The sequence below is a fragment of the Suncus etruscus genome, chromosome 9 (assembly GCF_024139225.1).
Source record: "Suncus etruscus isolate mSunEtr1 chromosome 9, mSunEtr1.pri.cur, whole genome shotgun sequence".
NCBI lineage: Eukaryota > Metazoa > Chordata > Mammalia > Eulipotyphla > Soricidae > Suncus > Suncus etruscus.
Genome location: NC_064856.1, coordinates 886,169 through 1,015,055, shown reverse-complemented (window position 1 = coordinate 1,015,055; position 128,887 = coordinate 886,169). Strand labels below are relative to the sequence as shown.

The 128,887-nt window shown below is 47.4% G+C and overlaps 2 protein-coding genes and 3 non-coding genes across 5 annotated transcripts; 2 read left to right on the top strand and 3 right to left on the bottom strand.

Annotated features, from left to right (window-relative positions):
- Window positions 1-18,770: 18,770 nt before the first annotated feature.
- PYGB (glycogen phosphorylase B) lies at window positions 18,771-58,600 on the top strand. The gene is made up of 20 exons (XM_049780222.1): window positions 18,771-19,025; window positions 34,810-34,911; window positions 39,155-39,233; window positions 40,854-40,957; window positions 42,347-42,478; window positions 44,341-44,452; window positions 44,711-44,793; window positions 45,732-45,875; window positions 46,129-46,221; window positions 47,105-47,251; window positions 48,096-48,259; window positions 48,771-48,885; window positions 49,729-49,830; window positions 50,494-50,641; window positions 53,623-53,681; window positions 53,956-54,097; window positions 54,732-54,939; window positions 55,543-55,677; window positions 56,851-56,917; window positions 58,350-58,600. The coding sequence occupies exons 1-20, from the start codon at window positions 18,777-18,779 to the stop codon at window positions 58,500-58,502; spliced, it is 2,538 nt and encodes an 845-aa protein (XP_049636179.1). The 5' UTR covers window positions 18,771-18,776; the 3' UTR covers window positions 58,503-58,600.
- Window positions 58,601-61,649: 3,049 nt separating this feature from the next.
- On the bottom strand, window positions 61,650-126,725 carry ABHD12 (abhydrolase domain containing 12, lysophospholipase). Its single transcript, XM_049780240.1, has 13 exons — window positions 126,699-126,725; window positions 89,909-90,033; window positions 78,641-78,746; window positions 74,879-74,998; window positions 71,719-71,749; window positions 70,276-70,321; window positions 68,525-68,654; window positions 67,430-67,467; window positions 66,966-67,045; window positions 66,193-66,275; window positions 64,264-64,342; window positions 63,017-63,144; window positions 61,650-62,256 (listed from the first exon to the last, which is right to left on the bottom strand). Exons 1-13 carry the CDS (start codon window positions 126,716-126,718, stop codon window positions 62,217-62,219), a joined length of 1,026 nt encoding a protein of 341 aa, XP_049636197.1. The 5' UTR covers window positions 126,719-126,725; the 3' UTR covers window positions 61,650-62,216.
- LOC126019638 (U6 spliceosomal RNA) lies at window positions 85,448-85,554 on the bottom strand. Its single transcript, XR_007499270.1, has one exon. It is a non-coding gene; the product is annotated as a U6 spliceosomal RNA (small nuclear RNA).
- On the top strand, window positions 97,115-97,221 carry LOC126019709 (U6 spliceosomal RNA). Its single transcript, XR_007499337.1, has one exon. It is a non-coding gene; the product is annotated as a U6 spliceosomal RNA (small nuclear RNA).
- Window positions 98,895-99,055, bottom strand: LOC126019509 (U1 spliceosomal RNA). The gene has a single exon (XR_007499187.1). It is a non-coding gene; the product is annotated as a U1 spliceosomal RNA (small nuclear RNA).
- Window positions 126,726-128,887: the final 2,162 nt, after the last annotated feature.

The following is a 128,887-nucleotide window of genomic DNA, read 5'->3' as shown; positions in this document are numbered from 1 at the left end:
CACACATTAAGAAAGAATAAGGGGGGGCCGGGCGGTGGCGCTGGAGGTAAGGTGCCTGCCTTGCCTGCGCTAGCCTAGGACGGACCGCGGTTCGATCCCCCGGCGTCCCATATGGTCCCCCAAGAAGCCAGGAGCAACTTCTGAGCACATAGCCAGGAGTAACCCCTGAGCGTCACAGGGTGTGGCCCAAAAAACCAAAAAAAAAAAAAGAAAGAATAAGGGGCTACATAAATATTTTAATGATACAGATTATAAAATTAAAAAAGGATCAACAAAATATATCACAAATAGGTAGGCCGAAGAAAATAACAAACTTAGAGTGGAAATCAGTGAAGTAGAAATCAAAAAGAAAATCCAAAAATTAACAAAAGCAAAAGTTGATTCTTTGAAAAAATAAAAAAGTTTGATGAATCACTAGTAAAATTCACAAGAAAAGGAGATATATGAACTTAATGAAGATAAGACAAGATAAAATAAATGAATAGGGGAAGATCACTACAGACACTGCAGAGATTCAAAGGGAAATCAGAGATTATTTTGAGAAACTCTATGCAACAAAACAGGAGAACCTGGGGAAAAAGGATAAATTCTTGGACTCCTATAAACTTACATGATTAAACCAGGATAATCTAGCACAGGGGTCTCAAACTCAATTTACCTGGGGGCTGCAGGAGGCAAAGTCGGGGTGCTCCTTGAGAGCAAAGTCAATAGTAAGCCTTGAAAATTGGGGGGGTGTGACCAAACAACTAAAACAAAACAAAACAAAAAAAGATTTTTCTAGAGCAAGGCCACAAAATGTTGTACAGAAGGCCGTTTGCGGCCTAATGGCCGCGAGTTTGAGACCCTTGATCTAGCACACCTAAACAAAACCATCAATAATGAGTAAATTATTATGTTAATCAAAAGTATTCCCATTAACAAAAGCCCAGGCCCAGATGGAGTTAAGAACAAATTCTTTGAAACCTTTCAAGTGAAAGTAATACCAATCCTTTTGAGGTTCTTTAAAGAAAATGAAGAAACAGGAACAAACCGACAAAACTTTTATGAAGTTAACATCACTCTGATATCAAAACCAGGAGGAGATACTGCTAAAAAGAAAACTACAGAATAATGTCCCTCATGAACACAGATACGAAGATCACCAACAAAAATCTGACAAATAGGATCCAACGCCTCATCAAGAAGGTCATAAACTATGAACAAATAGGTTTCAAAATAGGAATACGATACCTCCATCTAACACCATGCCCAAAGATAAAATCCAAATGGTTTAAAGACCTGGATAGAAGACTTAAAACCATAAGGTTTATAAAACAACACATAGGTAAAACTCTTCATGATATTGAGGCTACTGGGATCTTCAAGGAAGAAACAGCACTCTCCAAACAAGTGGAAGCAGAGATAAACAGATGGGACCATATTTTGCTGAGAAGCTTCTGCACCTCAAAGAAAATAGTGCCTAGGATATAAAAGCCACCCACAAAATGGGAGAAACTCTTCACCCTATACCTATCCGATAAGGGGCTACTCTAAAATATATACAAAGTACTAACAGAACTTAACAAGAAAAATACATCTAACCCCATTAAAAAATGGGGAGGATACATGAACAATTTCTCAAAGAAGAAATACACATGGCCAAAAGGCACAGGAAAAAGTGCTCCACATCACTAATCATCAGGGAGATACAAATCAAAACAATGAGATACCATCTCATATCATAGAGACTGGCACACATCCCAGAGAACAAAAACGCTCAGTGCTGGCAGGAATGTGGGGAGAAAGGAACTCTCATTCCCTGCTGATGGGAATGTCGGCTAGTCCAGTCTTTATAGAAAACACTATGGAGAGGCCTCAAAAACCTGGAAATGGAGCTCTCCTAAGATCCAGCTATAATGCTCCTAGGGATATACCCTAGGAACACAAAAGTGCAATATAAAAATACCTTCCTTACACCTATATTCACTGCAGTGCTATTTGCAATAGCCAGAATGTGGAAACAACCAAGATGCCCTTCAACACGTGAGTGGCTAACGAAACTGTGGTACATATACACATTGGAATATTACACAGTCGTCAGGAGAGATGAAGTCATGAAATTTTCCTAGACTTGGATGCACAGGGAAACTATTATGCTGAGTGAAATAAGTCAGAGGGAGAGAGACACACACAGAGAGAATAGACTCACTCATATATGGGTTTTAAGAAAACTAAACGACATTATTGTAATAATGCCCAGAGAGGAGGGCCGGAAGGACCAGCTCATGATATGAAACTGACCACAAAGAGTGGCGAGTGCTGTTAGAGAAATTGTTGCAAGTCAGCCCCTGAAGAGGTTGCCTGATGGAGGGATGGAGGATGAGATCTTTCCCCTCCAGCTCGAAGCATGCGTCTGCCACCCTGTCTAGCCGACGGTTCTGAGGTGAAATGGCGGGTAAACAGCTCGCAGTCAGGCTTGTGGAAATATTAGCTTTATTCGGTGGACAAGACTCAAGTCCAAAGACTCAGCATCAGTTCCAGCCAAAAGCCTGTCGCCTTCCACAGACCCTTGTTTTTATCCCCCAGAATCAGGTACCACCCAATGGTGGGATCAGATACCACCCAATGGTGGAAGCAGAATCAGGTACCACCCTAGAGTGGGGGCAGAATGCCAGGTCACACCTTAGGGTAGGGCACAGTCACCGATCAGGGTAGGGTCAGTAACATAATAATCCCCTAAAATATTTACATACAGAACAAGAAATAACTACTCTAACAACTACCAGGGCAATGTTAATGAGTGAGAGAAGTAGAATGCCTGTCTCGAATACAGGCAGGTGATGGGAGATTGGAGACATGGGTGATGGAAATGTTGTACTGGTGAAGGGGGGTTTTCTTTTTAAGACTGAAACACAACTACAATCATGTTTGTAATCAAGGCGTTTAAATGAAGATATTACATTTTTTAAATAAAAAGATTCCTCTCCAACCAGATAGGTACCACCAATATGCCTTAGGAAGATCTAAACCATTTGAAATTTATAACAAATAAAAAAAAAAGGTCACCAGACATGTGGGAAGATGTAAAAATCAATTAATTAGATGATTCGTAAAAGAAGGATTCAAGAGACCCTGGACCCCAGGATCTCTGTGGGGCTGCTGGGCAGGGATCCACAGAGCCTGGTGGAGGCCGGTGGAGGGAAACCAGTGGGGGCCTTGGCAAGCACGGCTAGAAGATGGGTCCCACATCTGGACTGGGTCCACCAGGTCCGTCTCCTCCTCTGGCTTATCTCAGATCCGTCCTGCAGGGTGCAGGGACCCAATGAGCTGAGCTGAGCAGCGGTCAGGGGAGAGCAAGCAGCTAGTGCCATGGGGAAGGGGACATTTTTATCCACCGGGCTGGAACAGTCCCTGCTGTCTTCATGACTGTATTCACAGAGGAGCTGGCCCTGGACACTGGGCCACGCTAGGGACATCTGTGGTTGGCAGAGCCCAACAACTACAAACGTAGCTGACACCTCGCGCTGCCTCCCTCTCAGCACCACAAACAGCGATACCGCCTGATGGGTGGTGATGCCAGGGCTGAGACCTGGTGTTTTAGGATTTGGGACACTCCACTCGAGGATATCTCGAGGAGACCTCCAGGCTCACTCCTAGATCCATCCTGCATGTTCATGGTCTGTCCAGTACAGAAACCAGGGCCCCCTGCATGGAGAATCTGCACTTAGCTCTCAGAGTCACCAAAGGGGCAGTAGGGACAGACCTTCTATGCCTCCCAAAGATGGGATAGGAGGGAAAAAGGGAGGGAGACAGAGAAAGAAACAGAGAACATGAAGTGAATGGCTTAGTCCATCATTACTCCAGAGAGACTATGGGGTGTTGCTGGACTTTTACAGAGGACAGAAAATACAGCTGATAGTTAACAGATGTTTCATGGAATACACGAGAAATAGGTTTGGTGAATTTTTGCAGCATTATCAAAAGACCTCATCACAACAGAGAAAAACAGCGTTGACTACTTTGAGTAGAGAGCAGAGCAGGTAGGGTGCGCTTAACCTGCCAAAAGCCAACTGAAGTTTGATCCTGGAAGCCCAGAGAGCCCTGATAGGCCTGGTTCCTTAGTGAAGAGCCTGTCTTTAGGCCTCCCAAGTATGGAGATTGGTCCCCCCAAATCAAAAGACCATAGAATTTGACAGAGGAAAGAAATTGCAATTTATTTACGTTTTAAAAAATACATGCAGAAACATGAAATAAGCCCAAATTAAAAACAGCCCGACAAGGGGCCAAAGACAAGGAAAGTTGAACCCTCGGAAGGCATCCTGCTTGTCCTGAGGGACCACAGATTCAGCTGTGAGTCCGAGATTTTCCTCTCCCAGTAGCTGCCCGGGCAGGTCCTCCTTGGACTCGGGCTGCTCGTCCAGCACTGAACCGGCTGTTGGCTCTGCAGCCAGTGCCAGCGATTTGACTGACGCTGCTTTGGGATGAGCCGGATCCACATCCACGGCCTGAGCAGGAGCTGTTTCAGGAGAGGAGAAAAACGTCACCCGCATGGCCGGCTGCATGTGCTTGCCCAAAGGCAGGTCCATCCCCGGGGTTCTTGGCGAGTCACTTCTCAGATGAGCTCTGGGCCTCACCACACCTTCTTTCCCACACCAGCCCCTCACACACCACCAGGTGCTCCTTCTCCCTTCCCCTTCTTCCCTTACAGCATGTGCACATAGACTGGCTCTTACCATTTGGCTCTGCTTGCACTGACTCTGGTTCTCTCCCATTCGTCCCAGGATTCTCGAGTGCTGGTGGGAGCAAGAGAGGAGGAGGTGCTCCTTGACCCCTTTCAAATTGCAACTCGGAAAAGCTCTGGCTCTCTGTGCTGCTGGAGACATCCAACCAGTCTTGAAAATAAATGGATGGCGAGTAGACAAAACTCTCAGTGCTTTCCTCTGTCGTACTCTCCTCTGTCGTACTCTTCTCTGCTATCGTACTCTGCAGAGAAAAAAATCACCAAGCCTGAGCTTTGGGACCGCTCACTGTCATCCTTGTTGTGTTGTACCCTTGACCTCTCCTCATTCCTTGTGGACCTGGGTCTACGCAGAACCCCCACCTCCCCTACAGATATGAACCCCTTAACAGTAGATGAGTCTTTTGACAAAGCAGTGCCTCCAAGTTCCCCCAACTGAGAAGCAACCTCACCCTTCGACATGAGAGTTTGAGGACAGGCCACATTGCTTACAGCACCAGGTCCTCAGAGGTGAACATGCACAATATTCATTTTCTCTATCCCTCTCACTTTCTCTCAATCAATTCATAAACACACACCGACTCACTCTCTTAAGTAATTACACAGAAATTCATTCTTTTACTTATCTTTGACACAAAAAAATTCATCAAAATACAAACTCGACACACACAAAGACATACACAGAGATTTGCACCCAGGCACACTTGGGAAGAGATAGAAGCTATGTCTTAGACATCTATGTTGTGGCCTCCCTGGCCTCTCCTACCACCCTCCATTACCTTTGGTCCCCGTGAACAGAACCAAGGGGGACAGCAATGGATACTCATCCAGTGCCGAAATCTTCTGAATCTACTACGCTTTTGCTTCGGGGGGGTCAGAATCTCGAATTCTTGGTAAACAACAAAACATGTCTGCTCACTGCTTAACACAGCCAGCCAACATGGGAGCTATGTGTACAATGCGGGGGGGTCTGGGGTAGCCAGGTTCAAGCTAGATCAGGTTGCCTCATAAAGGAGACAGGGATGTGTCACGGCTGGTGACAGAGCTTCATCCTCATAATAGATGATCCCTCTGAGCTGGCACTGGTCTCCCTCATCCCCCAGCCCAGGTACATATGCAGATATACATACACAGCCAATGCATAGCCCTTGGGAGGGGAAAAGATGCCTCTGGTGTGAAGACACAGCTGATTCATGCCCAAAACCTCTTTTACAAATTATGGGAGCTTGGATAAGCTTTCATAGCAGGAACACTGCCCATGGCTTTCGGGACTGTTGAAGTATCTTTTCAGTGATGTTATGCATATCTTTGTGTGGGAGGGAGTGCGTGCTAGAAAGAGATAGAAAGAAACAGAAAAGCATGTACAGAGGGAACTGCAAAGGAACTCATTATGTCCATCTATTCTGAGATGGGAGGTTGAGAAAAAGAACTGTTTCCCTTCTCTATCCTCAACAACCCATAAAGAGTAAGTAACACGAGTATATGGGATTAAGTGAATAAATATTCTCTAGTCAAAATGAAGTACTTAGACCAATATCCCTGATGAACACAGATGCAAAAATCATCAACAAAATTCCGGCAAATAGGATCCAACGCCTCATCAAGAAGGTCATACACCATGACCAAGTAGGTTTCATTCCAGGAATACAAGCATGGTTTAACATATGTAAATCAATCAAGGTAATATACCATATCAACCAAAGGTAAAATAAAGATCATATTATCATATTAATAGATGCAGAGAAAGCATTTCATATGGTCCAACACCCCCTCCTGATTTAAAAAGAAACTCTCAACAGTGGGAATGGAAGGGCCTTTTCTTAATGTAGGCAAGGTCATCTATCACAAACCAAGGCAAATCTTTGTTTTGTTTTGTTTTGTTTTTGGGTCACACCCGGCAGCGCCCAGGGGTTACTCCTGGCTCTATACTCATAAATCGCTCCTGGTCAGGCTCAGGGGACCATATGTGGTGCCGGGTTTCGAACCACAGAACTTCTGCATGAAAGGCAAACGCCTTACCTCCATGCTACCACTCCAGCCCGCCAAATCTTATTCTCAATGGAGATAAACTAAAAGCCTTTCCTCTAAGATCTGGCACATGACACGGCTGCCCCCTCTCACCAATTCTATTCAACATAGCACTGAAAGTACTTGCCATTGCAATTGGGCAAGGAAAAGATATCAAGGACATTCAGATAGGAAAGGAAGAAGGCAAGCTCTCATGGTTTGTAGATGGCATGATACTCTATTTAGAAAGCCTAAAGTCTCTACCATTAAGTTTCTAGAAACAGTAGGAATCTACTGCAAAGTGGCAGGCTACAAAATTAACATGCAAAAGTCAATGGTCTTTTTGTACACCGAATGCTAGAGAAGAAGTGTCCATTAAAAAAAAACAAACCCCCATTTACAATAGTGCCACAGAAGCTCAAATACTTTGGAGTCAACTTAACTCAAGAAGTGATGGACTACTTCAAGAAATGAAAGAGGACACAAAGAAATGGAGACACATACCCTGCTCAAGGATTGGGAGGATTAACATAATTAAAATGCCAATACTCCCCCTAAGCACTGTACAGATTTAAGGCAATCCCTCTAAGGATACCCATGACATTCCTCAAAGAAGTGGATCAAACACTCCTGAAATTGATTTGGAACAATAAACACCCACAAATAGCTAGAGCAAAACATGGGAAAGGAATATGGGAGGCATCATTTTCCCCAACTTTAAATTATATTACAAAGCTGTGATCATTAAAAGAGCAGGTATTAGAATACAGACAGACCTTCAGATCAGTGAAATAGACTTCAGTATTCAGAGAATGCTTCCCAGACTTACAATCAATTAATCTTCGATAAAGGGGCAAGAAATGCAAAATGGAGCAAGGAAAACCTCTTCAACAAGTGGTGTTGGGTCAACTGGCAAATTACTTGCAGAAACGCCAACTCAGACTTCCATCTAACACTATGCCCAAAGATAAAATCCAAATGGTTTAAAGACCTGGATAGAAGACTTAAAACCATAAGGTTTATAAAACAACACATAGGTAAAACTCTTCATGATATTGAGGCTACCGGGATCTTCAAGGAAGGAACAGCACTCTCCAAACAAGTGGAAGCAGAGATAAACAGATGGGAACATATTTAGCTGAGAAGCTTCTGCACCTCAAAGAAAATAGTGCCTAGGATATAAAAGCCACCCACAAAATGGGAGAAACTCTTCACCCTATACCTATCCGATAAGGGGCTAATCTAAAATATATACAAAGTACTAATAGAACTTAACCAAAAAATACATCTAACCCCATTAAAAAATGGGAAGGATATATGAACAATTTCTCAAAGAAGAAATACACATGGCCAAAAGGCACAGAAAAAAAGTGCTCCACATCACTAATCATCAGGGAGATGCAAATCAAAACAATGAGATACCATCTCATGCAATAGAGACTGGCACACATCCCAGAGAACAAAAACACTCGGTGCTGGCAGGAATGTGGGGAGAAAGGAACTCTCATTCCCTGCTGATGGGAATGTCGGCTAGTCCAGTCTTTATAGAAAACACTATGGAGAGTCCTCAAAAACCTGGAAATGGAGCTCTCCTAAGATCCAGCTATAATGCTCCTAGGGATATACCCTAGGAACACAAAAGTGCAATATAAAAATACCTTCCCTACACCTATATTCATTGCAGTGCTATTTGCAATAGCCAGAATGTGGAAACAACCAAGATGCCCTTCAACACGTGGGTGGCTAAGGAAATGTGGTACATATACACATTGAAATATTACACAGTCGTCAGGAGAGATGAAGTCATGAAATTTTCCTAGACTTGGATGCACAGGGAAACTATTATGCTGAGTGAAATAAGTCAGAGGGAGAGAGACACACACAGAGAGAATAGACTCACTCATCTATGGGTTTTAAGAAAACTAAAAGACATTATTTTAATAATGCCCAGAGATGAGGGCCGGAAGGACCTGCTCATGATATGAAACTGACCACAAAGTGTGGTGAGTGCAGTTCAGAAATAACTACACTAACAACTACCATGGCAATGTTAATGAGTGAGAGAAGTATTATGCTTATCTCAAATACAGGCCAGTGACGGGATATTGGAGACATGGTTAATGGGAATGTTGTACTGGTAAATGGGGGTTTTCTTTTTATGACTGAAACCCAACTACAATCATGTTTATAATCAAGGTGCTTGAATAAACATATTTATTTATTTATTTATTTAAAATAGTGGTGAAGTCGATAGTACCTGACAGGTCATCCAAATGCATGAGTTACTGGACTGAGTGAGCCTCCATCAGTGGACACTCATTTAGCCTCTGTTCTGGGAATTTTGCTCATGTTTTCATTGGTGCCTGGCAACTGAGAAGTTAGAGGGAGTCAAACATTCTCTCAGCAACACCAGCTCTATTAGGATAGCAGCAGCATCTCAGAGGTTTTTCCAAGAATCTCAGACTCAGAACTTGAGTCCTTTGATAAAGAAGCTGCCCTTTATCTACTCTGGGAACCTTTAAAAGGTACTGAGAAACTGGTTTGTGCAGATGCTATGCAGAGCCTGCCCCAACCATCTGCAGCAGAGCTCGGCGACCTTGTTCCATAAAGGGCAAAGGAACTCTGTGGCGTCTGTGCTGGCCAGACTCGGCCTCCTTCGAAATGCCCATGTTGCCCGCAAGGCATGAAACACTCCTGCCGACTCCCTGTGAGGGAGAAGAGTGTGCTTGTTGGCAGGACTGGCTCTCACACTTCTCACAGGCAGTCTGCTGAGACTTCAGTTTCCCTCCCCTCCTGTCATCCCAGGGCTGGTTGTCACAGACCCAAAGTCTGCAAATCTGATGGTGGCACTTTTCACATTGTGTTTCCATTGGTCTGTCCACTTGAGGTGTAGGGGCATATCTGACAGAGCCTGGCTCTACTTCTCTAGAAACTGTTCACTTGATTCTGTACAACATATTATTTCAGATGCTAATTTATTTCTATTTTTCTATTTTTTTTGGGGGGGGGGTCACACCTGGCAGCGCTCAGGGGTTCCTCCTGGCTCTACGCTCAGAAATCGCTCCTGGCAGGCTCCGGGCACCATATGTGATGCCGGGATTCGAACCACTGACCTTCTCCATGCAAGGCAAGCGCCTTATCTCCATGCTATCTCTCCGGCCCTATTTCTACTTTTCTTTCCCTCCTCCCTCTCCTCTGTTGTGATACTTGTGTTTCGCAAACTTTATACAGTGCTCATTCACTTGGTTGTGATACTCACTCACTGGGTTGAACAGTTCTGGTGATCACATTATTTGTGTGGTTCCAAGGAGCACAGCATCCGTGACCTTGAGCCACACGCGCCCTTTCCAGGCATGCCACAATGGAAGACTGGCCTCATCCCTGCATGGCAGGCTTTGTCTACCCTAAGAAACTGTCTGAGACGTGCGTGACATTCCAGAGGAAGAGTGTGGGTACAGGAGCCATTTCTCTGGCCTGGGGTTGTCAGGAAACCTTCCTGGTGTGGTTTGCCTTTCTAGCAACTGCATATCATTGGCTTTGGATTGGGTCTGCAGAGGAGCCTGGTTTCCCTCATCTGTCTCTGATGTAAATCCGCAAATATATGTGTTTCTCTCTATGCCACAAAACATGAGAACCTGGAAGAAATGGATAAATTCTTGGACTCTTAATATCTTCCATAGTTAAACCAGGATGATCTAGTAGATCTAAACAGACCCATCACGACTGAGAAAATTAAAATGGTAATGAAAGTGTTCCCAAAAAACAAAAGCCTAGGCCCAAATGGATTCACTAACAAATTCTTTCAAACCTTTCAATAGGAACAACTACTACCATTTTATTCAGTCTCTTCCAAGAAATTGAAGAAACAGGAATACTCCCAAATAGCTTTTATGATGCTAACATCACCCTGATACCAAAACCAGACCAAGGTGCTGCAAAAAAAAGAAAACTACAGATCAATATTCCTGATGAACACAGATGCAAAGATCCTTAACAAATACCGGCTAATGGGAACCAACACCTCATCAAGGTCATATACATCATGACCAAGTAGGCTTCATTCCAGGAAAGCAAGGATGGTTTAAAATATATAAATCAATCAACATAATACACCATAACAAAAAGAAAAATAAAAACCACATGATCATATCAACAGATGCAGGGAAAGCATTCAATAAGGTCCAACACCCATTCTTGATAAAAAAAAAAAACTTTCATCACGATGGGAATGAAAGGAACTTTTCTTAATATATTCAAGGCCATCTACCACAAGCAATGGCAAATACTATTCTCAATGGAGATAATGTAAAAGCCTTTACTCTAAAAACTAGTACAAGACAAGACTGCCCTCTCTCACCACTTCTATTCAACATAGTGCTGGAAGTTCTTGCATAGTGATTAGGCAAGGAAAAGATATCAAGGGCATCTGGATAGAAAAGGAAGAAATCAAGATCTGACTTTTTGTGATGACATGATACTATATTTAGAAAATCCTAAATACTCTACCAAAAAGCTTCTAAAAACAATAGGTTTGTGGGGTATAGTAGCAGGCTATAAAATTAACACGCAAAAATCAATGGCCTTCTTGTACACCAACAATGATAGGGGCCGGAGAGATAGCATGAAGGTGGGGTGTTTGCTTTGCATGCAGAAGGATGGTGGTTTGAATCCTGGCATCCTATATGGTTCCCTGAGTCTGCCAGGACTGATTTCTGAGTGCAGAGTCAGGAGTAACCCCGAGTGCTGCTGGGGGTGACCCAAAAACAAACAAACAAACAAAAAGAATGATAGAGAACAAATGGACATTAAAAATATTCTATTCCCATCAGTGTCACATAAACTCAAATACTTTGAAATCAACTTAACTAAAGAGGTGAAAGACCTATACAAGAAAACTACAAAACACTATTTCAAAAAATAAAAGAGGGCACAAGGAAATGGAGGCATGTACCCTGATCATGGATTTTGAGGACTAACATCATTAAAATGGCAATATTCCCAAAGTATTGTACAGATTTAATGCAATCCCTCTAAGGATACCCATGACATTCTTCAAAGAAGTGGATCGAACACTTCTGAAATTGATTTGGAACAATAAACACCCACGAATAGCTAGGGCAGCCCTTGGGTAAAGGAATATGAGAGGCATCACTTTCCCCAGCATGTTAAAGCACTGCAAAAGAATGGTGTATTGTGTGCTTGGCCCTTTCCCTGGCGTGTATTGTAGCCCAGGCTGCTTTGGAAAAGGTATCCACTGTGACAAAGATATACTTAAGCCTACCAAAGGGGGAATAATATGTTACATCAGTCTGCCACAAACTTGATCCTTAAGACCTCTAAGATTAACGCCTGGAACTTGCAGAGATGGAATCTGCAAAAATGGCATACAGAAATTGCAAGTTCGAACAATGGTTTTTAATTCTTTGGCTGGAACGTTGGGAAATGTGCCTGTAATCCTTTCCAATTACCATGGTCAGACAATGGAATTTTTCGGCCTTTTGAAACTCGGGGCTGTATACCTTAGCAATTTGAGCGGCCTGTTGATCAGCTAATTGGTTATCGGTGGATAAAAATCCAGGTAGCCCTTAATGTCCCCGTAGGTGAAAAACAAAAAGAGGGTATTTTCTCTGTTGTAATAGGGTTCGACTTTCCATCATGAGGGGGGTGATGGGATTATCATCCCACTTAATAAAAGCATGTGGCAAGTTGGGCAGCATATTAGCCACATACAATGAATCAGTGTACAAGTTTAAATATGTAGGAATCAATGTCAAGGCCACGTTAACTGCTAAAATTTCTTTAAATTGTGCTGATCCCTCACTAGCCTGAAAATGTGCTTTGGGTGGCTGAGCTTTCTTCTTTCTTTCTTTCTTTCTTTCTTTCTTTCTTTCTTTCTTTCTTTCTTTCTTTCTTTCTTTCTTTCTTTTCTTTCTTTCTTTTTTCTTTCTTTCTTTCTTCTTTTTCTTTCTTTCTTTTCTTCTTCTTTCTCTTTTTCTTTTCTTTCTTTCTTTCTTTCTTTCTTTCTTTCTTTCTTTCTTTCTTCTTTTTCTTTCTTTCTTTCTTTTCTTTCTTTCCTTCTTTCTATCTTTCTTTCTTGCTTTCTTTCTTTCTTCCTTCTTTCTTTTCTTTCTCCTTCCTTTCTTCCTTCTCCCCTTTCCTTCTTTCTTTCTTTCTTCTTTCTTTCTTCCTTTCCTTTCTTTCTTTCTTTTCTTTGTTTCTTTCTTGCTTCCTTTCTTTCTTTCTTTCTTTCTTTCTTTCTTCTCTTTCTTTCTTTCTTTCTTCCTCCTTCCTTCCTTCCTTCCTTCCTTCCTTCCTTCCTTCCTTCCTTTCCTTCCTTCTTTCTTTCTTTCTTTTTCTCTTTCTTTCTTTCTTTCTTTCTTTCTTCTTTCTTTCTTTCTTTCTTTCTTTCTTTTTTTGGTTTTTGTTTTTGGGTCACACCCAGCAGTGCTCAGGGGTTCCTCCTGCCTCTACACTCAGAAATCACTCCTGGCAGGCTCGGGGGACCCTATGGGATGCTGGGATTTGAGCCACCATCTTTCTGCATGCAAGGCAAACACCCTACCTCCATGCTATCTCTCCAGCCCCACTTTCTTAAATATAATTACTGCAGCTCCTTTTTTTCCCTCATCAGTAAAAACATTAACCCCTTCTTTAAAAGCTTCAGGAGCGAATAACAGGTGGTGCCCGTGCCAGCCACGTAAAGGCGGATAGCCACTTTCTTGGGCCATAGTGGCAGTTATGGTGCCCAGATAACTTTCCAGGGCAACAGCCACCTGACTTTCATTCCTCTGTAGTCATTGAAAATCTGTCAACTTATAAGGAACAATAATTTGATCTGGATCTCTGCCATTATGTCTTAAAGCCAAATGTCTGCCCTGTTTAATAAGATCTGCAAATTGACCTTGACTAGAATAAACTCGTGGACTAAGGGCCAAATGAACCCACTGAAATGGTTCACCATTTTGAACCAAGGCTGCCATCATGGTTGAGGTGAAGCTAAAAATAAACAAGAACAAAAGACTTTCTGGGTCAAATTGGCACAGTTCTGCTTTATTAAGTTTATGCTGTATATTCAAAAGGCATTCCCTGTCTTCACTGGTTCATTTAATAGCATCTTTGGCCCGTTTGCCTGTAAGTAGTGAAAAAAGGGGTTCTAGAACCCCAGAAGGCACGGGGATCCAGGCCCTAAGATAATTAAGTTCACCTAGAAGTCATCGTTGAAACTCATAGAGGTATGAGTTGGTTTAATAGATAATTGAGGCTTCAGTGGGGAGGCTGCTCCCGAGGTTAATTCAGCACCCAGAATTTTAAAGAGCTTAACCCTCTGCACTTTATCACCAGAGATTTGTAAATTACTTGCTTGTAAACATTTTTGAAGTAAATTGAAGGCCTGTTGTAATAAGTCCGGCTGTTTGGTTCCTAATATAATATCATCCATATAAACATAATTTGTAACCGCTGAACAGTTGATAACAGGTTCCAATAATTATGCAACATAATTTTGGCAGAATGAGGGCTGTTTGCCACACATATCCTGAGGCAATACGGTCCATTCATACGGTCCATTCTCGATACCACAACCGGGCCGGGCGGTGGCGCTAAAGGTAAGGTGCGCCTGCCTTGCTTGCGCTAGCCTGGACAGACCGCGGTTCGATCCCCCGGCTTCCCATATGGTCCCCCAAGCCAGGAGCAACTTCTGGCACATAGCCAGGAGTAACCCCCGAGCGTTACCGGGTGTGGCCCAAAAAAACAAAAAAAAAAAAAAAAAAAGAAAAAAATTTTTCACAATCCTCATCCCTTAGGGCAAGGGTCTCAAACTAGCGGCCCACGGGCCATTTGCAGCTCTCCGTACATTTTGTGGCCCGCAGCCAGCTTTCAAATATCGCAGTATTCGCGATTATTCACTTACCGAATAATTGCAATAAAAATCGCATTAAACATTCGCATACCCCGAGCAGTTTCATTCGGGGTATGCAAATGTTTAATGCGATTTTTCTTACTAATGCGATTTTTTATTGTGAATATTCAGTAAGTGAATAATTGCGAATACTTTGTGCCTAGCGCAGACGTCATTTCCGCTGCTCCTGCCTGTTGTCCCTTGCATTATCGGAGGCCTAAGGGAGAGAAGGGAGAGAAGTTTATTACAGAATTAGATTTTGTCATACCTTCATCATGACTTCATCAAAGCCAGCAGTGAAGAGAAAAATTGATGACGAGCACAGACAATTTCAGGAAAAGTGGGAGTCCCAGTATTTCTTTGTTGAGCACAGGGGCATCCCCACATGTCTTATTTGCTCAGAGAAAGTTGCAGTGCACAAGAAATACAACTTGAAACGCCATTATTCAACTAAACATGCTGAGGAATGTGCAAAATATCAAGAAATGAGAGAGACAAGCACGTTGCCAGTCTTAAAGCATGTCTAATGAGGCAACAAGATTTCTTCAAGAAAGCAACCAAAGAGAATGTTGCATCAGTCGAAGCTAGTTACATGGTTAGTGAGATGATTGCTAAGGCAGGGAAACCATTCACAAAAGGAGAGTTTGTTCAAAAATGCATGTTACAGACTGCAAGTATTATCTGTCTGGAAAAGAAAGGTCAGTTTAGCAAAATCAGCCTTTCTGCCAACACTGTGGCAGAGCGCATTTCTGACATGTCAGGTGACATTTATCATCAACTGTGTGAGAAAGCCAAATGTTTTGATGCATACTTAGTTGCTCTTGACGAGTGCACAGATATAACAGACACTGCGCAGCTCACAATTTATGTCCGTGGTGTTGATTGCAATTTTGAATTGACAGAGGAGTCTGCTCACAATAATTCCAATGCATGGCCAGACCACCGTTAATGAGATATTTCGGCATCTGTGTGATGCCATTGAGAATGCAGGTTTGCCATGGAAGAGGTTTGTTGGAATAATAACCGATGGAGTGCCATCGATGACAGGGAGGAAAAATGGACTGGTGGCACTTGTTCAAAAAAAAAAAAAAACTTGAAGAGGAGGATGTAGAGAAGGCCATTGCTCTTCACTGCATTATCCATCAGCAGGCCCTTTGCAGTAAATGCCTGCCGTGTGACAATGTGATGTCTGTTGTTGTGAAATGCATCAACCAAATCAGATCCAGGGGCTTAAAGCACAGAAGGTTCCATGCTTTTTTAGAGGAAATGGAGTCAGAATATGGAGATGTGCTCTATTTCACCAAGGTATGTTGGCTCAGCAAGGGAAATGTCCTGATAAGATTTTTTGAGTTGAGAGAAGTGAAAGCCTTCATGGAGAAGGATGGGAATGCTATTTCTGAGTTGAGTGATCACAAATGGCTCATGGACTTAGCTTTTCTTGTTGACATCACACATAAGCTGAATGTACTAAACAAGGCCCGGAGCAGCTTATCAGTGCTGCCTATGACAATGTGAGAGCATTCTTCACAAAACTTGTGTGATGGAAATCCCAGCTCTCTCAGACAAACCTTTGCCATTTCCCAGCATGCAAGGAACTTGTGGATGCAGGCATACCATTTAGTGGTGAGAAATATGTTGATGCTATTTTTAAGCTAGAGAAGGAATTTGATCACAGATTTGCAGACTTCAAAAAGCACAGAGCCACTTTCCACATTTTTGTGGACCCCTTTTCCTTTGATGTGCAAGATGCTCCTCCTGTGCTTCAAATGGAGCTCATTGACCTGCAATGCAACTCTGATCTCAAAGCCAAGTTCAGGGAGATTAGAGGAAAAGCAGATATGCATGGGCAATTTTTGAGAGAACTGCCCCCCAGCTTCCCTGAGCTTTCCCGAATGTTCAATGTGCCTTTTTGGGAGCACATTATTTGTGTGAAAAGTTATTCTCCACATTGGACTTCAATAAGTCAAAGTACAAGTCTAGACTTAATGATGATCATCTTCAAGCCATATTGAGGGTCTCAACTGCTTCCTCTCTAAAGCCAAATATGGTTCAGATTTGTGAGAAGAAGCATTGTCAAGTCTCTGACAGCAAGGAATAGGCAAAAGATGCCATGTTCAGAAGAACTGTTCATGATCTTCACTCAATGTTCTACTCATGTTCAGAAGAAATAATTAAAACTGTTAATAATGACGGTTGAGGACTTTTTTTGTGAAATCCCTTATGGGGCCCTGCCTCACCCCGACTTTGCCTCCTGCGCCCCCAGGTAAATTGAGTTTGAGACCCCTGCCTTAGGGGGAGAGAGAAAAAACAATCCTTGATGTCAATGATTACTAAATACAAGTTACTAGGTATGGCTGGGATCCATGGCATGCCCCTTGGGGTGGGGTCCCCTGAATTATCATTCTCTCATTAATTTTTCTTAAATCTTGCAACATGCACCACTTTCCAGAGGCCTCTTTTTTTTTTTTTTTTTTTTAATTACAAACACTGGGGTATTCCATGGGTTGGTTGATGGTCTAACATGACCAAGTTTTAGTTATTCCTTGATTATATGGTTTAAAAAAAAGTGTCCATTTTGATCGAGGACAGAGACCACTGTTCCACCCAGACTGAGTACCCCTCCTTCCATTTAATTTTGGGGACCCATGGAACAGTGGCCTGAACTAGTGAGGTAGGGTGGCGCATCCTTTTCTTGTTTGGAAACAAATGCGTTTGCCTGCCCCAGTATATCCGACCCTCACAAGTTGTTCTTTAAACCTCTGGCCACTCATGGTTTAATAGAACCAGAATCTCCCATCTGAATCAACGCATTTAATAAAGTTCTTGGTTTCGAAAAGTTCCTAGGGGGAAGCTGCCCGTACCTTCCACTTCAGGTCCTGCAGACGGGTCCCATTCATTCACTCGGAGTTTCCTCCATTCTAAGAATGGTTCCATGTGCCCCAGAATCCAACAGCAGAGAAAACAATGTGCCCCCTATGTTGACAGATAAATTTAGGCCGGATGCCTCCCCCTATTATAGGAACTACCCCATTGATTTGCTCTCTTCCTTCTTGTCCTGAAGGTCCTGGGGGCTTTCCCCAATTTTTAAAGGCATCTTTAAAATGACACATCTGGTTCCTCAGTGATCTGAGGTGTAAAGGTTGGTGCGGGTTTACATTAGGATTTAGGGTAGAAGTCACTTGCGGTGTTAAATGCAGCAAGGTTTGAAAGGGTTCATAAGGCTGCTGTTTTCTTGTTTTTTTTAAGGCGTAGCAGAAGCTTTTCTTCTTCTGTCTGTCTGTCTATTTGTCTGTCTGTCTGTCTGTCTGTCTGTCTATCTGTCTGTCTGTCTGTCTGTCTGTCTCTGTCTCTCTCTTTAAGGATAAGAGTTAAAGAAGTACAGTAAAAACGGTGTGAGGGTGAGTGGCAATTGTTTGCATAGGCCCCGCAAAATCGGGGGAGGGGGGCATGAGAAGGACAAGCCTTGGTCTAAGTAGGAGGAGACCTCAGCCCTGAAGTTTTCTGGCCAAAGACCGACTCTGGGCTCCAGGCGTAGCGGGCGGTCCAACCCGAGCCATTGTCTGGAGTGCAAGGCTGCGGGTCTGGAGCCTCTTTAGCCTAAGGGGCTGGGGTGGGGGAGTGCCCCGCCAGGCCCGCCCCGCCCACGAGACACGCCCACAGCCCCGCCCACATCTGCTCCACCCACCACCTGCTAGCCCCGCCCACTACCAGGCCCGCCCCGCGAGGCTCGCTCCGCCCCTCGGCCCCGCCCATTCCACTGCCAGTCCTGCCGCGCTACGCTCGCCCCGTCCCCGCCAGGCCCCGCCCCGCCCATGAGACACGCCCACAAAACCCCGCCCACAGCGGCTCCACCCACCGGCAGCCAGCCCCGCCCACCACCAGGCCCGCCCCTCGACGCTCGCCCACGCTCTCGCGACGGCCCTCTCGGTGGCACGCTGGTGGCCCCGCCCACCATCAGGCCCCGCCCTCGACACGCCCTCGACACGCCCGCATTCAGGCCCCGCCCTTCGCCGCGCCCACCCGCGCCCCGCGCAGGCGCAGCTGGAGCCGCGGCGGTCCCCGCAGTGTCCCGCGCGCATCCGCCCGCCGGTGCCCGTCCTGCCCGTCTCGGTCCCGGTCCCGGTCCCGGTCGCTCGCGGTCCGGCGCCGGAGGCGATGGCGGCGCCCCTGGCGGACGGCGCGCGGCGGCGGCAGATCAGCGTGCGCGGGCTGGCGGGGCTGGGCCCGGCCGAGGCGGGCGAGCTGCGGCAGGCCTTCAACCGGCACCTGCACTTCTCGCTGGCCAAGGACCGCAACGTGGCCACGCCGCGCGACTTCTACCTGGCGCTCGCCCACGCGCTGCGCGACCACCTGGTGGGCCGCTGGATCCGCACGCAGCAGCGCTACTACGAGCGCGACCCCAAGGTGCGCGGCTCTCGGGGGGCGGCCGGGGGGGGCGGGCCAGGAGCCGAGCCACAGCCGGCCGAGCGGGCCCTCAGGGCGAGGGGCCGCCTGGGGCCTGGTGTCTAAGGAAGGGGATCACTCAGAGCTGTCAAGAACCGCGCCCACCATCGGGACGGCTTCCCGCTGCCGAACGCCCAGACCTCCACCAAGCAAGCTGCGTGCTCGCTTTTGCGGGTCTTTTCCGTTTCGGGGCTCCACCCGCAGCTCTCAGGGGTTCCTCCTTCCCTCCCTCCCTCCCGGCTCTGTGCTCGGAAATCGCTCCTGCAGGGCTCTAGCGGGGCCCCTCTGGGGTGCCTGGATTCGAACCACCCACCTTCTGCATGCGAGGCAAACGCCCTGCTGCCCTCGTGCTATCTATCTCTCCAGCCCCTTGTGGGTCTTTTCTGCTTGATTCATGGATGATCGATGGTCTCTTTGCAGGAGCCTTCCAAAGTCGCCACCTCTGCTTCTCTAGGGTCCTTGGCAGTCTTTACTTGGATAGACACCATCATGGGCCCCTTGTCTGTTGTCCGGCCACACCCAGCTATAGGCAGGACTTGCTCCTGCCTCTGCTCCTAGGAATCACTCCCGGCGGGTCTGGGAACCAGATGTGGATGTGGTGTGGGTATCAGACGTGGGCTGGACCTGTGCCAGGCCAGCATCTCCCCCACCGATCTCTCTGCTCTCATTTTTCTTTTTTGGATTCTGGACCATGGGAGAAGTTTGCTCTTCCTACTGCACTGAGATAGCGTGAAAACTGCTTAGGAAAGGGCACACCTGCTTGCCTACAGCCCGTTTGCAGGGATTGGTCACATATTCTGAGGATAGCGTCGTTGATGGTATTTCCATACGCGTTTAAGAAAATGCTTGCTGATTATTAGGCCAGAAATACACCAAGTTGTGCCTTGCACATGATGGGCCAGGGTTCCTTCCCGAGCACCACATTTGGTTCCCCAAGTCCTCCTACAAATTACCCCTGAGCACAGAGCCAGAACTAAGTCCTGAGGGCAGTTAAGTATGGCCCAACCCTCCAAATCCCCCCCAAAGTTTAGTAGATGCTTTAGTCCTCGCTTTTCTTTCCAAACTTACTCAGAGGCTCTTTTCTTTTCCTTTCCTTATAAAGCAGAGACTAAAAAGGACAGATTGATTATAGTATCAGCTGGGTCTGTTTAGATAAGTGTGAGAGACTGCACAGAAGTGGCAAATGGCTAAAATGGGTCTTTACCACAATGACTTGGGTGCCTTTGCCAGGGAAGCTGGCCAAGAGGCGGTGGCTTCCGCAGAATTCTCTGCTGGTGCCAGGGAGACATCATTTCTGTTGACCGAGTGGCGGATGACAAGGGTACGACTTTGACTTCTTGTTCAAGGGTATTTTTCTGGCAGGAGGCCAGGACACACCTCGACACCAAGAGCTCCCTGGAGAGTGTTTATATATATATATATATATATATATATATATATTATATATATATATATTTATATATATATATATATATATATATATATTATATATATATATATATATATATATATATATATATATATATATATAAGCAGATCCTAGAGTGGTCAGTGATGGACTTAGAAGTAACGGAGATGACCTTTCCAGGACAGAATTAATCCCCTCACAAAACAGGTTTGCTTAGCCTCAGTTGGAGGGTTAAGTTCTGTGTGTCTACCGTGGAGGCCTTTCTCTTAAAGAAACCACAGGAACTTTCTCTGGAGATTTGCCTGCTTTCAGGAAAGCCATTGACCATGGATATTAGGTGTTGGCATTGAAATGCTTCCGTCTAATTTGTGATGCAAATGGGTTCATCTTCTCATTTGTGTGTGTTTTTTCTTGATTTTAATTTAATTTGTTTTGGGTCATATCTGGCTGTGCTCAGAGTTTATTCCTGGCTCCATGCTGAAGAATTATTCCTGGCAAGGTTTAGGGGACCATATAAAGTGCTGTGGATCGAAGCCTGGTTGGCCGCATGCAAGGCCAGTGCTTTACCTGCTACACCCTTATCTTTGCCTCATCATTTCCTTTTCTTGCAGTTATTTTTAATGGACCAGAAATGTGTGCAGGAGGGTCAGAGCCTGAGGGGAGGCTTTTCCAAATAAAAATTCTGAAAGACAGGCCTTCTAATTCTCAAGCCTTTATGCTGGACCGTCACCGGGTGGGCTGAGAATTGCTGATGGGCCCGACCCATGCCAATCCTGAAGAGAAACACCCCCAGCCAGGGCATAGTTAGGGCCTTAGACCACCATATCAGACTAGGGGAACCTGACAATGTCTATGTAGAAACCAAGAAGGCTTTTATATTCTATTTTGATCTTTAGGCAGTTACATTAAGTGTTGACATAAAAATTAAAATACATGGAAGGGGCTGTAGAGGTAGTATACTGGACGTAGGATGCTTGCCTTACACATGGAAGACCCTGCTTTGATTCCTGGCATCCGTCCTCCAAGGATGCCAGGAGTGGTCCCTCAACAGGAGTAAGTTCTGAGCATTGCCTGAGATATGAGATATGAAATATGACTCCCAAACTATAAAACTAGAATAAATAAGTAAGACACAAATAAGCAAAACAAACACAGAAAAACCCAACATTATCTGTGATCTTCTCCCCTACTAATTCTTAAAGTACAGTACACATTGAATTTCTACATCTTTTTTTAAAAGAAAAATAATGAATTGTAACATTTTTATTAATATCTTCACAATTGTAACATTTTCTGTTATTAATGTCATGCTGCCTCTTACAAGCCAGCAGTTTAAAAATATGTTTGACCATTGAAATCATTGTACTTCAGGGCCGGAGAGATAGGAGGTAGGGCGTTTGCCTTGCGTTCAGAAGGTCAGTGGTTTGAATCCCGGCATCCCATATGGTCCCCTGAGCCTTCCAGGAGCGATTTCTGAGCGTAGAGCCATGAGCAGTCCCGGATGTGATCCAAAAACCAAAAAGAAAAAAAGAGAAATCCATGTGCTTAGAGAAGAGTTTTCAAAGCAACCTATCTGGTGATCAGCAAGTCAGAATATCTGGCTAAAATGAACGCCGCCACCCTAGCAAGGCCACAAAGCTTAGTTCTGAACTCAGCAGAATGATTCCCTGATGTTCTGGCTTGAGTGGGAGTGCCAGGTGAAGCTGGAGCCAGGATCTCTCTCCAAATGCAGAGAGGTACGGGAGGGTGCTTTGCCAGAAGCTGCTCAAAGGACTGGGCACACATGAAATGTGTCTGCCTTCGAACACCCTGTTCTGCTCTGGCTAGTCCTGGCTCTGTTCAGGAACCAGCGGAGGTCAAGAGGAATCTCTGCTGGTTCTGGGGGGATTGTAACAGTGCTGAGGATCCAGCCGTGTGGCTAGCTACCTGCAAGGCAAACACCTACTTCCCATGCTTGCTCTCTGGCCCTACGGTACATTTGCTCCTGAGCACCCCATGGCGCTCAGCACACAGCTGGGCGCAGTTCTGAAGTCAATCCAAACAATTCTCTGTGTCGCCAAGAAATCCAGCTCCGTAAGTCTTGGTTTCCCCGCTCAGCAGATTTGTAAGCTTTCTTGGCCTCAGTTTTATCGTCTTTGAAGTGAAGTTCACTGAGGTCATCTATTTCTCAGGCCCTTTTTGCCTTTCTGGAATTTATAGTTGTCTGTTTGCCTATGAGCTGGCCATTTTATTGACGTTCATTTTTATACAAAAAAGAATCTGAGGGTACTTGAGCAAGATAAGACACAAAGGCCCCAGTTAGTGGACAAAGACTTCAAGGAGAAAGTTGGTTCGAGACATTAAGGATTGGGAAACAGGTGATACATTCAGATACAAGATTAGGACACAAGATGCTGGTGGAAAATATGGTCAACTGAAGCAAATGACAGACCATGGTCAGTTATAGAAATCACAGAATATCTGCTATATAGAGCTTCTAAAACGGGCCAGCATGAGATTTCTTTGTTATTCTTTAAAACATTGTACGATGTGAGCAACTGGCCACTGGATTCCAGCCATGAGTAGAATAAACATGGTCTATTGTGACCTTCTCACAAACTGATCACTGATGGAGCAAATCAATTCTTATTTCCTTAAGCTCATGACAGAAACTCTCGTAGTACATGAGGGAACAGTTAAGCTTTTGTCTATTGTCTAGTAAGATAATCATAATGAATCCTAATAGTTTGGATGGAACTGGGAGTTAATAAAATGATTTAAAGGGCACCAAAAAATCGAACGGTGGATAGGGTAGCCTTGCATGCTGCTAAACCAAGTTTAATCCCTGGTAGCACAAATAGTCCCTGAGCCCCACCAGGAGTGATCCATGAGTAAAGAGCCAGGACTTAACCCTGACCATCACTGGCTGTGACCCGAAAACCAAAAGGGGAATAAAGGTGACCTAAGGGGCAGAGAGATAGTACAGAAGTTGAGCTTCTTGCCTTACATGCAGCCAACCCAATAATCTGCCAGCAAGGCCTACTGGCTGTATTCTAAGAAGGAAGAAATGATGGCAGGGAGGGAAGAATGAGGAAGAAAGGGAAAGGAGGAAATTTTTCTTACAGAAGTAAAAATGCTCGATAGTATTTATATATTTATTTTATATATATTTATATAGGAAAAAATTCAAGGGAAAGTGAAGAGATGATCTGGAAATCACGTAGGGGCTTGGGTCAGGGCTTGGAGTCTGAGGTATAGAGGTGAGGAATCCGCCTATATTTAAACCACTAGACCCCAAACCACTGTTGTGCTCATGGTACCCAAATTTGAATGTAAAAATGTCTGTTTAGGAGATAGGCACTGGGTGGGAGGGAATGTAGGATGGAGGGACATCTCACCAATGATGGGTTTGGAATTGGAACACGTTAGGACTGAAACTGCTGTTAACGACTATAAATCACAGTGCCTACATGAAATGAAAAGAAAGGAAAAAGAAAATGCTCTAGAGTAGAACTTGTTCCACCCTAAATCACTCTGCCTGAGAAATTTTTTCTCGACCTCAGGTATATAACATAAGCCTGCAAGTCAAACATTTATTGGTAACAAATCATGAATAAATTGCTTTGAAAAGAAAATTTTTTATTGTAATTAAAAATATTTTTGGAGTAGGGGTCATATCTGGTGGTGCTCAGGGATCGCTCCTACAGGACTTGGGGATCACTTGTGGTGCCAGGGTTAATGTTGGCTGCATGCAAGGCGTCTAAGACTTCTCTGTGCTACCTTCCATACCTGAAGGCATTTTTGCTTGCTTGTTTGTTGATTTTGGTTCTGGGGCCATATTCAGTGGTGCTCATGGCTTACTCCTGTCTCTGCACTCTGGGACCACTCCTGGCAGGCTCCAGACCCTATGGTGTGCCAAAGAATGAACCAGGCTCAGCTATGTGCAAGCAGCTTAACCACTGAACTATCACTCTGACCCCTGAAAGCACATTTATTAAAGTTCCAGGACCCCTTAGTTCTTTAACCCCTTAGTTCAAGCAGCCCCTGGAATTTTGTTTTAATTAGTAGTTGGTGGTTCAGCAACTTTTTTTTTTTTTTTTTTTGGCAAATTTGCAGTGGTTCTGAAGTGAATTTGAAGTGGTTCTTTATCTGTGTCAAATTGGCTTTATACCCCATGGACTGGTTTTCTAAGAAGAGAGAGTTTAAGAAGCTTTTCTCGGGTTACAGACTGATGTGTTATGCTGCTGATTATCCTAACATTACCCTAACAGCAGCCTGGTGGAAAACTGGTTAACTCATCATTGACTATGAAGAAGTCATAATCAAGAAACCTCTTTGCCGGAGCGATAGCACAGCGGTAAGGTGGGTAAGGTGTTTGCCTTTCACATGGCCAACATACGACGGACCCTGGTTCGAATCCTGGCATCTCATATGCTCCCCCAAGCCTGCCAGGAGCGACTTCTGAGCACAGAGCCAGAAGTCACCCCTGAGCGCACTGCCGGGTGTGACCCAAAAACAAACAAACAAACAAACAAACAAACAAAAAAGCCTCTTTGCTGTGATTTTGCATTCTGTTCTCTGCTCATTTGGACTCTAGAGCTATTTTCTGCATGAATGTGACTGGGCCAAAGTGTTCCGCTTATGTCCTCAAATATTATCTTGCTAGTTTCTGTGAAGGTGTTTAGAGAAAGAGATGAACACTTAAAGCACAGGGAAGACCCTGATCATGCTGCCAACCGGGTGCTCAGAGGGCCATATCACCATATGTTGGGGACTGAATTCAGGTTTGCATGCAAAGCAAATACCTTGCTTACCATACTTTCTCTCTAGCCCTCGGTTTCAAAGTTTCATTGTTTTGGGGCCATACCTGACTGTGCTCAGGGATGACTCCTGGCTCTCCGCTCAGAAATCGCTCCTGGCAGACTCGGGGGACCATATGGGATTCGGGATTTGAACCACCGCCCTTCTGCGTCTAAGGCAAATGCCTTACCGTTGTGCTATCTCTCCGGCCCCACTCCAATAACTTTTAAAAGTGGCAAGACTGGGACCAGAGCAATAGCACAGAAGTAAGGCATTTGCCTTGCACACAACGAACACAGGATGGGCCCCAGTTTGAATCGTGGCATCCCATTTGGTCCCCTGACCTTGCCAGGAGCGACTTCTGAGTGCAGAGCAGGTGTAACTCCTGAGCACCGCCAGGTGTAACATCCCCCCCCACAAAAAACCCCCAAAAAAAACAAAAGTGGCAAGACTAATTCAAATAATGTCCATTTAGCCTCCACCCAAACTCCACAAATGTTAAACCTTTTGACACATTTCACACTAATTTATTAAAGTACTTTTTAGAGTTCGCCTTAGATGTTGCTAAGAGTCTTGTTAAACAGGTATGCTCGTATTTATCATTCATTTTATGCAGTTAACCAAACCAACAAAAAGGGTGGTGAGGCAACAGCACAACAGGTAGGGTGCTTGCCTTGCATGAGGCTGACCCGGGTTCAGTCCTCAGCGTTCCATATGGGTCTCTGACCCTGCCAGGAGTGATTCCTGAGCACAGAGCCAGGAAAAACCCTTTAGCGTCGCAGGGGATGCCCCCCCACCCAGTCTAGCATTTTATGTAGTTAAATTATTTGAAAGCAAGTTGCAGGGTTGGTTCTCCCTTACCCATAACAGGTGATTGTGTGTTGTTGTGTATCTGGGAATTCTGTATAACCTCTATTCAGTGACTCAACATTATTGTTCTATTGAAATACTGCACTAACATACAGTTTTCATGCAGCAGTCAGTGCCTGTTGCCCTAACATGTAGAAATAACAAACAGGAGAATTTTATAAGCTGTTTTCAGATGATTCATTTTTGTTTTAATTCAACAGAGCAAGCAAATGTTTAAATTATTTAGAAACCCAGCCATCCTTAGACATGATGCAAAAAATATAAAAGGCTGTACTTTTCATCCTATATACGAGGCGGATTCCTAGGATATGGGAAGGGAAGGCCTGAGGAGGGAGTACAAAAAGTTAGGTAATTTGGGGCCAAAGCAATAGCACAGCAGGCAGGGTGTTTGCCTTGAATGCTTCCAACCCAGATTCAGTCCCCAACCCCTGCACAGTGCTGGGTGTGGCCCAAAGACAAAACAGACAAAAAAAAAAAAAAAAAAAAAAAAAAACGCTAGGTGATTGGACCACAGGAAAGTTTGATTTAGCAGTGACTTTTACAGGATCTTCTGGAGTTACCGGTAAATGAGCTTTTAATTCAAATGGACTCTTTTTGAGCCTCGAAGTACCACTTAAACTGAAAGGTAAAAGCTCTATTTAAAGTGCTATGTGGTATCACACTATAAATAGAATTTGACATGGTCCATCCACATCACCTCTGACAAATTGATTAATCTGGGGCTTATCTCAACCATAAGGAGGCCTCTGGACTGTTGGCTCTGGTTGGAGCTGGTGGACATTTTATAGAGCTGAATAGCAGCAAAGGCAGAGAGCAGAGTAGGGGGAGGAAGGGCAAAATGTCATGAGGAAGGAGGGAATGCAAATATGCTCCCTGCAAATGAAGTGCGCTCTGAAATACTGTAATTTCTCTTTTTGTTTTTGCTTATTATTAAATTGTTTGAGTCCCCATAAGAGACGCAGTTACAACATTTATGTTCATGATTTACACAATGCCCAGCAGTAGTACACATTTCCAGCCACCAGTGTTTCCCTCCTGCACTCACCCCCAGTTGCTCCTGCTTTTTGTTTGTTTGATTTTTGGTTTTTGAGTCACTCCTGGCAGGCTCGGGGAACCATATGGAATGCCGGGATTTGAACCACCGTCCTTCTACGTGCAGGGCAAATGCCTTGCCTCCATGCTATCTCTCCTGCCCCTCCTGTTTGTTTGTTTTTAACTTTATTATATCAGAGTAGACTTGGAGCATACAGCCCCACTTTCTAGGTAATTGTATTTTAAGTGGGATATAATTTGATCTTCAGAGACAGTCAGTCACTTCCTTGTTGGGAGTCAAGGTTTCCTGACATTTGATTAAACAGGAAGAGATTGGCTTTCTAGTTTGGGGGTTTAAGAAATAATGTGATAGGGGCTGGAGAGATAGCACAGTGGGGGCATTTGCCTTGCATGCAGCTGATCCATGATGGGCAATGGTTCAAATCCTGGCATCTCATCTGGTGCCCTGTGCCTGCCAGTAGTGACCTATCGCGCAGTCAGGAGTAACTCCTGAGCACCGCAGGGTGTGGACCAAAAATCAAAAAAAGAAAAAAGAAAAGAAATGATGTGACAGACGGGGCTGTGGAGTCAGTAGATAAATGCTCTGACTCCAGCTCCTCAGTTTTTGTATTTCCGACTCCGATTCCAGGTACCCAAAATTTCCTCCAAGTCCGACTCCACAGCCCTGGTGATAGAGGTTGGGGGTGGGCTGCAGCTTGGCAGTAGAGTGCTTGCTTTGGATCGTAAGGCTCTAGCCTGGACACCACACACATGCTAGAGAATCCTCAGTGTTCTTTTTTTTTTTTTGGGAGGGGGCACACCCAGCAGTGCTCAGGGGTTCCTCCTGGCTGTCTGCTCAGAAATAGCTCCTGGCAGGCACGGGGGACCCTATGGGACAACGGGATTCGAACCAACCACCTTTGGTCCTGGATTGGCTGTTTGCAAGGCAAACACTGCTGTGCTATCTCTCTGGCCCAAGACTCCTCAGTGTTCTTATCCCAGCACAGCAGTGACTGTCCCCCCTGATGCTGGCAGATGTAGCGGTGTGGGTGCATGCAGTGTTGGAGCGGGAGGGAGCCTCCTGTGCTCGTGTGAGGGCTGGCCTTCTCTTTGACCGTTCCTCTCCCTGGGAGGTGCCATAGCTCGGTCCATAGTAATCTTCCTGCTACTGTGGGGAGGCCTCTGGAGCAACCCGGCGGGTTGCTGTGTGCACTGATCAGTATGTAGAGTCCCCGTGTCATGTCAGGGCTAGTTCTGTCCTGTCCAGCAGGGACTTCCTCATGTGGTCACTGAGAGATTCTCATATAGAGGAACATGGCCAGTCCTCGAGTGCCGGATAGAAAGGGCAGATCTGAATCTTTCCTGTAGACAAGAACGCCCAAGGCTAAGTGTTGTAGTTCTGACTTTCTCCATCTTGCAAGTTTTTAAAGTCTTGTTAAAAAAACAAACCTTGAAGGGGTCGGAGTGGTAGCATCCAGTTGACCTGGCTTTGGTCTCTGGCACCCCTTGTGATGCCCAAAGCTCCTCTAGGAGTGATCCCTGGTTGCAGAGCCAGGAGGAAACCCTGAGCATTGTTGGGTCTGACCCCAAAATGATTCGAACAAACGAAAACCCTCTGAGGAGCTGTAGCAATAGTACAGTGGGTAGGGCTCCTTTCTTATATATAGCCAGCCTGGGTTCAGACCCTGGTACCACATCTGACCCTCACCAACCCCACCTTGAGTGATTCCTGAGCAGAGTTAGATACCATCTCAAAACCAAAATAAAATAAAAAAGCCCTTAAGGAGAAGGGAAAGAGATTGGAGCTCTTGGAAGCTTCAATTTAATCTTGGCTGTGTAAAAAGCAAACTCCACTTAACCTTCGTTGTGTAGAAAGCAAACTAAAAGCTCCAGAGTTTGACAAGAAGCTCATTTTCTAGACCAACTTCATTAATACTTAAGACGTCTTTGGTGGGTTTTTTGTTTTTGTTCTGGGGCCACAGCTGGCTGTGTTCAGGAGTAACTCCTGGCTCTATACTCAGAAATTATTCCTGGCAGGCTCAGGGGACCATATGGGATGCCAGGGATCGAACCGGGGTCAGCCATGTGCAAGGTTAATGCTCTACCTGCTGTGCTATTGCTCCAGCCACTAAGATGTCTTTGAAAGAGTGACATATTTGATATTTATGGTGGCCCTATTTTGCCTATTTGTGCTAAAGAGTTTTGTTTAGGCTTTTGGTATAGATTTTGTATATAATGAATTTATTTCATTTTATTTATGTTTGGGGCTAAATCCAGCTGTGTTCAGGGCTTACTCCAGCCTCTGCACTCAGGCAGTGCTCCTGTGCAGGCTCAAACTGAGGTTGGCTGTATGCAAAAAAAGCACCTCCCCTCCTGAACTCTCTCTGGGACCAGGAGGGATTTTTTTGGCGGGCTATTCCAGGAAGCCCCAGAAACTGTGCGTTTTTGTTCTCCTCTGCAGCGTTACAGAGGGAGGCTGACTACCCAGTGCGTTTCAAGCATCAGCAAACTCTGCAGCCTTGTCATGATCCCGTGTGTGTAGAACCCCAAATTTCCCTTCAGAGTGGCTTCTCCTATCACTACATCTCTTTTTCTGTAGTATCAGTTAAAAGTCAGACACTGGAGTAGAAATGTGAAACTAGATCCGTTCTAAATACATTTAGAAATTAGATCATATTCCTAACTTGCCAACTGCTCCCCCTCCCCCATTTGGAGGAATAATAGGGCAGTTAGGGGGAGAGGCAAGTTTCCTTGTGTCCTGTAGAGAGGAAAAGATTGTGCTGGACACAGGCCAGCACCAGTGGAGCCTGGCCTGGGACTTCACACTGGGCTCTATGGAAGCCTGTCTGGAAGGCACCCCGGGACGGACGCAGTCTGTCTATGGCAACCCACTATGGTGATCAGCAGCCTGGAGTGCTGTGTAAATAGCATCCTGGGGCTGGGAAGTTTGGAGAAAGCAATGGGCTGTGAGAGCAGAAGTGGGGCCATCTTTACTCTGCTGTGTGTGGCTCAAAGGATGCTGGCATTTAGATCACAATTTAGAAATCATCAAGTGACCAAAAGCCAGGGAGGTGGGATTATCAAAGCCTGAATTCTGCAAGTGTTTGTTTTTGTGTTTTTGTTTGTTATGTATGCCAGCTCTTTCTGTAGACTTACACCTACAGGAAAGTTTCTTTCAATAGTACATATTGTTTATTTTTCCTTTTTGGGTCACATCCAGGAGTGCTCAGGGCCTTCTCCTGGCTCTATTCAGGGATCATTCCTGGCAGGGATCCGGAAACCAGATGGAGTGCTGGGGATTGAACCTCTGTTGGCTGCGTGCAACAGCAGCTGCTATATTATTGCTCCTGTCCCACATTGGAAATATTTTTAACTTTTTTTTTTGGTTTTTGGGCCTCACCCGGCAGTGCTCAGGGGTTCCTCCTGGCTGTCTGCTCAGAAATAGCTCCTGGCAGGCACGGGGGACCATATGGGACACCGGGATTCGAACCAACCATCTTTGGTCCTGGATCGGCTGCTTGCAAGGCAAACGCCGCTGTGCTATCTCTCCGGGCCCTTTATTTATGTGTTTATTGCCAAACTTCTTTTTGCTTTACTTATTTTTTGTTTGTTTTGTTTTTTGTTTTTGTTTTTGGCAGTGCTCAGAAATCGCCCCTGCCAGGCTCCGGGATGCCATATGGGATGCCGGGTTTCCAACCACCGTTCTTCTGCTGCAAGGCAAACACCCTACCTCCATGGTATCTCTCTGGCCCCTAAACTTCTTCTTAACTCCGTATCCAAACAAACAGGGAGAGTGACAAACAGACCTACCTAAAGATAATATATTTAAATCCAATATATATATATATACATATATATATATATATATATATATATACACATTATCACCTACTTTTAAGCAAAAAAAATTGAAGCAAAGACGTGATATTTTCTCATACCTTTTTAAACTTGCCTTTTTGTTTTGTTTTGGTTTTTTGGGTCACACTAGGCAGTGCTCAGGGGTTACTCCTGGCTCTACGCTCAGAAATCACCCCTGGCAGGCACGGGGGACCATATGGGACACTGGGATTCGAACCAACCACCTTTGGTCCTGGATCAGCTGCTTGCGAGGCAAACGATGCTGTGCTATCTCTCCGGGCCCTATTTTTTTTTTTTTTTTTTTTGGTTTTTGGGCCACACCTGGCGGTGCTCAGGGGTTACTCCTGGTTGTCTGCTCAGAAATAGCTCCTGGCAGGCACAGGGGACCATATGGGACACCAGGATTCGAACCAACCACCTTTGGTCCTGAATCGGCTGCTTGCAAGGCAAACACCGCTGTGCTATCTCTCCGGGCTCTATTTTTTATTTTTTATTTTTTGGTTTTTGGGCCACACCCGGCGGTGCTCAGGGGTTACTCCTGGCTGTCTGCTCAGAAATAGCTCCTGGCAGGCACAGGGGACCATATGGGACACCAGGATTTGAACCAACCACCTTTGGTCCTGGATCGGCTGCTTGCAAGGCAAACACCGCTGTGCTATCTCTCCGGGCCCAACATTTTGATCATTTTTGTACCTTGTTTTTGTCTTTTTGTCCTGTTTTTTTTTTTTGTTTTTTTTTTTTTGGTTTTTGGTTTTTGGGCCACACCCGGCGGTGCTCAGGGGTTTCTCCTGGCTGTCTGCTCAGAAATAGCTCCTGGCAGGCACGGGGGACCATATGGGACACCGGGATTCGAACCAACCACCTTAGGTCCTGGATCGGCTGCTTGCAAGGCAAACACCGCTGTGCTATCTCTCCGGGCCCTTTTTGTCCTGTTTTAAGATCACTGGTGCCCTCCATTTCTGGCAATTTTTTTTCTCTCTCTCTTTTTTACTTACTTTTTGTTTTGGGACTACATCTAGCTGTGTTCAGGGTTTAGTTCCTAGTTCTGCGTTCAGGAATCTCTCCTACGAGGGCTGGGGTGACACTCTACAAAGCTGGGAATCAAACCGAGATTACCTGCATATGACAAGCAAGTGTCTCTACCATCTCCCCAGCCTCTATTTTTCTTTCTTGTACTGGGTTGAATCAGTTTATTACCTTACCAGCCAAACTTGGTTTTTTGGTTGCTCTCTTCTTTGTCAATCTCATCTGCTCCTTAGTGAATGCTGGCTATTCTTTACCCAGTAGGCTTCCTGTTCATTTTCTCCTTTTCAGCATGTCAATCCTGAGTTCCATATTTTAATCCAAAGGGAGTTCTTCCAGAACCAGCTGTGTATATGTAACTAATGTGGATGCCTGTGTGAGTATTTGAGCATGTGTGAATGTGAACTTAGGTGGCAAACATAAACAATTGTACAGTCTTCCTTTTAGTTGTGTGTGTGTAGGTCACACCTGGCTTTGCTCAGGACTTACTCCTGGCAAGCATGGGGGGACATATGAGGTATATGGGGTGCTGGAGATCAAACCTGGATTGGCCTCATGCAAGGCAAATGCTTTTCCACTGAACTGCACCAGTTGGATGTTCTCATCATGAGTGTGTGTGTGTGTGTGTATGTGTGTGTGTGTGTGTGTGTGTTGTGTTTTGCTTTAGTTTGGGGGCCACAACAGGCAGTGCTAGGAACTATCCCTGGCAGTGCTCAGTGGGACCATGTGGTGGCGGACATTGACATCATGTTTGGCCGTATAGAAGACAATCACCTCAATCCTTTGTATAGTCGCTCTGTCCCTGGGCATTTGCAGAGACCACCATGATTCTGGATCAGTGTTGCTGCTAAACTATGGGCCACAGATATTTCTCCAGTCCAAATAGCTGCACCCATCCTTCATCAAGTGTTGTGTGGTTCTACCACTGTGTTCTCTCTCTTTCTCTTTCTCTCCGTGTGTCTCTCTAAGTGTCTCTGTCTCTTGCTGTGTTCCTTTATCCTCTCTCTTTCTCCTTTTTTCTTTCTTCCTTATGCATCAGTTGGAATTCCCCTCTACAGAAGATTTCTTCCTTAGAGCCAGAACAATAGCTGATAGGACACTTACCTTGTATTTGACCAGCCCAGGTTTGCTCCCTAGCATCACGTGTGTTCCCTTGAGCCTGCCAGAAATGATCCTAAGTGCAAAGCCAGGAGTAAGCCCTGAACATCATCAGGTGTGGCCCATTGAATAAAGTCCTCAGGTTTAAACAACAACACTGGAGAGACACAGGTCTGGAAAAACTCCCTCTCCCTACCTCCCTTTCTCCTTCCTCCTTCCTCTTTCCTCTCTCTCTCCTTTCCCTCTCTTCCTCTCCCTCTTTCTCTCCCTCTCTCTCCCCCTCCCTATCCTTCTCTTCCTCTCTCTTTCTCCCTCCGTCCCTCTCTCTCTCTCCCCTTCTTCCTCTCTTCCTCTCCCTGTCATTCCTTTCTCTCTCTCCCTCTCCCTCCCTATCCCTCTCCTCCTCCTCTCTCTCCTTCCCTCTCTCCTCCCTCTCTCTCCCTCCCCCTGTCACTCTTGTCTCTCTCCCTCCTCCTCTCTCTTCTTTCCTCTCTCTCCTCCCTCTCTCTCCCTCTTACTCCTTTCTTCTTCCCCTTCTCCCTCTCCCCCCTCTCCCTCTCACTCCCTCTGTCTCTTTGTCTCTCTGTCTCTCTTTCTCTCTCTCTCTCTCCACTCTCTCCCTCTCCTTCACTGTCTCTTTCTCGTCTCTCTCATGCCAGTGGCCCAAATACTACAAATAAGAAGGAAAAAAATCAATAACAACAAAAACCCGGAAGATGTCTCCCTTCTCTGTTTCTTTGTGCCAGGCTTTTCTTGTAATGACCAGCAAGGGGCAGCATGTAGCCCTTTGGAGTAGACTGAATCCAGCCTGGGCCATCCTGCCCTGCCCGTCATGCCCCTGCCCTTGGCCTACCCTTGAACTGCTGGGGACTGTAAGGAGTAAACTGCCCTGTTTGGAAGCTCTTCACTCCGCTCAGCTGCTCAGCCCAGTTAGCCTGCTGGAATGGGGTGCTTGTTTTTATCATTTACCGAGCACGCTTGTAGATCTAATCAAAGACAGCCAATAGGTAGGTGAAGACCAACTTCTGCCAATTTCTGCCTGGTATGCAAGAACTTGTTAGGATTTGTGTTGAAGTTTACAAGTATCAGCCGTGAGCGTCTGAATTGTGTATAACTGTGAACTGTTACACACTGAAACTAAGTTAGAGGCGTGGCCGTCTGCTTGTCCAAAGGCAGATGACCAGAAGAGGCAGAGCTACGTCCATGAGGCTGTCCTTTATTGTTGTGCTCTGCACTCAGGCCACCTTGGGTTTGGATTTGGGGGCTAGTTCCCAGCATGCGGGGAACTCAGGCATTCATAGCACTGGGGCTCTGCTATAGAAAGTCTCCAGGGCTCAGGGGATGTTACAGGTCCTTCTGTCCCTGGTTTGATCCCCAGCACCACCTAAAGCTCGCTGCCCCTCCCCCCAGCACTGCTAAGGGTCCGTCCGGAGCACAGAGCCAGGAAATGGGCCCTAGGTACCACTTCCTCCCCCTGCAAGAAAGAGGAGAGAAAGAAAGCAAGCTCTGCAGGAGGCCCAGCCTTCAAAGACTTGCTAAGAGTCTTTGGGAATGAGCTCATTAGGGGCTGTATGGGACCGGGACAGAGGTAACACGGACACACCTTAGGGTCTGGGTAAGATTAGGAATCCACAGGTCACTAGGTCAAAATCCTCATGTGCTCTTTTGCCTCCTCAGCGCATCTATTACCTTTCCCTGGAATTCTACATGGGCCGTACCCTGCAAAACACGATGGTGAACCTGGGCCTTCAGAATGCATGCGACGAAGCAATGTACCAGGTATGGGGCTGGGGGAAAGGGCAGATGTGCTGCAGTGGGGTCTTTCCGCTGTGGTGGGGGAAGGGGAGGTGGGTTCTGTAGGGTTCCACAGTAGAAGGACGAGACCACACAACTGGAATAAAGTTTTTAAACACTTTAATCTCTCTGCCAACAAGACTCCCCAGCCAGGGGCCATTCCCTGAAGGAGATGAGTCCTGCCCAAGGTCATGATGAGGATTATATAGGGAAGGGATATAGGGAGGTTTCAATTTTCTGATGATCCTTCAAAATAATTGGCTCTTGTCTAGGGGTATCTTCCTACTACTCCCTTGTTCTTCCCTGATAGGCTACCTGGTACAGCCAGGTAGACTGAGGCGGGGTCTATGGAAATAGGCTCACACCATGTGGTCCTTATAAAAAGGTGTTTCTCCCTGCTCAGAACCTAAAGAAGCCTGCCATGTGGCTTTTACAAAATGGCGTCCCTCCTTATTCAGAATTCACGTCCCAACAAGTTCTTTGTCTCAAGAAAAGCAGAATTGATTCACAGTAGCCAAAGCCTGGAAACAACCCAAGAGTCCAAGAACAGGTGACTGCATAAAGAAACTATAGAGGGCTGGAGAGATAGTACAGCAGTTAAGGCATTTGCCTTGCATACAGCCAATTAGGGTTCAATTCCTAGCACCCCATTTGGTGCCCTGAGCACCACCATGAGTGATCCCTGAGTATAGAGCCAAGAGTTACCCCAAGTACTTCTGGGTGTGATTTTCCCCCAAAAAAGAAACAAAAGAAACTATACACGATGAAATTCTATTTGTCTCAAAAATAAGATGAAATTCAGAGACCATAAAGAGATTACAATAGTCGGGGGCTTGCTTCGAATGTGGCAGACCCAAGTTCAATCCCCCGCACTGTATGTTATCCTGAGCCCCCCTTTTAGAACTGATCCCTGAGTGCAGAGCCATGAGTAATCCCTGAGAACATCCACTACACCCCTCCCAAGATGAAATCATGCAATCTGTTACTAGCTGGGCAAATATGGAGAGTATCATTCTGAATAAAGTTAGATAGAAGGAGAGAAATAGTTACAGGACGATCTCCCTCATATGTGGGATATAAAGAGACATATAAAGAAAATAAATGCCCAAAGGCAATGGAAAATGAGAACTGTTCTTCAGTAGGAAACTTACCACTGTGGAGTTTGGGGAGGGTAGAAGATAGGGAAGGGGTGGCACTGGGATAGTGAAGAGGAGTAGGTGGACACCTGGTGGAGAATATGAAATGTTTATACAGGAAACTATAAGTTATAGTATTGTAAATTCCAGTGCCCAAAATAAAGAAAGGTGACAGGAAGAAGAGGAGTAAAGAGGAGAGGGAGAAGGGAAGCTAGAGAACTAGGACATGGGTTCAAGATCTTTGCCTGTATCCCATTAATCTTGGATCCAGTTCCCAGCACCACATATCGTTCTGCAAGGACCACCAAAAGTCACTCCTGAGCACAGTCAGACCATTCCTCTGAGAATGGCCCCCTTCCTGCCTCACCAAAGAAAACAAAAAGAGAATTGGGTTGAAAGCTAATTTATGCAGTAAAATGTCAGGCTCAAATTAATCCAGGAGACTTAATATACAGAGACTTAATACATGAGAGAAGTGGTTGGTATTTAACTGGCCCATTTCTTATTTATTTTTAATTCTTTGGACCCCTTGACACAACCAGAAGCAGCCCCCAGTGCAGAGCTATGAGTAGTCACCAAACAATGGCTGGTAGCCAAATAGGCAAGTAAAATGGAGAAGGAACTTGGAAGAGCATTTCTCAAAAGAAGGAACACATGCCTAATAAGCTTGTGAGAAGATACTCAGCATTGTTAGTCATCAGGAAATACAAATCAGGGGCCCCCAATTAAATTCTAATTCTCCCACACTCAGTGTCTATCATAGAATAGATTTTCTATCATTTAATAGTTCATACACATGATAGATCTAATATAATAGGTCACACATACTATATATCGTATTATAGAACAAGTGTTAGCAAGGATGTAGAAAAATTGGAGCCTTAATATACAGTGATGGGAAAGTGAATGAACCACTTTAGAATATAATATAAAATAATTCTAGGGAGCCAGAGAGATAGCATGGAAGTAGGGTGTTTGCCTTGCATGCAGAAGGACAGTGGTTCGAATCCCAGCATCCCATATAGTCTCGTGAGCCTTCCAGGAGTGATTTCAGAGTGTCGAGCAGAAGGAACCCCTGAGCGCTGCTGGGTGTGACCCAAAAACAAACAAAAAAAAAAGATCTAAAAATTAAACATAGAATTACCACAAGGGCCACAATTAAGCATTCTAAGATTTATATCTTGAAACATGAAGATGTCCATTTACACAAATTAATTCATGTTTAATGCTTTATTATTCATCATAGCTCCACAATGGGAACAGCCCAGTTGTCCGTTAGATGACAGCAATGCCATACAGCAAGCAGAGAATACTCTCTGTTTGGAAATGGAATGAATACTCTGGGGATGAAGTACTAAAATGTACACAATAATGCTTTTCAAGCAAGTTGAGGCATTACTCTGATCGAATGAAGATGGATTAAAAAACCCATGTAGTCAATATTTCCATTGATAGGGAATGTCCAGAACGCACAAATTCTTAAAAGGCAGAGAGTAGAAAGTGGTTGCCAAGAGTTGAGAGAAGAGGAAAACAGGAAGTCACTACTAATGGGTCTGGGGGTTTATTGTTGGAATCAAGAGTGTGGTCTGTTGTGGGCCACACAACTTTGTCAGTATGCTAATCAGCCATCAAATGGTCTTTTTTCAAGGGTGGGTGAATTAATTATATCTTTGTACTACTGCTGTCTTCAGTTTCAAGCTCCCTTTCACAGGGTTTTCTACTTTGTGACCAGCTTTCTGTGCTCTCAAAGCCCAGGTGGAATTTCCCTCATAGGCCAAAGTGTGGTTCTCCAAGGGAAGATATTAAGGGATAATCTTTTTTCTTTTTTTTCTTTTTTTTTTTTGGTTTTTGGGCAACACCTGGCGGTGGTCAGAGGTTACTCCTGGCTGTCTGCTCAGAAATAGCCCCTTGGCAGGCACAGGGGGCCATATGGGACACCGGAATTCAAACCAACCACCTTAGGTCCTGGATTGGCTGCTTGCAAGGCAAACACCGCTGTGCTATCTCTCCAGGTCCAAGGGATAATCTTTCATTTATTATCTTAACTTGTCTTTAGACTCCTGGTATCTGAGTTTAATAGGTGTTTCATGGACAATAGATGTTTCATGTTTCTGTGTTCAGGTGAGTTTGGAGGATTTGTAGTTAAATGTGTTTCTTCACCTAGAACTGGTCATGATGTAATGTGTAAATTTTAGCACCGTTCCCCGACCACCACCACAACTGCACACATTCCCCGACTGTTTCGGGACAAACACTCTAAAATTGCTTTTGAAGTTCAGGCAGTAATTTGAAATTTCACTCTGATTCAGATCCTCTTATGTGTTTACCAATTTTTTTTATGATAAGTGATGTTTTTTTTGTTTTGTTTTGTTTGTTTGTTTGTTTGTTTGTTTGGTTGGTTGGTTGGTTGGTTTTTGGGCCACACCTGGCATTGCTCAGGGGTTACTCCTGGCTGTCTGCTCAGAAATAGCTCCTGCCAGGCACGGGGGACCATATGGGACACCGGGATTCGAACCAACCACCTTAGGTCCTGGATTGGCTGCTTGCAAGGCAAACGCCACTGTGCTATCTCTCAGGGCCCGATAAGTGATGTTTTTACTTCTTAGAAAATTTCTTCCATCGTTTGTAATTTTGCTGATTCTCACAGTGTGGTCTGGAGACTTCCAGGGTCTCTGAGACCATCTCAAGAGATGCAGCAGGTTGCTAAACTTTTACTTGTTCTTTCATCTTGTTTGTTTGGTTTTGTAGGTGCTGAAGGGCTGCTTACAGCCAGCAGTGCCTAAGGACAATTTGGTGTTAGGGATCAAACTTGGTCCTTCCCAGTGCAAGGCCTGTGTTCAGCCTGTTGAGTAGTTTTTCTCTCATTTCTAAACCAGTATCTCTTCAGTACTTTGTCAGCTTTTAAAAAGAACTTAGAACCTTCACTTTCAGATAGTGATTTGTTACCAGATTTTGACTTGCAGATTTTCATATTGAAGAGAAGTGGACTCTACCTTTTGATATAGGCTCATTGTATGAAAATCTCTCTCCACCTGTTGCTTGAGGGCAGCTAGTGAATAATTCTGAAATGTCACCTGTGGTATTTTTCACAGCTGGGATTGGACTTGGAAGAACTGGAGGAAATCGAAGAGGATGCTGGCCTGGGGAACGGAGGCCTAGGGAGACTGGCAGGTAACCTGGGATCCTTCTAGGCTGAAGCCCTCCCGGCATGGGCTTTGCCTAAGCTGAGATTGCTGTTCTTTGAACCTAGTCGGTCAGAGGGACTGAGAATTAGGTCAAAATGTCATTGGTAGGAAAAAAAAATAAGAAATACAAGCCCTGGGCCAGAGCGATCGCACGGCAGGTAGGGAGTTTGCCTTGCACATGGCTGATCTGGGATCTTCGGCATCCCATATGGTCCCCTGAGCCTGCCAGGAGAAATTTCTGGGTATAGAGCCAGGAGTAACCCCTGAGTACCACCAGGTGTGGCCCAAAAACCAAAAAGAAGAAGAAGGAGGAGGAGGAGGAGGAAGAGGAGGAAAGAAAGGAAAGAAAGGAAGGAAGAAAGAGAGAGAGAAAGAAAGAGAGAGAGAGAAAGAAGGAAGGAAGGAGGGAGGGAGGGAGGGAGGGAGGAAAGAAAGAGAGAGAAAGAGAGAAAGAAAGAAAGAAAGAAAGAAAGGAAGGAAGGAAGGAAGGAAGGAAGGAAGGAAGGAAGGAAGGAAGGAAGGAAGGAAGGAAGGAAGGAAGGAAGGAAGGAAGGAAGGAAGGAAGGAAGGAAGGAAGGAAGGAAGGAAGGAAGGAAGAAAAGAAAACACAAGACCTGTATTTTCTTTCCCTGCAAGGGGTTTTTCCTTGCAGAGCAAACTTGCCCATGTCAAGAACCACTAGTAAAGGTTTTTCAGCATACAATCCTTTTTTGCAGTCTAAAGCTCAGATTGGGATAAAGAGACTAATAGGAACACACACTCACCCATACAAGAAAATAAGAAAAAGAAAGACTGATAAAAGGCCAGAGTGAGCCTTGCATAATGGTCTTCCAAGCCTGACAGGAGTGATTTCTAAGTTAAGAGCTAGGAGTAATCCCTGAGCTGGATGTGGCCCAAACCCACCGTCCCCCTCCCGCCCCCCCAAAAAAAGAAAGACTGATACGTTGTGATGTGGATAATTACCAGATTATATTGAGGGAAAGAGGCCAGGTGTGCACTCAGTTAGGCTTGGGGGACCATAGGGGATGCTGGGGATAGAACCCAAGTTGACTGCACATGTAAGGCAAGAGCCCTTCTCCTATCCTCTCTCTCCAGCCCTTTTGCCAGCATTTTTGGGTGAGGGTCAAGGACAATGGAATGTGTCCTGTCCTCCTCATTCGCACTGGGGGAGTCACATGGGGTGGTGGGGTCCAGCCACAGGGCTGGGATCTTGAGTTGAAGCATTCTGTAGGGTGGAGGGGCCTTGGGAAGACTGAGAGAAGACTGGCAGTGGGGGCTAGGGTGCTAGAGTGCTGAAGTCAGCTTGGTCTCTGGTGTGCCAGGTACCCACATTGTTGGCTAGGACTGTGCATTTAGAGATGTGTGTAGTCCCCCAACTTCCTCCTGGTTGTTCCCCCTTTGCCCACACTGGAGATGGCCACCTTGCTGATATGTCTTGGAGAGGGTAAAAGCAGGGGTTCAACTTCCCCACTTTTGGAACCTAATGCTCACCTCTGTGTCTTTAGCCCCCCAGGGCTGGTGGCCTGGTACGTCACAAACATGGCTGTGTGGGCCTGGGTTCGGAGTGCTTTGCCTTTGATCTCTTCCTTTGTTTTTGGACTTTCAGCCTGCTTCCTTGACTCAATGGCCACGTTGGGCCTGGCAGCCTACGGTTATGGAATTCGCTATGAGTTTGGGATTTTCAACCAGAAGATCGTGAATGGCTGGCAGGTGGGTGAGACCTGATTCCCGGACTAGCCCCCGCCCAACATTTCCAGTTCTTGTTCACATACCAGAAAACATACAGGGCCATTTCAGGCTGGGACTGTTGTACTCTGAACTCCTGTTCCAGAGAACAACTCTGCCAGTCTCAGGCAGAGCAGAGATGGGTAGGCAGGCAGGTGGGCTGTGAGCTGCTCCAGGATGGAGCCTGCCAAGCTGTTTCCCAGGAGAGCCCACTGTAGATGGTTGCAGTAGGGATAGTTAGTGGGGACGGCCCAGAGCTGATTGGACCCCGCAGGACACAGGATGGGCATGCATAGGAGGAGATCCACCGCTACAAGGAGTATTGCCCAAAGTTTCATGGGACGTGGACACAGTCATCTCAGTTTTCCTTCAGGGAATGACTGACTGGAATCATTAGAGTTACAGTGACCAGGGCCAGAGAGACGGTTCAGGGGTTAAGGTACCTTGTATGTTGAGGATTCCAGCTTGATCACTGGCACCCAGATGGTTCTCTGAGCCCTTCAGGAGTGATTCCAGAACACAAGGCCAGGAATAAGTCTTTAGCACTACCAGGTGTGTTCTCCAGCCCCCAAAACAAATATAATCACAAATTGTGTTAATTAACTTTACAATTATATTTTGTTATTTTGGTTTTGGTTCATACATATCTGTGCTCAGGGCTTACTCAGGAATCACTCCTGGGGCACCTGACACCTGGGGCACCACATCTCAGATGCTGGGGATCGAACCCAGATCAGCCATGATCTGGGGATTTTCAACCAGCTCTTTCCCCCTATGCCCCATCATTCAGGTGCCTCTTGATATCTTTGGGATGGAGGGGGTGGTGTTTTTCTAAATCGTACCCGAATTTGCTTCTTGAAGAGCAAAAAGTGCGAATCGTATGCCTGTGACTAAAAATCTTATTTTTTGGGGGAGGGGGCCACACCCAGCAGCACTCAGGGGTCACTCCTCGCTCTACACTCACAAATTGCCCCTGGCAAGCACTGGGGGACCATATGGGATGCCGGGATTTGAACCACTGTCCTTATGGACATAAGGCAAATGCCTTACCTTCATGCTATCTCTCCAGCCTCTGGAAATCTTTTTTTTTTTTTTTTTTTTTTTTGGTTTTTGGGCCACACCCGGTGGTGCTCAGGGGTTACTCCTGGCTGTCTGCTCAGAAATACCTCCTGGCAGGCACAGGGGACCATATGGGACACCGGGATTCGAACCAACCACCTTTGGTCCTGGATCCGCTGCTGGAAATCTTTTCTTAAGGGCTGGGTTGTTTTTGGTGTCTGCTGGGCTGCATCCAGTCAGTAGCCTAGCAGGCACTGGCCAGGAGGGGGAACCCCTGCACCAGCGTCACCTGGCTGTCCCGGTTCTCTCTTGCAGGTGGAAGAGGCAGATGACTGGCTGCGATATGGGAACCCCTGGGAGAAGTCCCGGCCCGAGTATACAATTCCAGTGCACTTCTATGGACGAGTGCAGCACACGGCCACTGGCGTGCAGTGGCTGGACACTCAGGTAACTGGCCTCCGGGCCCTCAGGAAACAGGATGCCTGAGCGAATGAGTGAGCGGCTACTTGGTGGCTCGGTGGCACACCCCAGCTACTTGTGTGTCTGTGGGGGGCACATTCCTGGCCTCCCTGGAGGTCTTGGCTTCTGCTTCCTCCCACAGCCCCTCTCATAGCCCTGTACCATGATGGATGTTGAGTCACACTGGTCTGACACGGGGCAGCAGGCCCAGGCTCAGGGTGACGGAGATGCTGCCCCAGCTTAGGGGGCCCAGACCCTGCCCGTCACGGGTCCGTGGGTCCTGTCACAGAGCAGCCAGGTCTGGTATGAGAGAGGCGGGCCACAGACAGCACATGTCCTGGTGGTGTGGGGGGCGGTGGCTGTCGGGAGCAGCTTTATGTGAGGGAGTTGTTGTCCCGAGTCTGATACAGGGAAGAAGAGCACAGAGGGAGTGAGTAAGCCCTGAGATGGGGCAGATGGTGGCAGGCCAAAGCTGTTTGCCTCGAGTTTCTTCCAAATTCAACTTTCAGTAGGCCCTGAAAGCCTGAAAACTTGGGGCTGGCTAGAGCCATACCATGAGGCCTAAAATGCCACCACAATGTTAGTGGTGTGTTTTCATACATAGCATGAATAGCATCACACCCTCCACTCATGTCCACTTCCCGCCACCATTGTCCTGGTGTCTCCTACCCTCCCAGGCCCTCTGCAGTCAGCTTGCTGCTGAAACCTCTTCTCAGTTTCTGTTGCCTTATGGGCATTTGTTATTTTCCTTTTAAGATTTATGTCCTGCATATGACAGCTCATTCTGCATCTGTCCTTTAAACCAGGGGTCCTCAAACTTTTTTTAAAAAGATGGCCATATGCAAGGCAAATGCTTTCCCTGCTGTGCTATCATCTGGATCTCCAGAAAAAAATTTTTTAATGCTTCTTAAGTTGCATTAGATTTGCAAGTGCAGAGAAGTGTGCTCTCTCTCTGTGTGTGTGTGTGTGTGTGTGTGTGTGTGTGTGTATGTGTGTGTAGATAGTATGTCAGGGGAAGTAAGAGGGCCTGGACAAATGTATTCTAGCAGTTCTTGCTGAAGCCTTATTGGAGAGGGAGAGAGAACAGGGAATTGTGGGGGTCAGGAGCAAGGTGACAGGGTCAGAAGAAAATGACAATCTTTGGGGGCTACTGGAACTGCATTTTAGTTGGGTTTTTCGGGGGGGAGCACATCCCAGTCACTGCTTGGGGACCAACCTGTTTCTCTGGCCTGAAGCTCTTTGTGAGTGAAACACTATGGGTGTGAACCATTGTGAACCTGCCCAACTATGAGAAGCCACATTATGAAATCCAAGGCTGCGAGTACCCCAAGTCCATCCTCTCCATCTCCTCCAGAGTGGCCACCAGGTGGCAGCAGGGCCGGTTCTGGGCAGAGGGCAGGAGCATCAGGAGGAGAGTTAGGGTTAGGAAGTGGAGGAGTGTCTGGTTTGGTCCAGAATTTCAGGTCAGGAGGAGCCAGACAGCAGGCATTGGGAGCTATAGGTGAGATCAGGAGGGTCTGCTGGGAGAACAGGGGTGTGTCTTGCTCCTCAGAGAGTTGAGTAAGGGCGGGCACCAGCAGCTGGAGAAGGCATGCCGGGAGGCTCCACGACTGAGCAGTGTAAATGCCACATGGAAGGTGACACGGAGGCCCAGCAGACCCCTCTTCTGTGGTCTCACCTGCATGGGCAGCGAGGGTCTTCAGGAGGGGGTCGAGGGTCTCTCAGCCAGGAGTGGAGTATGCATGGGGCGGGAGGAGAGCAGGAGAGAAGAAGGCCTACTCCGAGAGTGCGGGGCTGAGAGATGGTGCTGGCTCTCGCTGACATGCCTGTGCCATCTCCTTCCTGGTGAGGTGGTGCTGGCCATGCCCTATGACACTCCAGTTCCGGGCTACAAGAACAACACTGTCAACACCATGAGGCTGTGGTCCGCCAAGGCGCCCAACGACTTTAAGCTCCAGGATTGTGAGTCCTACATCTTCCCTGGCTCTGCTAGGTCTCTGCCCCTTCCTGAGCCCTCCTACTCCAAACTTTGCCCTCATTGTTACGGACACCCACAGGGCAAGAAGGGGGTGACCGAAGGCTCCCCAGAGTGCAGTGGCCATGGCAAGAAGGGTGACATGGATTTATGGTTTATAAGGATGAGCAGAGGGTCCCCCCCACCCCAGGCATGGGCCTAGCATCTCCGAGGATGGGGGCCTGACTTACCTTCTCTGCTCTCAGTCAACGTGGGAGGCTATGTGGAGGCCGTGCTGGAAAGGAACCTGGCCGAGAACATCTCCAGAGTCCTGTACCCCAATGACAATGTGAGTAGCAAGCAGGCAGTGACACACACAGGATGCAGGGCCCAGAAGGACCCGGTGGCCCCGCTCACTGAGTTAGTCCAGTGGTATCAGGGCCTCCATTTGCCCAGGTGATTGATGGCCGCCATATTGCCCAGGAGTACCTGCTCATCTTCTCCAGAGAGCTTTCTGGTTTCTCTTTTGCTTCCCCTTGGTTTCTGTTGTGCTGGGGACTCGGCTCAGACGTGCTGCCAAGGGCTCTGTGTGCGTCATGCTCACACACACGTGGCTGCTGGGCCCTGGGACTACAGACAGCAGTGCCACTGGAATCCTGCTCGGCAGGAGGAGCAGAGCCAGGCATGGACTTGAGGCAGCGCCCGAGAGCCCTCGCCCTGGCCCTGCGCGCTCGCTGCCCCTTTGCCCCAAAGAGCTCTCGGGGCAGGTCCGTGTTCCCTGTGAACATGCAGCTATCTGGGCAGCTGTCTGAGCTGGCCCCACAGCAGAATATCCTGTGGAAGGGCCCTAGCTTCTAATGGTCAGCCTCCCTCCCCTCACTAGCGTCTTGTGCCCCCTGCATCCCTCCTGAGGCTTTCTGAAGCCCACACTAGGAGCAAGTCTGCCGCTTGTCTGCATGAGGGGCAGCGTTTTCATGGGCCCTTATTCCTAACATTGGCCTTCCGTTGTGCAAGGTTGGAACCTTCCTGTCCAGGTTCCTCACACAGGCCACTAGAACCCTGCGCCACCCTCTCTGGAGAGCACAGGCAGGCTGGGCCACTCCCGGCCTCATGCTGTGCCCTTACGCCCAACTCCCACAAGCTCTGAGCAGCCAGGACTGAAGGTCTGAGGTGCCAGCGCATGCTGGGCCTGGGCCCTTTGCTTTCCTGGTACACTGCTTCTGTGTGGTCAGGGCTTAAGGTCCCAGCAATCCTGTGGCAGCCCCACATGAGCCTTCCCGCATCTAGTTTTTTGAGGGCAAGGAGCTGCGCCTGAAGCAGGAGTACTTCGTGGTGGCTGCCACCCTTCAGGACATTGTGCGCCGCTTTAAATCCTCCAAGTTTGGCTGCCGGGACCCAGTGAGAACCGACTTCGAGACATTTCCGGACAAGGTAGGAGGAGCGGACAGACAGAGACTTCTAGGTTTCTTCTTCAGGATTGGGCACCGGCAGGGAGACTGGGCAAGAAGGTCAGTGCAAAGGCCAGGCCTGGCTCTGCGAGGGTTGCCCTGCTCCTCTCAGAAGGCAAATTTTCTGGGGACATCAGAGCTGCAGTGGCAAAACCTTGGGCCACCGGTTCTAAGCAGAGGACCCCAGGCTCCCTGCACTGGCAAGGGGCCTGAGGAGACCCTGGTGTATACTGCAGGTTGCCATCCAGCTGAATGACACCCACCCAGCCCTTGCCATCCCTGAGCTCATGCGGATCCTGGTGGATGTGGAGAAAGTGGACTGGGACAAGGTGAGCATCAAGGACGAGGCACATGGACCCAGGCCCGGGGGAATCCACAGCCCCCGTCGCGTAGGGCACGCTCCTTCCCACAGACACTGCCCCTTTCTGGGCCTGGGCCGAGAGCAGATGGCACGGCTGGCCTCGAGTCTGTCCACAGCAGTGCCAAGGAATAAGCCAGTACTCGGCTGCTGGGAAAGGCCTCAGGAGGTGAGGGACAGTACTCCAGAGCACGCAGCGTTCTAGAGTCGGGCTGAACTTTTAGGGAGTGGGGCAGAGGCGCTAGGATATAGAGAAGTGGGTCCGTGGGAGACAAGACCAGTATTCCCTCAGCTTAGAGCAGCATCAAAGCATTCTCATCTCAGAGCAGCAGAAAGAACTCTTCTGTAATTGTAGTGGACACTTTTCAATCTGTCACCCTCCCTCGTGGGAGTGCAGGGGACTGCATCTTTGTGCAGCAGAGGGCAGGGCAGCGTAGCTTGCGCTCTGGACTGGGCTGTGAAGTCAGCTCAGGAGTAATGAAACAGAAAACTGCTCAGCGCTGTTCAGTTTAATAATACAAATGGTTTACAGGAGGAAAGGAAAGGAAACAGAGATGTATGAATCCGTATCCTTAACCGAGCAGTAAATCACTGTGTGTGAAATAAAGTAGATACAGTCTGATGAAGAGCAAGTAGGAGTTCCCAGTGCAGGGCATCTCTCTAACTTAAGTATGCGCAGGGTCTGGACTGAACTGGGGGAGTTGTGTCAGGAAAGTGAAGACCCGGTACTGGGAAATCCCGGAGGGCAGAGACTTGGAGGGCTCGGAGCAGCCGCCTTCCCAGACTTGCCCCTGCCTAGGCGTCCGGCAGAAGAGCTGCTTGTTGCTGACAACACCTACCCTGGAATGTTCCAGGCTTGGGAAATCACAAAGAAGACTTGCGCGTACACCAATCACACGGTGCTGCCGGAGGCCTTGGAGCGCTGGCCGGTGTCCATGTTCGAGAACCTGCTGCCACGGCACCTGGAGATCATCTACGCTCTCAACCAGAAGCACCTGGATGTAAGCCTGGCTGTGCTGGCGGGGATCAGGGGTGTGTGTGTGGTGGGGGGCTGCTGCAGCCACAGCAGGGAGCGGCTTTGACCTGCTGTCCACCAGGCACCAGGTGTCTCGCCTGGGCTTTATTTCTCGAAAGGAATCTGCACTGTTGGGCAGGAATTGGGGCCTGGAGCTGTCATTTGGCACAGCTGGTGTCCCCCTTCCTACCACCTCTCCCTGTCGCCCTGTGCATAAAAAGCATAGAGACAGGTCATTCCAGAATGCAGGATATAGCTGATGGCTTCTGGTGTCATGGAACCCTGAAAAGCACTATTTGCCTTTTCTTTGTTACTGCAGAGGACAGCGATACAATGATCAGGGAACAGTGGTATAAGAATTGGGGGACAACTTGGAAAGTCAGTGGGACAGTGGGGTAAGAAATGTGGACACCGGAGAAGGAATGCATCAGATGAGCACAGATACTGCAGATGGGTGGTCCTGGGTTTCTGGCCCGCTAAGAGCAAGCCCCAAACACCGTCGGGGTGGCCCTCAAATGCCCAAATGAAACCAAACAACACAAGCACTGGGGAAACGGAGCTCAGATGTGGCAGGTCTCTCACTGGTACTGAAGAGGGGGTGCAGTGGTCTACACTGGAGCCAGGTGCTGCCAGCTTTCTGGTAAGCCAGAGGATAAATACATCCCCGGATCATTCCAGGGAGTTGCATAGACTGGCTGGGGCCTCCCAGGTAGGCCCGGTTGGGAGCTCTCAGAGATGCTGGGTGGGGCTTGCTGTAAGACTTTTGCAGTTGCGACCCTGTGGCCACCTGTCTGGCCTTCGGGGGTTACTCCTGAATGTCTTGTCAACAGCACGTGGCTGCCCTGTTCCCCGGCGATGTGGACCGCCTGCGGAGGATGTCTGTCATCGAGGAGGGTGATTGCAAGCGCATCAACATGGCCCACCTGTGTGTGATCGGGTCCCACGCCGTCAACGGCGTGGCCCGGCTCCATTCAGACATCGTCAAGCAGTCCGTGTGAGTGGCCCTGTTGCAGCCTCGCCTCGCCCTTCTGCCAGGTGCTGTGGAGGTGGTTGAGCAGGGGGCACCTTGCTGACTGTGCTCTGGGTCTCTGTAGGGACCTGCCCCCAGGACCTGGTGTCTGAGTGTTGGCAGGGCCAAAACGGTCAGGTCATGGCCTCTGTCCATGGGATGGCATCTGAGTCCTTTGTACCCATCCTGGGCAGTCTGTGTCCAGGAGCCCGTGTGCCTGTGGCTGGTCTGATGAGCTCTCTGCCTTGGTAGATTGTCAGTTGTTGTTCCCAACTTACAGGGGAGAAAACTGGGGCTGGTTGCTGAGATCTAAAGCCCACCGCTCTTTCCAAAACTCTGAGTACTGCTGGGCTTTCGTCCCAGAGCCAAAGAGAGTAAGAGAAGGAATCCAAGAGAAACTTCAGGAGTGATGGGAGGGCTTGTCCCGGGGTCCACCTCCTTGCCTGGCTCCCTTCACAGCCTCTGCGACAGCGGCCTCTTTCCTGTGCTCTTACAGCTTTAAGGATTTTCACGAGCTGGAGCCAGAGAAGTTCCAGAACAAGACAAATGGCATCACGCCGCGGCGGTGGCTGCTTCTCTGTAATCCAGGATTGGCCGACATCATCGTGGAGGTGAGGCCTCCTGTCACGGGCTCAGCAGGCGCCTATGGGCTGTGGGGCAGAACTAAGCCTGCCGGGCCATCGAGTCTCTGCTCCAGGCCTGTGGGCAGGTGTGAGGGTGACACTTAAGCCCGCAAAGCTGGAGAGGGCACAGTGGAGCTGGCTGGGTCAGAACTGGTTTTCTCTTTGGGTTTTGGGTATTACTCCAAGGCACTCAGGGATCATGGGCATGGGGGCTGAGATCACCCCAGGGTGATCCTCTGAGGTGCCGGAATCAAGCCTGGGTTGGCCTGTATAAGGCAAAGGCCTTTCCCGCCTACTCTCACTCTGGCCCCCAGGACTTTTCTTTTCTCCTTCCTTGTTAGTAACAGGGCCATAGTAGTACTTTCGTCCACCTCCTGGCTCTATGCAGGAGACCAGGCAGTGTTGAGGATGGAACCTGGCCCACGCATGGAAGCCTGTGATCAGCTCCTGAGCCCTATGTCCACCCCTGGCATGGTTCTTTAGGAGCCGCCACACGATCCTGGGGAAAGGCAGGGTGTGTGGTGGCTGTGGGCTCCCTGCACTCTTGGGGTCTGTGGTGGTGGCTTCTGGTCTGGGATGGGGTGCCAGCTGCAGAAGCCAGGAGGAGGGCTCGGAAGGCAGGGGTATTGGTGCAGGACATGGATGTTGGTACTCGCAGAGGCTGAGACCCAGCCACGGCTGACTGAGGGGGCTGGATGGCACCCTGGAGTCTTGTGAGTGAGACTTGTGAGTGAGAGAGGAGCGTGGGGACAGAGCTAAGGTGGGAACTGAGGTGTTGCGATGAAACGAGGGGGACAACTCTCGAGCAGACATCCTTTTCCGCTTCTTCAGCGAATTGGGGAGGACTTTCTGACGGACCTGAGCCAGCTGAAGAAACTGCTGCCATTGGTCAGTGATGAGGCCTTCGTCAGGGACGTGGCCAAGGTCAAGCAGGTGAGGTCACAGGCGAACCTGAGGGACGGTGGTCCCCCAGATCCTGCTCATGCTGAGCCCACTTGAGGCTCCGCAGGGTGAGAACAGTGCAGGCCTGGCTCACAGGAGGCCAGGCCTCCCTGCCTCTCTCCACCTGCTCTGATGGGTGTAACCCCAAAGCAAGAATAGACGACATGAGGGCCCTCCCAGTGTGCCTCTGAGTTTTTCTGAAAGCCAGGGGTGCTGATCCCCCCAGCCTCTCCCCCTCACTGGCGGGGCACGGAGCCAGGCCCTTCCAGCAGTGCCACAATACCTTCCTCCCCGAGGTGCTGCTGGATTGGTCCCTCCCGAGGACACCCTTGTCCTCTCTCCCCTTGAGCCTGCACCCTGGACTCCTTTGCATCAGCTTTCGCCCAGGTGGACGCCTGTTCACTTTTCTTTGATCTTTGCCCCTCACTGTGAGAGCCTTAGTCAGTACCTTGAAGCCCTCTTCAGCAGCTCCCCGGCCAAGGCCGCTGCTGTGCCTCTCCGAGTCCCCTCCTGCCCCTCACCAGACCTGTCCCGGTGTCCCTCAGGGCAGCACGGGCCCCTCGGGACCAGCCACCCTGGAGCCCTTCGCTCGCTGCTTGTCAGACGGACAGTTCCCTCTCCGGCGCCACCCACCTCCTGTCCTTCTCTCTGCAGGAAAACAAGCTGAAGTTCTCTGCCTTCCTGGAGAAGGAGTATGGGGTGAAAGTCAACCCTGCCTCCATGTTTGACGTGCACGTCAAGAGGATCCACGAGTACAAGCGGCAGCTCCTGAACTGCCTGCACATCATCACCCTGTACAACCGTGAGTGTCCCCGCGCCCCGCCAGCTGCCCTGCGCAGCCACCGCGTCCCCCACCCCGGGGCCTGGGCTCCAAGGGCAGGCGGCTGGCCTGTGGCTCTGTGGGTCCGGGAGGCAGAGCCGTGGAAGATTCTGCTGTGCCGGGCTCAGCCCTCCTGCGCTGGGTGGACACTGCTCAGCCCTCGGAAGGATTCTGCCCCTTCAAGGCTTTCCAAGTGCTTGAAACCCACATGTCTGGTCAGCGGCTTGAGCAGCATTTTATTATGAGGGCAAACACTCTCCCCCCAAAAGAAACAGGAGCGTTTGCTAGAGCTATCAATGAGATCATAAGGTTTTGGGAAAACTTGTTTGTTTCTTTGTTTTATGTTTTTGCCTTGGAATAAAGTGAAAGTGAATTTTGAAAACTGGGAAAAAGGGGTAAAAACAGGAAATGAAACCTTTTTGTTTCTTCGGTTTTGGGTGTTTGGGTCACACCCGGCGATGCTCGGGTTTCTCTTGACTCTGCGCTCAGAAATCACCACTGGCAGGCAGGCTGGCTCGGGACCAAGTGGGATGCCGGGGATCGAACCTAGGCCCGTCCTGGGTTGGCCACGTGCAAGGCAAATGCCTACTCCAGCCCCACAGACCTACTTTGTAAGGGCAGAGCTCCTTTCGCTGGGGAGGCATTTTAGGAACTGGACTCGGGTTGAGTTTGGGGGCACCTTCATGGGAGCGTGGGCGACGGCCGTGGTCTCCACCCCTGTGCTCAACTGTATCTGTTTGGTCCATGACCGTATCTCATGAATATTGACTTTTGATTTCTGTAGCTGTTGAGTCTCTGCCCCATCTCTGTCATTTCACGCCCCTCCTTGTAAGCAGCTCTGAGGGGTTCTGATGCTTTTCTGCTTTTCTGGGAACAGTGTATGTCTAAGTCCGTATCTCTTCCGGGAAGTGTAAGTGTACAAACATGTGCATCTCTCTTTGGCGTAGACAGATGTGTGTGTCTGTGTGCACACATTTCAGATGTTTACAGGTATGTGCAGACACGGGAGGTGTGTCCTTCACTGGGTCACACATGTGTCCCTGCTCCTTTCCGAGGGGCTCTTTATGCCAGATTCTCGGCTGTCACTCCCAGTGCCCTGGGTTCTGGACCTGGGCCTTGTCCCTTCCCGGTTTTCCGCTGCCCGTGGAATTTTGGTGTCAGTGTTCTCTTCTTCAAGCATGTGCTCTGTTCAGTCCCATCACAGGTCCTTGCAGAGGGGTCGCAGCGGCTATGTGGCTTCCGTGAGATAGAAGTGTGTGTGGTGCCCTGTGGAGGCTGTTTTTGGAGCCTGCCAAGGACCCCCGACTCACTGTCAGCTGCTGTAGCTGGGGCTCCGGGGTGGCCCCACTGTGCTGGGCTCTCTGGCTCTCTCGAAGCTGTCGGTGTCATAGGATACAGTCTTGAAACACAGGGTTTTTGCAGGGGTCATGGTTGGCATGGCTCAGGGGCTTCACTGGCTAGGCGGAGCCACCTTCCGCCTCTTCTCTCCAGTCCTTTGTAGACATCTCTGCCCCTGCCTTCCTCAACTCTGCTTTCTCCTGCCCTTCCTGAGCATTGGTGCTTTTGTTCTGGGCCCTTCCTCCCCTCCCCCATCTAATTTTCTTTGCCCTTAGGGGGTGTGGGAACAGGCAGTGTGAGGGTTTGGAGATTGCTGCTAGCTAGAGCTCTGGACTCCTGCGTTGAGTATCTCCCCAGCCCCAGAGGAGCAGCGTACTGACCTGGGCTCTGACAAAGGAGAACCTTTCTTTTCCCCACTGGTGCTGGGGATCCAGTCCAGGCCCTCTGCCACAGAGCCAAACCCTTGTCCAGTCCCTGACGGACAGTATAGGTCAAGTGCACCTCTGTGCTCAGAAATGGAGCACTTTCCTGGAGCCTAAGTGAGCTGCCTGGCTTAGACCTTCTTGCTCTAGGGAGCAGCTCCTTTCCCTGTGTGTCCAAGTCTCTTCAGCACCTTCTAGGCTAGGCTGGCCACGGCGTCCATCCACAGGGTCCCAGGTCTTCTTGGTGCCAGCTCCATGTCAAGGAGGGGTGACAGGATCTGCTCAACCACTTCCCTTCCCTGCTCTCTGGATCTGAGTCCAGGATGCCCTGACCTGTTCCCCATTTCTGCCTATGACTGGGGGTGCAACTTGCCCAGGGATCCCAAGCGCACATCTTTGTTCCTAGTTCAAGTGAGAAAAATGCATGCCTGTTTGATTTCCACTTATTTCTTTGCGGGTTTGGGGGCCACACCTGGCAATGCTCAGGAATTACTCCTGGCTCTGCACTCGGTGCCTGGGGTACCATATGGGATGCCGAGGATTAAACTCGGGTCAGTTTTGTGCAAGGGAGGTGTCTTACCCCCTGTACTATTGCTCTGGCCCCAGGCCATGCAGGTTTTTTTTGGGTGGGGGATGCTCCAGTATTATTCCTGGCTCTACATTCAGTTCTCACTCCTGGTGGGCTGGGGGGGACCATATGGGATGCTGGGGATCAAACCGGGTTGATCAAACCCTGTGTGCTGTACTGTCACTCTGGGCCCTGCACGTTTATTCTTCCCTAGTCTCTGTTGCTCTGTTTGGTTTCTGGAAGTAGCTGCCTTCAGCCTTCAAAGCCCTCAAAGCCTTGCTATGAACCTGGACTTGCAGCTGCCGTCAGAGCCGAGTGGATGCTGCCTCAGTCACTGCTCAGCCTCCCTGTGAACCTCCCCCCATGCACATCCCAGAGTCCAACACCCAGGGAGGGCTGAGCACATGGTTAGGATCCCAAGTGTGCGCCTTTACAATCCCCTTCTTGTGCAGGCACCGAGGATTGGCCGTGAATCCAGTGCAGGCAGCAGGGGCCGTTCAGCAACCTGATTGCAGCCTCCAGCGAGCTTTTTGTACTCTGCTCAGGCTCTGTCTGGGCTGATCTCAGGAAGTCAGTGTCCCTCAAACCCAGGCAAAGCATGTCTGACCACACTCGCTCTTCTCTTTGTGTTGCAGGAATAAAGAAGGACCCGACCAAGGCCTTTGTGCCCCGGACCGTCATGATTGGCGGCAAGGTGAGTTGATGTGCTCTGTGGCTTGATAGGTTCAGTTGTGACTTTGTGTGTGTGTGTGTGTGTGTGTGTGTGTGTGTGTGTATGTGTGTGTGTGTGTGTGTGTGTGTATGTGTGTGTGTATGTGTAGTGGTGGCACCTGCTGCCCCTCTGGCTCACTGCATGGGGGTTGGGGTGAAGGCCTGGGCCACAATGCATGGATTCCCTGTGGGTGTGCTTGAATGGGGTGAGTGCACGAGACACCCGTAGTCCCACTTAGCTATGTCCTTCCATACAGGCAGCCCCCGGTTACCACATGGCCAAAATGATCATCAAGCTGGTCACCTCTATTGGTGACATCGTCAACCATGATCCTGTTGTGGGTGACCGGCTCAAAGTGATCTTCCTGGAGAACTACCGAGTGTCACTGGCTGAGAAAGGTGCCCATGGGGATAAGCCGGGCCCTGAACAGTGCAGAGGAGTGCAGGGGCTTCCATCTCACCTCAGGCATCAGATGGCTTTTGTGTCTGCATTTCCTCTCTCGCTGTGATTTCAAAGCTTTTCCTGGACTGTCTCCTCCGTGCCTCTTTGCCCATCTGCTCCATCTCTTTGTTCCAGGTCCGGGTGGCAGGCGGGGCACCTGGCAGGCTCCTCTTGTTTCCTTGCCCTCCTCCTGCCTCCTTCATAACTGCTCCTGGGCATGTCCTTGGCATGCTTCTTCCTAGGCATTGCTTCTTCCTTCTCTGGGCAGCGCTGCCTTCCCTGACCTTTCTGGGGGAGCTCCTGGCCTAGCATGATGGGTATGCCCTGGGTGTGGCTTCCGGGCTGAGGTGGTAGGAAGATCCAGAGCAAAGCCACTTTAGGTGCCTCTGGACCTGGAAGGGGAGCATCGCAGGCAAGGTGCACTGTGCCCAGCCTCAGCTGCCTGCCGGTGTGGGGTGATGGCTGCATTTGCCCCAGAATGCCCCAGAATGGGAGGGGAGGTCTGTTTGGGATCAGCCGCCTCAGCTCAGGCGAGAAGCTGCTGTCTCCAGGTGCCCCTGGTGACTTGGCTGTGTCCTTCTGCCCCCACAGTGATCCCCGCTGCCGACCTGTCCCAGCAGATCTCCACGGCGGGCACTGAGGCCTCGGGCACGGGGAACATGAAGTTCATGCTCAACGGGGCCCTCACCATTGGCACGATGGACGGGGCGAACGTGGAGATGGCCGAGGAGGCCGGGGTGGAGAACCTTTTCATCTTCGGCCTGAGGGTGGAGGAAGTCGAAGCGCTGGACCAGAGGGGGTGTGTACTCCCCACCGCCGAGGAGTGACGCAGGGTCACGGGACTCGCTGTCCCCACAGTGGTGGCCGTCGCGTGCACACACACACTCCAGCATATGCCCAGCCTAGGGAGCCTCTGTGCCTACAGTGACGGGCTCTGTGTCCTTTCTGGGTCCAACATGCTGGCTTAGGCCACATTGAAGGAACCAGCTTCTTTGCACTTGGGTGTGGTGGTGGTGGCCCAGGGTCCCAGCCTGTCTTTCCCAATCTCTGGGGTGACCCCGAGCACGGTGATTAACGGGGGTGGGAGGCAGTTTCAGACTAACCCACTGCCCTGGCTCTTGGCTGAATTCTTTCCAGAAACTGTTGTGTTGGGCTCATTCTTGATTTACGTCCCCAGGAACTCCTCTCTCCTGCTTTTGCTCTCATCCCAGGGTGACATCCCCTTGTCCCCAGTTCCTTTTATCTTGGGGTACATGGGTACAGTGGGCCAAGCAGGGTAGGACAAATGTGGGGGACAGAAACTGGCAGGATTGGCTTTGCACCTGTGACGGACCCCAAACAGGCCAGGTGATGGGGGCCAGAGCCGGGTGAGCAGGCAGGGCTCACAGTCCGTGTCCTGCAGGTACAATGCCCGAGAGTACTACGAGCGCCTGCCCGAGCTGAGACAGGCCGTGGACCAAATTGGCGACGGCTTCTTCTCGCCCAAGGACCCCGGCTGCTTCAAGGACGTGGTCAACATGCTGCTCCACCATGACAGGTGGGCTTCAGTTCCCTTCATCGCCAGGGCACTCCCAGCTGTGGGCTAAACGTGACACCTGATTTGGGGGCGAGCCCTGGGTCTCTGGCAGCCCCTCCCAGACAGCTCTGCTGTCCCCTGCGTGGAGCTGCTTGTGATCTCAGGCCAGCTTAGTGTCTGCCGCTGAAGCCAGATGCAGAGCCTGGCCCACAGGTCCCCCTGTGAGTGGGGCTGTGCCTCCTGAGGCTGGGTGCAGGCACTTCCAGGACCCTCTTCCTCGAGGGATATGGGGGACAGTGGGAGCTCGGTGGGAGCCGGGCAAAGGGTATGATGGGAATGGCGATGACAATACCCACCCAGGTGTCCAGAGGTGCAGGGACCTTGGGACCCAGCATGCCCTGTTGATGTGAGAGAAGCCTGGCAGGTGCCCAGCCCCTCGGCCCCACTTCCTGTTGCTGTTGGGCTGTTGCAGTGCGCTAGGGCTGCTCCTATGGGCGTTGCTCAGGTGTGCTCTGTGGACCATAGGTTGGCCAAGAGCAAACTCGGTCTCTGTGTCCAGCCCTGGCTGTAGTGTTTGGATGAGTTTTGCATGAGACTGCCTTCACAGCAGCTCTTAATTATACACACGCCTGTTCACAGAGGCACACATGCGAACTCTAAACCTCATACACATGTAAAACTACATACATAGGCGCACACACATGCAAACTCTAACTCTACACACACACACCCTCCTAACTGAATACACATTTGTAGCTCCACACCCACGGGCTCACACGCCCTGAAAGGGAGGTCTTTGGACGAGGAAGGACTGGGATTCAGTCAGATTCGGTCCTACACAGAAAAGCATTTTTGTATTTGCTCAGCCTTCATTGTACCTAGACATGCAGAGACTTTCCCTGTGTCGTTGGTCTGAGGTGAGACTGGACGGTGGGACGGAGCTGGGCTGACTGCCAGAGGCGGTCAGCAGAAAACAGCCTAGGAGGCTTCACCCATGTGCTTGTGGTGGTGGTGGGGGGGGGGTATCACAAACACCAGTTTCCTCTAAGAACATTGGGGTGACAGGTTTTCCTGGATTAGGTTCCTAAGAGACTTCCAGGACCTCAGGGCCTGCTAGACTCCACCACCCAGAGCCCACAGGCAGGTGCCTGACCTCTGCCTGCTGTTGGGCCCAGCCTCCTCCTCGCATTGCAGGTTCAAGGTGTTCGCGGATTATGAAGCATACATGCTGTGCCAGGCCCAGGTGGACCAGCTGTACCGGGTAAGGTTCGGGCACCCAGCTGGTGGGCAACAGCTGAGTCTATGCATGTTCATGCGTGTTTGAGCGCAGGTGTGTGCGGCCTTCTTGGGCTCTCACAGGAAGTCAGGTTTGGACCTTTGTGACCCAGAGTAGGGACTTGTGCCATCCGGTGCTGCTTTGTCTGCATCTGCCTGGGCCCCTACTCTCCCCTGCCCAGATAGGTGCCCTGGCAGAGTGGACCTTGGGGGTTCCAATGGCAGTGAGCAGCTCACAAGCAGGCAGGCTCTCCTGAATGTAGCAGTGGGGCTGATGAGTTTGGGATCCTAGGATCTGGACCCCCATGATCAGGATTTGGGGACTTCGGGCACTGGTATAGAAGTGCAGGATGAGTTCAAGAAGAGTGAGGGACCAGGACCTTTGTGCACGGAGAGCAGCGGCAACACACGTGTCAAGCAAGACCTTGTGCCTGGGGCCCGGTGAGCCATTTGTCCTAGGAAGGAGACTGGGCCTGCTCTCTTCTTGCTCCCTGGTGTGCCCCATGGTTGACTCAGGCCAAGCCTCCCACCTGGGACTGTCAATAGGCTTTATTGAGGGCCCCACGTAAATGGCACCGGATGCTGGTGAAGAGGGCCATTAAGTTGAGTGACCCTGAAGTGAGTTTGGCGTTGCATCCCAGAACCTACACCTGCCACCTGGACAGGACAGGACATGCCTGAGGACGTTCTGTGGCGCTTTGGGGTGGGGGTGGGTGCCTTTGCTACTAAGTCAAGGCACCGCTGCCATGCGGGGGAGCTGTGACCACCACAAGCCAGCCGTGTCCCTGGTCACTGCACCTGCCTGTGGCTGCAGCTCAGCTGGTGGAATCTTTGTTATATGGCTATGACATGGTTGTGTACCCAGGTAGGCTGGGTGTGTGTGTGTGTCAGAGCTCAGAGCTCATCTGCAGCCAGTGTGTGTGTGTGTGTGTGTGTGTGTGTGTGTGTCAGAGCTCAGAGCTCATCTGTGTGTGTGTGTGTGTGTGTGTGTGTGTGTGTGTGTGTGTGTGTCAGAGCTCAGAGCTCATCTGCAGCCAGCTCGAACATTCCAGATTTTGTTCATCCTCAAGCCTTCCTCCCTCTACTAGAGCTCTCAAACTCAATTTACCTGGGGGCCGCAGGAGGCAAAGTCGGGGTGAACCTTGAGTGCAAAGTCAGTAGTAAGCCTTGAACATTGGGGGGTGTGACCCAAACAACTAAAACAAAACAAAACAAAAAAAGATTCCTCTAGGGCAGGGCCACAAAACGTATGGAGGGCCATTTGTGGCCCGTGGGCCGTGAGTTTGAGACCTCTGCCTGAGCGTGTGTGTGTTTGGCTTAGAGCTTGCGTGCGTGCGTGTGTGATAGCTCAGAGCTCATCTGCAGCCAGCTTGAACATTCCAGATTTTGTTCATCCTCAAGCCTCTTTCTCCCTCTAGAACCCCACGGAATGGACCGAGAAGGTCATTAGAAACATCGCCTGCTCAGGCAAGTTCTCCAGCGACCGGACCATCTCCGAGTATGCCCGGGACATCTGGGGCGTCGAGCCTTCAGACCAACAGATTCCAGACCCTGACATCCTCAGGGACTAGGTGTCCAGTGCAGGCACCAGAAGGCTTATTCTTGTGTTGGTTCTGCATGTTTTCAGTTGCCTGGGGTCCCCTTCAGTGCTGTTGTTCTGTGAGCCTGGAACAGGTGTGGCAGGGGGGCAGGGTAGAGCAGTGTTGCCTGCTGGCTTCCCTGCTAAGCTTAATCCTTTCCACCCTCTGGGATCTGGGGTTGCAGGCAGGTGCGGGGGCAAAACACAGGGCAAAAGTTTCTACAGCACCTGACCAGAATGGTCAGCACCTAACCATTCCGTCCCCAGAATGGCTGGGAACAGGCCGTGGGGGTGGTCTGCCCAGGGTCTCCAGATTAACTAAAAGGCCCAGAACAAGTGAACAAGTAAGGGTGACACGGGGGAGGGACTCTGTGCCTGCCATCAAGGGGACCAAGCATAGGACAAAGCTGCCAGATCAAAGGTCGTTTTATTTTTTCAAACATAGTAGCCTCCCAAGAAAATGAACTAGAGGGAAGCCTTTCTTCATTTGAAGAAAAAATGTGCTTTGGAAGGTTTATGCCTGGGGGAGATGGTGATGTGGGGTATTTTCTCCCAGCTCGGGGTGGTCCAGAAAGCCCCTCAGTCTTCCTTGCCCCAGCACAGCCTCTCCAGGACAGAACCCCCACCCAGATTGTGTGGCAGCCTGCAAGAACCAAAGTGCACATGGGGATCTCCCTGAGGCCCCTAGAGCTGTGATGGCCCCTCGTAGCGACCCATACTGCCCTGCTACTCCCAGACCCAGGCTGCAGAGGACAGACTCTGGTCAGCCCCACATAGCCTGCTGCCCTGTCCTTAGGAACAAGTGACCCATCACTGTACACTCACCGCCACTGCCTTGGGAACAGATTAAATTGCCTGCCTGTGCTCAGATGACCTGGCCTTTGCCTCTCACTCTCTGTGGGCTGATCAAGTTGTGGGCAGGTGCTGCCGTCTCTCCACCTAGGCGGATCCACGATGCTATGGCCATTGCCATCATGGGTTTAGGACCTCTGCCTCTTCACATTCAAGCCACATTTGAATTGCCACCTGTTTTTCCTAGCCACTCTTGGTCCTGGGAAATGGCAGCTCGAGGGCCAAATATTTCCCAGTACATCTCACAGCCACAAGGGGAAGGAAACAACCAGGAGGGTTGAGGCTGGGGACACCCTGCTGACCAGAGACTGCTGCTGCCGGTGGTGGTGGTGCTTACAGGCTCATCTTGATGAAGGTCTCTCGTAGTCCACTCCACAGGAACCCACCTTTCTTTTTTTTTTTTTTTTGGCCACACCCGGACTTGCTCAGGGGTTACTCCTGGCTGTCTGCTCAGAAACAGCTCCTGGCAGGCACGGGGGACCATATGGGACACCGGGATTCGAACCAACCACCTTTGGTCCTGGATCGGCTGCTTGTAAGGCAAACGCCGCTGTGCTATCTCTCCGGGCCCAGGAACCCACCTTTCAACATTGACGCCAAGCCCGAGGAGTGAAAAGCCCTGGGCTTGTGGCCCTAAAAGTGCTTGTAACTGCCAGAGCTGTGGGTACCTCCCCAGCTGCATTGGGTTTGGTTTAGGGCCCAGAAAAAGGGCTTTTTCTCTTAGAGTTCACTGCCAGTGGCGTCCCTATGTGTGCCGAGATCAGACCATAGTTATATGCAAGGAAAGTGCCTTAGTTCATGTAGTAGTCTCCCAGGCTTAGTATCATGGTCTTATTTGGGGCCATGCCTGGCAGTGCTGAGGGCTTACTCCTGGATCACATGGAGTTGTGGGGACCCTGTGGGGTGCCAGGGATCAAACCCGGGTTTGCCCTGTGCAAGGCCAGTGCTTTAGTCTCATTCGAACTCTGCCCCTCTGTGTTTCTACCAAGGTATGGTCCTGACACAAACTGTTTTATAACCGAGGGTCAGGCATGGTCTCTTGGACCAACGCAATGAACAGAAACACCACTAGGTGGGGCAGCAGGCACTTCTTCGTCAGCCCCCTGCTGTCAGACTCACACCTCTGATCTGGCTTAGTTCCTAATCAGTTAGCCATCTCCACCGCTTCCAGACAGCTCACCCAGACAAATTTTCCTAGGAAAATACAAGCAAACTTGCTAGAGTAGGCTTGCAGGTGGTGCAAGCTGGCTGCTGGGCACAGGCTCTGAGCTTAGGCTCAAGAGCACCCTCTGGGGAAGTTGCCAGGCTGCTCAGGACTTCTCACAGATGAGCACGTTAAGCTGTCCCCACTGACATTCAGGCTTCCCACTCCCTCCAGACTATTTCATTCCTTAAAAATATTTTTTTACTCCCAAACTTTCAGCCTACTATTCGTGAGCGACCAGCCACTAGGATGTAAAATTTTCATTTTGGGAAAACAAACCTCGGGGTCTGGGATCAAAATCTTCCCTTGGAATGCTCTGGGTGGAGGGAGCACTGGAGGGCAAAAGGAAGCGGCCGAGGAAGTCCGCTTGTGTGAAGTGGAATCTTGCGAAAGGCAGGCGTTGAGTCCCCTCGCAAACTGCCCTGTCTCCACCTCGTCCTCAGAGGAAATGCTTTGCAGATGGAAGGGAAACCCTAGTGAGCTTGGGGGTTCTTGGGAGAGGAGAATGGGTGCTCTGTGCTAGCTTCTGGGCCTCTCGCCCATCTACAGTCACTGACACGTGAATGTGAACCGTCCTGCAGGGAGTGTATCTCAGCTGCTAAAATGAGAAAGTGCCAAAACCAGAGTCAGGAAGGCTCCTGAGGCTCAGCGTCTAATCTGGAAGAAGCTGTGCGTGCATAACAGTAGGATATGTTCAGGGTCCCTCTCCTCTGAGACCGTACTTACCTGAGCTGACAGCGGAGACTGAAGCACGCTTGGTGGTGCTGTTGGCTGTGGCGAAGGGCAGGGGAAGCTGCCTTGACAGTGACAGTCACAACACAAGCCACACAGTGGGTGGACGTGTGCGGGGGCAGGGCATGCCACGGCAGCCTCCGCCCCAGCTGGAGTGGTCACGGCTCGCCTCTAGTCCCAGTGTGAAAGGCGCTGGCTACCTAGACACACATGCCCTGAGCTTGCTAATCCTGAGGTTGGCAGGGCTATCATCTGCACCAGACTGAGGGACACCGTAGCTGTCCTACCCAGAGGCAGGTGGAACCCCGGTGTCAGGAAGGCAGAAGACAGAAAGGGCCGGTACAGTGCAAGTGGGACTGAGAAAACCACAGGCCGACCACCACCACAAATTTATTTTTAAATAAATGTTCAGTCTAAGGCAGGTTATGCAGACGGTTGGGTGCGCTGTGGGAGAAGCACAAGCCACAGCACCGCCCCGTGGAGCAAGTGGGTTTGCACAGGGAAGCAAGGGGGCAGAGGAGGGGAAGCAGGACCACCGACCGACCAGAGCCCAGTCCACAGGTGCCGGAAAGAGACCCGAGAGAGCCGAGTCTCACCATGCCCCCGGTTGTGCCAAGAAGGCTTGGCGTGGTCCTGAGAACCCACACCTCCTGCCTGGGTTGGGGTCGACTTTGTCAGGCCAGGCATGCTCTGCTCCTGCTCCAGAAAAAGAACTCGGATCCAGCAGCAGCCAGAGGGAGAGAGGGCCGCAGGCCCCACGCTGGCCAGCAGAATCACTTCTCGTGCCACCCCCAGGTGCCCGGGCTGGGAACAGCCCTCTCTCCAGAGGGCAACAGTCAATGGGCACCCAGGCTCAAGAGTGCAGGGCTGGCCAGAGAGCAGGGAGGGCGAGTCTTCATGCTCCTGCAGGTAGCGAGCTCAGTGCTGGCGCTCGGATTCGGACTTCCCCAGGAATTCTCTGAAATGTGGGAGGGAATCTTTGTTGAACCCTGGAGCCCGAATCAAACCCGATTACCCCCTAATATCCCGTGTGGGCTGGTCTCGAAGAAGTCTGCAGAAATCCCTCTACGACTGGCTGCAGGCCACCACGGGTTGCCCACTCAAGGCCCATAGAGGGAGAAAGACAGTCCTGCTACACGACTCCATGCTCCTGATATTCCTGCCCCCAACACGCTCCCCCGCTGCCACTATCTGTGCGCGCAGAAACAACATGCTGCCTAGGTATGCCCACAACATATGATGTAGCTTCCGGGACTGTCCAAGGGAGCCAGGGAGAGTTTACAGCAGAAACTCATACAGAATGGACCTTGGTGTGGTTCCCCGGGGCCTCCACTCCCCATCCACTTGGAGCATTCCCAGGGCAGTAGAGTCTCAAGTTCCCCATCAAATACCTCCTGCCTACCAGTCAGACCCTCTGCAGAGGCAGTGTCCAGGAACTGACTGCAGCTGTGCCTGGGCCCAGAGCCCTGAACAGCACTGCAGCCTTTGCAGAACTTCCATCTCAGATGCGGGGAACAAGTTATCTCCGAGGAGATGGTGCTCAGGCCAGAATCCCCCAGGTCGGAGGACAGAGTGACTGCAGCCACTGGGCGGGCTCTGGGCTCCAAAGCACACCCCAGCAGGGGACACCACTCTCTGGATCAGTCAGGGAAGGGAGGGAGATACAGAACCCCCTGCAGAGCTCAGGGCCCCCAACACGGCTTTCGTGGCTGCCTTACCTCAGTATCCGGGGGAGCTCAGGGCTCTTGTAGATGTACTTGTGCCTGTAGCCGAGGTCTGAGTGAAAAGGAATGAACTGAACCTTGAAGTCTCGGAAGCTTCTAGAGGGTGCAGCAATGTTGTAGAGCTGAGGAGAGAGGAGATGGGTCAGCTGCTTCCAACAAGCAGCCCCAGTACTACCTGGGCTAAGACACACACACGCTCCACACACACACATGCTACACACACACACACACACACACACTGCCCTCTGATCTCAAGCACACACATAATGACTCCCTATCCTGGTTTCCTCTGACCTACACACACACACACACACACACACACACACACACACACACACACACACACTGCCCTCTGATCTCAAGCACACACATAATGACTCCCTATCCTGGTTTCCTCTGACCTACACACACACACACACACACACACACACACACTGCCCTCTGACCTCAAGCACACACATAATGACTCCCTATCCTGGTTTCCTCTGACCTACACACACACACACACATACACACACACACACTGCCCTCTGATCTCAAGCACACACATGATGACTCCCTATCCCACACGAGCACACGTATGGTTTCCTCTGACCTGCTGCGCTAGAGCTGGGAGGCTCAGCCCATCGCCAAGACCCTCTGTCCTTTGGCCTGTCTCCTGGATGGTGCCCACTCAGAACAAAGACCTGGCTGACTCGGTCTGCCCACGGGAGGGGCTGGAATGGCACAGGCTGGGCCTTGAACAAGTCTGTGTTCCCAGAGCAGAGCCAGTCAGCAAATGGCTCAGTGCTGAGGCACTTCAGCCTCCAACCCACGCAGCAGCCATGTGCTTGGATCCAAAGCAGTGCACGGTGGGAGCACAAGCCTGGCTCTCCCCTTGCATGGCAGGGCTGGGCACGCAGCCAGGCTCTCTGCAGAGGAAAAGCCACTTCAGTACCATCACAGGCTCTTGCTCTGGAGGCAGCCTGACAGAACTAGTAGGCAACAGAGGACATTCGGTCTGTCTGGCCTGGGGGGGGAGGGTCTTCAGCCCTGAGCCATTAAGTGGAGGCCTCCCTGTGGACTGCCCTGTGGGCCGGCTTCTGTCAGGGCCAGTCTCTGTATAGGACTTTGAGCCATCTGCATATTTTCCGTGTTTCTTCCTGTCCCAAGGGTCACCTGCCAACTTCAGATCTCGCCAGCATGGGCCCGCACGGTACCTGTTCTGACAGCGTGCCCACATCTGCTCCCAGAGCACTCACCTTTCTGCCCAGCTGGAAGGGCACCACAGGGTCGTCCTCGGCATGCAGGATGAGCAAGGAGCAGGAGATGTGCTTCATGCTGTGGAGGGAAAGCGGTTTAGAGCAGGCCAGGAGGCACTTGGGCAGCCCTCTCGAGCTCAAGCCTTGCTTCACGGAGCCCTTCACCCTGCTGCCTGGACCCTCGACAAACCGGGCTTTCTCTCAGCCTTTTCAGTCAACATGTACTCTAGGACACAGGGACTGAGCAAACCTAGACGTCAGTCTTGTTCCCATCTATTATCCAGACTTCAAAAAGGATCTATTCCTCTTGGCCCAATCTATTTGTTAAATGTCAGGAAACAGTATTTTCAAATGAAACCATTTGAGTGGGTTAGCACAGATGCGCAAGAGCCCACAAGAGTGCCACAGTCCCATGGGGTCAATGCCATGCAGGCCACCAGTTGCAAGGGGGAAAGGGACAAGAGATCAAGGGTAGCATTAGGCCCCCTGCAGGGACTCTCAGGTGGGGGTGATGGGAACCAGAGATGGGGGCTCTGTAATAGCAGTTTAGGCTTGTCTACACACCTGTCCTGGGGCATGAGCGCCACTTTTTACCTCATTCTGTTTGTCTTTGGTTTTTTTCATTTGTTTGTTTTTTTGGGGGTCATACCCAGCAGTGCTCTGAGATTACTCCTGGCTCTGTGCTCAGAAATCGTTCCTGGCAGGCATGGGGCATCATGGGGGATACCGGGATTCAAACCACAGTCCATGTTACCCCATGTTGTTTCCAGCCATTCAAACTTGGCCAGTTTCAGACACTCTCCACCCGTCACTTAAGCAGAATCCGTCAGAGGCTGCCCAGCTTAGGGAACCTCCTGGGTGCAGGGCTGCCACACCTCCAACCTTTAAGCAGCACAGTAGGCCCAACCCTCTACTGTTAGCTTGTTTTCAGAAGAAAATTTGCTGACTTTAAAGTCTAATATCATTGACAAACAAGCAGGTGCTTTGTAAAACCTGCTTATAGGATTTGGGGGTGGGGGGGAAATCTCCTCAATCCTCTAAACCAATGGTCCTCAAACTATGGCCCGCAGGCCACATATTGTATTTATTCTCATTTTGTTTCTTCACTTCTAAATAAGATATATGCAGTGTGCATATAAATTTGTTCATAATTTTTGTTTTTACTATAATCTGGCCCTCCAACAGTCTGAAGGACAGTGAACTGGCCCCATTTAAAAAGTTTGAGGACCTCTGCCTAAACCAAAGAATTCCCAATTCTAAACTTTGTTTATCTATTAGAAATATTTCCACTGTAAACCTGACAGTAGCTTTCTGTAAACAAACAGTGAAATTGCTGAGGCAAAAGTCTCTTTTTTTCTGTGGGAAGAGGGCTGATCTTAGGGGGTTGCATCTGGCAATGTTCGGGTACCATGAGGTGCCAGGGATCCAACCCAGCTCTACTGCAAACACCGCCCTTGTGACAGCTTACTGAGCAATTTCTCCTATAAAATAGCTCAGATTGCTGCTTCTTTCATCAGTAGTACTGATTTTACCTGAGAATTTTCAAGTACTGTAACTATGAGTGGAAAAGTCTCCATCTTGCTAGAATCTTTGGGGGGATGGAGCTGGGCTACACCCAGTTAGTCCTGGCTCTGTACTCAGAAATCACTCCTGGTAGGCTTGGTAAACTAAACCACATGAGATGCCGGGGATCAAACCTGGGCAAGCTGTGTGCAAGGCAAACGCCCTACCTGCTGTCCTATTACTCCATCCAACTAGTCTTTTTTGATGCCTTCCTCAGGGCAACACTCACTTCCTCTCTGTCAGGCTTGGAGACACCCCAAATATTCGGATTCTACCCTGCTAAAGGACATGAGATGACTTCCTTAGGTGCTTGGGGACAGGGGTGTCAATAAGTCAAAAGCTGAGGTATTGTCCCCGTGTACTCACTTTTCATCATTTGCAAATTTAATCCCATTGCTTGTAATCGGATCAAGGAAGAACCAGTCAAACCCAGGAAAGTAGCGATATATCTGGAAGCAACACGGAAGCAGAGCATTATTAACCCCCTACATGAAAGTTCAAGCTGAGGACGGGGATTTGGATAAGGGTTTGCTGGGGTCGCCTCCTCTCAGCAGGCTGAGCTGTGAAGGCACCTCCTCCTCTCCTTAGGGTTCCTGTGCCCCAGCACCCCAAGAAAGGAGATGCTGAGACAATTTCAGCGGACAGACGCCCCCACAAGTCAGTGGGTCACAGAGCAAGGCCTCCAGGGGTTCCCCAGGTTTTTGCGGGACAGCACAGTGTGAACATCCCTCTTTCTGCCTGGGGTGCTATGACCCTGTCGAGCAGCTCTATATTCTGGCTGACATTCAGGCCACTGTCCAGAACCTGCTATGGATTCTATCTCAAGTCATAGCTAATTTACTTATAATTGTGTTCCATCTCTATCCGCTCTTTACAGGGCTCACATTTAGCAGTACTGAGATGAAGGTAAGTCCAAGGACAAGCCCCACAATGCTTGGGGTCAGGATGGGTCTGGGGTTTGGGGTCTGGAGTGGTTCTGGGGTGTATGTGTGTGTGTGTGGTACTGGACGGTGGAATCCAGGGCTCTGAACATACACGTTCTGTAGGTTCTGTCACTGTCACTTCCCCACCCCAATAAAAACCTTTATGTTTCATAGAGAAGACTGATAACAGAATTGGATCCACAGCTCTGTACTTGCCACTGAGAACGGATGACTCTTGGCTTCCTCGCGGATATTGGTGAATGGAGATTCCAATATAAGGGCATCGGGAGGGGTCTCTGGATAAGTGTGAAACAGAGAGAATTGAGCTGGGCAGGAAGTTCTGAGGAAACACGCACCCTACTGCAGGATGGGGGAAGCCCAGAAGACTGGGCTTGGGTGACCAGGTGGCGGGCCCTGCTTTCTGGCCACCTGTGGTCATCAGATAGGAAGCATGCCCCAGGGAGACAGCAGAAGCACCCAGAACACTGCCAGCTGCCTCTGAGGCCACAGGAATGGCAGAGTATCTGCTCAGGCCTTCCTCGATGCCCACTCCTCAGAGGATACCCTGTGCTCTATGTGCTGCTGACTCAGGAAACTGGAGCACCACTGGGCACCACCCACCCTGCCGGGCAAACTATCTCTGAGCACCAGGACTCACAATCCCCCAAGGCCCTACCTACCTCGCTCACACAGGCGCCGCACCAGATTCGTTGCTACTCTGGGAAGACAGAGAAAGTAGCAATTCAGCTGCATGATGACACCACTGTTTCTTTCACATGAGACTGTTCTCATTAGTTCTCATTAAACATTAGTGACTGGAGGAAGCCATGAGCCAAGCCCCCCAGAAAGAATGTGGGCTTAAAGGAAGGTCCCAGGGAGAACAAAGCCCAGGAACATGAAATACATATCTGTGCCATCTGTGATCTGTCTCCAAGGACAGTACATGCCCAGGGGGCATTCCTGTCAGCTCCCTGGGAACCACCATCACTGTCAGCTCACACAGCACCCGTCGCTGTGGGCCGCTGGACAAACCGCAGTGCTCACTCTCCCACCCCCAGAGAGGTGGCCTCAGATGCAGTGGTCTTTGGAGTGGGCCCAAGCACTGACAGGCAGGCAGGACCTCATGGCTGGACATCCCGTTTCTCTCTGCACAGGGTATCCCTGGGAGGGAGTGCGCTCACTAACCCCTATGATGGCCCTGTCCCAGATGCCGGCAGCATGAAGGCCCCACCCAACTGTGGCAAAAGCTGTCCCAGGTGAGGAGCTAACCGCGATGGGACACAAGCTCCATGCCTGAAAAGAATAAGAAAAAAGAAAGACTCCAGAAGGTCTGGAACTCTGGGCATGGACCACAGCTGCTCCCAGAAACACTCGGCAGGACAAGAGCACAAGCGCTTCAAGCTTTTCCAGGGAAGAACTCAAGTGCATTCTGTCTTCCTGCAAATTTTCTGATTAAGCCATGTGCAGGCCAAGCGGCACTGCTGCACACAGCCCAGAGCCTGGCAGTAGGGCGTGCCATGGCCAATAGGTACGGGCCAAGCCTGGGCATGCACAACAAGTGCACGGCTGAGTGTCCCATCCCATCCTGCTGGAGAACAGTCAATCCCTCAGGGACGATCTCAGGCCGAAATGAATGTTCCTGCCCTTCCCCTAGTGCCTTGCCCTTTCCAGGCCACTGGAATGAACTGTTCCAGCCACAGAGGAGAGAGCTGCAGCTGGGTGTCCCCTTTGAAGCTTCTGCCCAGGAAGACTGCCCAGATGGAATGCTTTCTTACCCGGTGCCTAAAGAATGACCCCAGATGTACACAGGGTTGTCACCGCTTCTGGCCTTGATCCAGTCAAACACGTGCAGAGCATCATAGGTCATGCCCCTCTCTGATGGCGTTCCTATCGAATCACCCCAACCTGGGAGAGCAGCCATAAGAAAGAGTCACATCTGGTGTCTGGAACCCCTTGGAAGGCTGGCCCACCCCTCAGTCTCAGGTGGCATGATGTCTCCACTGTCACCATTCACGTACAGGGTGCCCTGACAAGCCTCTGGCTAACCCCTGAACCTGACGGCTGACCTTCTGCCTATGTCTCAGTAAGCAGCTATGCAGATACAGACAATGACACAGGCATCAACTTCCCTAGCAACTGGAGTTCACTGGTGGGTGTCCAGGGCTCCTGTGCCTATGAGGAGGCACCAAAAGGTCCTGCCAGGGAGAGTCCAGCCTGCCCACGGACGGCAGAGGTACAAGATCATCTCCAACCTTGAGCTTGGTACTGACTCCATTGTCCAGCTCAGCAAGGGACCAGGGCAGGAGTCAGAAGACCAGAAGATGGAGGGAGGAGGTAGAGAGGGACATGGCATTACAAGCCCAGGGCATCTTGGACCCAGAAAGACAAGGGGCTCTAAAGAGAAGGAAATGTGCCTTTTCTGCCCTTCCTCAGTCTCTAGAAAAGGCCGTAAGTATCGCCGCCATTTCCAGCAACTCAGCAGTGAGTCATCATCGAACGGTCTAAGCTTCAGAAAGCAGATTCCGTCGCTTAAGCAAAAACTAGAGCTTGTGGGCGCACTGGGCCACTTCCTGAGCAGTCCAGACACCAGAGGAGGGAAGGAGCCATGCAAGGGAGCAGGTGGATGGAGGAGCCCAGGGCACCACTGCGGAGCTGGGACAGGGACAGAAGGAGAGGACAAGGGAAGCTTTTGTCCTGCAAGGTCCAAAAGTGCAGAGACTCAGCAAGGAATAAAAAGAGGAACAGCTACAGAGCACGCTCATGCTGCTGGAAGGTTCCTTCTTCGTGAAAAAATCATCCCCATGGCAGAAGGTCGTATCCTCCCCCCTAAAAGCTGTGAATGTTCTGTGGCCAGGAGCAATAGAATGGAGGGGGGTAATGAGCTAATTTGGAGGTGAGACATCATCTCCTTTCTTTCTCCAAATATTCTCAAGGCTCTCCTCAGTACACAAGAAAGAGGAAGGTTAGTGGGCCCAGAGAGATAGCACAGTGGCATTTGCCTTGCAAGCAGCCGATCCAGGACCAAAGGTGGTTGGTTCGAATCCCGGCGTCCCATAGGGTCCCCCATGCCTGCCAGGAGCTATTTCTGAGCAGACAGCCAGGAGTAACCCCTGAGCACCGTCGGGTGTGGCCCAAAAACCATAAAAAAAAAAAAAAAAAAAAAAAAGATAATCACCTCCAGCCTCTCAGAAAGGCCAGCACAAGAAATTGAGTGCTGTCTGGCAGGTCAGGACATATCAAGCACATGACCTATACTAGAACCTCTTGACTCCCTTCCCCAGCTGAGGAACAGGTGCAGCAGAGAGTTGTTCGCTGTTCATACGAAGCACAGATCTTCTCAACAAGGGGGGGGATATGCTTAGCAAAGGCAAGGCAGTTCTCTTACAGGAGGAACAGCCCACTTACAATAGGAAGTCTCTGTTTCACACTTTCACACACTTTCAGGAGCCTGTGGGATGGTCCCATCTCTGAGCATTACCCATGACTCAGACAAATGTGTGCACAGAGGCTGGCTTTCAACTCTCACCTCTATAGTCAAAGGTGACCACATGGTAGCCCAAGGAGCTCAGCACCTGTGAAGGAAAACACACACACTGAGGCAGCAAGTCGCACACCACTTGCACTGAAGGCTGCCCACCTCCCGCTGAACCTACCCCCCACTCCTGCCTTGGCGCCCTGGCACAGCAACACTTCATGAAGGCCATCAACGTGTTGCTTTGTTTCTGCTGGGTCTTACTGAACCCAGATGCCAATTTCTGCTACAGAGAATGCCGTGTCTTCCTCAAACACGTCGCAGGGACCTCCACCCCCAAGTTCACACCTACAATTTCAGGGCTCCCAGAACCTGCCTTTCACTCTGCCGGAGACCCAGGTAGGAAGGGCTCCACAGCACAGAGCAATTCTGAAGATGCTGTAAAGCAGCATTTTTCAGATTTCTGGGGAGACAACTGGGACATACCCATGGATGCTTGGAGGCTAGTCTTGGCCCTGTGCTCAGGTTTGAATCCTGGTGACTACTGCCATGGACGAAACATGTGCCCTCCCCACTGTACCTGTCCAACACCCACTATTCTTGGATTTTTCAGCCTTTAAAACCTTCTAAATCCTTCTAAAAAAAAAAAAAAGTGTCTCTCTCATTAGACCATGCCTTCACACCTGCCAGAGGCCTCCGGTGGACGGACACCCTGGACCAAGTGCAAACTACCTGCCAACACCCCTCAAGGACCCTGCCTCAAGCTGTGTCCTTCCATTCTGGGGTACCTGGAGGTGAAGTCCCACAAGGCAGCCCAGTGCTTCCTGCCAGACCCAGCTCCAGTAGTGCCTATGCTCTCCCGGGACATACGGCCCTGCCGAGTATCTCTATGAACAAAAGCCACAAAAGAGCTTTCCCTGTGTTCAGGCTTGCCTCCTTCCTGGCCCACTCTTATCAGCAAACTGGCCCACGCCAAAGGCAGTGAAGAGCAGAGACAAAGGCCTCGGACCTTCATGCAACTCTCTACTAGGAGGGAAATCGGCCCTGACTCAGAGTCAAATCTAGTCTAAACTTTGCAGGGTGGGGAATGAGATGCCTCCTGATGGGCAGAATCCTGAGCCTACATCTCAGCAGAGCTTCCCAACCTATGATCTTTTATGGGTGCACACAACACTGAAAAGCAATTCCAAATGCCCTAGATATCTTTTCCCCAAGTTCAGCCTAGGAATCGCAGCTCATTCATTCTGCTCACGGGAAACTCTTGCTAGGGACAGCATTATGGAAGCATGCCGTGGCAGAGGCAGCCACCAAAGGCAGTGCTGGAGATACTGTAGTGATTCAATCTTGGTTATCAGTCAGAGGGATGCACATCTGTTCTGGCCTCCTAAAAAGAAGAGCCAGGACACAAGGTACAGGCGGAATCTATTTTTTATCCCTAGGGAAGTCCTGTGGCCCTTGCGCCACCAGTCACGCCCAGCTGTGTGCTGCCTCACCTACCTTGTAAAGCTCTACCCGGTGGTCGCCTCCTCTAGGGAAGGAAACAAGAATATGCGTTAGTAAGCTTTCTGAGACAAGCTGAAAAGCAGTGCCGGTGTCTTTGGTCCCCAAATCCATCCAGGACGAGTCAATGGCGAACAGAGGGCCTCCTCCTCCTCCTGGGGCATCACGCGTGCCCCAAGCTTGTCTCAAGCATAACTAGCCAGACAAGGAACAGTCGTAGTTTCTGGGAAACTTCTGAACCATCATCTGACATTTTGATTTTATTAGGTAATACATACAAAATCCAAATATAAAAGATACACGGGCAGACTCCCTACACACAATATGTTCCCTCGGTTTGCAACTTGGGCCATAGGACAGCAGCAAAGAGGCTTCTTCATTTGTACACCCCTGACACAGACACATAGACACCTGAGACACATTCACACAACCTTGTCTCTCATTTGTCACTAACATGCAGCCATCATTCACTATGTCTCCTTGGTGGTGAGTCATGCACTTTTGCCTTACTGCCATCTGCTGCCAGCTTAGGTTCTGCTCCCCCTGTCGGCCTAATCAGTGTCCTTTCACATACTTGTGCCACGTGGGGGCGTTTCTGCATGTGGAACTGCTGAGACAAACGTCAACCAGAGACATTTTTCAGGTGGGGGCACCCCCTGCTCAGGGGCTGCTCCTAGCTCAGTACTGGAGGCAGTGTCAGACAGTCCCTGCGGGGCTGAGGTGGGAGGACCAGGAAGCGTAGGTGCCGGACATAGCCTGCACTCCCACTCTTTGTGGGCACAGCAAACAAGCCCGTGGCAATGACTGCAAAGTCTCTCTTCAGAGGAAGCCTCACCTTTTATCAGGAGCATGTGTCTCTCAGGCAACACAGAGGAGTTGGTGGGTACACCTAGCAATGAGGCGAAAGGGCTCCTGAGAATCTGAACTCTGCCCCAAACCGAGTTTCTTTGTCCTGTGACTGTCCGTCCAGTTGACCCTTGCCAGTAGTTTCTCTCTCATAGCAAGCATTTCGACTACTTCGGGAGTATGTGTGTGTGTATGCATATATGTATATATTGAAAGCCTATATAATAAACAAATACCAAGTAGAGACTCTCGAGACAAGAAGAAAAGTTGCAAATTGTAGTGATTTTGAGAATTTATGAAACTTAAAAAGGTTTTTTCCAGATTCCCTACCTTCATTCTGTTTTTCTTTTTTTTCTTTTTTTAGGAAGGAAAGGGAGGGAGGGAAGGAAGGAAGGAGAGAAAAGGAAAGGAAGGAAAGGAAAGAAGGAAGGGGGAAAGGAAAGGAAGGGAGGGAAAGAAGGAAAGGGAGGAAAGGAAAGGAAGGGAAGGGAGGGAAGGAAAGGAAGGGAAGGGAAGGGAGGGAAGAGAGAGAAGGAAGGGAGAAAGAAGGGAAGAGAGGGAAGGGAAGGAAAGGAAGGGATGGGATAGAAGGGAGGGAAGGGTGGAAGGGGAGGGAAAGGTAGATAAGGGAGGGAGGGAAAAGGAAGGGAGTGAAGGAAGGGAAGGGAGGGGATGGAAGAGAGGGAAAGGGGAGGGAGGGAAGGAAGGGGAGGGAAAGGGAGAGAGGAAGGGCGGGGAGGGGAGGGAGGAAAGGGAGGGGAGGAATAAAAGGGAGGAGAGGGAAAGAAGAGGGGAGGGAAGGGAGGGGAAGGCAAGGAAGGGAGGAGAGGGAAGAAAAGGGAGGGGAGGGAAAGCCAGATTCCCTAAGTGGGGGCTGATTCTGGGGACCTGATCCTGTGATGCTTGGGAGAACTGGAGAGCTGCAGTTGGCCACTGCAGGGGAGCGAGGGTGGCAAGTGTCCTGTCATGTGATCGACACAGACTAACTGAACTTTATTCACAGTCACCAACAAACTTCTCCTTTATAGAACATGCTGAAAGAGCTGTTTGTAGCGATTTGTGCTGTGAAAAACAGAAGAGAAACCCACTGTAGTTCGACCCAGACAGACAAGACAGCAAATTGGACCTCCTGTGTGGCCCAGTTTCCTGGACTCTGTACAATGTCCTCTGTAGCCAGCCCTGGGTGCACGCCCCACCCCCACACTGCCTGTTCACGTTTCTCCTTGCTAGACTGCCTCTCAAGTGATGGTGGACCCCCGCCCCAGCTGGCGCTGGACCTGAAGGCTCAGGCAGCCCTGCCTCCTGTGAGAACTCCTCAGCAACAGACGCCCTCAGGGACTTCAGGCACACTTGCTGACTCCTCCTCCTCCCCCTTGGTTTCCCAGGCCCTTCTGAACAGGGTGACCCTGGGGTATAGGAGATGAGTTCACAGCAAGGATGGCAACTACACCTCAGGTAGTCCAGGGACATGCCTTGAGACATGAGACCAAGCAGAGTATGGCAGAGAACCTGGCAAGGGCTCTCCCTGCCAGAACCTGGGTCTGATGGCCGGGCAGAGAGAAGCTCTGGCAAGGCAGATGGCACACAAGTCACTCTGACTCCTGGCTGCTCTCTGGGTCTCCAGGCTGGCCTCCCTCTGCCGCAGTTAGTCCAAGTTTCTTCATCACCGTCCCTTCCTGGCACTCGTCACCCCATACCTGTACAGATGTCTCATCCCCTAAGAGGTACAGCCTGTCCACACCTTGACTTTCAACACAAAGTGCTGGCCTGCCTATGAACCTTAGGCTCAAGTTACAGGAAAAGTTTTCTCCAGGACATGCTGAGAACCTCAAGTGCCCCCAGGGCCTCCTCCAAGAAACCATGGTTCTCTTCCTCACAGGAGTCTTTCTCATTTCCTCAGCTTCTCAACTGGGGGACCCCAGGAATCTCAAGGCAGCCATAGGTGAAAACTGGCACGAGACGAGGAGCAATAGGAAGGAAGCAAGGCCAGAATGGGGACTTGGTCAAAAAAAAAGTTGAGAAACACTGACCTAAACCATGAGCCTCAGATTCACAGTCCTTTAAGTCAAGTCAAGAAGAAGGACCCCAGGACCAAGGTTGCTTCTTGTCTTCTCCCTCCCACATCCGACCCACAGCAGGGTTCTCTGGACTCTGCATAAGCTAACTGAGATGCTCCCCTCAGCCAGGTGTGCACTGAGCTCCAGAAACTCTCTTTTCCTTGGGTCACATGGTCCCTGCATGTGAGGCTGTCATGGGGAGTCAGTGAACGCAACTGCACCAGGACCCTCAGCACCTGTGAGCTCTTCCTCACCTGGTCCCCGCGTTTCCGTGTAAGTACAGGATGATGGGGTGGCTGGAAGCCAAGGCATCCTCATACCACATCTGGCTCTTCCCTTGGGCATTCTTCCACCAGACTGCAGGGACCGTGTGCCTGGGGACAGAGAAACAGCAGCATGAGCTCTGATGCCGAGATGGCAGGTGGAAGAGTGCAGAGCTCAAGGACCAGCTGATGGCAGCTCTAGTGGCTGAGGAGACAGAGTGTCTACCTGCGTCACTGATGCTTTGCTCTGCCCTGAACAGCTGGGGCAGGAATGTCCCTCAACTAGCCACAGAAGCAGACACTAGCAGCCATTACTAAGCTGTTTCTTCACTATAAAGTTCAGCCTCTGAGGTAAGATCCTATCGGCTTTCACAGAACCTTTCCACTTTTGTGCTGAGCATGGAAGAGGTGTTCAGCCTTGCCAACTGACACTATTCCTTCCTGATATGTCCATCTGTATAAGTAACAACACATTTTTTTTTTTTGGTTTTGGGGCCACACCCGGTGACGCTCAGGGGTTACTCCTGGCTATGCGCTCAGAAGTCGTTCCTGGCTTGGGGGACCATATGGGCCGCCGGGGATCAAACCACGGTCCTTCCTAGGCTAGCGCTGGCAAGGCAGACACCTTAACTCTAGCGCCACCGCACCGGCCCCAGTAACAACACATTTAAGAGTTCATCACTCCCTCCTGGGTGCTGCCTTAGCAAGACTGGCCTTCATGAGAAAAGCTAGAAGTCTGTTCACACTCTAGGTGCCTTTCAAATCACACATTTAGGATCTGTTCACGAGTCATCTCAGAGAAGACTCTGGAGGATGAAACACTCCAGAACACAGGCATGTGGATGAACTGGCAGCCAACCATGCTGGAATGTCCACACCTGGAGAGGCATGTCACGGAGATTTGGTCTATTTGGCCGAACCCTCCATTAGAGAGACACTCTGCTCGTTCTTCACTTGGCAGAACCACATATCATCAGCCACTGTGTGGGGATGGCGGTGTAAGATTTAAGAGAGGTTTTCTGGAAAATGTATTTAAATTCATTAGCAACAAGTTTTGTTTTGTTTTGTTTTTTAAGGGGAAAGTACGAACGCAGTCCCCCACTATCACAGCCGAGTTTCCCACATTTGGGGAAACTGCATGGGTCAGCACATCCGAGTGCAATGGAAAACCACCATCATGATCATGCTATTTCCCCTGCCAGGTAAATATCATTAGCAAGAAGTTTTTAAAAAATATTAAATAGCTAATTTCTTTTTTAATTTTGCTGGTGGGGACTTAAGGCTAGAGTTGACAGGGCTTACGGATAATATCTTGCTGTATTGGAAGAATAAATGTGATGCTGGGAATTGAAATGGGGTTGGCTACATGCAAGCTAGGAGCCTTACCTACTATTCTGTACTGTACTGTACCGTACCGTACCGTACCATACCATACCTTTGCTATGCTATGCTATGCTATACCTATACAATGCAATATGATACAATACAATATGAAACCCAAGATTGCCTGGCTCTAATTATATTCTAGCTCTTAAATATCACATTTCATTTCTAATGTCTCTCTGATCTATTGCAGATAATCGCATTTTGGGAGTGTCTAGCAACAGCAGTCCTCTATCATTACAAGCCCAAGGGGCAGATTTCAAAGGTGCTGGAAAGATGGATTCCATGAGTCAGACTGCTACGAATTCACGTATACAGTTCTTATTGTTTTCATGTATCTTTTATTTTATTTTAAAATTTAGTTTATTTTGATTTTAGGGCCACACACAGCGATGTTCAGGGGTTACCCTTGGCTCTGCACTCGGAAAATAACTCCGGGCTATGCTCAGGGGACAACACGGGATGCCAATGATCTGGACTTGGACCAGGCAAAAGCCTTAACTGCTGCACACTCACTCAGCCAGTGGACCCATGAGAAGGTTTTAAACAAAATGCTGAGTGCAGTTTCCCACTGTGGAAAGAAGCTAAGGCATTTCTGATTAGGATTCCAATTAGAGAATTTCCTGTTCAATAAGGCACAGGAAATGGCCAATTAGAGAGTAGGCACCTATTCTTGGATTCTCCTCTTCCTATCAACGAGAACTTACATGAGGCTGAAAAGGCTTCAGCACCAAGTACAAACTTAAATTTCCTCCTGCTGTTACTATGGGCAGGACCTAATCAGGCATCAGTGAGGGGAGCGGGAGAAAGGGGGCTGCTGCCAGCTTGGGCCCACACAATCGTCATAGCAGCTGGGCACAGAAATGGCAGGCGGCAGGCACAGGGTGACTGTCACTGATTCGAGACTGACCATTACCAAATCAACTTTTCCTGGCACTCCGAAGAGAGGTTTCGTCCGACTCAATATGTGAATCTTCCCTTCAAGAGTTGTTCCATAGGGAAAAAAGCCGATTGAGTTCTATCCCAGTTCCATCATCTCTCTACCTAGTGGAGCACAGAATCCCACTAGTGACCAACCACAGAGCCAAGTCAGTTCCATCAAACAGCACAAGTAAAAATTCAGCCAGTTTCAAGCTGGATTTGGAAAAGCAAAGTTTCCTGCATATACCCTGGGTCAGCAAATACAAAAGTGAAAGACTAATCCCAGAGCCAACACCTCAAAACAAAAAAAAAAATACATTCTCGTTTTATGATCTTCACTCAGCTCCATTATTAGAAATGCTCTAACTCCCTTGCAATCTGCACTGGGAAGCTACTCACAGCATTTCATTGAGAAGCCTCTCTCTCTCTCTCTCACACACACACACACACACACACACACACACACACACACACACACACACACACACACACACACACACACATACACACAGCAGATCTCGAAGACAGTGGAGACTTTATGGCTACTGCCAGAGAAATCAGTTTGATAAAGGGGCAGTGATTCAGATTTGCTTCTGCAACAAGAGAAAATGCCACAGAAAGTTCAGTAAATTTTCAGATGGTTGTTCAACATCCCCTTGTCCACAGTGCGGGGGTGTGTGTGTGTGAGGGGGAGGGTCATTGAAACATTCTAAGGAAAACCAAAGAAGTCATGAAGCAAAAGTCCAATCTATGCTTATGGCTGAAAAAATAAATGCTATGTAGGGGATAGAGCAATAAGAAAGCGAATAAGGCTCTTGCTTTGCACACAGATAACCCAGGTCCAATCCCCATCATCCCATCTGGTGCACTGTACTCCGGTAGGAGTGATTCCTAAGCTCAGAGTCAGGAGCAATCCCTGAGCACCACCATGTGTGGCTCAAGAAACAATCAAACAAAAGTGCTACCTAGCATCACCAATCAATCAATCAATCAATCATCATCATCAACTTTTCACTGCTAGGAATTAAGCCCTGAGGTGTGTACACACACATACACACACACATACAGACACACACACGTCACCTGCTCTGCAACTGACTACATCCCTTCATCATGTGTCTGAAAAGGCTCCTCTCACAGCTGTTCTTTAAGTTCTGTGCTTATATCATTTCTAGGGTGTTTTTAGTGGTGTTTTTCAGAGAAATAAGGCTGTCCTATCAAAACAAAACAAAACAAAACAAAACAACAAGCTGGTTCACAAAAGCCTCGCTGTCGGAAAACCTCCCAATGGAATGTGGTGCCATCTCATAGTCCACTCGGATCAAATTTAGCTGAGATCTCTCTTTTGGAAGCTGAGTGAGCAAAGATAAAAACAGAAACGGAAAGGCAGGAAAGAGCTGCTGTCCAAGGCAGTCAGACCCTCCACCACGCAGCCAGCCGGACACTTACCACACACCGATGGTCACGTCATCTTCTGGCTGGAGGTAGTAATTACAGGTGTGATTCAGACCCTGATCCTGTGGCTTTCTCAAGTCGATGAAATAGGGAACCCGCACTGTGGGGAGAGACCCAGAGGATTAATGCTGCTGGAGGTGCACATGCAGAAACACTGCAGAGACGCCTCTCCCAAAGACACCAAGCGCTTCCTTGATGCAATACTGCCAGGCCAGGGTTCCTTTCAGCCAAGCGTTGTATGGGGCCTCTTCATTCAACGTGAGGCCCATATAGACAGGGCCCTTGGAAGGCTCCAGATGATGTGACAAATGCCAACAAGGAAGACTCCTTGAGAGGCTGCAGATAAGGAGGCTGCCGGGCAACTGAAAACAGCTCGGCAAAGCCCCAGACGAAAGTCAGAGCCATTCATGACAGAGCTGACAGAGAAAAAAGGGGAGTGACAGATGATGTTCAGTCCTCTATCAGGAGTCAAAGCAGCAAGGGGTCAGGGCTGCGAGTCAGTTTAACGGGATCCTGACAGCGCTAGCCTGCCACTTAGGAACTGATGAACTGTGGGAGCAGGGAGAAGAAGAATCTGCAGAGCCCTTGCAGGGCCGAGTGAGTGCTGAGCAGAACAACTCAACAGTATTGATGCAGTCAGTCCGCAGGTGAACTCCCAACAGAGCAGCGAGAGAGAACACACTCGGTGCACCCAAATGATGAAAACTCAGGAGACCCATGGACAGTCACTCAGCTGAGGATTATAGGTAGTACTTTCAGGGAGTGACAAGGCGGGGCATTTACCCTAGGCTGCAGAATGTAAGTAAGCAACGTCAACGTGGCAGCAACATCGGCATCTATTTGTGGCTTAGAGAAAAACACAGACGAGGGCCTGAAAGAGCAGTCTTCCCATGTTGGGGGGAAGGTCTGCTCCCTGACGTGCTCCACACACGCACTGCAAAGGCACAGAGTTAGGAGTAGCACTTAAGGATTGCCAAATGTAGCCCAAAACAAACAAACAAACAAAAAAACCCGTATCTTTTTCCTTGAAAGGAGCTTAACATAGACATTGTAGGCTGTTGACATGGGTTCAAAGTGTGTAGGGATACTTATGTCTGCCCTCATATACTCTGTACTTTTAGTGTTCGTGAGGACACAATTCTAAAATATTTAAATGTGCAATGAAATGTGGTAGGGGGACTCCAACGGCCCAAAGCTTCTAGGGGGCTTTTACTCACTTGATAAGGTAGTCATTCTCAGAGGTGACAATAACAAAGGATAAAATGGACTCCACGCAAGACCCTTGCCCATGGTGAGGCCACATGCCTGCCTATAGTTCTCTGTGCTAGAGGGAACAGCTTCTGTTCTACATGCACATGGCATGCACCCCCAGGGTCCCCTACATTGTGGTCTCCCTAGCCATTCCACCCAGCAACCTCCCACCCACAGTTCCTGCATTAGCTCTACCTCCACCAAACACTCTCCCCTACACACATCTCGCTCCTATTTCCTTGGATGCTACTCCATGAGCTTTAGCTGAAGACATGAGTGATCCCATTCATGAGGCCTCGGGATGCACAGGGGACCCTGCCCAGAAGTCTCCAAAGTGCCAGGTCATTCAGGGAGACACTAGTCTGGTCCTTACTTCCATCACTTCCCCATGGAACATGTTTAGGCTCTGAAACTGTGATAACTAACTGACAGTTCCCTGAGCATCCCTACGCCTGGCCCTGAGCTCCACACCATCAGGCCATATCTCAGGGTTGAATAGCAGCAGGAGTGGGCCTGGATCCTCTAACCACCCATGGGTAGGACTCCTAAAATATGTTTTAAGAGGAAAATGGCCATTATAGGAGACCGTGGTCTATTCCTGGCATGCTGTGACATGTAGTGTCCCTGGAGCCTGGTACCTGTGTGTGTGTGTGTGTGAAAGAGAGAGACAGAGACAGAGAGAGAAGAGAGGATTTGCCACCATTCTCTTGTCAAAGACTGGAAGGAGGAGAGGAGAAACAGTTCTATTCTAAGATTGGCCTGGAACATCCTTGGGGCAGCTTAAATTGTCTCCCCCCAAAAGATGATACCCATCACATCGTAAATGTGCCCTATTTGGAACTGTGGTCTTTTCTGAGGTAAGCAAAAATGAGTGACAGCACTAGGTGGAGTCTGATCCAAAAGGACTGATCAAAAATGGATCAAAAATGGGACGGGGTGGGTGGGTGGTTGTGGGGAAAGATAGCAGGCAGGGCTCCAAGCACCACCAAAAGTAATTCCTGAGTGCAGAGCCAGGAGTGGCCAGGTGTGGCCCCAAAATAAACAAACAAAAATAACCTCCAAACCAAAAACCAAAAGGAAAAAATGTGTTTTCATTCTTTTTAAAAAGTAATCAATCAGGGCCAGAGAGATAGCATGGAGGTAAGGCGTTTACCTTTCATGCAGAAGGTCATCGATTCGAATCCCGGAGTCCCATATGGTCCCCCGTGCCTGCCAGGAGCAATTTCTGAGCACAGAGCCAGGAAAAAAACCTGAGCACCGCCGGGTGTGACCCAAAAACCACACACACACACACACACACAAAAAGTAATCAATCACTGAGGCCAGAGTGACACCACAGCAGGTAAGGCATCTGCTTGCATTTGACTGACCCAAGTTCAATCTCCAGTCCCACTGAGCCCTGTGTGGCCCCAAAATACAAACAAAACAAAAATGTATTCAATCACTTGCATTTGGATTCCCTTCCTCCGCTGTCTTCCCTCTGAAGTTATCTTTTGTTGTTGCAAAGACCACGGGTCTGCACACACTCTGGGCTCTCCACATCAACAGCTGTGGGGTGCAGGATATGGCTCACAGCATGGGGATCACAGACTGCAGAGCTCCCTGGGTTTGCTCAAGGCATGTGAGACACCAGGGCTTAAACTTGTAGCCCTTTGCTTGTAAGGCAGAGGCTCTAGGCCCCTTGGCCATTCCTCTGGGTCTCAGAAAGGAGCTCTGAATAAAAAGATAGGACAGAAAAAGACAATGTGAAGGCACTTGGAGAAACATTCATCTCTTGCTCTAACAAGAGACAGCAAATAAAGTGGCACAACCACCAGCATAGAGCCCTGGGGACTGCCAATCCTCACCAGAGGCTAGTAAAAGGCAAGTCTGACTCCTTGATCTCAGGGTTCCAGCCTAGAAGACTAGAGATAGCTCATGTTTGTTGTCCTACTTCAGCAGCTCTGATATTAGAGTAGAGCCACCCTGGAGTTCAAGCTTTACCCTGGTGGCAGACCCAGAAAGTTCCTGAAAGGGCCTCTTGCCACAAGTCAGTTCCAAGGCCTGATACTGTGACCTTCAATCTGTGACTGTTCCATGGTATGAAGCACAGGGTAGAACTTCACTCTGACTACTAGGAGGTGGAATGGCTTTCCAAAGAAGTCCCTGGATATCCAGATACTTGACTGTTAACCTAACCCCCACAAACAATACTCACTGATGTGGAGGCAGGAGAACTAGCTCTCTGGCCTGAACCAGATAGACGTGGACATCAGGAAGGGAAGACTCTCGACCTCTACTGCTACATCTCCCCACTTCACTCATGTTAGAAAGGCGGCAGCCAAGCTACTCTAAACAGATGCCCCCCTGTCTAAAAAGAATAGATAGTCTAGAAAACTTGCCAAGTCAAAAAGGCAAGAAAACAGGGCCTAAGTGATAGTCCAGTGATAGGGCATTTGCCTTGTATGCAGCTGACCCAGGACCAATCTGGGTTCGATCCCCGGCATCCTATGTGGTTCTCTGAGCCTGCCAGGAGTAACCCAAATGCCACTGGGTGTGGTCCAACACCCTCCCCCCTCCCCCCCCAAAAAAAGGCAAGAAAATGAGAAGCCAAAATCTACTCTAGGCCAGTCTCACATCAGGAAACATGTCTTGCTGTTCACTTTTATTTTCGTATTATAAACAATAATGAAAAAGAAGGTAATGAGCATGTCAAGTCCAGAAGACGCCCCACAAGCCCACCCAGTGGGAGCCCTCGAGTGAGACGTCCCAGAGGAACTACTGGCCATTGCTGATGTGAGCAAAACTATCACAAAGCACAGAATAGGCTCAAGGGCTGCATGAGCCGGAGGTGGTGTGAGGAGGGCCTTGGAATATACCCATTCTAGAAGCATTTCCTCTGGCAGTCAGAAGGAAATGCTGGGGTCCTCTGTAGGGTCACGTCTAAGTAGTCACATTCCCTGACTCATGAATGCTTGGCTGAACCTTCCCCAAGACCTCCTGCCTCCACAAACCCCACAACAGGAATCTCAGGCAGTTGACCTAACTCCTCAGAGGTCTAAACGATAAACTAAATAAAAAATACCTTACACAGGCTTTACTGCCTAATACAGGAACCCAGCAGATTCCTAGTCCCCGGGACCCTGTTTCCTCCCACCTAGTTTTGCTCTTCTCTGTCCTCTGGCCAGATCACTTAGCAGTGGAAAGGACTTTTTGGCAACAATCCACTTTTTATTCATGTTTTAGCCAATCTAGAATGTATCAGGTAAGTTGATTAACCAAAATGAAAAAAGGTCTTCTAACCACCCAGGGTTCTAAATATGATGTGAATCATTCCAGGCCCCCCGCTCCCAAAGAGCTGGAAGAGCCAAGGAGCCAGACAACAGACAGGCTTGGAGAGAACTCTCTGGATTCTTTCAAATTCTATTCCTCACAGAGGGCTACCACAGGAAGGAAGGAAGTGAAGAGCTTGAAGGGATTAGCAGGGATTACTCTTGACAGGTAGGGACTTGATGACTGCACTCCTGGGTCCAGGCAAGTGTGACCCTTGTGGCTGCCAACATATTCCAAGCACACTCCAGCAATGCTACTACTATCTGTAGTGTTGGCGCCATGGGAGAGTGTGTGGTATCTGTCTTGCCTCCACAGCCAGCTTTGCTTGGCCACTGCAGCTGAAGCACATGCGCCTCATCAAACACGCCAGCACTGCAGTCGAAACTGCAGCCTTTTGCGTGCACACCCCACTAAGCGCTTGGTCTGGATTAAGTGTGCAGCTAAAAGGGCACGAACCCACAGTAAGCAGAGAGAACCCAGTTGCTAGACCACAATCAGAGGAACAATCTATTTTTTTTGGTTTTTGGGCCACACCCGGCGGTGCTCAGGGGTCACTCCTGGCTGTCTGCTCAGAAATAGCTCCTGGCAGGCACAGGGACCATATGGGACACTGGGATTCGAACCAACCGCCTTTGGTCCTGGATCGGCTGCTTGCAAGGCAAACGCCGCTGTGCTATCTCTCCGGGCCCCAGAGGAACAATCTTTAGTGAGAACCACACCAAATGTGTGAGCACACAAAGCAGCAAGCTGTAAAGTCCCTGGTATCCTGAACAGGGACAAGAGGAGAAACCAATGACTGCCTTTTGTTAAGTTCCCTGATTCTTTTTTACTTTAGACTTCACAACCGAATTACCATAAATCACAAAGTTACAAGTTGCTCATGTTTGAGTTACAGGCGAACAATGTCCCAATACCAATCCTTTTGCTAGTGTCCACCTGACTCCATGAATGTACCCTAGTTTCCCTCTGCCCCCACAACCATTCTCTATGATAGGTATTTTTTCCTTTTTTCTTGGTTTTGATGCTCAGGGGTTACTCCTGGCTAAGCGCTCAGAAATCGCCCCTGGCTTGGGGGGGACCATATGGGACACCGGGGATCGAACCGAGGTCCTTCCTTGGCTAGCACTTGCAAGGCAGACACCTTACCTCTAGCACCACCTCACTGGCACCTATTTTTTTTTTTTCTTTTGTTTTCCCCTTTTTAGTGTCTGTTTTATGGCCATCCCAGCAGTGTTCAGGGGTTACTCCTGGCTGTGTTCAGAAATCGCTCAAGGCAGGCTCAGGGGCCATATGGGTTGCCGGGGATCAAACTAGGGCTGGTCCTGTGTCTGCTGAGTGTAAGGCAAATGCCCCACCACTGAGCTATTGCTCTGGCCCCTATTCCCTCACGTTTATGCACTGTTTTAAACCACCGTTACAAACAGGACATCATGCATGTCACTACTTCCTTTCAGCAAAAAGTCCCAGTCCAGAGTGACTACTTCCCTTTCACTGTCTTAGTGGTCCCTTCTCTGACGTACCCCATCATACCCCTTTGTAACTGAAGACTTACACATTTGACTATCCAAATGAATGCATTCAATTCTTAACTGAAGACAATCTATTCTTTCTTATTTAAATAAAAATATCTATGGGGCCGGAGAGATAGGACAGCGGTGTTTGCCTTGCAAGCGGCCGATCCAGGACCTAAGGTGGTTGGTTCAAATCCCAGCGTGGTCCCCCATGCTTGCCAGGAGCTATTTCTGAGCAGATAGCCAGGAGTAACCCCTGAGCACCGCTGGGTGTGGCCCAAAAAACAAAACAAAACAAAAATATAATAATAATAATATCTTTATTTAAGCAGCATGGCTACAAACATGTTTGTAAGTTGGGTTTCAGTCACAAAAAGTACACCCCCCTTCACCAGTGCAATTTTCCTGCCACCAATGTTCCCCATCTTCCTCCTCCCCCACTTTCTGTCTTTAAAACAAACATTTTATTTTTCTTACTACATTGTCATGATAATTATTGGTGTAGTTATTTTTCTAATTGCTCTTGATTTTTTTTTTTTTTTGGTTTTTGGGCCACACACGGCAGTGCTCAGGGGCACTCCTGGCTCTATGCTCAGAAGTCGCTCCTGGCAGGCTCAGGGGACCGTATGTGATTCCAGGATTCGTACCACCAACCTTGTGCAAGGTACACACCTAACTTCCGTGCTATCTGTCCGGCCCCAATGTTTAATTTTTTTTTTTTTTTTTTTTAAATATGGAACGCTTCACGAATTTGCGTGTCATCCTTGCGCAGGGGCCATGCTAATCTTCTCTGTATCGTTCCAATTTTAGTATATGTGCTGCCGAAGCGAGCACAATGTTTAATTTTTTAAAGAACCAACTTTTGCTTAAATTTATTGTTTGTTTGTTTTTTTTTTATTCCTAATTCATTAATTTCTGCTCTAAGCATTGCTATTTCCTTCTGCCTTCCTATTTTGGTCATTTTGTTAAACACTTTCTAATTTATAAGTTGTATCATTATGTTATTTGTGTAGGGTCCTTCTTCCTTCCTGATGTGTACTTGCAAAGCTTAAGTTTTCCTCTTAGTAACACTTTTGCTGTGCCCCACAAATTTTTCATTCACATTGGTATCCAGGAATCATTTGATTTCCTCTTTGATTTCACCTCTGACCCACTGGTTATTTAGTAGTGAGCTGTGATACAATTTCTATCCTCTTGATTTTATGGAGGTATGTTTGACGGGCCAGCATTGAAATGCACGTAGTGGGGATCCAGACAATCCATTCTTTACTAAAGAAATATGCATCCGTAGTACTCTGGATCTACAATGCCAGAAAATCTTCAGTCCAGTCCAATTGCAACTGATAAATCTACCATTGAGGGCCCGGAGAGATAGCACAACGGCGTTTGCCTTGCAAGCAGCCGATCCAGGACCTAAGGTGTTTGGTTCCAATCCCGGTGTCCCATAGGGTCCCCCGTGCCTGCCAGGAGCTATTTCTGAGCAGACAGCCAGGAGGAACCCCTGAGCACCGCCGGGTGTGGCCCAAAAACAAACAAACAAACAAAAATCTACCATTGAGTCTTATGAAGTTTCTACAGATGTGACTCTTTTGTTCTCTCGCTGGTCTTAGGGTTCTCCAAACTCATAACTTTTTCTATTTTGTTGAAGTTCTCTTTCACTGCTGTTCTTGCTCCAGTGAGCATCATGACAGTAGCTGTTTTTTGGTTATGTTTTGTTTTTGGGTCACGGCCCCATAGCAGATGTTTTAAAGTTCTCATTAGGGAATTTAGAAAGTTCTCATGTGCTTGTAGTTCTTCCCATACTTTTATCTTCACACATTGTCAAAAATGACAAACTCCCCTTAATTTACAAGCTCAGCTTTCTCTTAGAAAAAACAAATGCTGGGGCCAGAGAGGTGGCGCTGGAGGTAAGGTGTCTGCCTTGCAAGCGCTAGCCAAGGAAGGACCGAGGTTCGATCCCCCGGTGTCCCATATGGTCCCCCCAAGCCAGGGGCGATTTCTGAGCGCTTCGCCAGGAGTAACCCCTGAGCATCAAACGGTGGCCCGAAAAACTGAAAAAAAAAAAAAAAAAAGAACAAAAACCCAAAAAAAGAAAAACCAAATGCCATTTAGCATCATACATTTTACACCTATTTTAAGACAACCAAATAAAAAGTACATTTTAGATTTATGAAGTAATATTTATCTCATCACTTCTCCTATCATCCTTCTTTAGAATAGAAACACTGTGCTGGAGAGAGCATGGAGGTAAGGCATTTGCCTATCATGCAGGTCATTGGTTCGAATCCCAGCATCCCATATATTCCCCCGAGCCTACCAGGAGCCATTTCTGAGCTTAGAGCCAGGAGTAACCCCTGAGTGCTGCCAGGTATGACCCAAAAAACAAACAAACAAAAAACACTGTTTAGTTAGTGATTTCAAATTTCTATAATAGATTGAACAACCCAAACTTCTAATCCAGAAGCCTGCAAGCCTTCACAAACAATACATATGGGGAGTTATCTAGATCTATCTAGATCCTTGGAACCCCAAGAACTACCTGTCAAAGCATTACACATACTTCATTTTACAATGCCTACACACAGTCACCCAATCCTTCAGAAGGATGTCCTGTCCTCTCCCTCTTCCTCCTGCTGCTGCTTCTCTATCCACCTGTCTACAAGTCCCCTGCCTGGTCTGCTGCCCAAGTATCTAGCTCTCAAATACATGAGGTTTAAGCTCACTCTCAGCAAATCAATACACCACAGAGCACATCTCAGCTAGCTCCTGTGTTACATGCAACTAATCTGAAGACCACCAGACAACACGCTGTGCACCAGGCACCATGTATTATCTTCAATAATCTTATTTGTAGCTGGGGTCTCTTTCTTTCTCTAGCCCTTCGTTGTTGTTGTTGTTTTAGGCCTACAGCTGGCAATGCTCAGGAATTACTCCAGCGGTATTCAGGGGACCAACGAAATGATGGGGACTGAGCTCGGGTCAGCATGTGCAAGGCAAGTGCCCTACCTGCGTCATATAGCTCTGGCCTCATCTCTAGCTTTTTCATGATACAAAAGTAAACACCCTCAAGATGCATTTCTGGCAACCTACCCAGAACACAGGCTCTCTCTAAGTGTACTTAGCTTTGCCCCCAAGTCAAACAATATAATGTGGAATAATTAAGAGAAACACACACAAAGAGGGGCTGGAGCGACAGCACAGTGGTAAGGTGTGCCCCGGTTCAAATCCTGGCACCCCATCTGCTCCCCTGAGCCTGCCAGGAGCGACTTCTGAGCACAGTGCCAGGAGCAGCTCCTGAGCGCTGCCAGGTGTGGCCCAAAAACAAAAAACAAAAACCACAAAGAATAAGTCGGGAAATAAAGACCCAGTTAACTTGCAGTAACTACAACCTCTACAAAGCCAGCACATCAGAAGCCTATATTGTATCTGGTTTTCTTAGGGGAAAATATTTGAAGGTTTTTAGGGAAAGGGACTATGGAGCTAACTCAAGAGGCAGAGTACATGGCTTACATTGTGAAGCCTGAGTTTAAGGCCCAGCACTGGGAGGCCTCCATGCACTACCAGGCAAAACAGCATATGTGAGTGAATACAGCCTTACAGGATTGAGCTCTAAACCATCAGTTCCATAGCTCCAGCGGCTATTACCGCTCAATGACAAAATCCAACTCTCCCAAGCCCAGAACATAGTTTGAGACGCTCCCCTCACAAAAACCTCTGATTTTCCTTCCTTAGGGACCACACCCAAACGCTTAGTCCATGGAGCAGAGCAAGCCTGGAAGTTGACACTATGTATATGGATGTGTGATTATTATTTTTTAAAAGGCAGCGCACAATATTTTTCATTGAACATCTTTCAAAGGACAGCTGGAAAAGACTGCAGTGTTCTGAACTTGAATGCTTCCAAACTCTCTCCATGTTATTAACATTTTCAGTGACCTCAGCTACAGAAAGACCTGCAGCCATGGTATGATTACCGACACAAACAAATGCCAGCCCTGGAGATATCATTTTCCTTACAAACATCCCTGAAGTGGGAAGTGGCAGAAGAAAATTTCTGGGTGGGAGAAAATTTCTATTTCATTTTTTGAGTTGTTTATTTTTTGGGGGGTGGGGTCACACAGTGATGCTCAGGGGTTACTCCTGGCCCTGCACTCAAGAATAACACCTGGGGGGCCTGGAAGGTGGCGCTAGAGGTAAGGTGTCTGCCTTGCAAGCGCTAGCATAGGACGGACAGCGGTTCGATCCCCCGGCGTCCCATATGGTCCCCCCCAAGCCAGGGGTGATTTCTGAGCACATAGCCAGGAGCGTCAAATGGGTGTGGCCCAAAAACCAAAAACCAAAAACCAAAAAAAAAAAAAAAAGAATAACACCTGGCAGTGCTGCAGGATCATAAAGAATGCAGGGGTTAAGGGGCCGGCGCTGTGGTGCTAGAGGTAAGGTGTCTTGCCTTGCCAGCGCTAGCCTAGGACGGACCACGGTTCGATTCCCCGGCGTCCCATATGGACCCCCAAGCCAGGAGCGACTTCTGAGCACATAGCCAGGAGTAACCCCTGAGCGTCAACAAGTGTGGCCCAAAAACCAAAAAAAAATATTGGAAATAAAATATTGGGGCCGGAGAGATAGCACAGCGGTGTTTGCCTTGTAAGCAGCCGATCCAGCACCTAAGGTGGTTGGTTCGAATCCCAGCGTCCCATATGGTCCCCCGTGCCTGCCAGGAGATATTTCTGAGCAGACAGCCAGGAGTCACCCCTGAGCAACGCCGGGTGTGGCCCCAAAACCAAAAACCAAAAACCAAAAAAAAAAAAACACAGACTATCAAGGGCTGACGCCAATGTATCACTGGTAACATGTTTCCTTTCATGTGATCAACCCAGATTTGACCTCTAAGATCCCATTCCAAAAAACTCACCAGGAGTGATCCTTGAACAGAGCTGGGAGTAAGCCCTGAGCAATGTTGGGTGTTGTCCTCAAACAATAATAATAATAATAATAATAATAATAATAAACAGATTTAAAAAAAAAAGAATGCAGGGATTAAACCCGGGTCGGCTGTGTGCAGAGCAAATGCCTTACCTGCTGTACTCTAGCTCCAAGGTTTGTTTCTTATCCAGAATATAGCAATATGTTAAACACTGTGAACATGAACTCTCACTGAAACTGAAGAAAAAGAAAAAGCCAGAGTACTTACCAAAATTTAAGAAAATCAATTTGGCCTGTATCCCAGGACATAGTTTGATGAGAAACGGAATGGCAATGTACAATCCCAAAACGAAAAGAAGGATCTTCCTCAGCCGAAACAACAGGCCCTTTCGCCTATGAGAGAAAAACAGTGAACACATCAGAGGGAGTAGGTGCAATTTTGCTGTAGTTGACTGACAGCATTATCCAAGTTATTAACCAAGAGTCATGCACATCTTTTCCCATAAAAACTGCCAAAAATAAGAGTAGACCCTGTTTTTGTAAAAATAATTATTTTAGGTGGTTTTTAAATTTTGAACTTAAAACTCTGCAAAGGGGCAAGGGGGACGGTAGTTTCCTAGGTTTGCCCTAAAATCACAACATTGCACAGATATAGTCTCAGAACAAGTCCAATCTGTAGTTGGACTGTCATACAAGTGGCTGCCTCTGCTCTTTTATCCTCGTTCTGCAAGCCAGCCCGGTTTGAGGCAGCCCAGGAATTTTTCATAGGAAGCAGCAATATCTGTAAACCTGCCCATCCAGGTCCTGAGAGGATGCAGGGAACGGAGAACATGTCCTTGTTCATCAGTACATGCCCAGGTTTCTGCTATAAGCCTCTGCAACCTACATGAGGTCCCTTTCTAGACACCTTGGGACACAGGCCTTCACCCTAGTTCCTCAGTACTTTCTTTTTCTTGTTCTCATTTTTTGTTTGTTACTCCTCACTCTGCACTCAGAAATTACTCTGGGGATCGAACCCAGTTTAGTCAAGGGCAAGGCAAATTAGTAACTCTTGATTAATAACAATTGCAAGAGCAACTGCACTGTTGTTCTGGCCCCCTCTGTATACTTTTTAAGTCACCAGCAGCCCCAGATTTACTCACTTTGTTCCCAACTGCCTTTCAAAAATGTTCCTAGTCCAGAGATTCTCTTGGACAATTTCTTGGACAAAGAAACCTGTGTATAACTAAAACATGAAGGCCTGAAAGAACTTCTGTTTATATGGATTATAGTTAGTATTTGTGATAGAAGCTAAGACAAAGAAAAAGATACGAATAACCAGTAATCTAATAATAAAATATATCAATCTACTACATATCACGAAAAAAAATGCCACTTTAGGCAGCTGGAGTGATAGTGCTTGTCTTGCATGCAGCATTCCCAGATTCAATCCCTGGTACCACATTTGATTTCCCCAAACTCTGCAGAGTAAGCCTGAGTACAGCTTGGATTGGATCCCAACATCCTCCACCCCAGAGAGAAAAAGAAGAAAAAAAGAAAAATTGTATTTTTCAATACAATACACTTTATTGAGAAGACTGTGGAGTTAGACAACTTAGTATGCCTGGAGCCTGTAGTTGGTTTTATGCCAGGATGCTTCATAGGTTAGGTCTCCCGTTTTTAGGCAAACGATTTGTCCTTTCTATTTTCCCCATATTTTGCTGTGCCTATGCAAACAATAACCACAACTGCCATACACACACACCTTTTTATTGTATTTTTATCTCATCTTTAAAATAAAAGAGCTTACTAAACCTTCTGCTTTTGTATTAATGACTTTATTGGAAATAGAATAAATTTCACAAATACACTTGCTGCTGAACTTCTTTCTTTTTTCTTCTCTTCATTTTATTTTTTAGTTTTCCTTTCTATTTTTCTTTTTCTTTTTTTTTTTATATTTTTGGTTTTTGGGCCACACCAGTTTGACGATCAGGGGTTACTCCTGGCTATGCACTCAGAAATCGCCCCTGGCTTGGGGGGACCATATGGGATGCTGGGGGATCAAACAGCGGTCTGTCCTACACTAGCACTTGCAAGGCAGACACCTTACCTCTAGTGCCACCTTCCCGGCCCCTATTTTTCTTAATACCTTTGCTTTCCCTTATCTCGAAACAAATGTATTATGATCAGTTATGTCAACTATGTGAGACATTTTCTTTAATTAAAAGAATTTTCAAAAACAAAAACAAGTACAATAGCATGTACCATAACATAAAAAGATAATAATGTGTTGGTTTTTAGGGAAGTTAGTTTCACTAGTGAAAACAGGCCCTCTGAAAAAACACTGGGGAGCCCTATAAGAACCCATGGAAACATGGGAATTAGAGCGTTCTCAAACTGTTAACCTGAACTCCTGACACATGCAATTTTACAAATGAATCTCAAAAAAGCATTAAGTGCCATTAATTAACACTAATAGGGTCCTACAACGTGGCTCAGCAGGAGGGCACTGGGATTGCAAGTATGAGGGCCTCGGTTCAGTCCCTAGCACCCACATCAATGGTGCACGAAATCAGCTAAGGTGGAGTCTTTATGCCTTCAGTTCAGTGGGACAGGGACAAAACTGTAAGACACTGGACAGGGTGATCTGGCCTAGACTGGGTGTCCAGGGAAGGGTTCACAGGACAGAAACACCAATGAATCCAGAAGTTAACAGATGTGGCAGAACAGTTTAAGGAGCTGATTAAAGCAACCTTCCAAGAGGAAAGACAAAATAGCTATTGTGCTTAATGGTGGCAGCCTGAAATCAACTGATCTAAGATCCTAGACACAAGTACTACAATCAAGGACAAATTACTTCACCTCTGTGAGCCGTGGTTCCCTATGTGGTGGGATATAATCAGGAATGGCACACAAGAATGCTGCCAGTGCATAAAACTCCTAAGCAATAAGCTCAGAATACATCTATAACATTTTTTTTAATTCCTACTCTGTAAAAGAACAGTGTCCAGGGCCGGAGAGATAGCACAGAGATAGGGCATTTGCCTTGCACACAGACGATCCAGGACAGCTCGTGGTTCGAATCCTGGCAACACATATGGTCCCCTAAACCTGCCAGGAGCAATTTCTGAGTGCAGAGCCAGGAGTGACCCCTGAGTGCCACCGGGTGTGACACACAGGAAAAAAAAAAAAAAAAAAAGAACAGTGTTTGGGCACAATGAATGGTCCTCAACAGTGAACAGTTAAGCATAAACTGAAGACCTAAGAGCTAAAAAAGATCGGATTATATACTGAAGAAAAACCAAGAGTCCATCAAGAAGCAAAGGTGCTAGAGAGAAAGATGGCTCACTAGGTTGGAAGAATGCTTTCGTGCCTGAGTACCAGGCACAACCCCTGAGCAGAGCCTGTAGTCCCCAAGAGCCACTGGGGATGCCCACAAGCCACACACATACAGCAACAACAACAACAAAAAAAAGTGAACAGTATTGCCCCCAAGGTGCCTAAGGTTGTGTGTGTGTGTTGGTTGTGTGTGTGTGTGTGTGTTTTAGCCACACAAGAGATGCTCAGTTGTTACTCCTAGCTCTGCACTCAGGAATCACTCCTGGCAGGCTTAGAGGACTTACGGGATACTGAAGACTGAACCTAGTCGGCCCCATGTAAGGATGTAGAGTAAGTGCTGTACTATTATTGCTCCAGCCCCTACATTTTTTTTTTTTTTTGGTTTTTGGGTCACACCCGGCGGTGCTCAGAGGTTACTCCTGGCTGTCTGCTCAGAAATAGCTCCTGGCAGGCATGGGGGACCATATGGGCATATGGGACACCGGGATTCGAACCAACCATCTTTGGTCCTGGATCGGCTGCTTGCAAGGCAAATGCCGCTGTACTATCTCTCCGGGCCCTGCCCCTACATTTTTTATTTTAAAAAAAGAGAGTCAGACTTCATCTACTGATGAAGTCTGTTTCTACTTTGTCCTTTCAGAACACATGTTTCATCATCTTGTACGTGCTTGTTCCCAGCAAGCAGTGAACTGGAATCAAAATGCTTTTTGAGCACTGTTCTTTAATAAATTAAAATTGACTTGAGTAAAACTTAAAAGAAGAAAAGAAAGAAGAGAGTCTACAACCAAGCACAGAACCACCAAATGCAGACACTAAGTTTGTGCCAGGGTCCTGCACCAGCATCTCTGTCAGGGCCGCTTGTTTCCCTCACTCTGCTTTACCAGTACCCATAGAAACCTGGGCTTTATTGTAAGTCAGGTTATTATTTGTTGTAAGAGCAGGAAGCTGGCACATTTGTGTTCCGTGAGCACATAAAGATATGCCTACAGGGCCGGGCGGTGGCGCTCGAGGTAAGGTGCCTGCCTTACCTGCGCTAGCCTAGGAGACGGACCGCGGTTCGATCCCCCCGGCGTCCCATATGGTCCCCCAAGCCAGGAGCGACTTCTGAGCGCATAGCCAGGAGTAACCCCTGAGCGTCACCGGGTGTGGCCCAAAAAAACCAAAAAAAAAAAAAAAAAAAGATATGCCTACATAAAGACTCTTCAGAAATGTTTATGAAAGCTTTATGACAAAAGGCAAAACAGGAGACAAGTACATTCATTAATGGGGAAGTGAAAAAATAAACCATTTGTTCTTAGCGATACTGCTCAGCAATAAAAGAGTGGGGCACAAGATGTGTTCCACTTCGAATACAGGCAGGGGTGGGGGTGGCGGATGGGGGCATTGGTGCTGGGAATATTGCACTGGTGAAGGGGTGTTCTGTTTATGACTCAAACCCAACTACAATCATGCTTGTAATCATGGTGCTTAAATAAAGAATTTATTGGGCCCGGAGAGATAGCACAGCGGTGTTTGCCTTGCAAGCAGCTGATCCAGGACCAAAGGTGGTTGGTTCGAATCCCGGTGTCTCATATGGTACCCCATGCCTGGCAGGAGCTATTTCTGAGCAGACAGCCAGGAGGAACCCCTGAGCACCGCCGGGTGTGGCCCAAAAACAAAAACAAAAATTTATTAAAAAAAAAAAAAAGAGATAAGGGCCCGGAGAGATAGCACAGTGGTGTTTGCCTTGCAAGCAGCTGATCCAGGACCAAAGGTGGTTGGTTCAAATCCCGGTGTCCCATATGGTCCCCCGTGCCTGCCCAGAGCTATTTCTGAGCAGACAGCCAGGAGTAACCTCTGAGCACTGGGTGTGACCTAAAAAAAAAAAAAAAAAAAAGAGATAAGATCCAAAAACAAAAAATAAATTGTTACTTAGAATGCTAAAGTCTACTAAGAAAGAGCATGAAAAAATTAGGCTATAAACAATGACTAGGAAAAAAAATCAATTTCCTCTTATTTTAGGTAACTGTTACCAACTGTTATTTTATTAATATTCTCAGACACTCCCTTCATAACAATCTTCACTAATTTCTAATAAGGCTGCTCTTTCTTACTGGTAAATGAGAATATTTCCCGAACTCCAGAGGAAAAAGTGGTGCCTACTGTTGTAATCTTGGAGGCTCGCTTTTCCTCACATTTCTATGCTCATGAGCAAAGGAACAATTTTTCCTACAGACTCTACCACAATTCACAGATTACCAGAACCATCTGCCAAGGGAATCGTAAAAATACATTAATAGGGGCCAGAGAGATAGTATGGAGGTAAGGCGTTTGCCTTTCATGCAGAAGGTCATCAGTTCAAATCCCGGCGTCCCATATGGTCCCCATGCCTGCCAGGAGCAATTTCTGAGCATGGAGCTAGGAATAACCCCTGAGCACTGCCGGGCGTAACCCAAAAACCACAAAAAAAAAAAAAAAGAATACATTAATAATGGATTCACAGGCAGTCTAGTAAGCACATTCTTGGACCTTTTTTGTTTGTTTGTTTTTGGGTCACACCCGGAGGCACTCAGGGGTTACTCCTGGCTCTACACTCAGAAATTGCTTCTGGCGGGCATGGGGAACCATATGGAATGCCGGGGATTAAGCATCCATCTGCCCTGGATCGGCTGCGTGCAAGGCAAATGCCCTAGTGCTATGCTATTTCTCCGGCGCTCTTTCTTGGACATTTTAAATAATTTTCACACAGTAACTTGAACATGAATATTTATATTCCCTATATTTGTAATAAGCCCAAACTCAAAAGATTCCAGATTGAGTGGATTAAGCAAACAAAAGCACAATCAAACCACAGAACATCATGCAGCTATAAAAATGTATGAACTACTAATTCTACAACCTGGGAATGAAACTCAGGGAGAAAGTTTTTTTTCGATATTGCATGAGCCCATAATACAACATTCCTGAAATGACCAAACAAGAGAATTAGAGCAGATCAGTGGTTGCCCTGGTTGAGGGATGGGAAGGAGTCGGGAGCTATTATAAAGAGTGGTACAAGTGACCCAGCCGGAGTGGGATAGGTCCCTTGATGAGAAAGAATGACGATGGTTCCTTGAAACTACACACAAAGATGCTTACAGCGACATACATAAGAATGGTGCATTTAAACCAGTGAAACCTGAAGAAGTCTTTTTATCGGATTTTATCACTGTAGATTTCTTGGGGCTGATTCTGTCCTATAGTTATGGCAAATACTATTATTGGAGAAGAGTGGGCTATGAGGAGCCCTGGATTTTCCTGCATCATCTATGAAGCCTCCTGTGAATATATAATCATTTCAAAATAGGTTACAAACAAAAGAAGTAACCGGAACAAGTCTACGTTCACAGTAGAGGAAATCAAGTCCCAAGGAGGTAAGCAGCCTGTCTGAGGCTAACCCCCAGGATGAGGAGACCTGACGACTGCCCCAGGACCCCCACCTCCTCTTTCTTGGCTATCTTCTCTCTGTCTCTCTAAGGAACAGAGCCCTTAACCAGAGGCAATTACCCACCATGCAATCTGGATCTTTTTCCCTAGAAAGACAAACTTTTTTTTTTGACATTATAAAAAGTAACTTTAAGACAGATCCAGAGGGGCTAGAGCAATAGCAAAGAGGTAGGGCGTTTGCCTTGCACACGGCTGACCCAGGACAGACCTGGGTTTGATCCTCAGCATCCATATGGTCCTGAGCCAGGAGCAATTTCTAAGTGCATAGCCAGGAGTAACCTCTGAGCATCAGTAGGTCTGACACAAAAACAAAAACAAAACAAAAATCCTCAAACAATCCTTATTTCAATCAAGTTAAATAGCCTGGTTAACTAACAAGTCAATCTGGTATAATAAGAACATAAGATGGTGGTCCTGGAGAGATAGCACAGTGGCGTTTGCCTTGCAAGCAGCCGATCCAGGATCAAAGGTGGTTGGTTCAAATCCCGGTGTCCCATATGGTCCCCTGAGCCTGCCAGGAGCGATTTCTGAGGGTAGAGCCAGGAGTAACCTGAGTGCTGCTGGGTGTGACCCAAAAACCAAAAAAAAAAGTCTCAATTCAAAAACAAAACATTTGATGACTGAGAAAGTGACTTGTCTATTAATGAATTCTAGTAACTTCCCTAAATCCCAGTGTTACAAATAAAAATGGGTGCTTGCTTCAGCAGTACATATACTAAAACTGGAACAATACAGAGAAGATTAGCATGGTCCCTGCACAAGGATGACACACAAATTCGTGAAGCATCCCATATTTTTTCAGTATGTACCTAAAATATTACTGTGAAAGATTTCGGGGTTTTTTTTTTTTTTTTTTTTTTTTTGGTTTTTGGGTCACACCTGGCAGTGCTCAGGGGCTACTCCTGGCTCCAGGCTCAGGGGACCATATGGGATGCCGGGATTCAAACCAATGACCTTCTGCATGAAAGGCAAACGCTCTACCTCCATGCTATCTCTCTGGCCCCACTGTGAAAGGTTTGTAATTTACTTTGATCAAAAATAAAAATTATTTAATTAGAAAATGTGCACTGGGAAAAGGTCCATTATCATAATAGAAGAAAACTTTCTTTTTGTGTGTGTTTTTTTTTTTGGTGTGTTTTTTGGGGGGCCACACCCGGCGGTGCTCAGGGGTTCCTCCTGGCTGTCTGCTCAGAAATAGCTCCTGGCAGGCACGGGGGACCATATGGGACACCGGGATTCGAACCAACCACCTTTGGTCCCGGACCGGCTGCTTGCAAGGCAAACGCAGTTGTGCTATCTCTCTGGGCCCAGAAATCTTTCTTTTAACTCTCTTAAGAATTACCATAACTAGAAATGAGAATACACAATCTGATAAAAATATGAAGGTAAGATATAGTACAATGATGGGGACCGGAGAGATAGCATGGGGGTAAGGCGTTTGCCTTTCATGCAGAAGGTTAATGGTTCAAATCCCGGCATCCCATATGGTCCCCCGAGCGAGCCAGGAGCGATTTTGGAGCATAGAGCCAGGAGTAACCCCTGAGTGCTGCCAGGTGTGACACCCCCCCCCAAAATAGATTTGGTACAATGAAACGGCATGTTCTTTTATGAAGGTAGTATTTAAGGATAACTTATTATTAAAACTAATATATATAACAAGTGTTTCCTTAATTTCATTTTTTGATTATGTATTGCAAATGCCTATAAAACTACTGATTCTGAATGATGGGTTTATATCTTGCAACCTTGTTTATAGTTTTATTTTGGGTAGTAATTTTTAGGCTTTGTTATAAGATTATGTCTTATGCAAAGAAAAATAGTAGGAGTTGCTCCTTCCTAATCTGCATACCTTTTATTTCTTGCTTCACTGCCTTGACTATACTCTCCAACACACTGTTGAGAGTAGTAGCAAAATTAGATAAATGCATTCAACCTTTCATGTTTCTAATAATTTGGGTGTGAGAGAGTCTGGCAATTCTTGGTCAACCAGGCCAATGGTTCAGTGTGAGGATCCATGGATGTGGTGGTGCTTAGGTTCTACAGTGTCACCTGGGCCACCTTGGGAATCCCAGAAGCCCACATCAATGCACCAGGTAATGCAAGAGGGACCATGTGGTGTCAAAGACCACACCATGGTGGCATGTTCAAGGCATGTTCTTTAACCCTGGTGCTCTCTCTAGCCCTTATTTATTTTTCTGGTTCATTGCATGTGGCCAATCCAATTTTGACTATCAGTGCCCATATGATGCCCTGAACACGCTGGACTCAATACCAAGAAAAATTTTAAAAAAGTGAACTTTCTAACCTGATAAATGACAACTACTTAAAACTTATAACTGACATACATACTAAGTGAAGGACTTGAAAGCGAGGGATGTGATTTAGTCCTAAAGGATGTGCCTAAAACAACTGTTAGGAACAACTTTGTAAACCATAGTATTAAAAATAAAGTAAGTTTTCTAATTTTTTTTTCAGGGAGAACACAATGCAATACCCCCACTACCACAAATTATGCAGTTGAGTTCCCCACATTTGGAAAATCGCAGCTGTCAGCACATTGTAGTGCAATGGATAAACCTCACCCTGGAAAACTCACCTTCATGGCCATGGCATCCCCCCTGCCAAAAAGGATTTTTCTTTCTTTTTCTTTTTTTGGTTTTTGTTCACACCCGGCAGCGCTCAGGAGTTACTCCTGGCTCTGGACTAAGAAATCGCTCCTGGCAGGCACGGGGAACCATCTGGATGCCGCGATTTGAATCACTGTCCATCCTGAATTGGCTGCATGCAAAGCAAACGCCCTGCCACTGTGCTATCTCTCTGGCCCCTTAAGTATAAATTTTTTAATTTTATGGTATAAAATTAGACTCTTCCCTTATGATCCTTTATGTTTCTGCAAGGAAACTGATAATGCCCCAAAGCTCTTTTCTGATTTAAGTTCTTTATTTTGTGTGTGTGTGTGTGTGTGTGTGTGGTTTTTGGGTCACACCCGGCAGTGCTCAGGGATTATTCCTGGCTCCAGGCTCAGAAATTGTTCCTGGCAGGCACGGGACCATATGGGACGCCGGGATTCGAACCGATGACCTCCTGCATGAAAGGCAAACGCCTTACCTCCATGCTCTCTCTCCGGCCCCCTGATTTAAGTTCTTAACTTTTACAGCCTAACTAAAAATCTTTCAGTTTTGTTTATCTGTTAAATTATTTCTAGCAGTTTATTATCTCAATTGTTCTATTCCTTATGTTATTAATTTATTTTCTACTCTAGTAAACTTTTGCTTGACATATAGTTCTTCTTGACATATAGCTCTTCTTTCCCCAGGGTTTTAATGTAGTAGCTTAGCTTATTATGAAATTTTCTTTGAGGGGCTGCTCCTGGTTTTGTGAGTGTAATTTGCAGCAATTGGTTGAAGGAATTTGAGGTGTTTGAGGGAACATGTAATGCCACGAACTGAATCTGGGCACCAGCATGCAAAGCCTGAACACGAGCTCTATGAGCTGTCCGCCCTGCCTAATCTGAAACTGATGGAAATAACTATTTTCAACTGTAAACATGGGTCCAGTATTTTTACAAATAACTCGTATTTCTAGACAAATGTTTCCTCTAATAGAACGAAGGCCAACCGAGGGGACAGGGCAATAGTACAGTGGCTAGGGCACTGGCCTTGCATGCAGTTGACATGAGTTAGATCCCTGAGTAGTCTCCTGACTCTTGAAGGTGTGACCTCTGACCACAGAGCCAGGAAAAAGCCCCACGTTTTGAGATGAGCCCCAAACCAAACCAAAACAGTACAGCCCAATTCTATTGTACTTCTTTTTGAAAATCTAAGTAATGGACACTTGTGCATATCAGTATCTAGGGAGGAAGAAAGTTTCATAAATGTTGTCTCTTTTCATTCCTTTTGAGTTATATGCCAAAAAATCAAATTACACAGTTGAAATATTTTAATGCTATGGTAGCTCACTGCAGTCCTTTTCATTTTCATTGGCAACCAGTAAGTTGAGATTAGAATTGCAAAATAATTTTTATGCAGTCATATGATGTACACTATTCAATCTCTCAGATTTCACGAGATGTGAGTTCTTTTCTCCATTGTTTCTTGAAGTTAATCTGCCTTGAGCAAGAATACTGGGGACTCATCTACTTACCAGTTTCATTTTTCTTTAAAATCAACTACTTCATCTTTGAGTTCCAAATACAGACTTGCCCTTAACAGAAATCACCTTAGGAATCCTTATTCACTGTTGGTGTAAATAAAAATGGGTTCAGCCTCTACAGAAAAGAGCGTGGAAAATTCTAAAAATTAAAGAGAACCACACTATGATCCAATATTCCAATCCATAGCACCTAACCAAAGAACGTTAAGAATAAGAATCTGTACACACACACACACACACACACACACACACACACACACACACACACACACACACGAATATACACAAACCCTTGCGGAAAACACCCCCCAGAATCTACCCCCATACCAATAACAAAAAATTGCATGCCGTTCCATCAACTTCAGCAAGTATGGTGACCAAGAGAGGTGCAATTCTAAATGTTTATCTTAGCTGACTTAATCTCTTTTCTTTATCTGAGAGTCTAATGGTTCCTTTTATATTTTGGGGTACAAATATCTTGAGCTTTGAAATAAATCCCTAGGTTTCAAGTCAAAAAAAAAAGAAAGAATAAAAATTTGAAAAGAGACATGGACAACAGTGTTGTTTACACAGCGCTGTTTACAATAACCAAGATCTGGGAACAATACAACAGACGAGAGGCTAAAGAAGATGTGTGTATCGCAGTGGAACAAAGTCTTCCACAGGACTCAAGAAAGCCATGATAAACAAAGTCAGTTGAAGTTAGAGAGGTAGGGGCTGGAGAGATAGCACAGTCGCAGAGCCTTTGCCTTGCATGTGGCCAACCCGGGAGGGACCTGGTTCGATTCCTGGCAAGGTCCCCCAGCCTGCCAGGGGCAATTTCTGAGTGCAGAAACCAGGAGTGACCCCTGAGTGCCACTGGGTGTGGCCCAAAAACCAAGGAATCAATTAATCAATCAATAAAATAAAAAAAAAGGAGAATTAGAGAAGAAAGATGATCTTATCCTTAATGCTATGTAAAGATTCAAAGCAAGGGGGAATACATACTATCCAATGAGACTAAGGCAAAAAACTGAGGTCACTAAAGCTTGAGGGTGGGTGAAAAAAAATGAACAGAGGTGGAAGAATCCATGACATTCCTCTAGTGGTGGATAAGGTGTAGTTAAATCTGTACCCCTAAAATGCATAAATATCCACACTCTTGCAAATCAATGAAATCACAATTAAAATATAATATTAATCCTTGAGGACCAATTTAGCCAAGAATCCTCCTCTTAATGTCTCCTCTCATGAATTTTCCATCTACTCATTCTTCCTCCGGCAATCACTGACCACAAATCCCACCCACAGTCCCCCTAAGAGCCAGGGGGTAGACATCAAGTTGACACTTTCCAACTAACTGGTTCCTAACTCTTTCATGCCAGCCACCCGCCTAAGCTCCTTTCCCTACTGCAGCCTCTAATCTTCCTATGTAAGAAGAAAACTAAGGAGACACCTTCTTGTCTTCACTGGGGCTCTTAAGAGGCCCAGGGATGTACGAACAGCCACTTGTGGCTGAAGAGAATGAGGAACACAAACAGATGCTTCACTCAAACGTCTCTCCCCCAAATTGAGAAATCCCACTACAGGAACAAAGGCGATCAGCTAAGGTGCATTGCCTGAAGGCTCAGAAACCAAGTAAAGGGTTCCAAGTAATAGGAGGGGTGGGGGAAACCAAGTAAAACAACTAAAGGAGCTCCAATGATCGGCTTTCCTGAGGAAAACATCTATGAATGAGTTTGTTTACTTAAATGAACTATTCTTGACATTGAAAAGAAGGAACCTTCACTGTGTTATCTGGAAACTCATTCCAAAAGTATCTTGCAGGGGCCGGAGAGACAGCATGGAGGTAGGGCGTTTGCCTTGTATGGAGAAGGATGACGGTTCGAATCCCGGCATCCCATAGGGTCCCCGGAGCCTGCCAGGAGCGATTTCTGAGCATAGGGCCAGGAGTAGCCTCTGGGCACTGCCAGGTGTGACCCAAAAACAATAACAAAAAACAAACAAGAAAGTATCTTGCAATTAAGAGGGGAACGAGGACACCAAGCTCCTCAGTGACTCCTACTGAACCATCTCTACTCTGAGAACCAAAATGATGGATTCTCATCTCTCAGAGGCCATACAACAGTGATCAGTGCTGGCAGGATTCTCCACATATCTCAGGATGGCTTCAGAGGATGGTAGTGCTCTACACCTTGACTCGAAAGCCAGAGTGTTAGTACAGTGAGAAGAGTGCTTGTCTTGCATGTGACTGACTGAAGTTCAATCCCCAGCACCCCTTAGAGTCCTGAACCCTGCCAGAAATGATCCCTGAGTGCAGGGATAGTAATCAGGGACAGGGATCCCTGAGTGCCAACAGTAAGTCCTGAGCACTTCATGACCTCAGCAAAAGCGCCCACAACCAGTCATCTCCCGGCACCACAGCCTGGAGACATGCTTCTTCAGACTCTACATACTTCTCCAGGTGCATCCCCAGCTGCACAGAAGGAGGAACTGAGATGGTGGGGGTATGTAAGCCTGGGAGAGGGGGGGACTGAGATGGTGGGGGTATGTAAGCCTGGGAGAGGGGGGGACTGAGATGACGGGGGTATGTGAGCCTGGGAGATGGGGGACTGAGATGACGGGGGTATGTAAGCCTGGGAGAGGGGGGAAACAGATGGAGGACTAGCTTCTCTTCAGATATTCAGATTGTTTGGGATTTCCTTCCTACCTTCCTATCTGTCTGTTCCCGATTCTCCACCAGAGGGGGGACAGAGTGCTGGGTGAAGAATCAGAGCGAGGCCTTTCAGGAGGCAAACAGCCCTATGGGGTTGGGCCCCAAAGCGAACTCCTTGCACGGGTGGGGATGCCTGAGGCAGCACAGCACAGCAGAGCACAATAGTGCATACAGCACAGCACAGCACACACAGCATAATGCCACATCGTGTGGCCATTGCACAACTGGACCAAGCCTCCTTTCTCCAACTTGAGGGGAACCATCCTGAAAAGCCATTGTGCAGAATAAACATACAAGAAAAGAGCTGCTTGGTGAGGGGAGCCACACAGAACTGCAGAAGTGACTGCTGGGGCCCAGACACTCCCTGGCTCTGATTAACCCTCAGGAGCCAGAGCCTTCCCAGACCAAACCAGTCAGCTCACTGGGCCCTAATTGCTTGCTGATGTCTGAAATTACAGTCATTCTTGCTTTGTTCTTTGTTTTCAAAGTTCTTTAGGCCAGGACTGGCTGTGCTCAGTGCTGTGCTCTCAGGGATCCCTCCTGGTGGGCTTGGACTGTGTTGCATGCTGGGAATCAGACCTAGGTAGATTGCATGCTTGAAAACAGGAGTTTAATGTTTCAGAAGTGATGCAGTCATGCCCTATGTGGTGATGGAAGGAAAAGTCAGCCTCCTTGAGCACTGGTCTCTCAGTGAAGCTGCTTTTCTTTTTTCTTTGCCCTGAAACCTACCCTGGCAGCTTCTCCTATAGCCTTAGTCTCAGAACACACTGCACCGTAAAGCCAAGCACAGTGGGCAGTGTGTAGGGCACTTGTACACAGCCAACTGGACAAAATGGACACATCTTGATGTTAAGCAAAAAAAAAAAAAAAAAAATTAAAAACGGGGGCTGGAGTGATAGCACAGTGGTAGTGTTTGCCTTTCACACGGCTGATCCAGGATGGACCTCGGTTCGCTTCCTGGCCTCCCATATGATCCCCAAGCCAGGAGCCATTTCTGAAAGCATAGCCAGGAGTAAGCCCTGAGCATCACCAGGTATGGCTCAAAAACCAAAAATAAATCAATAAAAACCTTGAAGTTAAGGTTTGTGCTAAAAAAGTCATACATGCAAGAAAAAATACCCTCCTAGTTCCACTTAGATAAGGTAACCCAGAGTATTCAAGTTGACAAAAACAACAGTGGTGGTCAGCAGCAGCTAGGGTAGAAGAATTTATATTTAGTGTCTTTACCACCAGTACACAATGTTATAAAAATGCCTTATTAGAGAAATTAAACCCTTTTTCATTTAGCTTGTTCATTCAGGGAACATTACACATGTTCTAGCCCTAGAACTGTTTATAAAACATTACAAATCTTGGGCCCAGAGAGATAGCACAGCGGCGTTTGCCTTGCAAGCAGCCGATCCAGGACCAAAGGTGGTTGGTTCGAATCCCAGTGTCCCATATGGTCCCCTGTGCCTGCCAGGAGCTATTTCTGAGCAAACAGCCAGGAGTAACTCCTGAGCAACACTGGGTGTGGCCCAAAAACAAAAACAAAACAAAACAAAAAACATTACAAATCTTGGGGGCCGGCGAGATAACATTAAGGTAGGGCGTTTGCCTTGCATTCAGAAGGATGGTGGTTTGAATCCCAGCATCCCATATGGTCCCCTAAGCACACCAGGAGTGATTTCTGAGCGTAGAGCTAAGAGTAACCCCTGAGCAATGCCGGGTGTGACTCAAAAGCCAAAAAACAAAAAACAAAAAAAACCATTACAAATCTTGAAGAAAAGAACTAAGTGCCTTTTAACAACAGAACAACAAACAACCTATTCAGTGGTGCTATTTTCAGTCAAAATGTTATTTGAGAAAGTGAGAGTAAAACCTGTAGCAATACAATTTAAAAACAAGAGCCTTAAGTATATAAGCAATATAGGCTTTCAGAGTGGGAAAACAGACTCATGTGCAAACTAGTTATCTTCTACAACCTTTTCGTAGCAAAAAAAGATGGTGAGAGTAAACTGTAGAATGCATAACATACTATACAACTTTGTGCTTATAAAAGGCTGATAAGATCTTGAATTGGGGGGCCAGCAAGATAGCATGGAGGAAAGGCATTTGCCTTGAATGCAGAAGGACGGTGGTTCGGATCCTGGCATCCCATGTGGTCCCCCAGCCTGCCAGGAGCGATTTCTGAGCATAGAGCCAGGAGGAACCCGAGTGCTGCCGGGTGTGACCCAAAAACCGAAGAAAAACAAAAAAGGTCGAGTTGAAGTCTAGGTACAGCTCAGGTCAGTAATAGGAAGAACAGAATACTGCCATTAGCTGAACAAAGGGAACTGTACGGAAACTAACTTTGAGGCTATTAAAGAAATTGCTTAAAGTACAAACAATCAGTGAGTCTTATTCTAAGTCTAGTCCACTCTTTCTGTCCACAAAAATCCTTAGGATTACTGTAAATACAGAGAGAAAATCCTACAAGGAATCTTGACCTTGAATTTCAGATCGACTCAACTCAAAACTCCAATAGCTGGTGGCAGTTTACACCAACAAAAGTTCTAGCATGAAGATGGCAAGAACATCATGAGAAAGAAAACCATGAAAATGCTGATGGAAAGCTCTTTTATATAATTAAAAAAAATTTTTGTTGAGCTATAACTGACATAACTATGCATAAAATGTATACTTTTGTGTTTTAAAAAACATTGTTTTACAACAGTGATGGAACAGAACTTCTAGACCCGTAAAGAAAAACTCCATCCTAGGCTCCATCTTATGGCTTGTGCAAATGCCAAGATCTCTAGTTTCAGAGGCCTGATCTTTTCCATGACTGAGCGGAAAGTTTCCAGACACCACAAAAGAACCTAGGGGAGAGTAAAAGAACAGGTACGGAGCCTGGAGTTATTCCCATGACAGTATACTTCAAGGGCGAAGAAACCCTGTCTTAGGCCAAGGGAATTCAATTTCTAATCTCCCCAATATTTACTGTGCCTATGGGGGGAAAAAAAGGCACAAATTAATTTTTTTAGTTGTTATTGTTGTAGGTTTTTGTTTTGTTTTGTTTTGGTGCTCTGTTTTGTTTTTATTTCGGGACTGTGGTTATTGTTGGGTTGTGGTCTTTACTGCTGTGGTGCTTTTCGGGGTTTTGCTTTATTTTTTATACTAATGTTATGGGTTTTTTTTTTCCTTTTTTCCTTTCTTCCCTTAAATTGATATTTATAGCCTCTAGGACTCCTCCCATTTTTTTGCTTGTTTGATTTTTGATCCCTCTCATTTTTTTCCTTCAAACAAAACCACATAAGAACAAACAGTCGCATGAACGTTGAGTAGAAATAAAAAATGATCAGACTTAGGTACCAAATCCAAAGCCAAGGACAGCAGAATCGATACCAAATCTACAACAAATTAGAGATGCGATGTTACCAGAATAGAGTTTGATTCTTTTTGGTCTCATTTGTATTATTATTTTTGCATTTTGGGCCACACCCAGCAGTGTTCAGAGCTTACCCTGGCTCTGCACCCAGGAATTATTCCTGACTGTTCTTAGGGGGACCATGTGGGATGCTGGGATTGAACCCAGGGTCTGCTGAGTGCAGGCAAGTGCCCTACCCACCGTATTATAACTTGGCCCTGGTCTTACTTTTGTGACTTGTTAATTTCTGGTACAATCCTAGGGCTCATTAGTTCCAACTACTGAAGCATGGCATTTCTGACTGTTCCAGCCAGTGTTCCATGTCTTATGGTCTTGCTGCAAATGGATTGTTTCATTTAAGTCTTACAGAAAGTTGTTACTCCAGATCAATAGTTTCTGCACTCCCAATCTCTGTTGAGTAATCAAGATGGATCCTCTGCTGCAGGTGGACTGAATCTTCACTTTGCCTTCTCTGTCCTTGAGCATGAAGGTCTCCCTAAACCGTTGTTACCATGTCCTCAACTTAGGTAGTCTGGCAGACTCCTTGGGCTGCAGAGGCAGAATCCTAAGGCAGTAAAGAAGCAATCATACATACCTCACCTATTTGTTTGCTAGCCCTTGGAAGTGTTTTTCCACTGCCTCATGTCCAGTGTTTAGAAAATGTGGGGCCGGGCGGTGGCGCTGGAGGTAAGGTAAGCCTTACCTGCGTAGCCTAGGAGACGGACCGCGGTTCGATCCCCCGGCGTCCCATATGGTCCCCCAAGCCAGGAGCGACTTCTGAGCGCATAGCCAGGAGTAACCCCTGAGCGTCACCGGGTGTGGCCCAAAAACCAAAAAAAAAAAAAAAAAGAAAATGTTTGTATCCTGCATTTCTCCTATTGCTGTTGTTTTGGTTACCTTGTGAAGCACTGGCATACTTCATGGTAAATTCATTTCCTTTAACTTGGTGGCTACAAGTGGAAGTTGTGTGTTTCTTTTTGGTTGATATGGGTTAGATCTGGCTGTGCTCATGCAGTGATGGACTGGAATGCATGGTCTTGCACATACAAGGCATACCTACTACTACTTGGGCTATATCCTAGGTCTGGAAGACTCTCAGCAGTCCTCTCCCCAATAACTGAGGAAGGGGGGACTTCCTCAATGATGTTCAGAGTCTAGGAACCACTTTTGGGATACCTGGCCCAGAAGGCAAAAAAAAAAAAAAATTACTGCTCAGCCTGGTAGTGTGGTGGAGCTAAGTGGTAGGGACTAAATTCTTGACTACATGCAGGAAATCCTTTTCCACCTCTTTGAGCCTCTTTCCAGTCCTGATTTTCTAATTTTAGATGTCTAGATTGCATTCCCAGCAAATTCTTTTGTACTGTAGCTATCAAAACTGTTAATACTCAGATTTACTTCACTATTATAACATATACTGTAAATGCTGTTATTTTTTATATGCTATTATAAAAATCTGACACACACACTCCATTATACCCTTTAGAAGTTCTCAGCAGAAACAGGAGTACAAATCAAGATTTATTCCCATGTCCAAGAGGTTGATTAATTTTATTCTCAACTTTTTTTTCTGTTTTCTATTCTCAACTTTTTTTTTTTTTTTTTGGTTTTTGGGCCACACCCTGTGACGCTCAGGGGTTACTCCTGGCTATGCGCTCAGAAGTTGCTCCTGGCTTCTTGGGGGACCATATGGGACGCCGGGGGATCGAACCGCGAAGGCAAGGCAGGCATCTTACCTCCAGCGCCACCGCCCAGCCCCCTATTCTCAACTTTTTAGGTGGAAACCTTAACCATTATTCAAATTTTATTTGAATTTAGAATTATATCGACTCTACAGGATTGAAAATTTCAAGGTCTTAGAATACAGAACATTCCATAAATGTCTCTTTGTTCGATAGAGGAAAACAAAATATCATGAGAACACTGCAGCAAAGTTGAACAGCAGGACATCAGACGGTGAAAGGGTCTCATTATCCCAGCAAAGAAAAGGATATTTACGCAGCTTAGCCGTTTCCAAGTGCTTTAAACACAACTGAATTGTCACCTTTTTTTATAGCACTTTACATCGACCTTGACATTTCATATTATATTGACATGCTACTATTTTTGCTTTTTTCCTTCATGAAAATAGAAGCTATTTCTTTCTTACTTTCTTTTCTTTTTTTTTTTTGGGGGGGGGAGTGGTGGTCACCCAGCAGCGCTCAGGGGTTACTCCTGGCTCTACTCTCAGAAGTTGATCCTGAAAGCTTGGGGGGGGGGGGTGGACCATATGGGATGCCGGAATTCGAACCATCGTCCTTCTGCATGCAAGGCAAATACTTACCTCTATGCATTCTCTCTGGCCCCAGACTATTTGGTAGAAAAAATACAATATTCCCACTATATACCATACTCCTATCAGTGACCATCCAAGAGAGTTCCATGTACTCAACAGATGACTTTTGAATTTTCATTATAAAATATTAAATTTTGTTTGTTTGTTTGTTTTTGGGCCACACCTGGTGATGCTCAGGGGACCATATGGGATGGTGGGAGATCAAACCACAGTCCATCCTAGGTCAGCAAGGCAAATGTCCTACTGCTGTGCCACCGCTCTGGTCGCAAAATCTTTATTGATTTGTGTGTGTGTGTGTGTGTGTGTGTGTGTGTGGTTTTTGGGTCACCGCAGTGCTCAGGTGTTATTCCTGGCTCCAGGCTCAGAAATTGCTCCTGACAGGCACAGGGGACTATATGGGGCGCCGGGATTCGAACCGATGACCTCCTGCATGAAAGGCAAACGCCTTACCTCCATGCTATCTCTCTGGCCCCTCTTTATTGATTTTTTATTTGGGGTGGACCTGCTAAGCAGTGTCTGAGATCTAGAATTCAGTCTCCCCCCCCCCCCCCCCGCCACACCCGTTTCATGCTCAGGGGTTACTCCTGGCTAAGCACTCAAAAACTGCCCCTGGCTTGGGGGGACCATATGGGACTCTGGGGGATCGAACCGCGGTCCTTCCTTGGCTAGCGCTTGCAAGGCAGACACCTTACCTCTAGCACCACCTCGATGATTCTCACCCATGAGGCTACAGTTCAATGTGAGGCCCAGAAGATGAGGCACAACTTAAGCCATGCAATGCCACGGATGACCTGGGTCACCCTGGTGGTGTTTGGGAGCCTCCTGCCTGCACCTGGTGGTATCTAGGGGCCCACATGGTACCAGGAATTTAACAGGGTTAAGCTGAATGCAAAGTCTTCAACTTCAACTCATATAACTATTCCTCCCTAATAAAGAAAAAAAAATTTTTTTGAGATAAAAGAGACAGAAAACAGAAAGGAAGAGAGAAAAGAGAGAAGAGGTAATGAAGAAAGAGAGAGGGAGGGAGCAAAGAAAAGGGAGAAGTGAGAAAAGGAGAGGAGAGAATATAGGGTGGAGAGAAGATGGGGGGAAGGGAGAGGATGAGGGTGAGTGTCCCCCAAGGAATGCCTCTCACCATGGCAATCACCACCCCAAGGCAATTTCTCATTTGGAAATTCCTGCTTTGGAGCTGGCAGAACCTCCTAGGAGATTTCTCTGAAGCTGTATTAGAGGCTCCCAAGTGGCCTATGTGGGTGTTAACAGTCCCTTCCTTTTGGAACCTCAAAGCAAACAGTAAAGCAGGCTTGGTCTACTTTCAAAGGGTTCTGCCATGGTATATCTTGGCAGTGAGAACTGCTTCCCCACACTGAGAACTTCTTTCTTAATCTGGAGCCAGCTCTGCAGGTTAATGCTAAGTGTTGTGCATTCCTCCTGCCACTGAAGTGAGAGCCTACTGGAGGAGCTCTCCGAAGACAAACCACCACACAAAAGAAGTCAGAGCACCAAAGGACAAATGTAAAAATCTCTGGCCACTGCTGCAATGTGACAACATCAGCGGGTAAGAGCTGACAGCAGCTATATGTAGAAAATGCTCTCTTCTTTCATCTTCACATCCCTGTGCCACTGCAGCATCTAAAAGCATGCCAGCTGTTTGCTGAAAAAAGATGAATAAGTATCTGACCATTGGGGTAGGAAGACAACATTACAGAATTCGAAAAGAGTAGAACTGTTTGGTGCTGTGTGCAGAGACCTCTGGATTCTGCTTCATTGCTGTCCTGTGGCCTGGAATTTGATCCTTACCTCCCATCATCCCAAGAGCACTTCTTCAGAGATGAGCTGTCCCGCCCACAACGAGTGGAAGAAAAGGGCCACCACTGCTCTGCTTTGCAGCCACACGCATCTTCTAGCCAATGAACATCACCATAACACGTAAAAACAAACAAACAAACAAACAAAAAAACCCACACTTGTTACAAGCGTGACAATGGGGAACACAATGCAGGCCAATATCAGGCATAGAGAATGAAGATGGTAGCTCTGATGACCTGAACAAGGCCAACCACCTAGTTAGTCTCTCAGATATGGAGTTTAGAGAAGAAATATGGAGGATGTTCACAGAACTCAAAGGAAGCATAAATCGAGTTGAATGGAACACAAATAAGAATCAAGAGGATGGGGCCGGAGAGATAGCATGGAGGTAGGTAGGGCATTTGCCTTGCATGCAGAAGGATGGTGGTTCGAGTTTCAGTATCACATATCATCCCCTGAGCCTACCTGGAGCTATTTCTGAACGTAGAGCCAGGAGTAACCCCTGAGCGCTGCCAGGTGTGACACAAAGGCCAAAAAACAAACAAAAACAAACCAAAACAAAACAAAACAAAACAAAACAAGAATCAGGAGGATACGAAGATAGAAATCAGAAAACTCCAAACTGAAATAACAGGTCTGAAAAACTCAGTAGACAAATTGAAAACTAAATGGAAAGCCTCTCAAACAGGGTAACAGCAGCTGAGGATAGAATCAGTGAGCTGGAAGATGAGATGCATAACAACTCCATACAGCAGAAGAGACTGGAAAACAGCCATAAGGCAAATGATCAGACAATGGAAAAATTACTCAAACATGTGGACAGATGAAAATAAAGTCTTTGGGGGCCAGAGCGGTGGTGCAAGCGGTAGAGTATTTGCCTTGCATGTGCTGGCCTAGGATGAACTGCAGTTCGATCCCCCAGCATCCCATATGGTTCCCCAAGCAAGGAGCAATTTCTGAATGCAGAGCGAGGAATAACCCCTGAGCATCACCGGGTGTGTCCCAAAAACAAAACAAAAAACAAACAAAAAAAAGAAAAAAAAAGTCCTTGATAAACTCAAAAGAAACAATATTGGAGAATCATTGGAGTCCCAGAGACCCAGGAAGAAAATTCCCAGGAAGAATCAACAGTCAAAGGTATCACTGCAGAGAAACTCCCAGAGCTAAAGACAGCATGCAATCAAATCCTGCATGCCTGAGGAGTACCAGCTAAAAAAGACCCGTTGAAAAGCACCCCAAGACACATTTTAGTCACAATGATGAATCCCACAGATAGGGATAGAATATTTAGAGCAGCAAAATCAAAAAGGAACATTACATTCAAAGGAGCATCCTTAAGATTTCAGTAGACCTGTCACAAGAAACCCTTAAGGCTAGATAGAAGGCAGTGTAGGATATAGTGACAAAATCTAACAAAGTGAGTGCTTTGCCTAGAATACTGCACCAAGCCAGAATCACTTTCAGGTTTGAAGGAAGTATACATAGTTTCATGGATAATCAACAGCTCAGAAACTTTAAAGACTCAAAGACAGTCTTAAAAGAAAAACTGAAAGGCCTACTTTAAGACATGACAGAGCAGGGCCAGAGCAATAAGCGCAGCAGTAGGGCATCTACCTTGCATGTGGATGACCCAGGATGGACCTCAGTTCGATCCCTGGCATCCCATATGGTCCCCCAAAGCCAAGAGCGATTTCTAAGCACATAGCCAGGAATAATCCCTGAGTATCACCTGGTGTGCCCCCACCCCCAAAAAAAAAAAAAAAAAGACAAAACAGATCAACAGACATACCAAACTTCTACACAAAGATGGCATTAAATCTCATGACAATTATCTCTCAATGTCAATGGACTAAATGCACCTGTTAAGAGACACAGAGAGGCAAAATGGATCCAAAAGCTGAACCCAACATTCTTCTGCCTACAAGAAACGCATCTGTATAGTCAGGACAAACATAAACTCAAAATCAAAGGCTAGAGGAAAATCATCCAAGAAAACAATTCCTTTAAAAAATCTGGAGTGGGGGCCGGAGAGATAGCATGGAGGTAAGGTGTTTGCCTTGCATGCAGAAGGTCGCTGGTTCAAATCCCGGCATCCCATATAGTCCCCTGAACCTGCCAGGAGTGACTTCTGAGCATAGAGTACGGCTGGGTGTGACCCAAAAACAAAACCAAAAAAAAAAAAAAATCTGGAGTGGCCATATTAATATCAGATGACACAAACTTTAGACTCAGAAAAGTTTTAAGGGACAAAGATGGACAATTCATACTAATCAAGGGATATGTACAACAGGAAGAAGTCACTCTCCTAAACATATCCGCACCCAATGAGGGACCAGCAAAAGATTTAATACAATTGTTGATAAATCTGAAAGAAGATATCAATAGCAACACAATAATTCTGGGAGACCTCAACACTGCCCTATCACCCCTTGGTAGATCAACCAGACTGAAGCCCAACAAAAAAAATAATAGCTCTGAAAAGAGAAATGGAAGAAAGTGGACTAGAAGATATATATATAGGGCACTCCATCGCCAGGAAACTGGATACACATTCTTCTCAATTGCACATGGGTCATCTCCAGGATAGATCACATGCTGGCCCATAAAACATACCTCCAGGGGCCGGAGAGGTAGTATGGAGGTAAGGTGTTTGCCTTGCATGCAGAAGGACGTTGGTTCGAATCCCAGCATCCCATATGGTCCCCCGAGCCTGCCAGGAGCAATTTCTGAGCTTAGAGCCAGGAGTAATCCCTGAGTGCTGCCGGGTGTGGCCCAAAAACCAAAACCAAAACAAAAAACAAAAAACAAGCCACACCTCCAAAAAAATCACAAGGCACTGAAATTAGAAGTGAACTACAAAGGGACACAGAGAAAAACTTTAGCACCTAGAAATTAAACAGTTTACTACTGAACAACCAGCAAATTAGAGATGAAATCAAAACATTCCTGGAAACAAATGATAATAAAGACACAAAATATCAGAATTTATGGGACACAGCAAAAGTGGTACTAAGAGAAAAATTTATAGCTTTGCAGGCACATATCAGGAAGGAAGGGGTCTACATGAATAGCTTAATGACACAGTTTATACAATTAGAAAATGATCAACAAAAGAAACCAAAAAAGGGAAGGCAGAAGAAAATAACAAAGCTTAGTGCAGAAATCAATAAAGTGGAAATAAGACAATCCAAAAGATCAACTAAAGCAAAAGTTGATTCTTTGGAAAAATAAACAAGACTGATAAACCACTAGCAAAAAAAAAAACTCACAAAGAAAAGGTGAGAGAGGGAGCACAGCGATAAGGCATTTGCCTTGCACACAGACAACACGGGATGGACCCCAATTTGAATTCCGGCATCCCATATGGTCCCCCGAGCCTGCCAGGAGCAACTTCTGAGCACAGAGTCGGGAGTAACCTCTGAGTGTTGCTTGTGTGACCCAAACCCCCCCCCCAAAAAAGGAGAGAAACTTAATAAACTGTGTTAGAAATGAAAAGGGGGGGGGGCAGAGAGATAGCACAGCAGCGTTTGCCTTGCAAGCAGCCAATCCAGGACCAAAGGTGGTTGGTTCGAATCCCGGTGTCCCATATGGTCCCCCGTGCCTGCCAGGAGCTATTTCTGAGCAGACAGCCCTGAGGAGTAACCCCTGAGCACCGCCGGGTGTGACCCAAAAACCAAAAAAAAAAAAAAAAAAAGAAATGAAAAGGGGGAAATCATTAAATATTGCAGAGTAATCAGAGACTACTTTGAGAAACTATATGCCATGAAACATGAGAACCTGGAAGAAATGGATAAATTCTTGGACTCTTAGAATCTTTCAAGGTTAAACCAGGATGACCTAAACAGACCCATCACTACTGAGGAAATTAAAATGATAATAAAAGTCTTCCCCAAAACAAAAGCCCAGGCCCAGATGAATTCACTAATTCACTAATTCTTTCAAACCTTTCGAGAGGAACTACTACCAACCTTTTTCAGGCTCTTTCATAAAATTGAAGAAACAGGAATATTTCTTCCTTTTTTTTTTTTTTTTTTTTTTTTTTTTTTTTTTTTTGGTTTTTTGGTAACACCCGGCAGTGCTCAGGGGTTATTCCTGGCTCCAGGCTCAGAAATCGCTCCTGGCAGGCACAGGGGACCATATGGGACGCCGGGATTCGAACCGATGACCTCCTGCATGAAAGGCAAACACCTCACCTCCATGCTATCTCTCCGGCCCCGAAACAGGAATATTTCTAAATAGTTTTTATGAAGCCAACATCACCCTGATACCAAAACCTAACAGAGATGCTGCCAGAAAAGAAAACTACAGACCAATATCCCTGATGAACACAGATGCAAAAGATACTCAACAAAATCCTAGCAAATAGGATCGAATGCCGCATCAAGGTCATTCACCATGACCAAGTAGGTCTTTATTGGGTTTTTTTGTTTGTTTTGGTTTTGGGGCCACACCTGGTGATGCTCAGCGGTTACTCTTGGCTCTGCGCTCAGAAATCGCTCCTGGCTTGGGGGACCATATGGGATGCCAGGGGATGGAACCTCAGTCCGTTCTAGGTCAGTGAGTGCAAGGCAAACGCCATACTGCTTTCGGCACCGCTCCGGCCCAGACCAAGTAGGTTTTATCAAAAGAAATGCAAGGATGGTTTAACACCCATAAATCAATCAACATAATACAGCATTATCAACAAAAAGAAAAAGAAAAACCATATGATCATATCAACAGATACAGAGAAAGCATTTGGTAAGGTCCAAACAACACATTCTTGATAAAAATTCTCATCAAGATGGGAATGGAAGGAACTTTTCTCAATATAGTCAAGGCCATCTACCACAAGCCAATAACCATTATTATTCTCAATGGAGATAAACTAAAAGCTTTTCCTCTAAAATCTGGTACAAGACTGCCCTCTCTCACCACTCCTATTCAAAATAGTACTGGAAGAACTTGTCATTGCGATTAGGTACAAAAAAAGACAACAAGGGCATCCAGATAGGGAAGGAAGAAGTCATGCTCTCACTGCAGGTGTCATGATACTATATTTAGAAAAACCTAAATGCAAGTATCTCAGAGTCAACTTAACTAAAGAGGTAAAGGACCCAAACAAAGAAAAGTACAAAAGCCCGCTTCATGAAATAAGAGAGGACACAAGTAAATGGAGATAAGTATGCTGCTCATGGATTGGCAGGATTAACATCATTAAAATGTCAATACTCCCCAAAGCATTGTACAGATTTAATGCAATCCCTCTAAAGAAACCCATGACATTCTTCAAAGATGTGGATTAAACACTCCTGAAATTCATTTGGAACAAATAAGCACCCAAGAATATTTAAAGCGATCCTTGGGAAAAGGAATATGGGAGTCATCACTTTTCCCATTTTTAATATTTTCTTTTTGGGGGGAGGGTTCAGGCCACACCCATTTGATGCTCAGGGGTTACTCCTGGCTAAGTGCTCAGAAATTGCCCCTGGCTTGGGGGGACCATATGGGACACCGGGGGATCGAACCACGGTCCTGATCCTTGGCTAGTGCTTGCAAGGCAGACACCTTACTTCTAGTGCCACCTCACCAGCCCCGCTTTCCCCAATTTTAAATTGTACTACAAAGCAATAGTTATTAAAATAGCATGGTATTGGAATAAAGACAGATCTTCAGATCAGTGGAATAGGCTTGAGTATTCAGAGAATGATCCCCATAAAATCAATTAATTTTTTAATAAAGGGGCAAGAAATGCAAAATGGAACAAAGAAAGCCTCTTCAACAAGTGGTGTTGCACAACTAGTTAGCCACTTGCCAAAAAGTGAGCTCATACCTCCATCTAACACCATGCACAAATCTAAATGGATTATAGGCTTTGATATCAAACTTGAAACTATAAGGTATATAGAATAACATGTAGGTAAAGCACTCCATGACATTGAGACTAAAGTCATCTTCAAAGAGGAAACAATAGCACTCTCCGAACAATTGGAAGCAAAGATAAACAGATGGGACTATATTAAACTAAGAAGCTTCTGCACCTCAAAGGAAATATGCCTAGGATATAAAAGCCACCCATAGAATGGGAGAAATATTCACCCAATACTCATTAGATAAGGGGATAATAATGAATATATATATATAAGGTACTGACAGAAGTTTACCAGAAAAAAATCTCACCCCATAAAAAAATGGGGAGAAGAAATGAGCAGACATTTCCTCAAAGAAGAAATACAAATGGCCAAAGGACACATGAAAAATGCTCCACATCAGTAATCATCAGGGAGATGCAAATAAAAACAACCACAGAGACTGACACACATTACAAAGAACAAGAATAATCAGTGTTGGCGGGGATGTGGAGAGAGAAAGGAACTCTCATTCACTGCAGGCTGGAATGCCATTTAATCCAGCCTTTATGGAAAACAATATGGAGATTCCTTAAAAAAACTGGAAATTGAAATCCCATATGATTGATCCTAGGGATACACCCTAGGAACACAAAAATACAATTCAAATATCCCTTCCTCAAACCTATATTCATCGCAGTGCTAATCACAATAGCCAGACTCTCGAAACAACCAATATGCCCTTTAACAGATGAAAGGCTAAAGAACCTTGGTACATATACACAATGGAATATTATGCAGTGTCAGGAGAGATGAAGTCATGAAATTTTCCTATACACAGATGTACATGGAATCTATTATGCTGAGTGAAATAAGTTAGAGGGAGAGAGATAAACACAGAATAGTCTCACTCTTCTTTATTTTTAAGAAAAATAAAAGACATTATTGTTATAATGCCCAGAGACAATAGAGATGAGGGCCGGAAGGACCAGCTCACAATATGAAGCTCAGCACAAAGTGTGGTGAGTGCAATTGAGAAATAATTGCACTAATAACTATCATGACAATGTTAATGAGAGAAGTAGAATGCCTGTCTCGAATACAAGCAGGGTGGGAGAGGAGGATAGGGTCATTGATGGCAGGAATGTTGCACTGGGGGTGTTTATGACTGAAACCCAACTACAATCATGCTTGTAATCATGGTGCTTAAATAAAGATAGTATTAAATTTAAAATAAAGGATTTGTATCTTCGAATATTTTGCTCAGAAGATACCTCCTTAAACAACTGGTTTTACCGCAGTAGCACAGCAAATTGATGAAAATAAATGCCTTCCAGGATTTGCACAAAAATGTGAAAAGGGCCACAATAACGATTCCTAGGAAGATATTTGGAGTCAGCAGTAATTTTTAATAAATATACCTGCCTTTTTCCCACTTTATGTCATTGGGAAGTAGCTCAGCCATAATCAGTCTGACTTGTTCTGCATTTTGATCTCTTTTTTTTTTTTTTTTTTTTTTTTTGGTTTTTGGGCCACACCCGGCATTGCTCAGGGGTTACTCCTGGCTATCTGCTCAGAAATAGCTCCTGGCAGGCACAGGGGACCATATGGGACACCGGGATTCGAACCAACCACCTTTGGTTCTGGATCGGCTGCTTGCAAGGCAAACGCTGCTGTGCTATCTCTCTGGGCCCACATTTTGATCTCTTAAGTCCTGATATTGGCTGTGTTAAACTGATAGCCAAGGGACTGGAGCGATAGTGCAGAGGTATGGCATTTGCCTTGCTGGAGGCTGATCCAGGTAGGACCTCAGTTTGATCCCCAGTGTCCCAGATGCTTTCCCTAAGCCAGGAGCGATTTCTGAGTGCATAGCCAGAGTAACCCCTGAGCATCACCTACTGTGGCCCAAAAACAAAAACAAACACACACAAAAAAGGTGAGAGTTAAGGCTTTCCTTTCATACATGAGAAATCGTATTGATAATCCATTTGCTCAAATGAAATTCTCCATTATCTTGGATTTAAAAAAAATATGGAGTTCACAGGACGTGGTAAAGAATATCTGCTAGGGGGCCAGAGTGCCAGCACAGTAGTATGGTGTTTGCCGACACAGGACAGACCCCGGTTCAATTCCCGGCATCCCATGTGGTCCCCCAAGCCTGCCTGGAGTAACCCCTGAGCGCCGCAGAATGGGACCCAAAAACCAAAAAAAAAAAAAAAAAAAGGAATATCTGCTAGATACATCATTAATATCATTAGAGTAAAAAAGCAGGAGAATTATGTCATAGATTTCCTTTAGGGATCTGCACTATTGCACCACTCAATACCTGAATAACATCATTGTGCCTGCCTGGGGCTAGACCTGGAGCTCTACACTGTGTGGCCTCACTTCCTTTGACGAAAAACTAGTGCAGGGGTGGCGAACACGGCTCTTCAGCTGCAAGCGGCTCCCGTCCAAAATGAATGCGACTCTTTGCCTCTTATCATGATTTTGTATACTGAGGAAGGAACCTGAGGGGGTGTGCGCCAGCGACTGGGGTGTGTGTCTGCCATCCCTCAGAAACAACTGCACGGGGCCAGCGACCTGGGTGTGTGTGTGTGTGTGTGTGTGTCCCATGTTGCCATTAGTTCTTAGTGTGGAGGACACAGCACACCCTCACCATCACTGCAGGATTTTGACCCTCACTCCAAATGGCAAAATGCAATATGTGTTTCATAGGTTATTGTTAAAATTAGATGCTTTTGTGTGAGTTTTTGTCTGTTTTGGCAGGTCACTGCATGATGTGGCTCTCTGATTCTCACAGTTTAAAATTTTGGCTCTTTGTGTAGAACTTGTTCGCCACCCCTGCTCTAGTGCTTCAACCCTTAACACAGTTCCCTTCTCATTCAGTTAATACATTCAAACCTTATCTGAAGATCACAGAAGCAGGAAAAGAACGGAGAATAATCTGAACTTTGTCTTTATCTAAAAGCTCAGGGCAACTTCATTCAAGCTTCCAGAACAAAGCCTACATTCTAACACCCTCACACTTGCTTGTAGTCCTTCACTGACATCCTCCATACCATTTTTTATTTCTGAAAAACCAATAATCCAACCCTTTTCGACACTCCTCACACAGAAAAACCATCCTAGTCTTCCCTTCACTAGACATTTCCAGACCTGGTGAATGAATCGTTGGTGATTGAAACAGAAGTCCACAAACACCATCTTGATCTTTATAAACTAGTCATCTGTGATCAAAGAACTTTCCCTCAGTCCCAATGAATCATCTAGGCACCTCAGCTCTCCCCACATTCACCTCAAACCTGGCTGAAAAGCAGAACAATCTGAGCCAAGCAAAAGAGCATCTCACCAGGCCACCAAGAGAAAGCACTCAGCTATGCATGATCATGACCAAGGTCCTCCAAAATACACATACAAACACGGCTACAGTGACTTGTCCATGGGACCGTTTTTGTTTTGTTTTGCTTTCATTTTGCATCAAACCTGACAGTGCTCGGGGATTACTCCTGGCTCTGCAATTAGGACTCCTTCCAGGCTGTGCTCAGGGAACCATATGGGATGCTGAGAATCAAACCCAGGGTAGCGGCATACAAATCAAGCGCCTTACCCTCTGTACTCTCTCTCCAGCTTCTCTTTTGAAACACTGTTATAGAAGAAAGAAGAGTCCCTGCCACTTAGCATCCTTGGTCCTGTGAATGAGAACTTAGCAATTGTAACAGATAAGGTCAGACTAGGGTAAGAGAGAGGAGGAGTGATGAAGGGGAAAGACCCATTTCCCCTTTGCTGTGCTCACCCCTTGGTGGATATCCTGGCTCTTAAGTCATAGAGAACAGAGATTCATGGCAAGGAATGTCCAATGCACCACATCACATCCCCCGTGTCTGTCTGTCTGTCTGTCTGTCTGTCTGTCTGTCTGTCTCTGTCTCTCTCTCTCTCTCTCTCTCCCACCCACCTGGAGCTTTCGGCAGCACCTTCCTCTCTGGGGATCCTCTATTTAGCCTTGGATTCCCTTCCTTTGGGCAGGCCCATGAATACCTCCTCATAGCATTCATCTTTGACCACCTTGTGTGCACATGAAAGCTCCGCACTTCCCTGTTTCTTTCCTCTTTTACAGCAAAACTATTTAAAAAAGTCATCTATATTTCTTTTTCCCACCTCTCCCAGGAGCTCTTCCATCAAGTCTGGCCTCCTCCATTCTACTTAGCTGTTACTTCTATACACCTTCTTCATCCTCATCAAACCAAATCCAGCAACAAACTTTATTATGTGGCTGCCTTGATTTTCTTCCCCTTGACTCTCCCCACAAATCACTCCCTTCTTCTTCCAAAACTCTCTGGCATAAGTCTCTCTCCTACACCCTTCACCATAAAGCCAGAGCCCAGCCTTTTTTGGTCCAGTATAATCCTGAACACCATTTTCAGGCCATGGGTCAAATGTCAGCTTAAACTACATCTAAACTCAAACCTATTCCACTCACATGCTTGCTATGCACCCTGATCGACCTTGTCACATCCAAGAAGCTGCCCTCTCCACAATCACCCACCTTGCACATGGCCCCTCATTCTTCTGGTTGCTCAGTAGAAAATGAGCTCTATCTAGGCTTCTCCTCACTCTACTACACTCTTCTTTGGCAAATCCCATTGCAAACTGTGCTGCAACCTTCTCTCTCCTTGTTGACCCATGCACAGTTCCCTTTCATAAGGACACTTGGAAGACTCTGAGCCTGTCACCTTGACTGCCATCTGCAATATGCCCTCATCCCAGCAGGCAGATGCTATGGCAAGGACACACAGCAGAGCAAGTCACTGTACTGCTCTAAAGCGTCCAATACCCCCCTGGGTATGGGACAGGCATGTTGTCAGATGAGCCAGTGGGAACATGGGGCACATGTGAGGAATGATGAAACAAATAGTCTCATAAAGTGAAAACCTGATGCCGGTGGGACTTTGGAGGCATCATACTGATTGGAGGTGCTGCCTTCATTACTGGGTATGGCCATAGTAGAATTAAGACAAACCTTCCCAGTTCTGGTAAATCAGATGAACCATCACTAAAGCAGATTACAGGGGGACAACACGTTAAAAAATTCTAAGGGGGCCTGAGAGATGCATGAAGGTAGGGCATTTGCCTTGCATGCAGGATGGCGGTTCAAATCTCGGCATACCTTCTGGTCCCCCAAGCCTGCCAGGAGCAATTCTGAGCGTAGAGCCAGGAGTAACCCCTGAGTGCTCCCAGGTGTGGCCCCCTCAAAAAAATAAATAAATAAAAAAGACAAACAAAAAGAATTCTAAGAAGATGGGAGAAAGATTTAACTATTTTTTTTAGGAGGTGGTGATGGTTTGGGTCACAACTAGTAGTGCTTATGGTGTTAGGGGTTACTCAGAAATCACTCCTGGTGGACTTACGGGACCATATTGGACAGCAGGGATTGAACTTGAGTTGGTACAAGCAAGGCAAGTGCCATACCCACTGTACTATCACTCCAACCAAAGATCTCACTTTTTGGCCTTGCTACTTCAGAGACTGCAACACACGTCACCATCTGAATGTGTCTCAATCTAAGCCTTCATTGTCTGTCACTAGGTTTAGTGCACTTGCCTGTTGGTGACATTTCAGTGTTGACACTTTACCCCTAAGGCTGCCTAAGAAGCCAAAATAAAAGGCGCTCATTTTATACATGGCAGGCAAAAAGAATTGTTAAAATATTTCCTCCTGGGCCCAGAATGAGGGTTCAGCAGGTAAGGCATTTGCTTACCTCACATGCAGCTGATCCTTTGTATCCTACATGGTTTTCTCAAGCCCTATCAGGAGTAAGCACTGAACACAGCCCTGAACACAGCCAGAACTGGTCCAAAACCTAAACAGTAAGTCTAGAAATATTTTTAACAACAAATATATTTAACCTCCAAAGTTCTTGTGTTCTTTCCTCTTCTCTCTCTCTCTCTCTCTCTCTCTCTCTCTCTCTCTCTCTCTCTCTCTCTCTCTCTCTCTCTCTCACACACACACACACACACACTCCCCCCCCCCCTTCTGAAGGGACATTCCTGCCATGCCACAATAGAACAAAATAGGTGCTGCTCCAGTGGATGGGAACATTCTCCAAGCCTCTCTATGGTCCCCAGTCAACATCACCTAGTCTAGCAGAATCAATAAAAACATTTTCCTTGAGAAAATATATATTTGAAAAACTCTAATATATGTTAGAATCTCTCACACCATCAACAAGCTATACACTGAAAAATCAACGGGCTGGGCATTCTTACCATTCCTAAAGCATCTCTCCCACCCTTAGGTACCAAGAACCCCATCTACACCCTCCTAGATACCCAGCAATCACTTTCTTCCTACTTTCCCTAAAGTTCCAAGATTGCAGGCAGACTAAGTTTTTTAAATCATCTTCTCTGCAAAAGATGAAATTTCAGGTAGAAGGACTCTCTCCCCTTCACCCAAAGTCTGTCAATCTCTGGAGGCATGGGAAAGTGCACTTTTCACAAAGAACTCTATAAAATTTTAAAGGTACAGATAGATCATTTAAGAAGTGAACTGGGAGGGGCTGGAGAGATAGCATGGAGGTAAGGTGTTTGCCTTTCATGCAGAAGGATGGTGGTTCGAATCCCGGCATCCCATATGGTCCCCTGTGCCTGCCAGGGGCAATTTCTGAGCATAGAGCCAGGAGTAACCCCTGAGTGCTGCCGGGTGTGGCCCAAAAACCAAAATAAAAAAGAAGTGAACTGAGACCAGAGAAATAGCATGGAGGTAAAGTGTTTGCTTGCCTCGTATGCAGATGAATCCTGGCATCCATCCCATTAGGTCCCCGGAGCCTGCCCAGGGCAATTTCTGAGTGTAGAGCCAGGAGTGCCACTGGGTGTGACTCCCTCTCAAAAAAAAATAAATAAATAAAATAAAAGTGAACTGGCTAAAGTAGACAAAGCAATTAAAGAATCTACAGAAGACACTAAAACATGGGTCGGAGCAATAGAGTAGCAGTAGGGCATTTGCCTTGCATGCAGCTGATCCAGGACGAACCCCAGAATCCTATATGGTCCCCCAAGGCAGAAGCAATTTCTGAGCGTATAGCCAGGAATAACACCTGAGCATCACTGAGTGTGCCCCCCCCCAAAAAAAAGACACTAAAACATCTTGAGCTGCATAAAGCTCTTACTTGTGCAATATATATTGTGACATATCTATGGATGAACTAATTTTAATCTCTACTTATTACCAAAAAAAAAAAAAAAAAAAAGCAGGGGAGGGTTGAAGATGGGCAAGACAAAAAATAGACACATGAAGGCTCTTCATTTTGTCTTATCTACAATGCATCTGAAAATACAGGGGCCGGAGTGATATCACGGCGGGGAGAGGGTTTGCCTTGATTGCGGTTAACCTGGGTTCGATTCCTGGCATCCCATATGGTCCCCCAAGAACCCCTTAGTTCCTGAGTGCCACCAGGTGTGGCTCAAAAAACAACAAAAAAGTGCACACAAAAGAAAGTTAAAGAATCTGCAGTCCTCAACAGGTTATGAAATATACAAATCATTTCACAAAGGCCCGAGAGATAGTCAAGTAAGTAAGAAACTTAATTTGTATGCAGCTAATCTGGTTCAAATTCCAGGCACCACCTATGGATTCTTGAGCCCCATTAGGTGCAATACCTTAACACAGAGCTAAGAGTAAGCCCTAAGCACAACCAGGTATGGCTCCAAAACAAAAACAAACAGTGTTCAATATCAGGAAGAGTAGGTGAAGGAAGGATGCATCAGTACCAATTGGTGAATACGTTGTATCTTCTTTTCAAAGTCAAAATACGTTGCCCTAAGTCCAGCATTTATAATTTTAGGGAATCTGTTACAGTCATTCACTGAACAAGCAATTCTGGCCATCTCCTATGGGTAAAGAAGATAACAGAAAAGCAAGCCAGGCACTCAGGCAATGACAAGGTCAGGCAAGGATGTGATGTGACGAAGTAAACATAGTTGAAAGAAAGGGACTGGGAAACAGCATCAAAGATGGACTAGTCTGAGAAGTCATCCAAGGAGTACAAAAGAGGAACAAAGGCCTAGAGAAAGAAGAGAACCAGGCAGAATAACGTCTGAAGAAATAATTCAGGCAAGAGTTTCCGTAGTGGAGAGGTTATCACATTCGCCTGACAATACAGGCAAAAGACCTTACGATTAATTTGACCTTCCTCTGCTATTCTTTTTTTTCCCAACAGCCTTGTTTATCCGAAGTATATGTTATATGTGAGCGGCACTCAAATGTCTCTCTGGCTCCCAATACAAAAATGATCAATTGATCCTTCTAAAACAGTATAGATAGATAGATAGATAGATAGATAGATAGATAGATAGATAGATAGATATAGATAGATAGATATAGATATATATATATGTATATATATTTGGTTAAATTGCTCCTGGCAGGCTCAGGGAACCATAAGGGATGACTGGAATCAAACTGATGCCCATCCTGTGTTGGTCACGTGCAAGGCAAACGCTCTGCCGCTGTGCTAACACTCGGACCCCTAAAACTGTACTTTTCAGGGAAGGTGACAGGCCAACAACATAATAATAATGTTTACCGAAGCATCATTATGTACTATGATTTGACTTTTGTTTTGGGGTGACACCTGCATATTTAGGAGAACTCCTGGCTCTGAACTCAGGAAATCATACTGGCGGTCCTCTAAGGATCATATGGGATGTCAGAGATTGAACCTAGGTCGGCTACATGCAAGGCAAGTATGTTACCTGCTGTACTATGTCTCTGGCCCTATGACTTTTCAAAAGAAGTATTTCCCAACCTGTCATATCAAGTCTGTTTATGAAAATACATCAAAACTAATCATGAATAATTCTAGGGCCATGCCCGGAGGCGCTCAACGGTTACTCCTCGCTCTACGCTCAGAAAACACTCCTGGCAGGCTTGAGGGACCATATGAGATGCCAGGGATCAAACTCCCGGCCCATTCCGGGTAAGCTGCATGCAAGGCAAATAAAAATACCATACTGTTCTGCTATCACTTGGGCCCCTAATCATACATTTTTACTACAAGTGAAGCATTTCACATAATAAAAAGTATTTCCTAGAGGTACTTAAAAAGTGCTTTACAGGGGGCTGGAGAGATAGCACGGAGGCAGAGCATTTGCCTTGCAGGCAGAAGGACGGTGGTTGCAATCCCATAGGGCATTCCATAGCCCCCCCCCCCCCCCTTGAGGCAGCCAGAAGCGATTTCTGAGCTTAGAGCCAGGAGGAATCCCTGAGCACTGCCGGGTGAGACCCAAAAACCAAAAAAAGGAAACAGGGCTTTCCAGAAGAACAAAAATACGGTCAGTCCTTGCTTTTCTGGTAAGATCAAGTTCCACCGACTCTCTAGGATTTGATTCTGTTGTGTCTTCGGTGGTCAAGCAGAAGTTCTGACCCATCTTTCTGGATGAGTTGTACTTTGATTTCTCCAAATGCCTATGCTTTTAAACCGAGATCACTTAGGAACGAGGCAAGACGGTTTGAATAGTGCCTTGGCTCGAGTTCAAGGTCTCAAGAGGCAATATCCAAAAAGTCTGGCGTGAGACCTTGCGTTGGAGCCAAGGCAGTATTGAAACCATCTTGCTTGGGGTCGAGGAGACAGCACGGAGGTAGAGCGTCTGCCTGCCTGGCATGAGAAGGACGGGGTTGGAAGCCCAGAGGGCAGCCCAGAGTCCCCGCACTTGAGCCTGCCAGGGCCGGGTTCGGAGCGCAGAGCCAGGAGGAGCCGGGTGGGCCCCGAAAGCAAAACTAATGAATGGATAGAGCTAAGAAGTGATCCTGTCATCTCTTCGGCAGTCCAGCAGAAATGCGGGGCGCGCTGTCCCTCGATTGCTCCGAAGATCTGTGCTTTCAAGTCAAGATCGCTCAGGACGGGGCGAGGTTTCTCGGCACCACCGAGGCTGTCAACGCCTCGAGCCCGTTGGCAGGGGCGCGGCTGCGGCTGTCGGCTTCCCCGGACGCCTCCAGGTCCGCGCGGGCGCCGAGCCCTGCAGCAGGGGGAGCCGGCCCGTCCCGCCCGCCCGCGCCCCGCGGCCCGCGCCTCACCTGCCCGGCGCCCTCGGCATGCCCGCAGGCTCCGCGGGCTCCGCAGGCCGCTGCAGCGAGCGCCCCAGGCGGCAGTCGGCGTCCAGCGCCGCGGGCTCCGGCCGCTTCCTCATGCCGCGTCCGCACGGCCGCTCGCCCGGCCCGGCCCGGCCCGGCCCGCCCGGCCTCCCGCGTCCCGCCGCCCGCCCTCCGAGCCGCCGCTGCAGCCGCCGCTCCGCAGCCTCACATCCCGCCCCGGCCGCCCGGGCGCCGCGCTCAAGGACCAGCGGGACCTGCGGGACGCGCGCGGCCGGCCCCGCCCCCGGGCCGGGCGGCCAATCGGCGCCCGCCCTGCCCTCGGGCCACGCCCACGCGCCGCCCACGGCCCGGGGCGGACGCCATCCTGGGGAAGGGCGAGCGAAGCCGCGCCCGCGCCGCTCGCGGCCATCTTGGAGAAGGGCGAGGGCGGCCGCGCCTGCCGCATCTCCTACCTGGGCAAACGGCGAGGCCCGGAATCCCACCCGAAAGCCGGCTCCAGGCTTCTTTCTGGACCTTCCCCCAGTCTCGGAAACCCCAGATTCTCTCGCAAAGGCTTAAGATCAAAGACAGTGAGAGGTCAAACTCATGACTGCTGCTTCTCACAGGAACTTTAAAAACTCCCCTTTCAGGCAGGCCGTTTTGGAAACATAAATGACTTTTTACCTGAGAGCTGATTATCTATCTATCTATCTATCTATCTATCTATCTATCTATCTATCTATCTATCTATTCAGGCACGTCGTTTTGGAAACATAAATGACTTTTTACCTGAGAGCTGATTATCTATCTATCTATCTATCAATCTATTCAGGCACGTCGTTTTGGAAACATAAATGACTTTTTACCTGAGAGCTGATTATCTATCTATCTATCTATCTATCTATCTATCAATCTATTCAGGCACGTCGTTTTGGAAACATAAATGACTTTTTACCTGAGAGCTGATATCTACCTACCTACCTATCTATCTATCTACCTATCTATCTATCTATCTATCTATCATCCATCCATCTATCTATCTATCATCCATCATCTATCATCTACCATCTATTTATGTACATATATATACATATATACCCAAAAGCCAAATATATAGAGATAGATAGATACATAGATAGATATAGAGATAGATATCTATATTTGGTCTTTGGGTCACACCCAGCAGCACTCAGGGGCTACTCCTGGCTCTACGCTCAGAAATCGCCCCTGGGACATGGGACGCCAGGATTCGAAACATCTTCCTTCCACATGCAAGGCAAACGCCCCACCTCCATGCTATCTCTCCGGCCCCTAGCACTGATACTTTTATAAAGTGATCCTTCCTAGTTGATAGGCAAAAGAAAACAGTTCAAAGGTAAATTTCCCTTGTGAAACACATCCTCCTGCAAAGAGAAAAAAATGTTCCGGAAATTTGCTTTTTTTTGTTTTAGAGCCCTATGGGCAGTGCTGGAAATATACCCCCAGCTCTGTGCACTATGCCCCATCCTCTTGCCTACAAATAATTCAGTTTTATAGATTTGGCGTTCTTTATTACGGCATATTAAAGAAATAATCTACAACCCAGACAACTGCTTACTAATTCCAAAGCAGCTTGTTACTTCAACATTCGTAACAGTGAAAATTCTGTCAACTGGATCATTTAAGACTAGAACTGCCTTTAGAAATTTAACAGCTCCTTTTTACTCTGTAAGGGTACTTCAAAATTGCAAAATATTTCTGCTGGTCATATTTGGTTATATATCTTCAGATATATTTGGAATTTAAGTGGTAAATGCTTTAAAGTATAGCAGCAAATCCTGGGAAGTGGTGATCCTGAAAATATTTTGAGCATTTCACTCACAAAATCCTCTTTACTAGAAAACAAACCAATTAGACAGGACTCTAGAGAGAAATGTAAGGAGCATTAAGTCCCACAGGTCTCAACTCAGTACACATTAACTTTCTTTTTTTTTTTTTTTTTTTTTTTTTTTTTGGTTTTTGGGTCACACCCGGCAGTGCTCAGGGATTATTCCTGGCTTCACGCTCAGAAATTGCTCCTGGCAGGCACAGGGGACCATATGGGACGCCGGGATTCGAACTGATGACCTCCTGCATGAAAGGCAAACGCCTTACCTCCATGCTATCTCTCCGGCCCCAATACACATTAACTTTCTGCGTAGTCTTAACTAGGC

Excerpts from the sequence above, each read along its gene's own strand:
- ABHD12 (XM_049780240.1), bottom strand. The coding sequence starts at position 126,718 with ATGCCGAGGGCGCCGGGCAG. Across the intron at positions 78,747-89,908 it reads ATTGATTTTCTTAAATTTTG|TGCGGGTTCCCTATTTCATC; the intron begins GTAAGTACTCTG and ends CTCTCCCCACAG. Across the intron at positions 74,999-78,640 it reads GACGTGACCATCGGTGTGTG|GCACACGGTCCCTGCAGTCT; the intron begins GTAAGTGTCCGG and ends CTCTGTCCCCAG.
- PYGB (XM_049780222.1), top strand. The coding sequence starts at position 18,777 with ATGGCGGCGCCCCTGGCGGACGGCGCGCGGCGGCGGCAGATCAGCGTG. Across the intron at positions 19,026-34,809 it reads ACTACGAGCGCGACCCCAAG|CGCATCTATTACCTTTCCCT; the intron begins GTGCGCGGCTCT and ends TTGCCTCCTCAG. Across the intron at positions 55,678-56,850 it reads ATGCTGCTCCACCATGACAG|GTTCAAGGTGTTCGCGGATT; the intron begins GTGGGCTTCAGT and ends CTCGCATTGCAG.